We start from the raw sequence: 144,179 nt of genomic DNA, 5'->3' as shown, positions 1-144,179 counted from the left end.
TTGTGCATCGTGTGCGGCTCCTGAAGGGGTTTCCCCAACCTGGCTCGTCTGTGAAAAAAGCGGAGGGGATCCCTGGCTGTCCATTCCACTGGCTCCCGTTGACCCTGAAAAAGAAAGTGCCCGGTGAGCTACACTACCACTGCTGACATCATGGTCAAGCCGCCCCCCCGTCATCCTGTCCTCCTGAGCCACCCAGTGCCCAAGCTACATACCTTCCGAATGACGACTAGGATGCTGCACGGGTGCGACTGCGCGCTTGTCCGCTGCCAGACGCCGCCTGAAAATCCCTGTGTGTGCCCCGCTTACGTCTCCCCCCTGGCACCTGCAAACAAAGGAAACTATGAGCGACCATCCAGTGCACTTTTACCTTTACCTGCCGGATAGGGCTGATGCCCCTCACTCTATGGGCAGGGAACATCAATGTCCACTTCTCATGCACCCTAACAAGCCCCTGCCGGATGGAGCTGGCGCCCCTCACTCTATGGGCAGGGGAACACATTTCTTTGACTCCAAGCACCATTACAATATCCTGCCGGATGGAGCTGATGCCCCTCACTCTATGGGCAGGAGACACAATTATTCCATTCAACGCACCTTTACACGACCCTGCCGGATGGAGCTAGTGCCCCTCACTCTATGGGCAGGGAACACCATTGTCCCACTCCATGCAACCTAACAAGCCCCTGCCAGCGGGGGCGGGTGAAAACACCTTATTGAACTCGATGCCCTCTTACCACACCCTGCCGTATGGCGCTAGTGCCCCTCAAACCGTTGGTGAGGGGCCCCCGAAACACAGGGGGGGGGGGGTTGGTGCGGTGACCACGCTCAGGGTTATTGCGTTGCGGCGCAGCGCGATATAATTGCTTTCCGTTGCGGGGTGCTGCGGACGTAGGCGTCGCCGTCTGTGGCTGTCCTCCTACGCCTGCCTGCTTGCGCTGTCCTGTCCATTACACCCCTATGCCTAGCTCGACTTAAACTCGGAATTGTCTGAGTCACTCTCCCAAGGCTAATTGCGGTTACAGCAAGGAGAGAGTGAACTGACGCATCCTCGTCCACGCTGAAGGGTATTACTTTGATGAACACTCTGCTTCCCCTAAAAACCACTCGCTCTAACCTACGCCAGTGCCTGAGAGAACGCGAACCCGCAGACCTACTGGTAACTTGGGGGGAAGCACATGCGCTGCACAGTAAGCTAGCTTAAAGGTACCCTGCAAGTGGGCAGTTTGCAACTGCGCCCACTACCATAGCGACAGTGCTTGCACTACCTCCTAATGGAAACCGTTATCCGGGGGGCGGGCGGGGGGGCTGCGGGGGGGATGAAGTCTCGGTAAGCCTACGTGCCCCTCTCTTACCCCCACCCCCGACCACGGAGCCTCCGAGTGAAGGCGCATAGGGTTGTTGACTGCTTATTCTTTGTATGAGAAAACATTTGCACTGTGAATATGGACAGGTTACTAATATTCTAACGAGCGGCGATCATAGTTTGTAACAACAAAATGCCAATATTCTTTGCCCACGTTAGTTGTAATCACTCCCATGGACCATAAAGTGCTGCGAGATAGCAACCTTCCACTTGTATGATTATAATTATGCAGAACAGTCCTACAGGGAAGTGTTGCAAGGTCTAAGCATTGTTGGCCCTGATCGCGGTGAGTGCCCTAGAAGACCGCTCGAACTGACCAGCACCCGTAGCAAACATTTAACTGGGTGCGGTCCGAGCAATAATCGGGATAACGCTCGTCATACCACGACACCTTTTAGTAAACATTGCTGAGGGCTGTGATAGGGCATGTAAATCTGCCTAAGCTAAGGTAGCCGATTACACGCATGGCTTTAAGGCGCATAGGGTTGTTGACCCCACGATTACCCGCACAGCGGGCCGCGGCCTTGCCAAGGGCTTACCGTCTGCAAAGGCGGGAGACTAGCACCGGCACTCAAACCTGTGCAACACCGCCGGAGGACAGCAGCCCGGGCGGAGCCCTTCTGCTTGCAGGCTGTTCCAAAGCCCGCGACGGGGCCGCTACCCTCGGCCCCGTGTCCCAATGCCCTCCGAAATGGAGGGACCTGACACAGTAATAGTTGCTCCCCTAATCCGTTCTTTACCATACCCTGAGCGCACCCGGGGAATGAGTGGGGACTGTGAACTCACGCGCCCCATTCTGTATCCGGCCGGAATTAGGGGCAAGAACAGGCAGCTCTGGCATGGCGGAACCCGTCGATGGAAAACAGCGACGGTGCCGGACCGTGACAGTAAAGGGGATCGCTAAGGCACGGGCAAGTTTCCTTCCCCCCCTCCCCCCCCCCAGCTCCCTCCCTCCGGTTGCCGCTAAGCACCAGCGGCATCGAATGCCTGTTAATGGAAGGAGGAAGGGGGGGGGGGCTTCGAACTCCCCAGATGCGCCTTGAATGCCCATTACTCTGGTGGAGGCGGGGGCATGCCTCACGGACAGGCCTGGATCAGCTCATCCCAGCACACGCGCTTCCCAACACAGCGTGTGCTGCGGCCACCGCGACCTCGCGGGCATCCTCGGCATCCCTCCACGCTGAATGCCCATTACTCTGGTGGAGGCGGGGGCATGACTCACGGACAGGCCTGGATCAGCTCACCCCAGCACACGCGCTTCCCAACACAGCGTGTGCTGCGGCCACCGCGACCTCGCGGGCATCCTCGGCATCCCTCCACGCTGAATGCCCATTACTCTGGTGGAGGCGGGGGCATGACTCACGGACAGGCCTGGATCAGCTCACCCCAGCACACGCGCTTCCCAACACAGCGTGTGCTGCGGCCACCGCGACATCGCGGGCATCCTCGGCATCCCTCCACGCTTGGAGGACCACTAAGCCGGCGACACCCCCCTGCAGATAACGGAGATCGCCTGTGGGGGGGGGATGGGCATAGCAGCTAATGCGCGTGCATACCAGGGCGAGTCGACGGCGAGGGAGGCAGGGGGAAAACGCCCGTTGATTCCCCCATGCATGGGCCTTGGAGGGAGGGAATACGGGGTGGTGGTGGAGAGCGGGTGAGGGGGTCCTCCACCTCGCCCTCCACGTGGTGGGAGGCCTACCGGGAGGCGCGGGCCAAGCCACGTGGGAGAGAGCTTGCGGGCGACCCACTAACGGGCTTCCCCAATCCCTAAACCCACCGCATCGTGCTTTCGCCCGCCCCGGTCGCTGCGCCGCCACGGGACCCACCGTAACCCCCGACCACAACCCCCCATTCTAACCCCCAGAGCTGTGCTCAGTAGGTGGCACCCCCCACTCCTCAGCAGCCCGCTACCTAAGCAGGCCGCCTGACCCCGTTCGACCTCCGCTAGGAGGGAGTGGGCGGAGGAGGGGTACCGGCCAGCTAGGCCTGACTCACCGTCACACACGACGGTCTTTGCTCTCGAAGTGCGTCCAAGTCGGTATTCTGCACGTGGCGGCGAGGAGCGGCAAAGAGGCCTGAATCTGGCGAGGGGGACTTAAGTACCCCTCGCCCGGCCTGCCGCCCCCCGAAGCACGTCACTGGGCCCGCCCCGTTCCCTGCTGGACCCCTCCTGCCCGAGGGAGGAGGGAGTACCTGCATGCAAGGGGGTGGGGGGGAGCCCCCCGGCGACTAAGGTGCCGCCCTCTTGATGGCCACCGGGTGGCCTCGGGCAGCTGCATTGCACCCCCTCTGGCCCTGTGTGCTAAGTGTCTTAATATAGTGCCCTCGACCCCGGTGCATTATGGGAGTGGGAAGGGGAGCGCACCCTGCCCCCAGTCCTCCATGATGTCACCTGAAGCTCGCCTGGCAGGGGTCGGGGGGGGCGCTCACACGGTGAAGCTGTGACGTCATTCCAAAACATTCCTCAGTGTCACCCGCACCGGCGGGTCCCAGGAATCTGGGCACTCCTGCTGTTCGAGGAGGGGGGCATACTTCAGAGGGTGGCTCAAGGAATACCCTGGTGCACAGCTCACCTTTGTGTGGCACTGCCTAACTTTTTATCTTGTGTGACAGTCTGATGCACACACCCTAGCGAATTACAGATGTGATTCAGGGTTTCTGCAGCTGTTGCTCGATGCCTCAGGTGTGTGTCGCTTGAAGGCGGGGACTTCCTGTCAGCAGGGTGACCCGGCTCCGCGCTGGAAGCGGCTGATTAACTCTTTATTTTATTCCTGCAAGTTTAGATTACTCTTAGACCTGCATTTGTATATTGTTTTTATGACATAATTTATATCTTCACCTTTCCTGATCCGCCCAAAAGGATGCCTAGATGGGGCATCCGCTAGGAAGCCTTAATATTTTTGGTTGGCGCTATAAAAAGCCGATTCATACAATATAGCAGTGGCAGCCCCAGCACAGGGGAGAGCACTGGATTCCGCTGTATTGCTGTAAATATGGCGCTTCCCAGTGGTTTTAAAATGAAGCAGCTGGCAGCAGCAAAATGGCTTGCGCCATTTCCTTGTGAATGAGGCCAAATGTCTGTTGTGAAAATGGTGAACTGACAGGGAGGGCCCGACTACCCGAGTGGTCAAAGAAGATATGAAGGGGAAACAGGGAAGAGTTGAAGCAGACAGAAAGCAGAGACAACTTTAACAACAATACCATATAAAAAATATAATGGAAGATATAACTATTATAATTCTTTATGGTACTAAAACACAACCTAATGAATCCCCAATACAATTCACAGCCAATTTTACTTATTTGTTAATGCAGTTTCAACATGAAAGATAGTTATTGGACACAAACTATGTTACTTCTTAAAATAGTTTATTTCATTAAAACACATCATTTGAATTAAGTTATATTTAGGGTAATTAAGTTCATATTAATTCAAATAAATATAAATTAAAGCAGTAACCAAGGAATCTCCAACAAACTCTGCAACCCAATGCCTCAAATTCAATTCACGATTGTAAATTACTCAAAATTATAAAAGAATAAAATGTCCACACGAAAAATATTGAATTATTAAGACATCTGTAACAAAACATGACAAATAAAAAAAAATTCATTATTCATATTTAAATATAAATTATATTTAAATATTAATAATTAATATAATACATGATTTAAACTCTTTGTTACATTACTTATATCATTATCATTAGTAATCATTTAGACCTTCACACATTACATATTCTTTTACAGTACTGCCTTACAGCAGCGATTGTGCATTTTCAGTACATGAGCATACTTACAGGGTTATATTATTTGCCCCTCTTTAGTACGTTAACTGTCCTCCAGTGAAGGCTCCACTGTGGGTATGGTACATATGCCAACTCTGAAAGTATTCAATTTTCCCCATAATTGTTCCCATTTTTTGGGGCAACCTCTATGTATGTGTACCGCCCTTTCGGCCACCATAGCCATATCCATTTAATTGCGCCAGTCAGGGCCGTTTCTAGGTGTTTTGCTGCCCTAGGCGAGATTTGAAAAATGCCGCCCCCTCCCTTTTACTACCATCACTCTCCCCCTGTCATCCCCGCTGGTTAATTTAATTTAAGTTAATTTATTCTTCAGCCCACCTTGTAGGACCTGGCGAGAGGGTGAAGATCCTGGCTGAAGTGCAATGCATTGAACCTCGGGGGACTGGAAAACATAATGATCTACTATAGTGTGGTGAGTCATACGTCATTGTGTATAGACTGTTACACAGTGTGATGTTTAAGCCCCGGCCTAGGCCAGTAAAAACCAATAATATTTCCAACCTGGCTGGCCGGGGCTTTCTGAGAAAGGAGTGTTTGGGGTCTCAGTTTAGTGGTGGGATTGCCAACTATCACCATCCCTCCCAGAGCTGGTGACCGTCTCCATAAAGAGGATGCACATTGGATGACGATGGAAGCTAGCCTGCCCAGGAACAATGTTGGCTTACACAGTGGGGACCGTGTGTATCAATTGGGGGCTGTTACCCCTAGGAACTGTGCTCTGTCTGCCCGCGCAGCAGCTGATCTACTGCTCCCACGTGCAGCAAGGTAACAATAAAGAAAAGGGTACGAAAGGCATTTCTTGCATGTTGAGTGGCCCTTGTAAACTAGTTTGAGGTTCTGCTTCACAATCAGCTTTGACAGTTTTATTTGGTGGATTCGAGTGATTTATTGTGCTTTGCATCAGACTTACCTCCCTCACCCCCTCCACCCCTTCCCCTACCCTCCCCCCCCCCCCCCCCCCCCCACACACACACAAGCAATTCTGATGCATATTTATGGACGTCTATTTGCTAAAATGTCTGGGTGAATGACGGCGACGTCGCACCCCCATTTGAAACCACCGGTGACGTCACAGGGCGGACCCATTTGCCTCATAACAGCTTCCCTTTTACTGCTCAGTCCTACGATATACGCAAGAAGAGGTTAAACGCTAAGGGTAAACATGTCTCACAAAGTGCTCCTTTTCTAGATCCCCGTGGCCCAGAAAAGGTCAAGACTGGGGTCGCAGCAGCTGGCTACATCCAAGTGCCCTTTATCTGTTGCTATTGGCTGTGCGAAGACTCGTGCAAGGCTATTGATTGATTGGCAAAGAACGCTCTTGAGGCAGTATTAATCACAAACAACTCCTACTCTGAATAACATCCGGACGTGCGCATGAATTTTAGTTAATACTATAAAATTCAGAAGAAACAGGTACTCTTAATGAAGGTCTATATAATATATCAAATCTGTGCATCAAGATACCGAAAAATACAGAAAATAGAAGTACTTGAAATATTAAAGTAATCAGCGTACATGAAACTCTGAAAGTACAAATAGTTCTCTATCGTTATCTAAATGAAGAATTCTTGATTATAGGAACTGCCACTGGGTACCCGTCTACTCTCAGTCTCCAGTGTTGTCCACTGCGTAGGAAACAAGGAGAGGAAGAGGTGCATGCAGTCCCCAGTGATGTAGGCTGCGCACCAGCCAACACAAGTAGAACTGTGATCTCCTGACCTGTACTCTGGGTGTCCGGTGTGTCGTTGCCTTGAGGGATGAGCGGTGACGTGGCCACGAGATGAGCACAGAGGTCTGACGAGAGCGGGCGCGCACTGCTCCCACCTGTGGCGCCCAACGGGACGACGTCACAACACGTCACATTGAATATTAGAAGACGCAAATGCGCTTTTGAGATCGAAGACAGTTCACTCAAGGGCCATTAGGCAAGACTTGGCGGCCGTTCACTCATGAGGATTTCAAAACTCACGGTTTTTGCCGCCCTTCCACTTTTTCCGCCCTAGGCAGCCGCCTAGTCTTGCCTAATGGTTGCATGTGAAGTATATGGACACCATCGAAAGAGGACAGAGGTGAAAAATATGAATCACACATGAGCGGGTCCTCGTGGAAATAAATGAGGGTAAAGGAGCATCACAGTTGTATCCGGTGTCAAGGGATGCAGAGCAGGCAGAGGACCAGCACAGGGTCACCAGAACCAAAAGGGATGTCATCAGGCCTGCACCTCTGTGCCATTTTATCCAGGAAAACGTTCTCCCACTTCAGCTTTTCCTCAGCACCATGTTTGGTTTAATGCCTCTGGAGTAAACAGGACGGTGATTTGTTGGTGATGCTTACCCAGGACTACTTCATCTTGTGATGAAGAATGACATTAACCCACTGTTTACATTATTTCCCCAGTGCCGGTAACAATTAACACTCTTGTTAGCTTCTTACTTCCCTGACGGTAGAGCTCCGTTAATGGTTTTTCTAAGATAAATGTTCTTGGCTCAAGTGTTGGTCTCCAAGAACAGGAGTTTCTGAGGAACTTCCGTTTTAGAAAAGGAAGAAAAAGCTGAATCAAGTCAAGTCAATATAAACTTTATTTCGGCAATTACTGCCATAAAAGCACAATTTCAATAGTGACATCACAGAGTAAAATAGCCTACTCAATTTAAAAGCGGTGGGGATTGGGAACAAAGTAGTACTACATTTATCATGAGGATCTTAAAGTGCAATAGGCAGAAAAACAAATGGTAGTTTAGGGCAACAGATCATATCTTGTGGGGGAAAACATTATGTGGGCATTCCATTTAAAAATATAAATAAGTAAGCTAAGAGACATGATTAAAAAACAAGCATCAGTTAATAACATTTAAGACCTGGGAGAACAGTATTAAATAGGCAGCATCATTACGTTTCACAACCTTAACTTTTCACTAAACATCTGTGCTTACACCACATTGCAAAGAGAAACTTTGTTATAGCAGCAACAAAAACTGGGTGCGTATCATACTTAAATAGCCTAAGAACCTCACTAAAGTTTCTGATTCCTAAATTCCAGCAGAGTTGGAGGACCCACTTTGATCTTGCTGCCTTATATGCAGGGCAAAAGAAGATCACATGGACCTCTGTTTCTTCGGTCTCATTGCACCCGGGACATAATAGTTTGTTAGCTTCAGACCAATTATTAGAAGATGCATATAGCGGGAGCGACCCGTGTCGAAGTTGGAGAAACAATTTCTTTGCTAGAAATGGTTGAATGAGGTCCAAGGCCGGCTCCATTTTATAGAGTGACTTAACATCCAGAAACCTCGTAGTTAAACTTGATGTCTGTGTCACCCTATAAGTAGACATAAGATGGTATTCTTTGATAGCAGACTTTAGAGACTGTTTGGAGGTGGCAGGACATGATTCCTCAGGTGAAGACCATAAATCACTCCTTCCAATTTGACGGAAGGTATTCCGAATTTAGGATAACCAAGGGATTTTCCCAATCCCCAGAGTGAGGATAACTGATTTTAATTCCTCTCTATAGTTGGCCAGCTCAGGAGTACTCCAAAGCCGTCGCCAATAAAGTAATGGGCGAGAGGCAATCACTTCGGCAATGGGGAGGATACCTAGGTCCATCCGTAAGGGGATTAAAGGGGTACTATTAGGAAGACCCAAGAGTTGCTTTAAAAAGTTGTTCTCAGTTGCGGTCAGGGTTTTAATCTGGGCATGGCCCCATAATTCCGCACCATACAAAGAGGCACCCCTTGCTTGAACTTTATACATTTCTACAAAAAGCTTAATACAAAGAGACAAAGAGAGAGACTTTGATGGCAGAGAAGTACCAACTGGCTGAAGTAATGTGACCTTTTTACTGTGCCAACTCCATACCTGGCACAGTCTTCATCCTTTCTGTATCTTTGCACTTCTGTAGGATAAGGTGTCCAGTTAGATCACTGGTGCTATTCGCTCATGGCCGTTTCTACCTGTATGCACTGCTGTCACGATTGTAAGCACGAATAGCACAGGGTGTGTTGTTATGTTATGTTAATTGCCATTTGTATAGCGCCAAAATCACCAATGGCCTCTAAGCGCTTGTGAGGAAAATAAATCAATACCAGGGCCCTGGGCTACACATCCCAATGCTCGGCCAATCTGTGCGTGACAGATCAACCAAGGTGGTCTAGTGACTGAGAAACCTCTTTAGATGTTATGATGCTCTGGAGACAGGATATGGAGACATTGTTTAGCATCAGCCAGGAGTCATCAGAAGCAGAGAGGGCGCACAGCTGCTCTCCCGGTGGTGTATGTCACAATTTCTTATCAGTAATGCCTGCATCCTCCCAGCCCAGAGACCACTCCACTACAACTGACATTCACAATGAACAAAGAGAGCCTTTATGTGGGAACACCTCCCTCAGCCTCCAGAAACTGCCCAGTCATAAAAAACACAACTAAATGCTGAGCAGCGATGTATGGAATTGGTCCCTTGCTTTTACATCTATGTGTCACAGGGATAACAATAAAAACTCTAGTTATTCAATCCTTAACATCACACATTCTATTACTTTATATTCCTTCGCATTCTTACTCCATTCTCCAGTATTTGAAATAGAAAAATAAAAAGCACCACAAATAACTAGTATATTTCTCAAAAATTGCTGAATATCTCGGATTTTTTTTGCTAGCTGCAGACTTACATACAACTTATTTTCTGAACAATGCCTCCGGGAAAACCTAACTCTTTCTTGCAAGCTGTGGCCAAAACTTCTATCAAATGCTTTTGAGACCCCCCTTGTGTAAACCAGCTGGTGGTTGTTCTGATGTGTGTGAGATCACAGCCGGAAACCATTCCGCTTACAAACTTTTTCAACCATAATGAATGGCGGGGTATTCACGTGACATCAACAAAAGAGGCATTGACGCCATACAGCGAAAACTGAGCCCACCCAACATCCGTACAGGCTCCAACATGGATGGAGGAGCAGAGGTCACAGAGAGATGAGCCCAGTGGTAATTCGGGTGCTCAAAGAGGTCCGAGAGAATGAGCCCCAAATTGAGTCAGGCAGGGCGGGATCAAGCAAGCAATATCATGGCACACTTGATGTTATCAACGATATTTTAAAAAGCCCCCTCACTGAAGTCTTGGCAGAGCACTATCCAGCAGGAATGCTGCTGGGAGGTTGCATATAATATGCTCTCGCATTTGAAATAATCCTGGTATTCAGGTCAGACCAGGAGAAAACTAGAAAAAAATGTTACCATTCGAAAATGCAATTGGACAAGCATCTTTTCTGACTCGAACAGGGGTTTAACTGGACCTATGGGGAAGGGGCTTCCCCATAGGTCGCATGCGTTGGAAACAGCCATTTTCTTCAATGAGCAAAAGCTCATTGAAGAAAATGGCTGTTTCCAACGCATGCGAATACATCGCATGCCATTACAGCGCAGTCGTTACAACAACCGCTTTGTTAGAACGCATACCATTACATCGCAAGTCATTACAATGACTTGCTGTAGGGGGCGCGCTGGACTTAGGAATAGTATTATTTACTATTCCTACTCCAGTTTACGCAACACCAGGAAAAGTGTTGGATTTTAAATTCAATACCAGTGCGCCCTCTACGGCGAGGTAGTTCTCGATTGGTTTTCCTCCTTTCTACACAACCGCTCGCAAATAATAAAAATGAAGAACTTCACCTCCGAATCCCAGCAAGTCAACAGGGGTGTCCCCCAAGGATCAGTACTTTCTCCTCAGCTCTTCAACATCTATATGGAACCGCTCACCAAACTACTCAGGAATGCCAATATCCACTTCCACCTCTACGCGGATGACACACAGATCTACCTGGAAACCTCTTCAATTAACGACATCCACCGAGTAAATGCCGTCTTAAATGATGTTCAAGATTGGCTGACAAAGAATCACCTGAAACTCAATCCCGACAAGACCGAAACTCTTCTCATCTCAAACAAAGAAGACAACCCTCAAATCATCGAGTGGCTGAAGTCGATCGATGCTCTTAAAGGTTCTCTCACGCTAGCTGATTCCGTAAAATCTCTGGGCTTCACCTTAGACCCCAAACTAACCTTGACAAACCACATTAAGAACTCGGCAAAAAGCGCATTCTTTAACCTCAGACTTCTGAACAAAATCAAACCTTTCATTCCCAACAAGGACCTCAAACTAGCCACGCAATCTCTAGTTCTATCTAGACTGGACTATGGGAACTCAATCCTAACAGGCATCCCCAAATCTCACCTGGCTCCATTAAAAACAACATTGCATGCGGCAGCAAGAATGATCACAGGATGCAAAAAATCCGACCACATCTCCCCTGCACTCAAAGAACTTGAATGGCTCCCGGTGGATATGCGTAGCACCTTCAGAACGGCCTGCCTAACCCACATGGCCCTCCACACCGGAAAACCAGAATACCTGGCATACAAACTCACAAAAGCTGGCCAAAGTAGAATCTTGAGAAGCTCTAACTCCCTGCTGCTCATCCTACCAAAAACCAGAAAGAAGAAAACTGCGGACTGCTCCTTCTCAGGAAATGCCCCCAAAATATGGAACTCTATCCCCCGCATATCAGAACCATACCGTCCTATGCGGAATTCAAGAGCCAACTCAAATCCTTGTTCCTCATCCGTTCCCTAGGTCCCGGGTAACTAGGATCAACATCCATCCCCAGAACTATGTGAGAACTCTGTATCCTATTGCCAAGAAGTCCTACTGTACGAACTTCTCCTCTCCCCTAATTGTCATTTGATGATCACCTTTATTTGTTACTTGTCTTTTTGTCCACCTTTTCATTCCTTTTACTGTAAAGCGCACTGCTACCTTCGGGTCTTGTTAGCGCTATAGAAAACTTCTAAATAAATAAATAATAATAAATAAATTGCGACTTGTAATGTCATGGAATGCGTGGTAACGACGTGGTTGTTGTAACAAGCGTGTTGTAATGGTACCGGGTTGTGGAGGCAGAATTCTAAATACTGTTTTCCACTCAAACTGAAGCAACAGGACCAGGTCACATTGGCACCACAGGCCCTGCATTGCTTTTTAGCAAGAAATGTGATGATAAAACGTAGTCTCAGGGGGCATACCTACCATTTTACTGGTCCAAGGGGACAAGTTACTACTCTAAGGAACTCCCTGTCCATTCACCTCTATTTGCAAAACAACCTCTTTGTTTGGAAGCCATGTATGGCCTAATGGCTAGGGCGGTCAATCTCGAATCTGGAAAACCAGGTTTGAGTCTTGGCAATGACGCTGAATATCCCGTGATTCTGAGCAAACCGCTTAATCGTCCCCCGCCTAACAAAAAATGTATGTCTCCTCATGTAACACAACTGGTGCTATGTAAGGCGCTCTGATACCCGATACCAGGTCAAGTTTGCGCTATATACAACTCCGTAAAAACAAAAATCTAAAACATTGCTTTTCAGTCAAAAAATGACACCCATTGTCACAAACACTGGTTCTCTTTACCATTGGACAACATCAAGCTATCCCCTGGGTTTTAATTGCAAAAAAGCTCGAAAATAACATAAGGTATGTAGAATGCTAGTCTTACATGACTTATATGCTACTTAATAGCTGAGGATGAATAACAGATTCCCTTTCTGTTCTATTATAGGCACTGTCAGGATGTGCCAGCTTGTTATATCTCATGCTGAAATCTGAAAAATAGTATCTACATTAAGAAATGTTATGGCAGTGAAAAAAGCAATCAAAAGGTCTCAAATGGAACCTAGAGGCATTATGCCCAGTATCCGTCCTTTCCAGGGCCCGCTTTCCTTTAGCAATACTAAATTATAGATTTTTAATTTCATGCAAACTTTAATAACAGGAAGAGAACTAATGTGGCCCTCTAGATTGTCCCAGGTGCCATGTTTTCTTCTCTTCACCTGAAGTACGTTATTTTTTAATACTTCGAAACAGGTACTGGTAGAACCTTCACAAAAATGGAATAAACATTCAGAAGGCCCCCATATAAAGCTTTGACCACTGTCCTTGCAAAAACGTCTGACACACCTGATTCTAAGTGGTGGGTATTGGAATAGCAAACGCTATCTGGCAACAGATCAACTTATGTGGAGAAATAGATGCAAATGGTTAGGTGGGGGTGGGCTCTAGCTGGCACATGCATCAACAATGCCATTTGATATTCCTTATTAGCGAAAAATAAGGATTTGCTTATAAAGAATAGCAAAAGGCTATGCATGAAGAAATCGCTAAAAAAAAAGCGATTTCTAAACATTCTTTAACTGCGGCTCGCAAATTGCGAGTCACAATTAAGGAATACCTCCCTATTCATTCCTATGGGCCCAGAGGCCCATAGGAATGAATGGGAAGACATTCTCAATTTGCGATTCTCAATTAGAGAACTGCAAACTGAGAATGCAATTTCAAGGGGGCCAGGGTGTCAAAAGGACACCCTGTTGCACCCCTGCAATCTCCATATGAGTACATCTTGCACACACACATGACCCAAGGGCATGTGTGTGTGTGTAAAATGGAACTTTGAAAAATGCACTTTAGTGCATTTTTTAAAGTTTTTGCAAATTACCATGAAGTTCAACTTCATGGTAATTTGCTCCCCCTATTAGCGAAATCGCTCGTTTTTTTACCTTAATGCATTGCATTTAAGGAATCTCAATTTGCGATTCCTCAAATGCAATGGCAATTTAAGTAATCGCAATTTAGAGATTACATAAATTGCGATTTTTGCATTTGGGATGATTCTGAGAATCTGCCCGTTTGCAACCAGTTTTTGCTTTGATGCATGTGGGCCTAGATTTCATGTGATCTGTCATCGGCAATAGTACTGCGCATTTCTATAATTGTAATCGTTTGATCCCAGAGCATTTTGCACACCAGATGCTGGAGCTAAGACCCAACCATGGGTCTTTGCAAATCCACCAACCTCCCCAATTTCGAGTTACCCGGTGCGTTGAAATGCCAACGCCTGAACTGAGCATCCCGACAGAGCAGAGAATGCATGTAGGAGAGTAGGGTCTGCAATCCTATGATCACCCAGATTTTTTGCTTTTGTTTCACTGGTTTACGACTTTCTCTGGCTGTGGGCCTGCCAATCAGACCCACAGCTAGCTGTTCTCTCACTAAATTGACATGTGTACCTTAGGTGCAATATCCAATTGGTACTGGGCCACCTTATCAGACCCTGTAACTCAGGGCATAGGTGTACCCAGGGCCTACCAGGGGCTGAAGCATGTATTATGCCACCCCTGGAGGGCCATCTAAATCTGACACAACTGGCTGCACGACAGCTGGGGCAAGGTGGTGTAATCACCCTTTGCTGTAGATATAGTATACCTATATCTAACCCTAAAAATGGACACACAGATTCCTATCAGTCACTCCTATGGCAGGCCTTGACAATCCTGAAGGCAGAGTGCTTGGAATCGGGTGAGATGGTGCTCTGGCATGAGCTGAGCCCGTTTGCAGCTTGCGGAACCAAGTCCTAATAGCTGTTCCATGATAACGCATACCATATACTCTTAAGTGCATTATAATCCTCGCGGTTAAATGCTATCTTTGGTATCGCTTTATCAAAACATGTCGAGTAAGGTGTCATACGAATTGGAATACTAACCCCTCGCCAATTCTGGCGACGGGGTTAGCATTCCACCCTTCTAGAGGGACACGACATGTATGTAACTGTGAACCCCGGTTAAAGTTAACTCAAGCCTCAGCATCACAAAATGGATGCTGCCACCACAGACACGAGTCTGACCCCCTGCAGCTGGGAGTCCTTCCAGCGAGGGGAGCTTGGACAAGGGTTTCCTGTCAGGGGCGGTGCTAGCACCATCCCAGACAGGGTTTTGTGTATCCTGGGTAGGCAGGGCTTTACAGGAAGGTGACTGCAAGTGGCACCCCGGTGCTCACTACGCATCTGCCGGCTAGAACCAGTTCCAGGGGCACACCAGCCCCTGGCCTGGCGAAAGTCCGGCATGGGAGAGGGGTGTAACCACCCCCCTTCCTGGTCCCACCCCTAGGGCAGGACCTAGTCGCGTACCCACCCCTTTCTTTAGGATAAAGGCAGGAGCGGGGACCCTTCCAAATTAGATCTTCTTTGAATCAAGAAACTACTTTCTACGAAAGGAACTCTCGACTTCTTCTTAAGATTTCTCCCTTGTGACTAAGGAGTAGTCACCCTGCATCCGCAGGCACCATCTAAGAACTCTGCGGTTTGCTGCACGTCCTTCCTCCGGAATCCGACTGACCAGCTCGACGAGACCCGGCTTCCCTGGCACCTCTGACCTCTACCTACCTCTACAGCTAAGCTGAGAACCGTAGGTGCGACGAGACCTTGAGGGACCGGCCATCATCAGAACTGCACGACTTCTATCCAGCACGACCGACGAGGGATCCTCTGGTGAGGTCTTTGGGGTCCGAGAAGCCCCGACCCTGAGCAGCTCCAGCACCGAAGTCCCGCCCCCCAGCATCCACGAGATCTGCGTGGGGCCCTTCTGCTTTTTGCTGCTCACCGCGTTGTCTGGCTACTAGCCCGTTGGCTTGTGGCCTTCCCGACGACGAGTGACGACATCACCACTGCTTGTCTGGTTGCTCCAGACTGGCCCTTACTCCCTTCCAAAAGAGGAGCACCCCGGACCCTCCTGGTCCACTCCAGACGCCATTTTAGGTCCACCGCGTGGGCTTGAATTTGCCAAGACTTGTTGCCCCAATCCTGGGTCCAGCGACGTCGACAGCATCAACCATCGTGGGACAGCTCGCACCTCCATCCTGGTCACCGACAACGCCTCCTGGTCCGTGAGACTGCAGAGCCCAGCGTCGCCCACTCACCTGGTCGAGGTGACTACCATCCGGTGCCCTCCTGGTGCCATCTGATCACTGGCTAGTGGTTAAGAACTTGGTCCCCTCTGCTTTCAGGTGTCATCCATCTTCGATCCAGGCTTGGATCACTTCGAACAATCTTCACTGGTCGCCTGCCAGCAACTCTTTCTTCAGGCTCCTGGTTCGTCAACGAGGATTCCCGACGTCTTTTCAGAACTATGCAGCTGCAGCCCCTGGGCTAGGTAACTTCGGCATTTCGGTGCCCCAGCATAGCCTCACTATCCAAGGGTCCAGATCCACTGTCGTTTTCGACCTACCTTATCGGGTTCGCCCGAGAACACTAACTTTGCTTTTACTAGCTCCCATAGACTTTGTCCCGCATCCCGCGTGAGAGTGCACACTCTGCACCCGAGTCCCCTAGGCCTCCTACTAGTAATCTGAAGGTTCAGTAACGTAGTCCTAGCGATTCCAAAGCCTATTAGTCCAGTACTTATCTGCTAGTAATTTCGCATTCCACTTTCATAGTATATGGTTTTTCGTGCCCCTCGGGCATTTGTGTAAATTGTGTAACTTAAAGTATTTTCGTAAGAGTTTTGTTGTGTGCTTAGTACCCTGTCCTCATAAAGAGTACAGGGCTGTTGTGATCTAAATAAATACACTGTTTATTTTCATAACACTTGTGTGGTGTCCTTTCACTTGGTGTTCAAGGGGTATATGTGATGGTATAACAGCTGGCTTAACACGCCCTCTAGAGTTTAGCCCGAAGACTGCTCTTGTCAATGCTACTAGGATAGCTGGTCTATCAGTTGACTTACAACCAATCACCATAAGGGTTGTTTGGACTGATACATAGTGATCACTAGAATAGTGAACACTGAATATCAGGCCAACTTCTCACATTGGTGAGCAGCGGTTGGGATTTGAGCTTGCTGTTGTTTTACCACACGTATCCTAAGAATATCTTTGTGAAAGATCACATAAGGTAAGGTACATATAACTTAGCTTAGAATACTCTGAGTTCTACTGAACCAGCTGTTGTAGTTTAACAAGGCTTAGCACACCTTGACTACAACTCTTAGCAAGGGATCAGTAGGCAAACAAATAGTGTAGGTAGGTGCATCACTTACACCACACTAGAAGCATGTCTAACCACGGAGAGTCTGCAGAGACCCCTCTTGTGGTTGTGGACCCTCCACAGGTCCCTTCCAGATATGCTGCTCTTAGCTTCCAGGAGATGAGACAAGTGTGTACCTCCAGGAAACTAAAACAGGGTTCAAACCCTACCATTCCTTTTCTGATTGGTCTCTTAGAGACTTATGATGCTAGGAGGGCTGCTAACACAGATCCTTCTCATCCAGAAGGGAATATGCCCACCTTACAGGGTCCCTTTGATAACCATGACCATCCCCTCCAGGAGGCAGATGATGCTGAGGATGAGGATGAGGATGAGTTGGCAGGGGAAGAGGCAGACAAAGGTCAGGTAGAAGTCATTAGACTCACTAGGACCAACTTAAGTAGGCATGAGAATGGACTTGGGGGACCCCCAGGGCCACTCTCAGGCAGACTTAACATTGGGAATGAGTAATTTCGCATTCCACTTTCATAGTATATGGTTTTTCGTGCCCCTCGGGCATTTGTGTAAATTGTGTAACTTAAAGTATTTTCGTAAGAGTTTTGTTGTGTTCTTAGTACCCTGTCCTCATAAAGAGTACAGGGCTGTTGTGATCTAAATAAATACACTGTTTATTTTCATAACACTTGTGTGGTGTCCTTTCACTTGGTGTTCAAGGGGTATATGTGATGGTATAACAGCTGGCTTAACACGCCCTCTAGAGTTTAGCCCGAAGACTGCTCTTGTCCATGCTACTAGGATAGCTGGTCTATCGGTTGACTTACAACCAATCACCTGGTCTGATACATAGTGATCACTAGAATAGTGAACACTGAATATCAGGCCAACTTCTCACAATGCAGTGCTGAGTTGACAACATTCAATGGAAGTGCATGAAATGAATGTCATCACACAATCACTCACCTTAAGCACCCACATCCAGTGCTCTGAAATGACCATGAATCCATGTGTAACACCTTTACTTAAATGCTCTAAAAAGAGAAAATAATCATTTAATAAAATCTAGATAACCATTTTCAAGGACTTTTATTTCAGTTGTTTTCCTATTGTTTGCAGTGTGGACTTTGTAAAATAAATTGTAATTGTATAAGTAGTGACAGGCTGCATCCGTAGCATCATAACTTAGCATGGAGCACTCAACAACACAACCGACACTCCAAATCTGTTCACTTCAAATGTCTGCTTTTCTAGTAGATTTAAGGACAGGATTTGTGCCTCGGGGTATAGAAGCTATGCGTATAGACTATCTTCTGTGCAGTGATGAGTATTTTTTCATCCGTGAAATCTTGCCAGCTGCCACCTATCGCAGGCCACATGTGTACAGCCAGATGTAGCTGGTTGTCACAAACAGAATTTTAATCGATGCAGCCACCTTGAAGGTGTATTTTTAAAACTTCTAAGATGTCCTCCACGCGGCATAATGCAAAGCACCCACATTTTTTTTGCTCTAAAATGACCACCATGTTAATGATGTGTATATGCATATGTTCCATATATAACATAAGGGAGGAGCCAAAACTATGGACCAGATGAGCCTGACGGAGCCTTAGATATTAAAAAGTGTGGAGTCTGCACGGATCGCTGCATACCAAAAGCCTGGAGAGCGCAAAATGGAGCTGAATAGACTGAGTGCAATATTCCAGGAAAAAGATAATCATGTGAGTGCCACATCCCCAACGACTGCTAGATATAACCAGTGCTGCACTATAAAATGGGCGACAGCATCAAAAGAATCACTCAGATCCAAAAATACTAGTGCTGTATTGCCACCCTTGTCCATCAACATGCTGCTGTCATCCATGTCTGCAAGAAGGGCCCTCTGAGGCCATGGAGAGAGCGAAATCCAGTTTGAATCAGACCAAGAATGTTACTGCTCTCTACAAAGGTAGAAACTTAGTTGTTAACTTCTTTATTTTCATGCATTGTAGAAGTCAATCGTTTTGCTGTTTGTATTGGTGCAGAACAACTGAGTGTGTATATTTGTGTGTGTGTATGCTCACCTGTGTGTTCTCTTTTGCAATCCCTTGCTTACTGAAATTCCATTTTGACCATAAAATCGACACATGGTAATTTGTAAATGGGCATGCCTTTTGGCAATGTATTCTCGAGAGTTTATTTACCAGCGTGCCATCAATGGCACTTGCACGATTAGTACGATTAGTACGTGTACGTCTCATGCAGTGTGCAATTTGTGTCTTTTCCTGTCTTTCTATGAGAGCTTTCCTTTGAACTTGTGTTTCTATTTCTCGAATGTAGAGCGGTCTGGGACTCTTTCTCTAGCCTGTTCGACTGGACCCCATGTGGGAGGTGGAAAAAGCAAAGGAAATTCTTGTAGGCAAATATCACCCAACCTGAAACCAAATGCACCAATAACCACAAGTGTAAAGAAAACAGTCAATAAACGAAACGGTACTATTTTACCCAGCCTAACTCCATGGCCGACACATGACTTTCATCTCATGATATTTATCTTTAAAGCTCTCACAGAGAAACACCCCCCCTTGCAACACAACATCCACTTGGACTTTAATGTTGTTTTTCTTTTTTAAGAGGAGTACAGTTTCTTACCTTTATTGCTGCCTGAAGCAAAATACAAAGTTTAATTAGAGATCAAACCTTTCTGCATGCCATGATGTCTGCATAGTTTCTAGGTGCCATCCCACCCTGACGTCATTGCAGGCCTCCTTGCTTTTGTGAGCCATGTACTGAAATATAAAACAGCGGCTACTAATTGCATAATGGCTTTTGAGTCTACACATGAAACTTGAAGAATGGCGTGCTCTTGTGGGGGAGCAGCGAACAACTGGATTTCGAAAGCAGCGCTGCAGCTCCTCTTACCTGTAAACGCTTCATAATTGAATGGGAGATCAAAGCCAGAGGTGGTAACAACCTTAGAGAACGGATCTGACGTTTCTATAAAGTACTCTGATGTTTTCTCTTAATGGGAGGCCGCTGCCAGGGCAGTCACTTGTCCCACGAAACTGCACGTTCTAAAAAATCGACCTTTGGGAAACATTTTACCCTTACCATCACTGTTGAACGTGAACCCTAGTGGTCTGTAATGGCCTTGATGATGCAAAACAGTAAACATATGGCAAACTACATAACACTTCATATTTTCGAGCCGCAGCAATAAATACAAGACTTCAAAGGAGTGATCCAAGCCTTGGTCCTCTACAGATTAGGCTATTGAATGCCATTCTCCACATTATTCATACAATGAACCTAGCTCTTCTAAAAGCCACACTTTATGCAACAGTCTTTCTTATCTCGGGGGCTGACTGCTTTGACCCCTCCCATTGCCCCTGTACTGATCATTATTGGTCCGCCACTGAGCTGACATGCTGATAGTTTCGAGGCCAACGGGCAGTTTAAATGCAAACTGGGCTAAACTGGTCAGGGAACTCCCAGCTGAAAGTGTGAAGAGTAGAATGTGGAATTTGGTCTACTGAAGTGGAGGCCCACTCAGGATTGCAGCTGCGGCTGAAGGAATCTCCCACTTGTAGAGATTTCCCATTGGAACAGACTCCCAATCTCTGTCAGATGGCTTGTATATCCCTCCCACCTCCTCATCAATCTCTGAGGGGAAAGGAATGCTCCACCCAACAGATCTTGTGTTCACCTCAAGAGACGCTCACCCGCCCCTCCTGAAGTGTCGGTGTCATGTCACTCACATTACCTAACCTAGAGAACAAAGGTTGGCCTACCACTTGTCCTGTTTAGCTCCCTACCCGTTACAATATTATTATGATGTATCCAGGTGTAGCGATCACTGTGCCAGTGGCTAATTTAGTTTACCAACTCACCCAGATATCTACCGAGGCAGCTGTGGTACTTCTCCCCTGATGTTGACCATTGATCATTGGAGCTCTTGCCACCTATGATAATGTGACATATGCTAGTGAGATACCATCCAATCATATGGATTGGCCCTCAAATGAGTCCCCTTGGCCCGCCCCTTGGTCTGAAGGGAAGCAGCTTCCCCTCTGGTTTCAGTTTATTCATAGTGCCACAAATATACGTACGCTTGTGGCATGCTCCACATGCTTCACCTGCCTATGCAGGCCCAGGAGTGAAGTAACGCTCTGGTTTCCTACCTCAGGGAGCAACAACTCCTAGTGAATAACCCCTGCGACCATCACCTGTGTATGCATATACTCTGTGGTCTACCTCTGGCCTTAATTTTGTCTTTGAATGAACAGGGATGTTCTTAAGAAGATCATCAGGATGACCTTGTGGCCACAGGTGGAGTGGCATGCTCCCCAGTGCTGTTCAGGGTCACCTCAAAAAAGAATACCAATACCCGGTGAAGCTGTATGGTCAAGCGGGGAAACAGAAACGGTGCTATTGCGCTCCACAGAACAAAATCAGGAGGAGGTGGGCGAGATGAGGCATCGTCCTGAGAAAAGTAAAATAACTGTAGGTGCACAGAGGGAACCCACAGCCCCTGGTACATGCAAAATATCCCTCCTGAGAAAAAGTTGTCCAATACAGCAACATGGTGAAGAAAACTCCCAGGCCCTCGAAGTACAGCAGTAACACATCTGGCTCGCACACTCAAAACTTTATCTACTTACAGTTTTTCCTTGAAAAACGAGGTGAAATTCATCAGGAATAACATGCCAGAAAACAAGAAATCAGTGAAATAAACAATAATTCTTTCTGCTATGCCTCATTCTACCATGACACACTCGAAATAGGTTGTATTTCCTCTCCCAGTAAATACTCACTTCGGGGTAAACAATATTTACCGGGAGTAGTAAATACCACCTTATTCCAAAGTACTTTTAGGCACTCTTCTCTTTTTTAGAATGCATTGCCCTTTATGATTTCTACCCTATCTCTTTTAATATCAGATCCTTAATCTAAGACCACATTAATGCAAATTAATTCGAAATATTAAGGGTTGTGTATCCACAACAAGTTTTCACAGAGCCAAGGACACCCCTGGCCTACCTAGCCTTCTGTCTCTCACTCCTACATACACTTTAAAGATGTTCTGGTAGAGCAGCAGGGGACTCATGGAGAATGGGGCACAGACCAATGTCTGGAACCTGTAGAGCAGGGACTGAGGAGAGCTGTAAGCTGGTAGAGTACCAGACCCTCAGTCTGGGCTGGACCTCCCAGCTGTTTCAGCATCTGTCCCTCGCTCCAGAATATCAACCATAGCTACCAATGCAGATGCAGGTAGCGCGGGTGAGGGTGTGCAGAGGGGGGGCATAGGGAGTCTCCCCACAGGGAATTTAAAAAAACGTGGATCAAGCAAGTATTTTAGCATTTTGTCCAAGAATATGGAAAAAAAGCTGCAAAGTTTACTAACAGGGACAGCAACTCATATAACATTCAAATATTTCCTGATCTGACACTATCCGTGGTGCTATTACTAGGCAACAAATTATTGATCAGAAAATATGTGCTGTGGTCACAGAGCAGCTAGCAGGGCTGGGTGGGTAGAGGGTCCCTAGAGTCTGTCTATGGCCCCTGCTCATCTGGCTACATTGTGGCCCGTGCTTCCTCTGTGCAGGTGGGGGACACCAGGACTCAACTTTGAGGAGAGGGGAATTAATTGTAAGCATCCTATTCCGACATAAAAAAGAGATTGAAAGGTAGTAAAGGAGGAGGAAAAAGAGAAAGAAAGGAAAAGAGCGACTCTGAAGAAACTTGGAATGAAAACGAGCCAAGAGTGAAATGAAGAGACATGAAGTCTAGGGTGGTGGAAGAAATAGATAAATAATTCTTCTTCTTCCTTATTGCGAGGGGGGGGTGTATGTTCTCACTTGGTGCGTTGGGCCCTCTTTTATCCCCCCTCGCCCTACCTATCTTGCCCTCTGATTGGGGGGGAGGGCTCGCCTCGTTTGAGGGGGCCAATCTTGGCCCTCGCCGGCCTAGCCGGCATGTAAATGGAGGCAGGGGAGGATCCCCCGCCTCCGGCCGGTGTCTTACCCTGCCCCCCATCGGGTCCGGCTTCGCCTACCCGGCCCGGCTTCTGAGACGTCATCATCATGGCAGCCTTGGCATTCAGCAGCTCTTGTGGTATGGTTTATAAAACTGATTTTAAACATCTGGGACCATTGCACTTATATTTTACTGTTTTGTTTTTGTTTTTACAAATTAAGCACTGGGTCCTGTGCAGCCAGTCCATCACATCACTTAAGGCTGCATTGAGAATAGCCCAAATGGAGCACATTACAGCGTTCTGACACCACTAGTCACACAATCTCCAGCCCTCTGCAGCCTGGCTCTGTCGGTCTGGTCCAAACACACTGTTCTAAAATGTTTTCACTCGAGATCTATCCCTTACAATTACTTTCGAGCGGGGTGGGTGTAAATGGGCGGGTACACACCAGGAACCAAAACACTCTCTAATTTTAAAGCCCTGGAGAATAATTGGCACCTCCTTTGTTGTGGTGCTGTAAATCAACACCACTGTGGCCCTGGGCTACAACTGTCTCTGTTGCACTAACCACTACAGTGAGAGATACAAGGAGAAGGAATTCTACCAAAGGGAACACGTTATCCTATCTAAGGGCCATATTATCAAGAAAGGGCGATACATTATCGCCGCTTTAATCGACAGGAAACTGCAGCTAAAGCGGCGGTGATGGGCTTGATAATATGCCCTTGTGAATTCCCATAGAAGCCCAAGTTCTGGTGTTATCCTGGGCTTCTATGGGAATTCACAAGGGCATATTATCAAGCCCATTATCGCCGTTTTGGCGGCAGTTTCCTGCCGATAAAAGCGGCGATAATGTATCGCCCTTTCTTGATAATATGGCCCCAAATTCTTTTAGGAGACTCTGATAAATATTTGCAGCTTTCCCAACACCATTCGGAAAACCATGTTTTGTTTATTATTTGAAAGTGAAAAGATTCCAATTTCCTGAGGCCGTCAGAGCTAGGCAAGGTGGAGGACGGCAACATAACGCACCTGGCCATACCTGGCAAAATCCTGCCCAATTTATAACGCTATTGAAATGTCAAGATGAAGATGCACCGTCGATACAGTGCATTGTATTGTAATTGTATTTATAGAGTGCTTACTACTACTGAAAAGGAGTCAAAGTGCTTTTCAGAGAGTAGTTCGCTACTCCGGAGCCCAAAAAGAATTAGTGGTGAATTAATTTAGGGAAACATGAGTTAAATTGAGCGGTGAACATGCCAGTCTGTTAATTAAATAAGATATTGGAGGGATGCAAGGGGAAGAGTCTAGAAAGTGTTAATTGTGAGATCACACTAAAAGATAACCTCTGCTCACCCTCTGGTAGCTTGGCATTGAGGAGTCACTCTTATCTAGAGAGGCAATGTGTAAAGTATTGTGCAACACACACACACACACACAGTAACACAATGAAAAGCCCACAAAAATACTTTACACTGGTTTAGAAAAACAGATTATGTTTTTATGAGTAAAACTATGATTTTCTATGCAGAGATCATAGCTGCATGCCCCCTCCTCCTTGTTAACTTTTGGCTGGGCACTGGAGGATGGTGTTCCCGGTGCCAAAATCAGCTAGGGAGAGGAGCCACATGCTCCTTCCAACATTTTAATAAGGCCAGACCAAGGAACGAAATTGGCCTGGGAAGGGGGGCTGCTTGCTCCCTTCCCCATAAATATAATAGTGCCCCCCGCCCCCTTAAAAACATGTGCCGGATCCATATATCTAAGCAGGTCAACGCCATCTCCTCCTCCTGCTACAACACCCTCCGCATGCTCCGCAGGATCTACAAGTGGATCCTGACCGAAACCAGAACGGTGACACAGGCCCTCGTCAGCAGCAGACTGGACTATGGCAACGCACTCTACGCAGGAATCCCAGCCAAACACCTACGACGACTACAACACAACCAAAACGCCTCCGCCCGACTGATCGTCAACGTCCTCCGCCGCAGCCACATCTCCCCCCACCTGAGAGACCTACACTGGTTCCCCATCGACAAGAGGATCACCTTCAAGCTCCTCACCCACGCACACAAAGCACTCCACAACGACGGACCAGCCTACCTGAACAGCAGACTCACCTTCCACACTCCCACCCGCCAGCTCCGCTCCGCCAGCCTCGCCCTCGCCGCTGTCCCCCGCATCCAACGAACGACCTCTGGCGGCAGATCCTTCTCCTACCTTGCACCAATACCTTGAACACCCTCCCTACTCACATACGGCAGACCCAAGACCTACTCGCCTTCAGAAGACTCCTCAAGACCTGGCTCTTCGAGAAGTAGTAGCACCCCCCCACCCCCCTCCCCTCAGCGCCTTGGGACCCTCTTGGGTAAGTAGAGCGCTTTACAAGTACTCTGATTGATTGATTGCAAGTTGGGAGTCTCGATTACAGTATTAGGTCAGTCCATCTTTTCTTTCCCGGGACCATTCCTTGGGGCTGTGTGTCACTAACTCTAAAATCTGGTTTCTGGCTGCAATCTAAACGTAAATTCAGCTTACAGCCCTCCGTAAACGCTTAAGATTGGTCCTGTTGCTTGGCAATGGCAGCTATAGGCCATTATGTATGCATGGTAATCTATGGCCTTCAATATTGTGCTCAGCCAAGAACTAGGAACTGAAAAGACTTCAGTTAGGATTTCGTGTCCGACTTACAGGAAATCCAGAATGTTTTGAGCAGTTTGTGCTTGTCTTTTCTATCTATTCTCAAAGACCTTTATAATCTGATTTTTTTTTGGTCCTCCCAACGTCATTGGCGCTGCCTTCCAACAAGCCCAGGCTCCCATGTTCTGCATAAATACTGGCTGCCATTTACAATGTTTGGGTCTGTATGTACTTATTGAGAATCTCTATCTTACTAGTAAAGGGATGTCTGATCAGATACATCTGGATGGTTCTGTTTTCACCAAGGCTGGTGTAGCTCAGCTCCATCACTTGTACCACATGGTGGCTTATCTCAATCCCCTTGGAACTTCAATTGTGCAAAGGAAGTAACCTGGTTATCAAACTGGGATGTAGTATTACATGAGAATCCACAAATGTCCAGGTGCACTGACATGGTCCTTGCAGGACAAGTGACTCCCTACCTGTACATGCAACTAAACTGCAAGGAACCTTGATCCGTATCCTTGTTGACGTTCCTTTGAAGGACACGCATTTGGCTTCCATTGTTTAACCAGCCTCCTTCTCTCTAGTTCACGTGAATATAGAGAACAATACTTTTCACTGTCTGTAATAACTTTTAAAAATGGAAGGAAGTCTTCTTTTGAGTGTCTCTAGATGCCACCAGGTCGTCTCCTAATGCTATAATTCTAGTGCTTTCAGGTTGGGTATAATGTTTTATTGGATTTGGGTACATAGCACACAAATCACACAAGCAACTCTGACTGTCCCTTCATTAAATAATTGCGGAAATATATTTTTTTTGTCAAATCTTTTTATTTTCAGTTTTTAAAAGATTTCACAGTACATTTGACATTTCAACAGTATCAGCTCAGCAATGGGCACACTATATACACATTTAAAGACATTATAACATGTAAGTAAGAGGTACAATGCCACAGGTGTAATAAGAAGGAAGGATAACCGCCCAGTGCTGGCAAAAGCGCATAAATGTGGAAATATATTTGTTGCAAATACACTTTTCAACCACCAAAATCTGGAAACGAAGATAACACTAATTATATGAGAGACGATAACTCCCATGAAACCAGCCATAACCAGGTTTTCTGACAGTATATTCTTGTATTCACATGCAGGTGCCATGTGGCATATTAATAGGTCTGATTACATGTGACATTAAATTGCCATGTGCAGGGATCATAATTACAAGTGGTGCAATGTTTTTTGATAGTTACCAGGTACAGTAAATTTCAGCAGGTCAAACCCGCTGGAATTTAACACTGGGACAACATCTGATAAATTCCAAATACCATGGGGTCGGATTGGTATTGGCGTGATATGTAATGCACCCAACTGGACCTACTTGCAATCAATCAATCAACCCTAGCACTTTCTATTAATTCATTCATTACTTCTTACTCTTGCTTCCAATTTATGACATGTAAAGCGCTCTGATACCCGCAAGGGTCTTATTCGCGCCATATGAAACCTTCAAAATAAATAAATAAAAATTCATTATAGAGTGTAGGTTTGAGAATGAGATCTAGATGTTCCCTCTATAATCTTCACAGGTGTCTTCACTAACTCAGGATCTCTTCATTTGCATCATGGGACTTGTACATGAACCACAACCACTTATTTAGACACACGCAAGAGCTGGCATGATATGAATCTTTTTGTATGATTCTTGGCATATCATTTTTTCCCTGGTCAAGTTGTAAATATGTGCAACAAAAGGTATAAATGTGTAATGTAGGTACCAACTGTTCATTCAGATGTCTAGTATATATTGCCGACCCCAGTCCCCATCATATCTGGCTTATTCTAATCCAGATTCAATTGGACTTGATCCCTTTGTAACGAGCAGTACCTCGTGCAAGGGACGTGTTATCTGACCAGTGCTCGCTGCTCCCTCAAGCGAGTCCGCTGTGCATCAAAAACTCAATAAAAACAAAATAAAACAACTGCGCTTGTGTGGAGACGGACTAAGTGGTCCTCAAACACCCTACGCCCTCCTTTCTTCATGGGTTCAACATGATGATGCTGCTATGCCTGCCTACATAGGCAATGACGAAACGCATTGTTTGCCTCTGCCTAGTGCCATCCATAATTGGCACTGTGAATCATGAAGTCAGGGGAGATATCATGAACATGTGCAATTCAGCAGGGCATACACTTCCCTCGGAATTCCTCCCAGATGGTTAATAAGATGTCGACTGTGCAGTTCGGATACAAAGGTGCAACCAGGGCTCAAAGTTTCTGAGATGCACTTTCTGCAGTGTAATCACCAACTCAGAGAAATTAATGTGTTAAATGTATGTACTTTATCAATGCACATAGTATTGCTTAATCTGATGGCACAAAACAACAACACCTCATTACACGGGTCACACGCGCTTCTGCATCAGGACTGCAGGTTCACATGTCTAACCCAAGTGAAGTGTCATAGGAAGGCCCCATTTCATAAGGAATTCTGCTCTTAATAGGGTAACTGCGCATGCAGGCTCCATTCATTGTTGTGTTATCATGAAAAATCATTATTTGAACTTACAGCCAGATTCATCGAAGGAAATTCGTCTTGCAAAGGGCCAGATTCTGAGAATCTGGCCCTTTGCGAGCGCTTTTTTTGCATTTGGGATTCAACATCCCAAATGCAAAAATCGCAATTATAGAAATCGCTAAATTGCGTTGAATTGCATTTAAGGAATCTCAATTTGAGATTCCTTAAATGCAATTCATGAACCATTTAAAAATTGCGAATTTGCAATCTGGGGCCGCTATTTACCGCGAAGTCTAACTACGTGGTAAATAGAGAAAACTTTGAAAAATGCACATTAGTGCATTTTTCTAAGTTGTATGTTACACACACACATGTCCTTTGGACGTGTGTGTGTGCAACACCAGTGTACATTACCATTTCAGGGGTGCTACAGGGTGTCCTTTGGACACCCTGGCACCCTTGAAATTGCTTCCTTATTTGTGATTCGCTAATTGCTAATCGCAAAAAAGGAATGAAAGGCCCATAGGAATGAATGGGGAGTCATTCCTTATTTGCGACTCGCAATTAGCGAATCACAAATAAGGAAGCTGTAGGAATCGCAATACTTATTGCGATTTCTACATGAATCCCGTTTTGCGAGTCTTTAATAGCGATTCCTTAATAATCGCTATTAAGGACTCGCAAAACATGACAATGATGAATCTGTGAGGGTATGTGCTTTTTCAAGAAATCTGAACATATTCCTTTACCCTCAACTCAAAATAAACTCCATTGAAGTTTCTGGACCTTAATTGGGAAGTCAATGGTGCGTGGAAAAAGCGAGGAAAAAACACGAGCAATTGTCATGTATTTTTTTTGTTCAAAGGCCCTGGCGCGCTCACCCTTTCTAAGCTTGCATCTCTTTGCACAAGCGCCTATCACACTAAATATGTATTCCGTCACCAACCCGGAGACACTACTGTTGTGTCAGTATCCCTAAAATCGGCTCACTTCCCACGCTATTTCGCTTTACATTGTAGCCCAGTATGTTTTTCGTGGTTCTTTGCCCTCTAGACAGATTTGGATCGAAAGTCACAAGATATAATTTACTCTCTGTTGCCCCCTGATATGTAATTTCTCTTCGCCACCTCAATGCCTTCCCGAGCTTAAATTGTAACCACTGGGACCCGGAGCCATCCAAAGGGAAGCTCTAATTATATTGCCCCGGAGCTTTAGAGAAACCAGTATTTAACCTTTCAAAACATTTCTCGCTGTTTATTTGTTGGGCAATAAGTCCCACCACCTCCGGGGATACTTTTGTCTCGCTCGGGCTTCGGTTACGTGCCCTGGAGCCCCCAATGCAAACTGACAACCCCCTCTGTGTACACTGCCAGATCCCCTCTGGCATCCTTGGCAAGGCAGGCTGGCATCGCGGGGAAGACCACCCACTCCACGCAAACGTGGCCTGCCCCGCGAAAACCACAGCCCTTCCATGTTGTGTTTACTCTGGGCCCTTACATGTGCACGTGAATTATGTAACAGGAAACTCAGGGTTCTGCGGATATTTTTTGTCAGTTGAGCTGAAAGATGTACCTTTTTCTGTGCATTGAAGGATAAACGAATTGCTATTTGCATTGCAGTGTTTATCTGGCACGCACTAATGGTTGTGATGTCCGTTGTGGCACAGGACGGCAGTGCCCCAGACGGTAGGCCATAAGCAGTGAAGCATAACTGTGACCCACACACCAGTATACGTTACGGGCCAAGACCCCGAGCGGTCATGCGCCCCTTTATTTATACCATCGGGCGAGCCCGGCCTCTGGGTGCATGCAGAATGTTCCATAGTGTAATGCGGCGGGTGGGGTGGCTCCGTCACTACATCCCTCCTTTCCTTTAGGTACAGAGATGAAGGGCGTTCAACGACCCCGCTCGGCCATCAGCATACAAAGTCTCGGAGTCTCTTGCTGGGGGCAGGATTCGGCCGGAGACCATACGTCTGGCTCCGGGAGTTGTCAGTCGCTGCTGCCCTGGCAGTGTTGTTGTGGGATAACAAGTGTCTCTGGGTGGTATCTTCTTGCTCCTCGGACACGAGTGACATTGTCCCTTGGTTTAGCTGAGAGGGTTTGCGTTCCTTCCGGGCGTGTGGGGTGGTGACTGTGTCCCAGTGACCACCATCTTTCTCTTCTCGTGGGACTGTGTTCACCCTTTTGAACCATGAGATGTTTCGTTCAATCTTGCAATGCCCATGCCGAACAGACACCATGGTTCCATGCACCTCAGTGACACATCAGGTTCATACGGCGTGTGATATTTCCAGACTGGATGTCGGTCCTTAACAATTAGACGATCCCCCAAGCGGATGTCGGTCACCTGGGCCTTCTGCACATGGCTAGCCTTCACATTGGTGGCCGTTCTCCTGGCTTGCGTGGCCTCCAGGTCCAGCTCCCTTGGACTACATCCAGGACCCGCCGGGATGCTATCTCGCGGTGCTTGTCGGAACATCATGTGCAAGGGGACACATCTTGTCATGCAGTAGGGTGTAATGCGGTAAGCAGTCAAGAATCGCTGCAGATATTCCTACGCTTCTTCACCTCTCTCCACACTGAATCGTAATGCCCGGTTCAAGGTCCGCATAAAACGTTCCACGCCCCTGTTTGCCTGCGGCCATTGTGGCGTGATTTTACGATGCCGAATGGCCTGGGATGCCAGGTACTCTTGGAAGTCTCTTCCTTGGAAGGGTGGCCAATTGTCTGATTTTAGCTCTTCAGGGATGCCCATCATTGTGAAAACCCTGTCTAGAGTGGCCTTGATCCGAGGAAAGGAGGTAGACAACACTATCTCCACAATGGGGAATTTGGAATGGGAGTCTATAAGGACGAGAGTGCTGTGCCCATCGGGAAATTACCCAAAGTCAATGTTGAACTGCTGAATAACTTCTCCTCGACCTGTGGGCGTAGGTGAAATGGGTACCCTCCGATGCCTAAGCGCTGTAGGTTTGACTGTTGAGTCAATGTGCAGTTTTAACTGCTTTACTTTTAGGCAGCTAAGCCCTTCAAACAGCATGGGGAACTCTTGGCAAATGTCATGCACTTGGTTGGCAAAGAACCCCGACTCCAAGTCTTCTGCTGTGTGACAGCTGAGGAGTGTGCCCTTTTTCCCTTCCGTAACGAGGAACCTTGTGGGAATGCGATGTCACTCGCTGTCAACTTCTACTTTGATGACTCCTCTCATGGAAAGTGATTCAGTTCCTCCATATGTATACATTTTTGCCCTGGAGGGTGACAACGGGGGTCGCGGTGAAAGGCGATTGTACTGTTCACTATCCATGACATTTACTGAGGCTCCTGTGTTGATGAGGGCCTTGACTGTAGATCTAGCAACCGTGATGGAGCACATGGGCGGGGGTCTGCGACGTGGGCCATCCCGGCTCACGAACGACACTACGAATATGTCATTGTTGTCTATGCCCAGACCATACCCTGGTGGGGTGGTGTCTATCTGTTCCAACGGGTCATCCAGCGATAATTACCTGACGGCTGCCGACACACCTTGCTGCCCTGAGGCACTGGTCCTTGATCTTCCTCTGTGGCATACTTTAGTGAAGTGGTTTAGCTTCCCGCATCTGGAGCACGCCTTGACCTTCGTGAAGCAGGGGCTGGTTGGCAGATGTTCCTAGCCGCAGTTTCCGCATGTTCCCTTTCCTGGCGACCTCACTTTCCCGCGTGGTGCTATCGGTCTCCTTTGACGCCAACCCTCTCCTCTTTGACTATCGGTGGGCTGGGTGACCCTGAGGGGGTCAGGTGTCAATTAAGGGCTGCCTCCATCTCCTCTGCCCGTGCGTTCAATAGCTCGTGGGACCTTGCTAGTACCAGTATTTCATCGAGTGACATTCCCGGTTGCCTGAGTATTAGGCGATGCAGTAGTACTGATCTGACCCCTTATCTCTTCCCGTTGTTAAGGGAACGTACATGCTGATTACGTTTTCTTGGCCTCTAGGCAAATCCCCCTGCTTCAATTTGCCTAACACCCACCATCAGATTAACCTGTCGGCCCTGACCAACGCTCTTCAGCAAAGTCGTCCAGTGCTTGACTCCGAGCTTCCACTGCTGTGCAGCAGTTTGACACCTGGATCTGCTCGGGGGTGAAGGCCTCTGTTAAACAGGGCACTGGCTCAAATAAGCGTGCTACACCTTCCAAGCCCTTGTTTTCACATGCCCTGAAAGAACTGAAGCTTAATTACAAAAAGCTGGAGAGATGTTGGAGACGCGCTTATTGCCCTACTGCTAAGGGGACTCTACGTGCAGCTCAGAGGGTTTACTATACCGCCATTAGGTCGGCCAAGAGCGAGTACTATGCAGGCAGGATTTCTAGGGCCAATAATAACAGCAAGGAAATCTTTTCTATTGTAAAAAGCTTTCTTTCCCCCTGTGCCGTACAACCATCGGTTCCATCTTCCGCACAATGGTGTGAGGTTCTGTCCTCTTTTTTTATAGACAAAATTGTTGGGATTCAGGACAGCCTACGCACCAGTTGTCTGGATCAGAGCAACCAGGATCTGACTCTCTACCGCTCTCCTCCCCTCCCCCTCCCCCTCTTTCTCATGTTTTTAATGTATTTTCCTATCCTACTGAGGCAGCTACTTTAGCTGTCCTAAAATCCATGAAGTCTGGGTCCCCTACTGATCCTTGCCCGGCCTGCGTCTTAGGGAGAGTGGCGGAGGTGGTCTGCTCCGAGGTCGAGGAGATTATTAGCCTCTCGTTCAGGACTGCTACAGTCCCCGACTTTTAGAAACAGGCCAAACTTCTGCTGCTTCTCAAAAAGTCAGGATTAAACTCGGATGTTCCAGCCAACTATCACCCTATTTCTCTGCTACCAGTGTTGGCCAAAATATCTGAGAAAATTGCTGGATGCTTTTGTTGAAGACTCTCATGCTCTCCATCCTGCTCAATCTGAATTTCTCGGTTGGCATCCGTTGGCATTACTGGTTCCGTATTAGAATGGCTGACCTCATTCCTGACCAACCGGACTCAGCAGGTGTTGATGCCCCCCTATGCCTCTTCGGCCAAGCTGCTTTCTACCGGGGTACCACAGGGGTCTACATTAAGCCCACTGTTGTTCAATATCTTTTTGACCCCCCTGATCTTTCTGGCTGAAGAATTAGGGGCACAAATATTTGCCTAAGCTGATGACAAGCAGCTGCTGTTCACCTAGCCGGGCACGGATCTGGACACTTCTTTGGTCCAGACCTGCCTCTCCTCAGTTTTTACTTGGCTGGCTCTTGCCCAATTAAAATGCAATGAAAAAAAATCTGAAATACCTCTCTATGAGCAATTTCCCCCTAATTTTAGAGAATCCGTATGGCCACCTGATGTCCCATTCCCCAGTGCTGTGGGCAAACCAGCAAAAAACCTGGGAGTTTGGTTTGGGGAAACCTAAAATTTGATGAGCATATTGAAAAACTCACCGGCAGGTGCTTCGGCACCCTGAAAGCTCTCCGTACGTTTTTTTACCCTGTTGCCGAGGACGTCTAAAGAAACAGTGGCAAGGGCACTCATTCTTTCTCGCCTCGATTACGCGAACGCCCTGTTCTCTGGTATTCCTGCCTACCTTACCAACTGCCCTCAAATCATACAAAACGCAGCGGCCAGACTCCCTTTTTAACATCTCACGGCACTCTAGCGTCCGCCAACATCTGCAAAGCCTGCATTGGCTCCCTGTCGCACAAAGGGTCGTGTTTAAATCCCTTACTTTTGCGTATAGAGCCATCCACGGTATAGGGCCGGCGTACTTGAGGAAGCGCTTTGCCTGGTATTTACCTATCCGTCCGCTACAGTCAACTTCCCAACATCTGCTGGTTGCTTCTCGCTTTAAACAAACCCGCCTTGGTGGTCCGTCTATCACAGTTAAAGCGGCCATCGCCTGGAACACCCTTCCCCCGTCTCTAAGCGCTACTCATAATTTCAATCTTTTTTAAAAAAAACACTTAAAACCCACCTCTTTAAACTATCATTGTAATCATTCTAGTTCTCTCCTGCCTATCTGCATTTCTACGTGCCAGGATACTCCTGAGTAATAGAGCGCGCTACAAAACGACTATTAACATAACATAACATAACATGAGCTGGCTAGCTTCCTTAGTTGAGCATAAAAAATGTCTATGGACTCCGACCCCTCTTGCTTGCCTGATGGAGCTTGTACCTCTCAAAAGCCGAATAATTTGAGGGTCAAAATGTCTGCCCAGGGCTGCCATCGACGCATGGTAATTGTCTTTGGCCCCAGTGTTCTGAAGTGTTTCGAACAGGTCATATAGCTCCCCTCCTCCATAGCACATTAGCAGTGATCGTTTCACCGTGTGTCTGTTTCCGTAATCCCCGTGAAGTAGTGATCTAGATGGCCAATCCAGGATTTCCACCGTGACGCGGCCATGGCAGGGTCTGCTAATTCACTAAACGGGGACAGGAGCGATACTGTGGCATGGCCATACTGTTGCAGGGGCTGGTGCTGACGTGGCGGGGCAGCGGTGGCACCCAGAGCCTTCATCCCTCCTGTCGAGGCAGGTGGTATGTACTGTCACGTGAGATTTGATTGGCTTTGCTTGGTTTTGTTTGTCCTTTTTTCTCCCAGTGCTGGTCGTGCTCTGTGCTGCTCCCAGTGTCATGTTGCGGAAAGGTATGTGTGCGGCAGGGCACTGTTTACAGCCTGTCTCAGTTGTGTGCTTCAAACTCCCTTGGTTTTGCCAATGCTTGACCTTAAGACGCTACACTAGGCTTCACTTGGTTGTATAGTGTGTCTTTTATTTTTATGTTTGGCAGTGCTTACTGCAGTGTTTTCCACTCCCCTGGATGGGCACGGCAGGGAGTGGGAGCAGATTTGCTTTGGAGCTGGGCCTCTCACTTAGGAGTCACGCGGCGGGGACACAGGCCTTTTTGCTCACAGGGGGGGGGCCTCACTCACCTCCTGGGCTGTCCTATAGAGGGGAGAGATAACTCTCAGACACCTCAGAATTCTGGTGAATATTTTATATTTTTTTACCCGTCAGCTTGCGATCACCACAGTATCCAAGCTTCTGGAAGGCCTGCTTTTCCCACCAAGGGGCAGCTATACAAGCCCCTGGTGGCTATTTTTTGTGGTGCATCTAGGGAGACAAATATACTTATATTATGTCCTAGCCTGTATGCGAAGATATGGTTATAATGACTCTCATCTTACTCAGAGACTTCTTAATTAACTAACGCTACAGGGAATAGCGATATTCAAAATTATTGGATGTTCTTATTATTAGACTAGCGCTGGAATAGAACCTATGCGTTGTCATCAAACATTTAGATGAATATACCTGGTAGAATGAAGTCTTGTTGTCTTCAAAAAATATTGGTGTTTAAAAAGGCGATCAATGATGCCTTTTTAAACACCAATATCTTCGCATACATGCTAGGACATGATATAAGTATATTTGTGTCATCTAGCCCTTTGCAAAATTGTCAAAATGGTGGCCAGATATACACATATACCCCCACATGCATCAAACTCCTGTTTTGCGTTTCCAAATTTGCGATTTTTACCGAATCGCAAATATGGATTTGCAAAACGGGATGCATCACAGAAAGTGCATAATTTTTGCAATGCGGTAAAAATCGCAATTTTTACCGAATCGCAAAAATTATGCGAATTCAAAATTACGAATTTGCTATTCCCATTGATTCCTATGGGCCAAAAGGCCCATAGGAATCAATGGAAATTGCGAATTCGCAATTTTGAATTCGCATAATGTTGATGCATTCCATGGGTGCAGGGGGGGTCCAAAGGACCCCCCCCTGCACCCCTGAAATGTTTTTTTAAATGGATGTTTCACACACACATGTCCTAAGGACATGTGTGTCTGTAACATGACATTGTTTAAAATGTGAATTTGACCATTTTAAACATTTTTCGCAATTTACCGCGAGGTTCAACCTCGTGGTAAATTGCACTTGCAATCTTCAAGATCGCACTTTTTTAAAGAATGATGCATTGCATTTAAGGAATCGCAAAATTGCGATTCCTTAAATGCAATCGCATTTTAGAAAATCGCAAAATTTGCGATTTTAAAGAAACAGCAATGATGCATCCCAAAAAGCATTTTTGGAATCGCAAACGGCCGATTTTAAGGAATCGCACCGTTTGCGATTCCAAAAATGCTTGATGCATGTGGGCAATAGTGTGTGATCGAGACCGTACTATATGTAAGATGAATAAGTGTGGCCTTAAAATCCACGTTATTTCGCTAAAGGTCTTTCTAATTATGAACTTTAGGGGTTTACTGATTTAGCAAAACTGATTATGTTGCAACATATAAAGTTACTAGTGTTTACAAAATGAGAAGATCCACCCTTTGAATACAATGTTCAGATAAATGAATATTTAAAGAGGGCTGTTTATACTCAGTATGTGATGTAAATATGTGATATATGTATAGATCTTTGAAATTAATTGTATGTCATAGTTCTCAATCAAAGCTTCAATGTAAATTTGAACTAAGTGTCCAAATTGAAGCTTGAATGCATATCTGAATTGAGTCATACAGGAAATCACTGTCTTTGATATAGAGAGGTTTGGTGTGATATGTATATATTACTATTTGTGTCCCAATATAGGGGATTGAGACTGTTTTTTAATTATAACTCTGTCTTTTAGGGTTTTCAAGATATGAGCCATATGTCCTGAGGATGGTCTCATCAACTCAAGATTAGAGACCGAAACGTCGACATATACGCTTTGTCTGCTTAACTAATCGATCAACTGTGAACAGGCGGATAAGCGCATACAATTGTTATAGAGAGTTTTCTTTTGATTGCTATTTCTGAAATATTCCTCCTATAATATTGTTATTTATATTGCAACCTTTTCTCAAATCGATTCTTGAGTATTAAATACAATTTTTTCATACACACCCTTTCCCTCTCTTCCATTTTGATCACTTGAAGTGATTTACGTAAATTGACTGAATATCTCTTGTTGTTGCTTTGCACTATCGGTCTTATGTGTACAAGGCCGTCAAGTCATGTTTGAAATTTTGTCTGAAATACATAATCACAAAATCCCTTGAAGGTACTTATACCCTATCATATCCTTTGCCCAAACCCTCAAGGGTATATTGGGTTGCTCATTTCTGGTTACTGCATTGTAAATTAGGCGTATCAATGATGGTGCTAGGGTTTCTAAGGGTGGCACAGGGAAAGTGACGCATCTCTACAGATGCGTCACATTTGTTTATAAATCTGCCCCAGAGTCTCTAAAGCTGCCTCATGGGTGGCACCAGTGTTATGTATGTGTCTGTGTGGTGACCCACTGCCCGAGTACTATAAGGCATTTGATAATGGCTGTGGGCCAAATACTTCTGAGTAAAAGACCCTTTCCAGTCCTACACCTGATTCTGTGTAACTCGCTCGTGGGAGTGGTTGAGCTTTAGCAAATGACATGTCCTGATTGGACAAGTCTGCTTAGACGTCGGTGCCTCAGTGCTCTTCTCATTGACACACTGTTCAACAGAGATCCTCTGATTCTACACAACTCTCTACATTCTGCAAAATCCTCACTCTCCTGCAAACTCTACACCACATTACACTGATAAAATGCCTTGGTTTTGGGGTGGATTGGCTACTGAAATATGCTCTACACAGGCGTGCTACACAATTAGATTGACAGACTCCAGAGATCACAAAATCAAGTTAACTATTGCCCAGATTGGCTAAAATTTTGCATCATAGTTGTGCTACTTTTTTGGGTGTAATCATGACACAAAATGTATTTCGGGATTTACTAAGCCATGCAAATGAAGATGTGAGTGGTTTCGAGTAAGAATTTACACAGTAATGTTATGCTTCACTGGGGAGGCGTTACATGGGTGGAGAATGCGTGTTCCTGTTTATTCACCCATGTATTTGACGCAAACCCAGGTTTACCAAAGTCTGTGAACCTGGGTTTGCTCTAAAATGGTGCGCCTACCCAAGGCTGGCTTAATGAGGAGATATATTGTTATCTCTCTGTGCTATTTCCTCTTTGTATATGTGCAACATCCTGCAGCACAGATACATAGAAGAACCTGTCTCTAACAATAGTTTTCGTGAGGTAAGGTTTACCTTTCTGCACAAAATCTATTCTGACCCAACAAAGGCACCCTTGTGTCATGGCACAAGAGTGCCTGTCTTGGCGCTAGGCTGCCACGAGTACATCAGTGCAAGAAGAGAACAGAAGTGTGCCATATCTGAGTAAATATGGTGCATTTCTGCTCTTTTTTATAACTTGTAAAGCAGCGCATCAAATTCCTTTGCAGCTTTGTGTGCAACTTTAGTAAATCTGTTCTTTTGGCCAACACTAGGGCACATCTGACAATGCCAAACTGGCCCTGAAGCCCACCGCTCCCTTCCAGAGAAGGTTAAGATTAAAATCAAGTCATTTTGCATCGTCCACAAAGCCTACCTGAAAAAGCATCGGCCAAGCCAAGTAGTCAGCTTTGGCCTCTGACCGATTTGCCTTACCAATACATGTTTCCTTTGTATGGTTTTTATTAAAGTAAAACAACAAAATTCAGAGATGGCAACCAATGCGTGTGCATGCAGGGGCAGACATTTTGTATTGGTTTAATAGGCATTTATCGATGGGCGGTGCTTGCTGTGCCTGCACGATATGCGGCTTAGTCCAATCTGCAGTTAGGGTCTGCTAGCAATCTGAGACGTTTCTGGTACCTTGAGGTTCATAGATTTGGCCTTAATGGGCTAACGTGATCATAAAAGGGCACATACTATTTGTGGCAGGTTTCTGTGGGACCTAGCTCTTTCTGTGTCTCCTAAGACTGTGCACTGTTCTTGTTTACGGAAAGATTGTGGGGATGCTTGACATCAGCACATAGGAGAATAAAAAAAAGCATCCCAAAGAAAAACAGAGACTCTGCACAAGTATTCTATGCACATTTGTGCATGTCTGTGGTTTCAAGCATCAGCATATTGAAGCCGAACCTATTGGCTTTGTCATTGCTTATGTGAGTCCTAGTGCATATTTAAGAAGGCAAGATAATTCAGAAAAATAATCTCCTGCAACTGTCATCGGTGGTGTTTGCAAATCACAAATTTTGACCCTGGCATTGCCCATTTAGCCTTACTTTCCTCCAGGGTCTGCAAAATGATTACATATCAACTGCTAATAATAATACTGAGGTGAGAATGAATAAGTGGATATCCATGTGCCCTTGTGGGGATATCTGTAAGTGCTTTTGACTATGCATATGAGAAACATAAATCCCTTAACATGAGGCAAACATTAGACTCTTTGGAGTAACATGGGCTTTAAGGCATTGATAAGACACAATGGCCCACATGCATCAATGTGTCATTTTGCATTTCTTAATTTGCGAAAAATAAGGAATCGCAAATTAAGAAGTGCAAAATGCTATGCATCATTTTTTTCGGTATTTCTTTGTGATTCGGTAAAAATCGCAATTTTTACCGAATCCCAAAGAAATACCGAATTCTTAAGTTAATTTTCGCAATTCCCATTGATTCCTATGGGCCAAAAGGCCCATAGGAGTCAATGCAAATTGCGAGTGGCACTTAGAAAATTTCATGAGTGCAGGGGGGGGTCCAAAGGACCCCCCCCATGCACCCCTGAAATGTATTTTTCGCATCATGTTTCACACACACATGTCCTAAGGACATGTGTGTGTGAAACATGAATGTTGAAAAAAAAACATTTAAAGCAATTTAAACACTTTTTCCAAATTTACCGAGTGGTTCAACCACTCGGTAAATTTGGAACCCTAATTGCGAATTTCCACTTGTCAAAGTGATGATGCATTGCTTTTAAGAAGTCGCACATCTGCGACTTCTTAAAAGCACCCGCAATTTTAGAACTCGCAACAATGTTGCGAATTCTAAAATTGCTTCATGCATCCCAAAAAGCACTTTTGCATTCGCAAACGGCCGATTTTAAGGAATCGCACCGTTTGCGAATGAAAAAGTGCTTGATGCATGTGGGCCAATGTTTATCCTGGAGGCCAAGCTTGGGTCTGCATGTGAACTTGAGCCACAGTAACTGACCATGTGAATACATGTGTGAATGATTATGAATAAATGTGCGTGATGATTAACTGTGCAAGGAAGTTACAGTGCGCAGGAGTGAGGGGGTATTAGTGAGCAGGAATGCTCTGCGCCCTTAAGAAATTGCTGTTCTTGTTGGCTCTTCACTTTAGGAAGGCGATGGCTCACGCGCTGACAAATTTGAGATTCCACCTTGCTAATGACGGCCTGTACCTAGGGTAGGCCTGATTAATTTTTTAAAATTTTTATTTAATGCATTTTTATGTTGCGCAGACTTTACCCGAAGGTGTCAGAGCGCTGTACAATAGAACCAGTTACGTTACATGAGAGAAATGTTACAAAATAGAAAGTTACAAAAATAAACAGGAGACTAGAAGAGGTAGGGTAAAACCATTGAAAGTAATAACCCAATATCAAACACAGCAATCAAGGGTGGGGAATGTACAAGAAAATATTACAAATCTACAATGATGAACAAACTTCCTAGAGGGGTCTGAGAATGAGGGTATTAGTTCTGAAAGTGTCTTTGGAAGAGAAGAGATTTGAGGTCAGCTTTGAAGATCAGGATGGAGGTGGTGGCACGAAGCAATGGCAGAAGAGAGTTCCAGATTCTCACTCATTACCTGAGAACGATTGAGCCATCGATCTTTCCCTTTTGAAGGAGGGGGGCTCAAGAAGAAACTTTTCCGCATTCAGAGAAGGTCTCCAGCCTCCTGGCACTAGCTGTGTGCAGTGTCTAGAAAGCAGCTGATCTACGTAGTTATCAGGAGGGACTTCAAAGGGCTCACAAAAATCTGGTCACTTCGGGGAACACTGGCACAGACAAGAGAGGCAAGGGCCCTAATGGAAGTAAGAAAATACTCCCCTGGCCACTAGTTAGGTAGTAAACGGCTGCCATAATCAAGGTGCACTGAGTCCCAGTGACACTGCATAAGCTGCCCCAACGATACCCATGACCCTGATGAAGAGACACTAATAAAACTTCTTTTTTAAATCAACTTTCCCTCTAGAATCCGAGGATAACAGGGCAGCCTCATGTACCATGTAAGCACTTGCCCGTTCCTGGGGCAAAAGTCCACCACTGAGAATGATTGCAACAGACTTGGCGTCGTCGAAAATATGTCCCTCAAATTCGACAAGCCTCTGTAGAGGAATCTATGGTACACTTGAAGGCATATTTACAAGAAAATGACACAGAGCGGCACTGCAAGCCATCTTGCTGCGCCAAGCTGCATCATTAGGAAAGTCCAGGGATGCATCATATTTACAGCAGTACGATGCATCCCTGTACTTTCCACTGTGCTGGCACAAAACTGACTGCCTAGCGCCAACGCAGGCACCCTTGCACCATGGAGCAAGGGTGCCTGCGTTGCAGGGATGATTGTTTTTGTGCAGGAAGGGACACTACCTCCACAAAAACAATAATTGATGGCGTTTTCCTCCTATGTGTGCTGCAGAATGCTGCACAAACAGAAAGAGCAAAACACTAGGAGAAATAAAGGTATTTCACCTCGTAGTGCCAGTTTAAAGGGTCCCCGGGGGAGGCGTTCAAATCTGATGCCTTTCCAGGTTTACGAAACCTTGTAAATCTGGGAATGCATCAGAATCTATGGGTGTTGCTTGGGAACACCCACAGCAACGCCAATGGAACTCCCCTTTCACACAGAGTAATGCGTGAAAGGGGGCCATATTTACACGGCCAAAAAAAGCCATGCAGGGTGGCTTTGTGTGGCCTTGTATATATGGGCCAGCACACTGCGCAACCGGAGTGTCAAAAAAAGTGACGCTCCGGTGGTGCAAGGGGCTTGAAATGTGCCCCCTAATATCTTCTTAAAAATATATCATAGCCCAGGGACAAATGCTAGAACAAGCCTATACTAGGAAGCCACCCAGTGCGCTGCCTGCAATGGCACCAGAGCACACCAATAAAAAGCAAATGTGGTGGCACTGGTAGGTTAGAGAGCTTCTTAACATATGGCAGGAACATTCCTATCAGCCTCCAACATGGTTTATCTCCAATGTATAGCTTGTGATATCGAGTATGAGCCAGTCTTTCAGAGAGGGCTCTGTGCTGATACCTGCACACTCCGGTTCTTTCTCCAGCTGGAAGGAACGCTCCTTAATTACTGCTAGTGTATCTTCAGTTCTAAAAACAGCAGACATCAATTTAATACATAGCACGCTGCAGAAAATTTCAGTCGAGTAGCTCAGCCCTTTGTTTAAATTGCAACGCTGATGTATGTATCATACACATATCACATACCATAAATAGCCTTAATGACATGAAGTACATCCGCCACTGACAAGGCCACCCACCAAGCAGTAGCTCAATATTTATTATAGTTTGAAAAGCTCCCCTTTGTATCCTATAATCATAAATTACAGTGAACTTATAAACAAGAGTTCTCGATCTCAGCCACTGCAAAGACTCCCACACAATATGATCAATACTTACTACTTAATTATTAAAACTAACAAACAGGAAACAAGCATTGGCAAAACCAACAGGTTTCGCCTACTCAAGAGCAACTGCCTGCCAATGTGTTTTAGCCATGCTGTGCACCAGTATGCCTGCTATTTACCAAGGCTAAAAGAGTGGTGTGGAGTGTTGTAAAGTGGAGTTGTGTTGAGTAGAGTGGAGTATTATGGAGTGACGGTGTAGAGGGCCGTGGAGTTGAGCAGCGTTGAATGAAGCGGATTGTAATGGAGTAGTGTAGAATGTTATGGAGTGTCATAGAGCGACTAGAGTATTGTAGAGGTGAGTGGCGTGCAGTTGAGTGGGATAGTGTTGAAGAATGTTGTACGGTGGAGTAGAGTGATGTGGAGTATCGTGAAATGGTGTGTTGTGGAATCGAGCGGAGTGTTTAAGAGTGGAGTGGCATAGAATGTGGTGGGGTGACATAGGACAGAGTAGAGTGGAGCAGATGGTGTTGCTTAGAGTGGAGTAGAGTGTTGTAGATAGAAGGAATGGAAAGCATGCAGCCCTTTAGCACTGTCTGAGGAGTGTAATGTGATCTAAACATAAACATGAAAATAAAAAAAATATTAGCAAAGCCAATAGGTCTCACCCATGCAAGATTTTAGCCATGTACATCAATGGAGCTTTGGTTGGAAGTAAACAAAAAAAGCGCTATGACGTGGTAAACGCTGGTTGCATCATAGCCCTTAAAAACATCTTAGCAATGCAGAATAGTAGAGCGGTTTGGCTTTGTCAATTGTGTTTATCATGTTGTACAGCAGTGGCCAGCTGTGCAGCATCCAGAGACTTCAGATTCTGTTGCAAGGATTCTGCACAAACACAAAACTATGCGCAGGATTATAGGACTTTGGTGTATAGGGACTGGGTCTTCCTACCACCTTAGTACCCACGAGCCCAGGACCGACTAGCTATAGTGTCTCACTTGCTCTTCTACTCACTCACAGAGAAACAAATGATTAGACACCCCAGAACACAACACTCTCAGATCTCTCGAGAATTGAGTTAACAAGACACACCCTTTCGCTCGCACTCTTGTACCTGTCCACAATAGGATCTGACAGAGACACAAAACAGTTTAAAATATTTATTTTAACTAACGTGCCCTAACATGCAGTATACGTGCCACAAGAAGAAGGTAAATGCATAGTACAAATATAGTCAGCATAGCAGTCAGTCCATAAATAATGAAGGGAGATGTCATCATAGACAATAGTTACCTAGTTGTGCACCCCACTAAAAACCATAGTACCTTGTCAAAAACAAAGCTGCATCGGTATGTTTTGTCTAAGGGCTAAGGTCTGGCCAGAACAAAATAATAAGGGGCATTGGTGTTCGACCTTGCACATAATGTTCAGTCATAATCCCAGGAACATGCAGAGAGTGACACAGCAAAGAGTTCTCATGTGAAAGCAGCCATAGAAAATATGGCAAAAAAAGAAAGACGTAGTAACGTGAGCAAAGCAGCAGGCAGGATGCAACGTGCTCATGCTAACTTAGTGAAGATGACAATGCCCCTAAGGTGCCACGTGACACTTTGAGCAGCTGAAATTTCAATTGAAATCAGCTAGATCTGCAGGTTTCCCACAGATCACGTAATTGCTGATGGGACTGATAACTCTTGATCAGAAATCCACTCATATACCAGTTTATATTTCAATGGGAACAGCAACAGAGTTATGGGAAGTTGACCAATGACATTGGGTGATAACAAAGTACCAATTTGGATAAGCATTCAGATGTCACACTGTGCAGTGCCTTGTTCTTAATAAAAATGAAGAACATTCATTTAAACCAGTGGAAAGAATTCAGCTAGTCATGACCGTTGGCTGCTACCTACTTGTGGCCCAACAGTCAGTTTCCAACAATGTGCAATAGTTTACTATTAATTTTACAGTTGCCCTAATGACAAACCAAACATGGCACAGTTTATGGCCTAATTTCTTGCACCACATTGACCTAGCACCTTTCATTTGTATCACAATTCTGGTTGCAGGATAAAAGCACAAGATATCACTCCCAGACCTCACTAGGGGTGACTAGGGTTCCAAGAATAGGGTTGACGGCAACTGTATCTGCAAAGCTGGTACAGTGTTCTCTAACCTGGGGCCAGTTAATGAGTGGTTAATGCGACAGTCACATCATTCTGAAATATTCATTTTCCAGTTTCCAGTTTAATCCGATTGATTTGCATTCATAATCAGTCCAAAAAAGCAGAAATTACAATAACTGCAATAGCAAAGACCATGTAAAGCTACAAGACAGAGAATGGGGAGGAAAAAATTGTATCCTACAGGATATCCCATCTTTTAGAAACTGGAGCCAGCAGAACGAAGATAAGCATATTTTATTACATTGACATATTCCATGCCTCGTTTTATCATGACTTGATGGCATCTTTCTGATTTGCAGCCAGGGAAAGGAGTGGGTCAACAGGCTTGGCATCATCAGCACCAAGGGCATTGCATAGCACCGGAAAAGTGTCAACAGGCTTAGCATCACCAGTACCAAGGGCACTGCAATAGCCCCAAGTCAGTGTCAACACGTTGTAACAATCCAGAAAGCAAAGGCTTTCCCCAGTTCTATAACAACATTGACATTTTCCAGAAGACAAGCACACTGCACCTCTTTGCCCAGGAAGCTGCAGACTATTGTTGCAGGAAGAAGAGGCATTGAGTGAGGTATTGCTCTAACTTTGCGATTTCTGGCTTTACCAGTTCTGCTGATACCACTGAGCTCTGGCCACCACATCGTTGGAGTAGTCACGGCCTGTAGTACGGCTGTCCACAGCCTCATAGCTAGATATTCTGCTTGGGCCACAATTGTAGGCTGCAATTCCACCTGAAAGACAGAGGGAGAGAGGCGTCAGGCCATGACTAAGGTGAACACAGACTCAGACTGGCCCAGGTGCTGCTGTTTACACAAGATGGGAATTCTTTGACAAAATAAAAAGCAGAATACAGTTTCCCCAACACTTACTATATGGTTATTGTGCATTTACTACTCTTTTACAATATTGTTATGATAAGGCTGTGTGATATTCTTTGAAGGCGATGCTTCACACCACTCAATGCATAGTGCATCATTATAGGGCTCTTACTACATTGGGTGCACTGTTAACACTATTCAGACTCTTCATGATTTAACTGCGGACTCCATGTCAGTGTATTTATTACACTGGTTGACATTATTACACTTTTATACACTTATGTTATATATTGACATTCTTCAAATAAATTTATGACTTGTACCTTATATTTGAGCTTCAGAATTTATTGTTAATACTGTGGGCCTGATTAATAAAGGTAAATTTAAAATTTTATGTAAGTTTTAAGTTTTGTTTGGTACTCACAAACTACGAGTTAATAGTAAGTTTACGACGGTATTGCACCGTTACATCGCAACTTTTACAACGGACTTCTATTAGAACGCAACTTTTACAACGCTGGATCCATAACATCGCATGCCTTTACAACGCATGACATTACATAGCAGATGCTATTACAACGCATGCCATTACAACGTAAGTATAGGTAAGTATATAATTTTGTTTTATGTTATTTAATATTATTTATTTAATTTAATTAATATTAAATGTAAATGAATATATTTATTTATGTTTTTTTATATTATAAATAAATATATTAATTTAAGTAATTTTAAAAATAAGTATGAGTATAGGAGTATATGTTTTGGGGTACTGAGGTATATGTTTTGGGGTGTTAGGGAATTTTTAGGTTTCAGGGCTGGGTTTGTGTTTTGGGGTACAGGGGTATTTTTAGGTTTCAGGGTTGGGTTTGGATTTTGGGGTACAGGGGTATTTTTAGGTTTTAGGGCTGGGTTTGGGTTTTGGGGTATTTTTAGGTTTAAGGGCTGGGTTTGGGTTTTGGGGTACAGGGGTATTTTTAGGTTTCAGGGCTGGGTTTGGGTTTTGGGGTACAGGGGTATTTTTAGGTTTTAGGGCTGGGTTTGGGTTTTGGGGTACAGGGGTATTTTTAGGTTTCAGGGTTGGGTTTGGGTTTTGGGGTACAGGGGTATTTTTAGGTTTTAGGGCTGGGTTTGGGTTTTGGGGAACAGGGGTATTTTTAGGTTTCAGGGTTGGGTTTGGGTTTTGGGGTACAGGGGTATTTTTAGGTTTTAGGGCTGGGTTTGGGTTTTGGGGTACAGGGGTATTTTTAGGTTTTAGGGCTGGGTTTGGGTTTTGGGGTACAGGGGTATTTTTAGGGTTCAGTTTTTTTAAAAAAACGACTTTAAATAAATTACATTCATTAAATTAATTAAATTAAATTATTTAAATTATATTATTTACAATTTATAAATTAATTAAATTACATGAATTAAATTAAATTAATTAAATTAAATTAATTACAATTATACAATTAATTAAGTTAAATTAATAAAATTAAATTAAATTAATTAAATTACATTAATTCCATTTTTTAATTTAATTAAATTAAATAAATTAATTTAATTAATTTAATTTAATTACAATTTTAAAATTAATTAAATTAAATTAATTAAATTAAATTAATTAAATTAAATTAATTACAATTTTCAAATTAATTAAATTAAATTTATAGAATTGAATTTATTAAATTAAATTAATTACAATTTTAAAATTACTTTAATTATATTAGTTAAATTAAATTAATTAAATTAACTTAATTACATTTTTTTAAAAAGATATACTTACCTAATCTTACGTTGTAATGGCATGCGTTGTAATAGCATCTGCTATGTAATGACATGCGTTGTAAAGGCATGCATTGTAATGGTTCCTGCGTTGTAAAAATTACGATGTTACGGTCTGCGTTGTAAAATTACGCGTTGTAACGTCATAGATCCGTTTACGACTGCAGAGCTTCCGCAGTCAGGGCATTGAACATATAAAGATAGGACAGGTCTGTCTTTGTTTACATTAGGCCCTATAATAAATTTTCCAGCCTGGCTACATAGATCAATTGAAAGGCATCTGAGCCTCCAGCAGGCACATCTCCTTCAGCCACTCCACCGGACTACACTGGACAGATCACAGCTGCGTCCACTTCAACTTCAGGAGAACCACGACCCACCACCACCCGCAACAGGTTCCCCGCAGAAGCTGGAGCAAGATCACCGCCGACCAACTCACCACCTCCCTCAGCCAGAACCCTCCCACCAACACGAGGGACCCCAAGAAGCAGCCCGCAACCTCACACAGTGGCTCACCAACTGCGCCGATGACCTCCCAACAGACCCGGCAGCAAGAAAGCCTCGTGGTTCACCAACGACCTCAAAAACTCCAAGAAAACCTGCCGCACCCTCGAGAAAGCCTGGCGCCACAACCAGACAACAGAGAACATAACAGCCCTCAAGAACGCCACCCGCAAACACCACCAGCTGATCCCACCACCAAAAGGACAACATTCAAAGAACGTCTGGACAACAACACCCACAACAGCAAGGAACTCTTCAGCATCGTTAAAGAGCTCTCCAACCCCAGCGCCTGCAACAACTACATCACACCCTCGCAAGACCTCTGCGACTCACTCGCCTCGTTCTTTCACCGCAAGATCGCCGACATACACGACAGCTTCAGCTCACAGACCACGCACCCAACCACCGAACCAGCACCCCCCACCACCACCCTCTGCAACTGGAACTCTGGTCAGCACCGAAGACACCACCCGCACGATGAACACCATCCACTCCGGCTCCCCAACGACCCCTGTCCACACCACATCTTCAACAAAGCTGACTCAATCATCGCCCCCATCTCCGGGACATCATTAACAGCTCCTTCGCATCCGCCACCTTCCCGAGGAGTTGGAAACATGCCGAGCTCAGCGCCCTCCTGAAGAAACCCACCGCAGACCCCACGGACCTCAAGAACTTCCGCTTCATCTCGCTCCTCCCTTTACCTGCCAAAGTCATCGAGAAGACCGTCAACAAACAACTCTCCGCCTTCCTCGAGTCAAACGGATCCCTCGACCCCTCGCAGTCCGGTTTCAGAGCTAACCACAGCACCGAGACCGCCCTCATCGCAGCTACCGACGACATCAGGTCCCTGCTCGACAATGGGGAAACAGCTGCACTCATCCTCCTGGACCTCTCAGCAGCCTTCGACACCGTATGTCACCGCACTCTGATACAACGCCTCAGCAACACCGGAATCCAAGAAACGGCCTTGGAGTGGATCATCTCGTTCCTCGCCGGAAGAACCCAGAGAGTCCGCCTCCCCCCGTTCCAATCCGCGGCCACCGAAGTCTTCTGCGGCGTTCCGCAAGGATCCTCGCTCAGCCCCACCCTCTTCAACGTCTACATGAGCCCCCTTGCAGCCATCGCACGCCAACACAACCTAAACATCATCTCCTATGCCGACGACACCCAGCTGATCCTCTCCCTCTCCAACGACCCCGCCACCGCCAGAGCCAGCCTCCAGGAAGGAATGAAAGACGTCACGGAATGGATGAAGCTCAGCCGTCTGAAACTGAACTCAGACAAGACGGAAATCCTCATCCTGGGACCATCCCCCTCTGCCTGGGACGACTCCTGGTGGCCCCCTGCCCTGGGTACCACCCCCAAGCCAACGGACCATGCACGCAACCTGGGCTTCATCCTGGACTCCTCCCTCACGATGTCCAAGCAAGTCAACGCCGTCTCGTCATCCTGTTTCAACACCCTGCGCATGCTCCGAAAGATCTTCCGGTGGATCCCCACCGAAACCAGGAAGACGGTCACCCAGGCCCTCGTCACCAGCCGACTGGACTACGGGAACACCCTCTACGCTGGAACCACAGCCAAACTCCAGAAAAGACTCCAGCGCATACAGAACGCTTCTGCACGACTCATGCTGGACATCCCCCTTCACGGACATATCTCTGACCACCTGAGAGACCTGCACTGGCTGCCCGTCAGCAAGAGGATCACGTTCAGACTCCTCACCCACGCACACAAGGCTCTCCACGACATGGGCGCCAAATACCTCAACAGCCGCCTCGCATTCTACACACCCACCCACCAGCTCCGATCCGCCAGCCTCGCCCTCACCACCGTCCCACGTAACTGCAGATCCACCGCCGGAGGAAGATCCTTCTCCTACCTGGCGGCCAAGACATGGAACTCCCTCCTCACCCACCTACGGCTGACCCAGGATCATCTCTCCTTCAGGAGTCAACTCAAGACCTGGCTGTTCGAGCAGTAGCGGACCCCTTCCCCCAAGCGCCTTAAGACCCTTCCGGGTGAGTAGCGCGCTATACAAGTGTTATGATTGATTGATTGATTGAGACAGATCATTCCGGGAGATGGCTGGTGGCGTCATTAACTCAAGACCTGGCTGATCGAGCAGTAGCGACTCCCCCTCCCCCCAGCGCCTTGAGACCCTAGCGGGTGAGTAGCGCGCTTTACAAATTTGCTGATTGATTGATTGATTGATTGATTGATTGATTGATTGAGCTGAAGGGTCAATCAAGCCAGAGTTCACTGGCAACTGAGGCAGGGTGGTACAAACATAACCCCCCACCATGGCAAGGAGCAGGAACATACCAAAAGGAGTGACATGAATAGGCAAATGTAGACACACAGTGCAACCAGTAAGACCACATAAATGGCTAAAATGCCCCTCATTTTCTTAAGTGAATTGTGAGGTTTTCTAGGAGTGTATAGATTTCGGACCAAGCAATAGTGATAGACATGGGGCTTTGGAGAGGCCTCAGCAGTCTGTTATTCCGCAGGGCAGATGCAGACACTGCCACCATTCACTTGCCAAACCATCATTTTGGCAGCAAGCCACCCCTGGAGAGCCTACTGGATAGATTATAGATAGGGAATCCAAGGGTGACCTCTGCCAGATCAGAGGAGCCAAGTGATGCTCTGCACTAGACTGAAGCGAGTATCACCCATCCAAGGTGCGGTTATGCATACGTGTTCATGTAACCTTAGCATAAGCTTTATGAAGTCCAACAGTATTGTTTCTGGTTTTACTACTCTTGCCAGAAACTTTGAAATGTATCCACCAGATAGTTTCAAAAACATAAAAATAACCTACAAGACCGTAGAAGAATTCTAGAACTCGTGGCTAATACAGGGACTTTCTTTCTGCCTACTGCGTATTCGCATAAACGATTTCTTTTTAGCCAGGCTTTATTAGTCTTTTATTGGTTGAGATACTTGGCTGCCTCCAAGTTGTATTAAGCACATTTAGACTACGAAAACTTAGGGCCATATTTATGGCCAAGGCACACAGTGCAGCGCAGCAAGTCACTGTGCAGCGCTGCGTGACAGGGAAAGGGCAGGAATGCAACATATTTAAGGCAACACTGCACATTCTTGCCTTTTGCCCTGCGCTGGGGCCCTTTTGGCAGCCTAGCACCAACAGAAGCACCCTTGCACCACAGTGCAAGGGTGCCTGCATTGTAAATTTGATTGTTTTTGTGCAGGAAGGTGCACCTTCCTGCACAAACACAATGTACTGAGGCTTTCTCCATGTGTGCTGCAGAATGCGGTACACTTATAAAAAGGAAAAAACGAGGAGAACCAAACATATTTCACCTCTTTACGTCTCACCAGGGGAGGTGTAGGTTTTTGGCACATTCCACGTTTGGTAATTCTGGGAATGCGTCAAAATGCATGGATGTTGCGTGAGAACACCCACGCAACATCCATGGTAACGCCTCCCTAGCGCACAGTAATGCAACACAATGATTTGCGCTGCGTTGCACTACTCGAGCTTCCTTAATCCCTTGCATGCTAATGACGGCCCCCGGCCATCATGCTTCACGGTGGGCGTGTGTGGAGGACGGCCAGGGGCCATCCGAATCCCGCCCACTTTTAAAAATGCCCAAACAGGGTGAAAATTTGCTGTGCATGCAAGGGGTTAAGCCACTCAGGGCCACACAAGGTGGCCTTGCATGGCTTCATAAAGCTCATTTTTCATTTGCGTCGCTCTTTCACCATGTTGTGTGGTGTAAAACTGACGCAAAGGGGCTTGTAAATATGCCCTTTAGGGCATAATTTGTATAATGTGAGATCTGAGGGAAACCCTTCTGAAAGTTGATTTCTGATGCTTTAGTCAGTTTTTTAAAAGGCTTTGGGGAGCCCAAAGTCAAAGTTACCACAGAATTGAAATGTGTGAGGAAACTGGTGGGAACAAATGAACAATGCAGGACATAGCAATAAGTACATCATGGAAGCATTGTCTCAGATTAATCGACCCTGTCCTAGGAGGACTCTGGTATGTGTTCATGGAATATTGAAACACGTTCCTTGGGCTACTTTGTGGAATTCATAAAAGCGAACAGCATTTTTTGCATTACATTGAGTAGTTCCTCAGCTATACTTTAAAAAAATGAAAGAACATATTGCTTGTTTCTTGCCATGTCCTTTCTTAGTTCTCTCAGAAGACACTTGAGATCAGAAATAATTAACCACTCAAGTGTACGATCATGAAGTTGACAAGTATTAGCATGTAACTGGCCCCAAGCAGGCTGTAACTCAGCAGTTGTCATGAAATGCTCCAATATGAACCTATGCATCCTGTTTACTTACAGTGTATCTCCCTGTAGTATCTCTAACAAGAACGGCAGGCCTTACTTCAATGCCATTTCTCAGAGAGAGAATTCCACAAATGACACCCAGAAGTTAAACATAGCTGAGAGGTAACAGAGCGCAGCGCACACCTGCAGCTGAACACAATGCAGTTTGCAAACAACTCTCCAAATCAAAGGAAGTTCCCTAGGGTCACTGCACTTCCATACTCCCAGGTGCACCGGCTCGCGAGGCCGCCCCTATGGCACACGGATGGATGCAAGCGATAGAGATGCTGCTGTCCATCTCAGAGAGTGAGGAGCAGGGTGTCAGTGGAAGTTCAAGGTTATTTATGGCTCAGCCTGCTTTGGAGCACTTCTGATTTAATGTGCATGAAAAACTACACCCAGAGCTGGGAGTCTGGCTAGCATGTTCAACTCTAGTTCATTGGATTCTGACTAGCCTTCTCTAAACGTCTGTCAGGCCTCTTTAAAGCTGTGCTAATAATACCATTTGTAGAGGATAACGTCAAAATACTTGGAATAACCCCACATCCAATGTGCTTATTTTTAAGCTATTACAGCAAAATATAGTCTTTAGCAGGCATTAGATTAGGGGTTGGCACAAAAAACAGGCCCTACAACTCAATCCCCCGCACCCCTCCACCACATATGCTCCCTTCCGAGGAGCCTGCTCTGGGGTGCTACACAGTGAACATACAAAGCATCATCTCCCCAAAGTGCAGTCTCACGGGCAAAACTGGATAGGACAGGGCATGTGGGATAGAGCGAAAAACCCCGGTGGGATGGGAGATAATGAGAGTAGTGGCTGTTGTTAGGAGGGTAGGATTTTTGCCAAAACAGCCCCAAAAGAAATCCCTTCAAATGTTTTACCTAAGGGCACCTACTTGTTTGCTGCTGGGTGGAAACAACACTCATGGCTACTGCATCAGTGTAACGTGTGGAGTCTTTCATGAGATTTGCTTTAAAAATGCCAATAATACCACTGACCTTGAAGTCAATAGATTTCGAGAATTTTATTTTAAATTAAATTACAAAGCCTACTTTAAATCAACACTCACACCTCTCCTGCTCTAGGCCCCTCCCTGCTCCCCCCCGCCCCCCCCCCGCGCGAGTGGAGTGAGAGAGACAGGTGACTGGAATATGGTCCCATATTATATCCAACTAGGGTTGATGGGACAGACAATCTGTCTCTCGTCTCCATCAGCAAGGGGTTGAGTGTGACACTGCAGAAACAATGTGCCAGAAAGAATAAGCAAGGAGGAAACGCCACGTGGTATTCGAATGGATTCTGCTCGAATGAGCCCACTAGTGGGGGCAGTATCCAAATATAAGTGCACAAAATATACAGCATCATTTGTTATTGATCGTTCTGTCCTGTCTGCGACAGAATAAGCATCGAATTATCTCTCGATAATATCTGGTTGCAGGAAAACTTGATTATATGGGCGAGACCATTGATTTAACTGAAGCCTGCTCACCATTAAAAATCTTATAAACCAAGATATCAAGCAAAGTAGAAGAACCTAATGCAAGCCCGTGCAATTCAGTCCCAGGGGGCATAGTAAAAACAGATGTATCATGTTCAAATCAAAGCTTTGTCAATTATTACCAAATATGACCAGTGTTGATACATCCTTTAGCCTTTGGTACATGAATCAGAGAATGCACCACTAACACAGCATTATCAGGAATGGAATCATGGCTGTGAAGAATTCACATGGTACATTCTAGAAAAAATAACTGTAAGCAGACGAGGGGGCAGTATTGAGGCGAAAAGAAAAAAACGAGAACAATGGTTTATATGTCATCTAGATACCATTGAAAAGGGTCTTAATTCTAGGGAAGAATGGACAAAAATAATATCAAATCTGTAAGATTAATATGCAGAAGATCCACAATAATAACACTAAATGCGATGAATAAAATCGCCAGTCACGATGAATAGTATAAATTATGGGGTGTAATAGAAATTTATTGATTAATATAACAAGAAGCCCAACACGCGCCCACGCGCTAAAATATGATCTTTATGTAAATGAAGCAGACATCTAAAATGTCAAATTAGGCAAATATAAACATGTTCCAAAACGAGGCTTGATTCACGCAAAGACGAGCCCAAAACGAGGCTTGCAAAGCAAAAAGTCACACCGAGGCGCGGAACGCGGAAGTAACCAAGACCGCGATCCGCAGATGCACATTAATGACTCCGTATAGAATCAAGGAGACTCAGCTGCGATAACTTTAGGATTGGCCAATAGGAAGCCATAGTCACAGTTTAAAAAGAGCCAAAATAGCCAACTTAAATTATCACTTTTCTGGAAAACAGCGAGGAGCACGGACGCACGAGGTTGGGTGAAGTTCAACGACTAGACGAACCATAGGTAAGGAGATTAAATCCAGGGGGGCATAGAGTAGACTTTAAGTGGGGGATATTTAACTAATGGAGCCTCCATACTTTATCCCCTAAAGGAACGCCAGTAGAATCTAGTGAAAGAACACGGCGTCCTTTCCAATCCACCTAACCTTAGGACCTGACTACAGCAAACATTAGGTAAGGGTGAAAAGAACTGCTTGTTTTTTTAAAATAGTCTAGTCTAATATAACAGAGAAAACCAAATAAAATAAACTACAAATTAACCTATATTTCAGGCTACAACGGGAAGGTTGGTACCACAATACATAACGGGGCGGCAGCGGGGCGAAGCGAAAGAACCACGCAAAGGACTAAGATAATTAAGGTATACCGTCCAAACAAACATAAATTTGAGAAAAGTTTTGATGTAGTTTCCAAACAACTTCCCAATACATCCTTTCTAAAACTACCATGATTTATCTCATAGGTGACAGGCATTCAACTTAAATTCTTCACTTCCCCCGACCCACATAAAAGACTGCACGTGTGTTAATTAACACCGAGGGGTGAGAAAACCTCCAGGTAATGAAAAAGCCTAAGACGTTCAAAACTGGTCATGGGCAAATAGGATAACCAGATGGCTTAAATACCCCTTTTTACAATACTCATTTCAGACCTGGCCGAAGATAGAGTGAAGAGTATGAGCAACATTGTTCAAATTAAGAACTCCATCAAAATGAATTATAAAAAGAACATGCTATAAGGTAAATTACCAGACTATCCACGGCAATATCAAGTGGGATGAGAGGGTGGGCGAGTAATAGGAACGCCTCCCCCATTGCATATTCATGGCGCTATCCAGATTATACCACAAGGGACAATGCAGAACAGAAGCCCACATATTGGTAGGACTGGAATTTTAGAATAATAGTAATACCTTAACCTAAGTGTGTGTACATATTTTGCAACACTGCTAGAAAAATGTTGATGGGCTGACAAATGTTTTAAAACCTTAAAATTCTAAAATATATAACAACGGTGAATGCCCATAAGAGTAGTATGATGAATAAGGTATACTTAATAAAGACAGCTTGCAATTACTTGCCATGTATTGATCCAAATATATTTACCAACAGGATTTCCTTACAAAGGCAACCATCCAGTGCCAATATAGGCGAGAACAAAATATAGAAGTCTTGATAAAGATGGCATACATCTAACCAGTCCATCGAAACGCGTCGACGCATATTTGTGCACAATTAAACAACCGAACTCGCCCCAAGAACAACGAAAATAAGTCGAGTCTGGGTTTGAGTTAAATGTGGGACTTAATGTGCAATATTGTATGACAAATCGTCAATGTCTGTTTGTTTCCCTTCTCTCCCCCATTCCTCGTTTTTACACTGTATAAATCAGAGCAGGTTTTCTTCCAATGAACTTTTGTATTAATGATGTCTACATAGGTTTTGTGTATGAATTATAGTACAATCATGTGGTGATGTTTTTATAAGTTGTGTGAAGAGTTTTCAAACTCTATTTTTATATTTTGTGTATGTGTTTTTTAAATTGACAATAAGATTGTTTTAATAAAATACAATATAGTTTTATGCAGAAAGTTGTTCATGTTTGTACTTCCATTTAGTAGAGTCTTGTGTCCAAGATCAGTATTTGGGCTTAAGTTCTCATTAAATCTAGCCAAGGGAAATTGTTGATTATAACATGAATCATTTACAACAGCTCCCACTGCCTAGTGCTTTATTGTTCATGGCTTTTTAACACGGTAAAAACAAGCTCTGGGATCTGGCCTTGCATTGCTACTATGCGAGAAAGGATATTGAAGGGAATCTACATAGAGCCTACGTTGGAGTAGCATCATCGGATCATAGTAGGTGCTCACAGTGGTGTGTCCAGTGTGACTTGGGCCTCAGCGCAAGGACAGAAATTGGTCCGCATGGCTGCGGTTGGAATTATAGCAATAAACAGAGTTCACGCATCTGGGCCTTCGTGCACCACGCCAGCTGCACCAATTCAAGCTACACCCATGGGTGCCCAGTGCGTACACATTGGGAGACTCTACATGAAACCTGCAAAAGCGACAAAGGACAATTTTTGATGTGCAAATAGCACTTTGCTGCCTTCACACTTCCTTCCTTGACACAGGCACATCGTAGTAACCAGTGTCTCCTGCCTGGCTCAATACACTCTTATCGAGCACCGAAGAGATCGAAAAGACCCACTTCTCCCCACACCAGCTCAAAGAGTGATGGTCCAGGCACTGGTACTCTCCCGTCTGGACTTCGGGAACTCCCTCTACCTTGGTACCACAAAGTCCACCACAAGGAAACTGCAGAATTGTGCAGAATTGTGCAGCCAGGCTGCTTCATCACATCCCCTACTCGCATTCCGACAAGTCAGCACTAAAAAAACTCCACTGGCGCCCAATAAATGAACGAATACGGTTTAAATTATTGTGCATAGCACATAAAATGCTCTGGGGGATCGGACCAAAGATAAACCATTCTCTCATGGCCCTCCATCACCCTTCAAGATGTCTCCGGTCAGCCAGCATGTTTTTAGCAGCGGTACCTAAAAATAAGAGAACCCGTTCAGGGGCCCGCACCTTCTCTAACAATGACGCCAGACTATGGAATACTCTCCCCATCCAGATGCGCTCAACTGCCCACCACCTCTCATTCCGGAAGCAGTTAAGTACATATGTTCCTTTACTTTTCTGCATCTGGCTGCTCAGCCAGTGTGAGTGTTCCAGTTAGAATGTTAGTGTGAGTGGAATGCTTGGGTGCATGAGTGTGGTCAGTTGAGGATGGGCTGAGCAGCTAGGAGGCTGCTCCTGGTGGGGCTTATTGTATCTACACCTATGAACTTAATAAATCACTTCTACTTATACCTGGCCACGCCTACAGCATCTACTTATGACACCTGAACATGTGGGATCAGCCCACTACAACTTGGCTCTTCCAGAATCTGCCTTAACCATCCAGTCTCCATTTGCTTGTAGCTGCAAGCGCAGGGATGCCTAAGGGTAGTCATGCGCTTAACAAATGCTAATAATAATTTTAATGCAGCATTAGAAAAAGTTACTTTCTGCTAATTCTATGGCTGCTTTTTAAGAATGCTCACAGAAATCTTAAAAACAGATAATCCCGGCCATTTGTGGGGTTCCACAGTATTTTTAATTTTTGAATAAGAAATAAAAATCTATTTTTAATCAAAATATTGTTGGGCCTTTTTGTAATTTCTATTGCTTAGTGAACTACTCTTAGATCCAGTAATTTCATGTTTTTCTTATGCCTACTGTGACCATATAACCTTCTTTCGTCTCAGAATTGGTTTGAACATTAATAAGGGCATAGAGCAGTGAAACAAGATGCCTTCCCACGAGGCTGTGATAGCTACTTATACAGCCCTACTTGCCATGTTGCAGGGGACAGCTGTAAGAGATAGTGGTGACCAGATATTGAAGGCAAGCACTGGCAAAGCTAATAGGTCTTGCCTATATGACAGCTAGTAACTTTTCCAGTTTTTTTAGCCATATTGTACAGCAGTATGGCTGCTGTTCAGCATGGCTACAAGTTAGTGGCGTAGAGTAGAATGGAATAGCATGGACTGGCATAGAGTATCACAGACTGGAGTGGAGTAGAGTAGTATTGGAATGGCGTAGAGTGGAGTGGCATAGATTGCAGTGCCATCACTGTGAAAGAATTGTTCCATCAATGGCCATAATCTTCAAATATTGGTATACATCCTATTAATTTAAACTAGGCGACAGAGATATTCTAGACATGTTTTATTTTATCACTTATTTTTTTTTCATTTCATATAGTTCCTTATTGTTAAATTTATAAAAATTGCAGTGCCAAACAGTAGAGTGGCATACCGGAGAGTGGCGTTGTGGTGTAGAGTGAAATCGCCTAGTGTAAAGTGGTGCAGAGTAGAGTGGCATAGAGTAGAGTGGCATATAGTAGACTCGAGTAGAGTACAGTAGTATAGAGTGATGTAGAGAGGGATGGAGTGGGGTAGAGTAGAGTGGCATAGAGTGAAGTGGCGTAGAGTGGAGTGGCACAGAGTAGAATGCCGTAGAGTGGCACAGAGAGGAATGGAGTGGCACAGAGTAGCGCACAGTGGAATTACACAGACTGGAGTAGCCTACAGCAGCGTGGCGTAGAGTAGACTGGAGTGAGGCGGAGTCTAGTGGCATAGAGTAGAGGGATGTTGCGTGCCATGCAATGTTGTGGAGAGCCATAGCCTGGAGTGCCTTAGAGTAGAGTAGCATAGAGAAGAATGCCATAGATTGGCATAGAGAAGAGTGACATAGAGTGGGGTGGAGTAGAGTTGATTGAAGTGGAGCAGAGTGGAGTGGTGAAATGAAATGAAAAATTACACTTATATAGCGCGTAACTACTCGAAGGCCTCGCAGCGCTTTGTGAACAGTAGAGTGAAATACAGTGGTTTAGAGTAAAGTGTCGTAGAGTGCCATGCAGTAGAGTGGAATGGAGTGGCATAAAGTAAAGGGAGAAAGAATGGCAAAGCAGAGATTTGAGTGACATAGAGTTATGTAGAGTGGAATGGAGTGGCGTATAGTAGAGTGGCATGCATTAGAGTGGCTTTGAGTGCAATGGCAAAGAGTGGCATTGAGTGGTGTAGCATACCGTGGAGTGGCGTAGGAAAGAGTGGCATAAACTCGAGCAGAGTGGCATACAGTACAGATTGGCATTCAGTGGAGTGGCATAGAGTAGAATGACAGAGCTGAATAAAGTAGAGTGGCATAGAATGGAGTGGCGAGGAGTAGTGTGGCACAGATGAGAACAGAATAGGATAGGGTAAAGTGGAGTGTTTTGAGTAGAGTGGTGTGGAGTAGGGTGGTGTATACTGGAGTGAAGTAAAGTAGCGTGGCATAGAGTGGCACAAAGTGGGGTGGCATAGTATGAAGTAGAGTTGAGTGGCATGGAGTACAGTGGTGTAGAGTTGAGTGGTGTACAGTAAAGTGCCATAGAGTGGCATAAAGTTGAGTGGCACAGAGTAGAGTTGTGTAGAGTAGAGTTTTAGAGGAAAGTGGCATAGTGCGGGGTTGGGTAAAATGGCGTGAAGTAGAGTGGCATGAAGTAGAGTAGTGTAGCGTGCAGTGGAGTAGCATAGAGTAGAGTGATGTCAAGTAGTACAGTTGTGGGCGTAAGTAACTAAAGCAGCAATTGAGATGACAGATAAGTAGGAAGCTGTATGCCTGTGTTAAAAATTGGAAAGCACATTGCATGTCCAAGAATAACACCAAAACGCTGATTAATTAAAATAAAAAGTTTATTTCTGTTAGAAGGTGGTTCTGCTCATCTGAGTCGCCGAGATGTATCGCTTTTTGAACACCTAATTTTTGAGCTTGTACTGTGGGAAAGCCTCATAAGCTGGGACTCACCCACAGTGAACTCATGATGAAAGAGAATGCATGTGAATTATACCGGTGGCCCCCTTGTGAGAGAAGGCCACTGCGCTGCAGCCGGAGTAAGGGGCACCGGACTGGTTACATTCAGACATGTGTGTACTTGAGTGTGCACACGTATAGGGGTTGGGCGGAGGAGATTCCTGTTGTGGGCAGCCCAGGAGCAGGTACAGGTAGAATGGTGTGGCAGGAATGATGCATAATTGGGTAGTGGCATGGAATAGGCTTTATAGTATGGGAAGATACATGTGAAGGAAAGTAAGTGTGCTTTACTGTTTTCACTATAGGAACACTCCAGTATTCTCTTATGAAGTTGGGGACCACATGTGGTAGTTTCACTTCCCTAGTGCCTACCAATTCCAGACAAGTACCAAAGTACACTGTAAGGAAAGTCCCTCCCTAAGTCTTCTGGGACTTAAAAGAAACAACCCCTCAAGGGCTCAGCCACACGCCAAAAGCATCCTGTGACTGGAACTTTCATTCTTCAGTTGGGGGGTGTTTAGGACTGCACCAAAGTGTGAACGGCTGAACTGGGGATGTCCGGAGAAGGACATCCCCTAGAGGTGAACAGGTGTAATTGCACGAGAGGTGCATTTTCCTGATGTTGTTTCTATTGAGGGACTGAAGTCATGTGTAATGTGAAGTCATAAGCAAAGTGGGATTATGTTCTGGACAATCCTGCTAGGGTGTCTGGCTGTATATGCTTAATCCAGTGATTACAACTGTTATGCCGTTTAAGGGGCATTAATTGCAATGTATTATAGCTGTTATCAGCTATGATAAGTATTGTCATTTTAAGTGATGCCTAAGCATGTATTCTTGCTGCTGCATAAGGTGAAGAACAACCCAGACTGTTAGCCACTAAAATGTAGAGGTGTATACTGTATGGTCAGTATGAGATGCTTGGTCAGGGTTATGTGTCACCAGAGCAGGTGTGCCCATGTTAAATGCTTGTTGAGATAATAGGGGTGGGGGCACCACTGGGATGGTGCCAGTGGGCATGGCCTTCACTCCAGGCAATGGTCAACCTACTGCATTAGGGGGCAAGATGATGTGCATCCATGGGAGTGGTGGTTCTAGACCCCAACCCCCCCCGTGAGAGGGGTGGAAATGTTATGCAATGTCACAAAGTAAGTCCAACAGCTTATGTATATTTGTAAATTGTTGCATAGTATTGAGTAGTGTGTGTGTTTAATAAATGTACTATTCCTTTTATAAAGCAAAGTACAGACTGGACAATCAATTATTCAGTGCTATTTCTGCATACTGGTAAATGGCGATTACTAGCACACACCACCTCCCTTGAGTAAGCCTTAGACTGCTCTGCATCGCTACCCTCTGAGAGTCAAGCGCTACAATGGTGTGTTTGGTACCCAGCGAAGCACAAATGTAGTAATGTTATTTGTGCAGGCCTCACAGATACTGCCTTGTTTTCCAACAATTGCAAAAGAACGTGGAAGATAAAGACAAAGAAGAACACATGTACTTGGTGCCTGCTCCAAGGTGGAGGCAACACAAGAAAGGAAGCAAAGCAACTGAAAGATGGCAAATGAGAACGACAACGAAAATAACTAATGGTATGCTGTGGGTGGGTTATAAGCCCAGTGAATTGTTAATGTTAACTAGACTTATATAGAGCACAGCTGCCTCAGCAAAGAGGCGTCCCGGTGCTGAAAGCAGTGTAACATAGAAGCTAAGAACTAGGCGTCCCGGCGCTGAAAGTAGTGAACATAGAGGGTAGAAACTAGGCCACAGGGAAAGAGGTATGTTTTATTAGATTTTCGAAAGGCTAGCAGGCTATCCAGACTGCGAATCTGAAAGGGCAGGGAGTTCAACAATTTGGCTGCCAAACAACGGAAGGACCCTACCCCAGCACGGAGACGGTTCACTCGAGGGACAACAACCAAGTATTGCCCCAAAGAGCACAGCTGGCACATAGGAGCATAAGGTACCAGCAAGTTGGCCAAAATACCGGGAGACACAAGCTTCAGAATTTTAAAGGACAAGCAGAGAGCCTTGTAACCACCGGATGGCACCGGCTGTTGAGCAGCTTTGAGGGAGCCCCAGTAGGCCTCTGGCTGCTGCATTTTGAACTCACTGCAGGCGCACTACCTCTGTCTGATTGGCCCCTAAGAGGAGCGAGCTGGCATAATCCAGTCTAGATAAGATATTTGCTTGAACAATCAACTGACGGGTGGGTGGATTAAAAAACCCCAGCAGGCGCCTAAGTCCCCGGATGAGGCCGAAACAAGTGCCGGCCACTTTCTTGGTGTGATCCTGGAAGCTGAGTGTAGAGTCCATCGATACCCCTAGATTTTTTACCACTGCCTTAGGGGTAGGTGCACTACCAAGGGTGATGGGCCACCATTGCTCACTCCATAGTCCCTTGCCTCTCCCCACCAGCAACACCTCTGATTTATTGGCGTTAAGCTGGAGGCAGTTGGTGGTCATCCACACAGCGACTGCCGCCAGGCCACTCCTAAATTTGGAGGCGTCCTGCGTGGAGTCGTCGGAGAGGGCCACCACCAACTCCGTGTCATTAGCATATGAGACCATGGTATGGCCTTTGTCCCTAGCCACTGTAGCAAGAGGTTGAACGTACAGATTAAATAGCACAGGACTCAGATCAGAGCACCGAGGCACACCCTGCCCGATGGACTGGACACGGGAGAGAAAAGGGGGGCAGTCAGTTGGAATGTTCTCTCTGACAAGAAAGATCTGAACCATTCTAGAGCTAGGCCAACAACACCAGCCTCCTCCAGACGATGTAAATGAATCTTGTGGAAGACCTTGTCAAATGCGGCACTGAGGTCAAGCAGTTCCAGTGCCACAGTGTTCCCTGCATCAAGGATGGTCCGCAGATGTTCAGTCACGCCCAAGAGAAAAGTCTCGGTACTGTGACCAGGGCCGAAGCCATTCTGGGAGGAGTCCAAGGTGCCATTAATATTCAAGAACCCCGTTAAGATGTTATTCATGTGAGCCTCAGCAATCATGGCTACCCATGGTCTACCCATGGTAGGAGAGATGAGGACGAAAGTTTTCCAACTTAGCCGGATCCAGTGAAAGTTTTTTGAGTAGAGGAACTACCTTAGCCTGCTTCCATAGCTCAGGGACAACAGCTGTGGAAAAAGAAGTATTAATAACCTGGAACAAAGGTGCCAGGAGCACAGATAAGGAGTCCCTGAACTGGGCAGGTTTCAGAGGGTCTACAGGAGCCCCAGATTTAACTTTACCACTCAGTAGTAAAAACTCACCCTGCGAGATGGAAGGAATAACCTCCAAAGTATGAATAGGAGGGTCCGTGAGGAGCAATAGGAGAAAGAGGCACCAAAGGGAAAGACCTATAGATTGTTTCTACTTTATTAACAAAGAAAGTGGCAAGGTCCTCACAATGTTGCTCAGACATAATCACGGAGGCAGTAGAGTTTTTCTTAACTTTCAGATCCTTAAGTATTTTGAAGATACACTTGCGGCTTAACTTGATTTATTTGGCGAAGTAAGCCGACCGGACAGCGTGTATACTCCTATGGTAGCTCTTGATAGCAGCCTGACAGCATATTTTTGCCACGGGGTCATAGTCCTTTCTCCAGGCATGCTCCAGCTTTTTACAAGATTTACGTATTGCAGCCAGAGAATCGTTAAACCATGGGTTAGAGTCAGAGTTACGCCCTTTAGACCATTTGGCTGGAATGAGGTAATCAAGAGCATGAAGAATCCAATTAAAGAGTAACCTATATGACAGATCGGGGTCACTGTGCAGTTTAGGAGGGTGTACAGAGAGAAGGGTATGAAAATCCTCAAGCTTCAATTTACGCCAAGGGCGTTTAAAAGAGGGCAGTTGATAGCCTCTGTACGGGGGGCTTGAAAGCTGTGAAAGACATAAAGACCAGAGAGTGGTAAGACCAACATACTGGACTGGGTGTCTTGACAGAGGCGGAGGAAATATTAGAAAAGACGGGGTCAAGCAAATGGCCCGCAATGTGGGTAGCACCTGAAATCAATTGAATTAATTGGCAAGCGGCCAGGACTGCAAGCAAGCTGTCGATTTCATTATCATGTTGGAGGTGAATGTGCAGATTAAGGTCTCTGAAAATACTGAAATTCGCTGTGCTCATTGCCAGAGTACTGGTGACATCAATAAGTGCAGATTTAAACTCCTTAGCTGGCCCAGGAGGGAGATGGTCTAACAACCCTGACATGGTCGAATGAGCGCTAAAAGCAATACTGAAACGGGCGCATTCGCACCCCGCCACAGACTCTTTGACAAATGAGCAGGTGTAACAGAACTTAAAGATAACCGCAGTGCTGTCCCCTCTAGTCTCCCTGTTCAAGGTCAGGATACTATACCCTAGAGGAAGCGCTAGGCCGGGTTCTGCCACCATGTCATCACTAAGCCATGTTTGTGTTAAGAAAAAGACATCAGGAAACTCCTCCTGTACCAAATCATACACATCCAGATAATGTTTGGCCAGGGAGTGACCGTTAAGATGAAGAATTTTCATAAAAGACCAACACGAAGGAGGGAGGGTGAGGGGGGCGAAAGTGTGTATGAATCAAACCCACAGCCAAGACAGCAGAAGGGCCCCTCCATGGAACCTAACAAAGGCGAGCTACAAGGGCTTACCAGATTATTAATAGCCAACAGTTCGGCCCTGAAATAAGTACACGATCCTATTGTGCCACTGCCAGCGTTTCTGGCGACATCCAGGCACGGAGAGGCGCAGACGGGCTTGCCTTTGACGCGCCACCGGTGCTCCCGTGCCATGGGCCAATTAAATGTAGGATCTGGGCAAGTGGCCAAGAGACTAGACCGCCTCACCACCAATATGGTGGCAAAAAATGGCCCACTGGAAGTAGGAGATTCCGGCGTCGGCAGTTTAATGCTCCCTCCAAAACAATCAGCCCGCTAATGGCTGCGGTGGACCTGGGAGGCAAACAGCCGACAAAACACTCCAGGCCAAATACTCGGCAAACGGAGCTAAAAGCAGGCCAGAAACAACCTAGGTCGGTAAATAAAATACAGAACACTAAGTACGCTTAACTTACACTTTAAATTAAAAACACATTTAAACACTAAAACAACGAGCAGCCGAGACTGTAGAGCTTAGCCTCATAGCAAGCTGCCAGGTTGTCAACATTTTAAAGAATAAGTCTTGCATGCCCTGCGTATGCGAGACCTAAACAAAAAAAGTGAATCAAATTTGTTAGTGGGACAGACGTTCGGATGGTCAAGCGTGGCAATAATTTAGGGAGTAACTATTACATTGTGACCCAGGAATTGAGTCTATGTGTCTGTAAGGTGTGGCATCTCTTGGATTGGTGTTCATAGAGGTGTCACAGAAGGTTTAGAAATCCTGATCCTACTTGGGTCCTGCAATGCTGTGCAGTTCTTGATCTGCAAAGAATACCAAATCTGCGTGGAAAAGAATGATGTGATGTTACAGAGAATGTTAAAAAGGGAGGAATGGAGACCAGTGATGCCTAGACTGACATCCTAGGGATGAAGGGTTTTTAAATTAAGAGCCGACTTGGCAGAAAGAAGACAGGCTGCTCTATTTCCAGAACTTTTACTTTTATCTTATATGTTGCTGAATAAACAATTCGAAGGCTGTTTCTATCTAGACATCATGGGTTTCAATGGAGATAATGGCTCAGATATTGGTGCCAGAGATGGTGTTGAAATCAAGGGAGATTTTCACATCAAATACCATTCACACAAAAATAATCTAATATTAAACTGTGAGAAAAAGAATGACATGATTTCGATGGATAGGATCTGGAAATTGTTGGCCCAAGGGCACCACCAAATATCATAATGGAGAAAGGTATAAATATTCAGGTCTACAAATGAATCGGGGTATGAATCGGGGATCATTATACCGGGAGGAAAACAGCAGGTTCTGGGAACTGTAGTTAGTGGCGTCCCAAGGTTCAACTATATGCACAATGGTTACTCACTGTTGGCATTCTAAAAGACATATTCAGACATGGTATTCCCTGTTGTAACGTATAAAGCTTTTGCGCGTAATTATGATTTAGGTCATGTGTGGAAGTGGGCTACTGGCCTATGTAATTCCGGGCAATATAAGGCAGGTAAGTTGGGGCTAGCCTTGAAATGGCAACGGGGGATTTGTGATGACAGCCTTCTTGAATTGGCAGGATGAGATTCTTTGCTGGTCTTGACACCAGTAAAGTGAGTATTTACGGAGGGCACTCTCTTTCTCTATGGTTACCTTATCTCCACCCACCTCAGATGGTTGAATGAGTGCCTCTACTGGGTGGACCCCATGGCACACTTTTCTTTCACAATTGTTCCCTACCAGGCCTAACTGAACAGTTTGGCGCTTATACTACCGTCGGCTGTACAATGGTTGCTCCCCTTTCAATCCACTGAAAACCACAGATAGCATGCTGCCGTTGCCTAACCATGCTGCATAGGACGGGACTTCTGTCACTCCTGTGTGAATGCCATGTAGAATTTCTTAGTGGCTTTACATGATTACCATGGGTTGGGTTTCTGTTGCACCTGGGTGGACTCCATCTAGTATTTAATAAATGTTTGCGTGTTTGGGCTTCTTGGGGTTCCCAAAAAGTGAGTCACAGATGACGAGTCTTACAGATCTGCAAATGCAGACTGCAAACTTATCCCTTACTCTCCCTTAGTCTTCTGCTGCAGGTGTAACATGCTGCTACATGCCACTGCACCAGGTCTGGAGCACATCCTTAGGAGCTCACGCACACCAGCAAAACACACCAGTCATCAGTGTCACTTCAACCAACACCCTCTACAGCCATGCAAGGCTGTGAAGTATCTACTTACTTGAACAACCAGAGTGGGTTATTGGGTTTTGTCAAGGGGGAAAAGCACTACAGAAAAGCTAGAATATAAAATTCTGCAACTGAAGCTCTTAAAAGATAAGCAATTGACATAAAAAAAAATCAATAGACCTTGTTCCCTCAATGAAATCTTGAGGTTTATGGGCATAAGGGCCTTATTTAATGGTCAGACTGTCATAAAGCCACTTTACGGCAGTGGTAGGTGCATTCACTGGCAAATGTTCCCGGTCTGTAGGAGGATCTCCCTACCCTACTGGCTAAACAGACCTTCTTCAGGTATGCTGTAGGTTCTGCACATACATTACTTCTTCAAACAAAGGTTGTTACTGCACATATGGAGACCATGCATGCTGTTAAGAATGATGGTGCTGTAGGCACAGATCTCATCATTGCAGGGCACGGCACACCTAGTGACATACGGCTATACCAACTGTGTGGACGTAAGAGGCTGTGCTGCATGTTTGAACGGGGTGTACCCTCCTCTCTTAGGTTCCCCACTACACTATTTCAGCCCAGATGCCCAGCCAGTGTCAGACAGTTTATAAATATTAGAAGGTCTTATTTGTAATCAAGCGACATACTGATAAAAACAATTATACAATAGGTAATTATTTGATTACGGGCAATTGTTTGATTACAATCCAGCAATTACACGAAGAGGGTGATGATGGCTCAATCCATATTGTTTTTAATCTATGGTAATTTGTTTTGGATGAGGCATTTGCATTTTATATATTAAAAGAGCTGTGTACCAAATTATATTGGTACTGCTTATTATAAGGTTTAACTAAACAAACTGCAATCAATTTATATAAAAATAAAGTAATCTGTGAAAAATACAGCTAAACTGCCCCAAAAATAGTGAGTCACATTCTGGTTGGTTGGTGAACCGCCATTGCATCACAAGCTTCATAGGTGTTGAAGGAAGGCGTTTATTGGCAAATAGTGCCTGCGGCTAAACATTCTGATTGGCCAGCACAACTGCATGTTCTAACAGAAATGTCATCCTCGCTAGTTGACACCAGCCTATAAAACTAAAAATAGGTCTTCTTCGGAAGGCTCCGTAGGTATACAGCTATTACCTATGTCAGGGCTTTGAATGGGATGAAAAAACTGGGAGGTCTCTCAAAGGGCCGTGGCAAATGGAATTAAGGGCGTGGTTTAAAATCCCCTAAACTAAAAATCTGTGCTTAGCATAGTGTGCCGCTCGACTTGTATTATGCAGTTTCTGTCATTGCATCCAGATGTATGATACAAGACATAACATCATACCTAAAAGAAGTCAGGACTATTGGTGTTGTCAATGATTGTTAGTTGCATAAGATAAATAAGCAGCAACTATGTCTTGTATACAATATTGAAAAAGCTTCCACTTAAAGCCCTGGTGAAGCCACCACAATGTTGCAGCTCCCGAGTTTCAAAAAGAGAAGGGAAATCCAGAGGGAAAATCACTCTTTAAAAGAATTTCCATGCCGTATCTTCTCCACTAGTGAGAAGCGAGCAGTGTGAGCGATGTTCTGCTGTCACTGCAGTCAGGAAGAAAAGGGACCGCCTGTGCCAGGGTACAAAACAGAGCCCGATAGTGACCCATTTCGAGCCCCCCTAAAAAACTGCTGGTGCTCAGCACTGGTGAGACCCGGCCCACTTAAAGCCCTGACCTATGTATATATTAGAATGTACCACGCAGGAGGCAAGTAGTCTGGGCTATCGTGGACTGTTGTCGATTCTGGGCCGCCCAGCTCTTCAGCAGTCTGTAGCGGCCGGAAGGCTGCAGCTGACTGCCCCCCCTTGTGTCTGCTCGGCACCTGGAGGGGTCTGGACTGCTTGTCTTGGTTTTTGTCCAAACACACAAGCACAGATCTCCTGGCGGGATTAAAGACGTCCCGAAATCGCGAGGACTGCAGCGCGCGAGCCCCTCGTGTGTTTCGAGTTAGGCACTATTTTTAGACTCAAGCAGGCCAGAACATTTCAAGGCCGAGTCCCAGGAGAGCTAAGCCAGGCGGCCTTGGCTCCATTTCCAAACCACAGGAGCTTATGGGGCACGTGCAGTAAAAAATAAATGGCCGCCCAATTATTGTATTAACTAATTGCGACCACCAGGAACCAAACGCTCCCACTTTTTATGTTTTAGGCCCCCATTACGAGTTCCACAGATTTAGCTGCGGAACTACCAAAAGGCCGGGATCTCCCATTCCCAAATGCAGGGGTCAAAATGTATTTCTGCCAGAATGGGAACTAACATGCAGACCCGGGAATAACGCGTTCGATACTGCGTGCTTTTCCCCCTTCCGCACACATCTATCAACGGCTTGTGGTAGGAAATGTGTTGAGGGCTGGTCGCAGTCCTATGGGTGCCATGGGGCAGGGGGAGAGGGCAGAGCAGGTGAGGGAAATGCACCCTGCTGCCACCTCATACTGCCCTTAAAGAAGGGCAGGGACCTGGCACAGCAGCTGCCACTGTAGCACAGTTCTGAAATCTGGGACTATTGTACCAGGGGTCTCCAGACTCGACAATTAGGGTCCTGTAAATAGCAGGAAGCTAAGAATGACAGGAGCGGTGCCCACTCTGGGGACAGCGGCCCCAGCCAAAGGCAAACAGGCCAACATTTTGGAAGAGGTAAGTACCAGAGCTGGTCGTTCTCCTTCCTGGCTTGAACAGCCCTACTCCAAATGGTGTAATTTATGGAAGCCCCACAAACTGCTGCCTTTAAATCAATCATCTGTTGACAGGTTATTAACGTACCTTTAGCTCCAACTTTTGGTGCATCAAATAAAGGTAATGGTAGTTAGAATGCGGCGGCCAGAGGCTGTGATTATACATATTCTGAATGTTATGAACTAGTGGGTACCTGGCACGCCCGCTGGACATCAGCAGATAGATTCGCACTTTACTCAGCATCCCACACACAGTATTATAGGATTGACATGGTTTTAGTAGCTCAAGATCTAACAGCATTCTCCACAGTCCATTCACACTCAAAGATTGTTTCCTTGACTATAAACTCAACTAACCACCATACAAAGATGCAGAAACCACACGCATGTCTGGGTCTTTCTCCCACCAGAGGGCACTTACTTTCTAAGGACACTTGACTATAACCTGCTGCCCTGGTCGGCACCAGTCATTTAAGACCTTTCACCAGTATTACAGGTCTAAGCGGCAGGAGAGGGACTATAACAAGGAATAAGGCATTTAACGACCTATCCAGCCTGGGGCAGGAACGCAAAAATGTTTTAGAACACTGCACCCCATCAATGTTTCGGAACACAATCCATGTGTATTGCAATTGTTTCAGTCCTTTTTGGCAGAGGAACATTTTTCATGGAAATTGATATTCACAGGACCCGGATATCACTAAAGACTTGGGGGCAGATTTATGTTGGACTTGCACCACGTTTACGTGACGCATCGGCGGCGTAAACGTGGCGCATCCCTGCGACCCATTTACAACGTGACGCATCTAGGCAGATGCGTCACGTTGTAAAGCCCTGCGCCACATGTGGGCATTCCGGCGCAGGGTGGGCGTTCCGGGGCAGGTGCGCCTCGCAAAAGTGGCTGAGTGAAATCTACAAGATTTCACTCAGTCACTTTTAGGCCAATGCTGCGTCAAAACCCTGCGCCTGCTTGAAGCAGGCGTAAGGCTTGACGCAGCATTGGACAGATAGGGCACCCTCGAGCCTTGCTGGAGCTGCGTCCGCTTGCGACGCAACTCCAGCAATGCGCCGCCTTTACGGCACAGATGCGTCACGCATCTGTGCCGTTTTTGCCCCATGGTGTGCCGCATTGTAAATGCAGTGCACTATGGGTGGCGGAGCTGCGGCGCACAATAACTGGTGCATCCCTGGGGATGAGCCAGTTATTGTAAATCTGCCCCATAGAATTAGGTTGAGGTTCAGAAGGGGATTGGATGGAGTCATGGAGAGGAAGATACTGTTGGTCGACACTTCAAAATGAGATTTGGACCCACATTTCTCCATAGGGTGCACACCCTTTATGAGACAATATCTGCTGAGAGGTCTACATGGGATCAGTATCTGATACATGGTAACAGTCGGCATGGGGACCTAGGCAGGGCTGCTTACTCTCTCCGGAACTATTTACATTGCATCTTGAACCATTCTTGTACCATCTGAATGGAGTTGCTACTATACCATCTGTTATTTTGAATGGGGCAGTCTGTATAATAGCCGCCAATTCATATTACATTGTTTTTTTCTATGTCAGATACTCCTAAGGTTGTTGGCCCTACTGAAACAGAGGCTCAGACATTTTGATAGAGTTTCGGGGTTTCTCTTAATTAAGGAAATCTCCAAATTTGATCAAATTCTTCCATGCCAGGTAAGATGTCCACTTTGTATCATCTGTGTTTTATCTTGGCCTCACTACTTCAGTGAAAACAGAAGGGATGGAGAGACTGACTCATAGGCCTCTTCTTGTAACCTCCACTGCACTTCTTCATAAGTGGGATCGTCTTCCCACGTGTATTATATTAAAATGATTTTGCTACCCAGATTTCTACCACTTTTTCACCCACTCCCTTTGCTGGTCACCGCAACTATTTTCCATTGAGTTGACTTATCAAGGAGTAGTTTCAAAACGTTATAAGAAGCCTTATTTGACCTCAACGTACTTACAGACTTCTCTGTGTTAAGGGGGCGGGGCATTTCCAAGCTTGACATAGAATTATTTTGAAGCATTTGGTTTCAGGATTTCTCAAGTACTTTGTTTGTTCAGCATGCCTTGGCCGATGCCTGATCTCTATGAAAACTGCTCGGATCATCTAGGATTCTTCGAACCTAAAGCTTAACATTCTTGTGGTCTATGAAGAGGTTTGTACAGTGGCCGCTCCTCAACTAAGGTAAAGGAGCGTCTCCCCACTGCTTTTCAGCCGTGCAAAAAAGAATAAATAAAATGATAACTGAATTATATTATTACTTTATTCTTTCCTGCAGCAGCAGATTTGCTGGGCGGGGCTGCTCTGCTCACATTTCAGGGGGAGGAGTGGTGAGCACTTGCTAAGTGCGCATGACTTTTTTGCAGGCCGTCATGGGCTGGCCATCATTCATGCACACTTTGCATGTTCTCCACCCAGACTGTGAAAGAAAATCCAATGCTCAGCTCGCTGAGCTGCCTTATCAATTTATGTAAATCAGATTGCTGTTGACATGAAAGAAAGTATGAGCCAGGTAGGGCAGATGAAGAGAAAAAGAAAAAAGAAAAGACTAAATGAACTCAGGGTGTATTCACAGGACATTAGACTTGGGTGTGATGCAAAGTGTTCTATACTGGTTCAATGTACACTGCAGAAAGGGAAGGATGCAAATGAGTTCAGGGAGTTACTGGAAGATGCAGTCACTCACTCTTGTCAGTTTTTATAGTCTGCAAATCACTAACCAGATAACTAACTCTCAAATAAAGATTCGGCTTCAAACACATGAGCCTGGGTATGTCTTCCAAAACAGGGCAATTACTTTCGAAGGACAATTGACTATAGCCGGCTGCCCTGGTCTACACCGCTCACTAAAGACCTTTTACCAGAATTAAAGGTCTGAGCTGCAGGAGAGGGACTATAACATGGAATAGGACATTTAAAGACCTATATAGCCATGACCACAACAATGCTTTTAGAACACTGCATCCACGGATAAAAGAATATTCTAAATTAAATAGGGAGCTACAGGAAAACAAACTTTGACATGTTGGATCAGGAGACCTACAAGAGCCATTGTTGGCAACCTGTCTATTCTCTTCGGGGGAGCTCCCAACACTCCAATGTTCTCAATACAATCGAAGGCTGTTCCTGTGATCGGGTAAAGCATGGCCTTAAAACACAATTGCCTTCGGTAGCACAGAATAGGCCATTTTTGTCAGCTGCAAAACAGTTCATGATATATGTAAAAGACAAGTATTTAAGAACATACCTTTTAATTGTTGCTCACTTGTCCAATCTAAGCACTTCTTCTGGATGGCAGTAATCATATCAACAAGGATTCCAGTTGCTTGTGAAATATGTTCTCTGCTGTCCCACCCCCCTCTGGGGGTGTGGTATCGCTTATCTACCTAATGCAAAGAAAGACACACAGATTAAAGTGAGAGCATTTATCGTATTTATTCTTTAAAGATTGCTTTTGAGTGTACTCGGGTTGTTTTGATAACCCACAGAATTATCAAGTGGTGCTCACTCTCAGTGAAGTGTGGCTAACAAAGCTAGTTGGCTTGTGAGACTAATGTTTTTTTCATCTCTACTTGTTTCTGCACACGACCCTTATGGAGAAAAGAACTTGCTGAGGGAGTCTTGATGAACAGTGACTTAGGCATGAGGTGTCTAATGTAGGGCGAGGGGGCGTATTACAATGGAGTACCCAGAGCACAAGATACATTTGTGCCTGCTGTTTGCAATGATGGAAACCCTTTGTCTCACACCCATGTCATATTACAGGTGCAGGTGCATGTACAAACAAGTCATTGCATGCACACTGATTGTGCTGCACTAATATAATGGGGTACCCCTTGAAAGCGAGGTATGGAAGTCCCGGGGACCCCTCAAGCTTCCCAGTGCAGGCAGATGCAGTCAAACGCTCCATTTACTTGCAAGGGTATCCCTGTCCCCTTTCGAAAATGAGGCAGACTCATCTCGTGATGGTGAAACATGGTACCCAGTTTAAAGCAGCGCATTCACTGACGGGCTGTCCCTAGTAGAGGTGCAAACCGTGAGAGTTGAAGCTTGCCTGGTGAGAGTGCATATTTTCATGATAAGCTGCAGCATCTCAGCTTGGCATTCCCACTTAAGTGTGAGCTGAGGCACAGGCTGGGGCATTGTCTCCGAAAGCTAGTACAGCTCCAGGAGTGGAGATTTGTGTGGGATGTGCAGGATAAACACTGACTGTGTACATGTTTCTCATTTAGAATGATCCTATTGCAATCTGGAACATATAGCAATCTTTGAAACCAGCATGGCTTTGGCTCTCCTGGATCTAGGCTGCGCGATTGAGGTAGACTATAGTAGGGTCGGTGAAACTAAGCTCGAGACTAACCATTTTCAAAAGGACCACTTTGCCACTAGTGATAGTGAACGTTAAAATAGCTTGAGTCCTACAGACACATCCTGAAAGCTGCACTGGCTATGGCTGCCAACTTTTGGCACATATATGTCACATAGTATATCCTCTGCTACACTACACTACAGTTATGCTCCTGATGTTTCTTCGGTAAATGATGACCACATTGAATTCAGTGTGCAGTTTGTCACATGAGGTTAAATTTATCTGCTTTTAGGATTTGGGGAGAACTAGATAATCTAATCATCTGTAAAACCAATCTTAAGTGGCTGTACTTTTCCTTTTTGCGTCCATGCACAGTTGACCTCCCTGAACGTCCGTAAACTTCGAAGAATCTCAACTTTTTCATGTTTAAGCTCTTCCCAGCTTACGTTTTCCTTCTTTTAAAATTCTTTGTCAACCACCTTTGTTAGCACCCAGTGGTCTTGTTGAGTACTTGCTGCTCTCTGCCTAAAACTCACTAGCCGCTATATGCACGGAAATGAATGGCCTCAAAACCCCTCTGGGTCAGGATTTGCACTAATGTTCACCTGTACTGCAGCAAGCATGCTCGGAAGACTCCAGTGAAACTCTGTAGGAGGGGATTCAGCAGTCATGGACTGAAGTTCAGAAATTCGCAGTCGTCAATATTGGGTTGTGGCAACAAACATCAGTGTTCGTATCAAGACGGTTGTCAATAAATACAACAAAGTTTACAGTCTTACAAAATGCTCTGTCGGCTGCAAAGTACAGAAACAGATCAAAATACCATCCTTAATGTTCAGAATTGTGATCTACTACATCTACAGAGAATAACCATGTCTGTTTGCCACCCACTTCTCCACACTAGGCTTAGAACTGATCCCATCGTGCCATAGCGACTATCAATATCCGAAGTAGCCACAATAACTTCACTGCCAGATGACTAATCACATTTATAAAAAACGTGAACAAGATCTCTTGTCTCATGAAATTGATAAGACTAGAAGCAAAACATATCAATCAGCGACAGAGAGAAATTCAGAAAGAGGCCATTTCCATCCACCCTCCCAGGACCTGGAACAACACACCTGACGAAGTCAAAATGCTACGTCCTCATGCAATCCAGAAATGGATCGAACACTTGGGAAAACACCTCTTTTTTGCGCCACACTAAACACCACCTCTCAACTCTATGCCACTAAACCATCCTGAAACAGTTCCGAGTTCTACCACCCACGTTCAGTACTAGTTGCTCCCCATCTATGCATGCATGTATGCATGTATGTATGTATGTATGCATGCATGTATGTATGTATGTATGTATTTTTACAGGACAAACCTAGGTAAATGGCAGACGAGCTATCTAAGCAGAGATGTGCAGGGTTCTGAGAGCACAGGTGGACTATTGTCTGTGTAAAAATGTAGTGGTCGTCAAAGAGATGTGTGATTAGCTCTTTCATAATTTAAAGAAGAGTTGGGTGACCTTGATAGATATGCGGAAGGAGTTCCACATCCAGAATGCATTTATAGACAAGATCTGTGTCTTGGTTTTTTCATTTTTCCATCTCGTTGTCTCTAGTCTGATAGTGTCCTGGGTGGGATGGTTGTAGAGACATATAATATCTTGCGGCAAGTCAAGCTTTCCTCGGTTCATATGCTCTTTAAATACTATCAGATCCGTACATCGGAAGCCCTTTCTAGAGACTTCCATCACTCAGTCAATTCAATAAAAAATGTGCCTACAGCAAAAATAATATAGCCAGCTTTATTTACAAAATATTGCTCAGAGAATATTCACAATACCCACATTTCCAATAACCAATGAAAAAAAACTTCCTCTACAGCTTAGAGATGGATCTGGAGTTCTCTGTGCTAATTAGGAACCCTACTGAAAATTGTCAAATAAGTAGAAAAAGAAAGCACGTATTGCTAAAAGTATGCAGCAAGCTACATACCTTTAGCAATATATCATGGTTATGTAATCTATCTGGTATAGTCAGACTGATTAAATCCCATGTGTGCAAACAAACCCAGAGGGGTGCAAGCAGCAACAGATAGAGTAGCTATTTCCTCCCTTGGTGTCAATATATCACAGACCTGGTCTTCCATTTCTTCGCCATCTCCTCTATCTCAATTGATGTATTTGCTCACCCTTTTGAACTTTTCTCTTTTTTCTATATTTCCACGTTTTCCTGTTCTCCTTCCAAGCACAACGCACTCTCTCTGTTCTGTTTGTGTGGTTCTATTTTCAGCTTCGAGGATAACAGTTCCGTGTATAGTTTGGTTCACTGTCAAGCATTTGGAACCTATTCATACAGCACGTATTTTGCATAGAGAGGCAGATGTTGCCAAGATTTCTGTGGGAATTTCCATAAGGAGGAAACTGGATAGGTGCCATTTCTTACATGCCATATCCTATTTCTGTGCAGGGCTTTGATTTCTCTTTCAGTTTTGTGTTTAAGCCTCATCTTTATTTCAGCTTGTCTGAGTCCAACCTCATGACCATGGAAGTAGTCGGATATTAAGGGACCTTCTGGACTAATAAGATAATAAAAGCCAATCCACTTTTCAGAAGAAGTGCAATACTTCTAATGGGACGGTACTGGCACTTCCGAATAATCAACATGCACTCTAGGGTGGTGAGTACCTGCATCTCTGGCACTTCATTTCAAGCACTGTTGTGAACAGGGTGATTTTCATTAAAAAAAATATTTTTATCACCAAATAGAAGGAGACAGAGTTTATCACAACACCCTTCCTCGTAAATGTGGGTGAAATGGAATTTAAATAAAACAATCAGTCCATGCTGCTTCGGTCCATATTGTTATTTTGTTTTTGATCACTGACTGTTACAAGCTCCACAGAGAATAAGAACTGACAAAGCTAATAGGTCTTACGTATGCAAGAGCCATTGGGTTTGCCAATGTCTTTTAGCCATGTTGTACACTAGCATGGCTGCTGTTCAGCATGAATAAAAGTTGCTGGAACATAGTGTGTGGTGTGGAGTGTCATAAAGTGGAGTGGTGTAGAGTGTCGTGGAGAGGTGTAGAGTGGAGTGAATAGTTGTGGTGTGTTGTACAGCAGAGAGTTGTCATGTAGTGTCGTTGAGCGGAGAGGTGTAAAGTTGTTGGGCGTAGGGTGGAGTGTCGTAGAGTGGAGTGCCACTGAGTGGACTAGAGTTGTATAGTGGAGTAGCGTAGTTTGGAGTAGAGTGGCCTAGAGTTAAGTGTCATACAGAGGTGTAGAGTGGGTAGAGTGGAAGTGCACAGAGTAGAAGGGCATAGAGTGGAGTTGACTGTGGTGGCATAGAGTGGAGTGGTGTAGAGTGGGGTAGTGGAGTACTTCTGGCAAGAGTGAGCTCTTCTCATGAGCCGTTTGAACGAATTAACATGTACTTCCAGCTATACCACCAACTCATTACGTGATGATAAACACATGTTGAGTGTTACAAACAGTGCTGGTAATGTGGTTAGCAGTCCAGGAATGGACTAAATTGTGATCTTTACCCTAATATGGGTCCATCCCTACCACAGACATTCAGAGGGGATTGGCAGAATTAAAAAAACTTTATAGTCCAGGGTCAGTTGCACTTCTTAGCGAACCCCCAAATTATCAATAATGTCACTTCCAAAGATATGTACTCTCTAATCTTATGAAAGACACTGAGAGAGCGCAATCTGAGAAAAATGTATAAGTACACCATATTTACAATTTAGATGCACGAATTTAGTTAAAGCATTTAGAAGTGTCACAAATATATAGAAATACATATACTTATGAGTGTTTAATCAATGTAGAATGCATATCTTAGAGTGTGAAGCTAATGTAGTAATGTTTAGAAATGCTAGAGTGCTGTTAGGACTCCATGTTATGTGACTGTTGCAGAAGAAAATGTAATGCTGCTAAACGTAGAAATGTGCAGGCCTCATGGCAATGTGTGAAGAATGAAAACGTGCCTTTACAGTCTCACATAAGATGGATTTGCTAATATTCAGAATATTATTGATCATATGTTAAAGTTCTGTTTTATAGAAGTGTTTCATATAATCAGAGTGTAATAGGTTAGAATTGTTTTAGTTTAAGAAATAAAGATTCACAGAGTGCAGGCCTCTTGCAAAGTAATTTAGTAGGCCTGGAAAGATAAAGTTGCTTCTTTGATCTGCATGTGCTAGTTAAATTCGGGTCTCGTTAAGCATAAATTGCCAACCATGTTCGAAGTTTTACGACGTGAAAAGATAAACTGGAGGTCGGAATTTGGGGACCAATTCATGGGTGTCTGTTTGCAGGTGCAAGGGGGTTCCAATCAAGAGAGTGATGAATAGAGCTCTGTCCGGGGAGACAGGCACAGGCCTGGAGGAGGCTCCAGGAATTTACTGGGGGGTACCGGCAAGCCGAGAAGAAGCCTGGGAAGCACGGTCAACGCTAACAAGAGGCCCAGAGGAGTATCAGTATGGAAAAAGCCAGAACCGAAACCACGTGAGAGGTGTAGGGGCGTCTCTGAGGGGCGTTTCGACTGTAATTATGATTTTGTATTAGGGACAGCACCCTGGGGTGGAGTTAGAGCAGATGGCCTGAGGACCCTTAGAGAGTGGATGGGTAGGCAGAGAGGGCATGATTGCAATGCACAGATTTACATCAGAGACTAGGGAAAGTGAGTGAACTTCTTTGGAAGTCACCACGGCTGACACCTTTTTAGGTTAAGATTCTGTTAAGTAGGGATGTCACTTAGTCTAGTGAAGGGACAGTCTAACCTGACTTTTCTCTTTTTGTAAATGACTACTTAAGTTACATCTTGTGTCTATTCTTGCAAACCTGCTTATATTTGAATTGGCTTTAGTGGTATTTTTCTGTCGTCTAAGATCGTTCAGAGAATTCATGTTTGTGTTGGTGCCAGTATACTTTTTGAACCTTATATTGAGATGCTTGTATCTTCAGTTATCTTTGGCTTTATAATAAAACTTTAAAACTTATTCGTGGTAAGTGGTTCTTCAGAGTCGTGCCAATTTTTGGGATTGCTTAACCTGGTAGTGGATTGCTTTTTACTCTATGACAGGCAACAAAGATTCAGTCGACCTAAGTGGGGATTTAGATCTAGAGTAGTCAAATGCGAGATCAAAAATCCCGCTTTCCCAGTTGGTAGCAGATTAGGATGGTTGCCTTCTAGAGGAAGGTGACCTAGACTAGGTTAAGATTACCCCGAGGCCCCTAGAGATCGAGAGATGACCAGCAGAAGAATCACCTGCCGAAGAAGGTGCTGACGGTGCGAGAGAAAAGCAGCAGAGTCGGGCGAGAGTGAGTATGATAAAGGTCATGCGTTGTCAGATTGTGGTGTTTCATGTTGAATCTGTGTTGTAATGTCATGCGGAGTTGAATGCCTGTAGTGTGATTGAGGCAGGGTTGTGAGCGCGCGCAACCTGGTGAAAATCTTAAGTTCAGAAAAGAGCTTAAGTGGTTCGGGTGTATCGGACATCCAGAGTAATTGTCAACCGTTGTGAAGGGGGTCATGAGGGGCATTGATCGCCCGCAGGACCGTGATAGGGGGAATGCAAGAGTGAGTGTATGAGTAACGGACGCTGGTCGGAAGTTACTGTGTGTAAGTAACCTATCAGTTAAGGCGATTGTCTAGACGTTTACGGAAAGACATTTCGTCAGTTGAGGTGACAATTACAGTTAGACTGTGGGCGTACAGTCAAGAAAAGTGATCGCTTGGTCGGAAGTAATCATTTTTCAGAGTATGAATGGGACGCATGCATGACCGGGATACGAGTTGAGAAAGGAGGGGAACTGCTGCGAAAGGGAGACGAGTGACGTCAGAGAGAGCCGCGCTGTGATAGGCCGGTTGGTGTGGAACCGCGCTGGGATAGGCCGGTTGACAAGAGCCGCGCTGTGATAGGCCAGTTAGCAAGAACCGCGCCGGGATTGGCGGATTGCCATCAGGAAGTAAACAAGCGCAGGGAATTAAGGAAACTGGTAGATTTGATCATGAAGTGTTTTAAAAGCTTGAGAGCAATCTTTAAGAGAGAAAAGAGAGAATCTTTTGACAGGGAAGAGGCCCCGCCAGAGGGTACACCAGCTCATTATATGGCCACGAATGTTGGGTTGCATACTATACTGTGGATTTCTGAGTGGAGTAAGATTACAGAGGGGAACGAGGAATTGACGTTTCCGAAATACGGAACGTTTAGATTAGAAGTATTGCACCAGTTAAAAGCAGTTATGACCTCAACGAGACCTCTGCCCAGACCAACACAGTTTGAAGCCCTTAATGCGTGGATTAGGGCGGCGCACGACAGGAACCAGAACAGGCGTCAAGAAAGAGTGAGACGATCGGTAAGAGCAGTTCAGGATGCCAAATGGGATGAGGAAGCTAAAAAGTGGAGAGTGCAGACTATTGAAGTAGATAAATTGTATCCAGTGATAGAAGTTGCAGGAGACAAGAGACCACCAGAGGAGGATGATGAGAGCGAGACAGAGGATAGTCTGATAAATAGGTTGTTGATAGACAGACCGCCTCCGTACAATAGAGGGATGGAAGGTGCCGAGCTCCAAAGGGGGGACGGGGCTGGTACAGGAGAGTATAGACCACCTCCTATAGCAGATAGAGAATACGCCAAAGGTGAGGAAACACCTCAGCCGAGCCCAGTACAGAGAGTAGTCGGAAGGTTCGTGGTACAAAAGGTGCCAGAAATGGAGCGTGCCAAATCCTATCAATTGCCAGACGCTCTCCAAGTACCTGTTACTATAGGTCCTATAGTATCGATTTATGACCCAGAGAAAGCACGAGAGGAGGAACAGGTACGGCTAGACAGGGAGAGAGCAGAAATGGAAAACCGGAACAATATGATTAATTCTCGAAGGCAGTTGCCAGGACCAAGAGATTGGAGCACCCCATTAAATCAAGCAGGGGATCCCATAATAGATCAGGGGGGTCCGAGAGGACCGATGGATCTGAGGGGACCACGGCCGAAGTCCTTTAAGGAGTTGAGGGCTGACTTGAGAGAGTGGGATGCTAACACGGGAACCCAGAGTAATAGGTCAGGAGCGGAAGCCGAATGGGGAAGTCGAGGTGATGGAACATTGTCTCACTGCGGGGCTAGTGAAAGCGGCCAGGAGTGCGACTGCAAAAGTCAGGAGAATAGAGGGGCTACACGCCATTTCCTTAATGGAAATGGACAGGAGCAAGAGGATAGAAGTGCAGAGTGTGGAAGGGTGTCTCGTCTCATTCACAACGAGGGAGACCGAAGGACACAAGAGTACAGAGACAGTTTTAAGTGCACTCACCATGCACCTGGCGATAGTAGACAACACTGGGATCGCGGGAACATGGGGAGTTGCGAAGGGTCTTACCATGTGTTGAGCGATACTAGACAGCAAGGGAACTGCGAAGGCGGAGGAAACAATGGAAGGTCTTATCATGCATTTAGGGAGACCGAGCAGAATAGACAGAGTGAGACTGTGGGAAATAGAGTATCATTTCATCACATGCCAAGAGGGGATGGAACTGCATGGGACCTCGAAAGATGGGAACATGGGAGGACTCCCCATAACTCGCCTGAGCCCAGGCGTAGGGCTCGGAGCTGGGATGGGAGAGATGTCAATGGACCCTCTAAAAATCACTCATTGACAGCTGAGATAAAAGCCAGAAGGCTAGATGTGACCAGTTTAAAATCTGACTTGGATGAGATAATAGATGGCACGTTGCCTTTAGAGAGGATTGACATGTACGAGCAAGATGAGGTACTGTTCATAGCAAAGGATATCACTCGGAAAGCAAGGGCGGTACATGAGAAATTATCTGAATTAGCAGACAAGTACATGGTAGACTTGTCGAGAACAAAGGCATTGCAGGGTAACCATAGGTTGCATTATTCAGATCAGGACCTCGAAGAGAGGAGAACGATTGGATTGAAAACACACATTAGAGAACTGATCACAGGAATAAGGACATGGAGAGATCTGGATAAGTGGGAAAAAAGGTGGTCCAAAAAAGGGACTGTCAGGCGGAGCACAATTGTGATGTCCCCAGAGGGAGGGCTACAGAGGATGGAAGCATACCCTTTGCGAGAAATAGCGAATGGGAGCTATGTGCATGTGCCATGGAGTAGGGGAGATTTAGCTGCATTTACCAATTCCTTTCCTAAACTGAGAGAAAACCCCGTGGAGTGGTATAAGCAGGTAGAGAGGTTTGTAAAAATTTCTAAAGTACTGTGGATTGATTTGAACACCCTATATGATATCGTAGTCCCAGGAGACTTGTGGACAGCATGCAAGGTTAGCGTAGAATGGCCCACATCTGAACCAGAGAGGGATGCTCAGACTAATGGACCGTCAGAAAGAGTCATGGAGAAATATGAAAGGGTAATGACATGGCTGAAGGATAAGGTGCCGCCGCAGGACATAGATTGGGTGAAAATAGATCGAACTAGGCAGGAACCCAAGGAGACAGTCCATGAATTTTATGAGAGACTGCTGAAAACGTTCAAACAATACAGTGGACTGGATGTAATGGATCCCAAAGACATAGGACAGTTTGTGTCAAAATTCGTTTTGGGATTGAGACCTGATATTTGCTTGATGATTCAGCAACATTTAATTTGTTGGCAGAACAAACCATTAGATGAAATTTTGAGGTATGCAAGGTATTGTAGTGATGAAATTGATTCTAAAGCAAAAAAACGTAAGGAAAAGCTGATGTTGGTTCAGATGCAGTCAGCTGGAAAGGGTGGACAACAGCAACAAGGAACAGGGACCATGGGAAGGAGATCGAATAATCAGAATAGGGACAATGAGGAAAATCCGAGACCTACAGTAGACCTGGCTACCTTGAAAAAGACGACAAAGTGTCACCAGTGTCACCAGGTGGGACATTGGAAACGCGAGTGTCCCTATAATCCTGAAAATGGAGAACTGGAAATGGAGGAGGAAGAAGTTCAGAGCAGTCCAGTAAAAGGGACGACAATACCCAAGGGTAAGGTGGTCAAAGGGGGGACTCCAGCTCCTCGAGCCCAGTTCCCCCAACCACCCAGAATAGCGACAGGGGGAAAGACCTATAGACAGATGCCACTTTTTGTAGGAGGAGAGGAGTGTTACTATGTTGATCCGTTGACTGGACAGCGTGTGAGTAGAACGGAGGACTGCACCCTCGGGGCAGTTCTAGAGGTGGACCAAAGGGGACCGTATGTAGAGGCAGAAGTAGCAGGGTGTCCTACGACCTTCTTGGTGGACACGGGGGCCACTCGATCCACCCTGAGATCAGCAGTGGTTCCGGACCTGCCAATGTCAGGGGAAACCATTCAAGTGGTAGGAGTCGCAAATAGAAGAATGACAAGTCCTTTGACGGAGCCAGTACTAGTGCGAATAGGAAAATACAGTGATGAACATCAGTTTGTAGTATGCAATTCTAGCCCTGTGTGTCTGTTAGGAAGAGACTTGCTGTGTAAATTAAATTGCACGATATACTGCACGCCTCAGGGAGTGGAAGTACAGACTAACGACGATGATGCCACCTTTAAGGTTGCAAATTCAAAGGTATGCATAGAGTTGTATCCTACCTTGACGGTGGAAGAGCTCCCTTGGGACTTAAGAGATACGGTGTCATCTGAAGTGTGGGATTTCACTGGGGAAGACATAGGACTGATCAAAGGAGTGGAGCCAGTGAAAATCATGATAAAACCAAATGTTGAATATCCAAGAACGCCTCAATACAAATTGACTCCGGAGACGATTGCAGGAATAAAGCCCGTGATTGACTCCATGATTAGACAGGGAATACTGAAAGAAATCGTGGGTAGTCCATGTAACTCCCCGATTATGGGTTTGCAGAAACCTAGTGGGAAATTCAGAATAGTGCAGGACCTCCGAAAGATTAATAACATAGTTGTTTCATGTTGTCCAGTGGTACCGAATCCATCAGTGATATTGTTTCAGATACCATTCCAAGCTGAGTGGTTCACAGTGATAGACCTTTGCCAGGCCTTCTTTTCAATCCCATTAAATGAAGAGAGCCAATTTCTTTTCGCATTTAAGCTGGAAAATTGCGTATTAACATGGTGTCGTATCCCACAGGGGTATACAGAAAGCCCATCGATTTTTAACCAGCTGCTGAAAAAGAATCTTGAAAGTCTAGTACTGCCACAGAACTCGGTTCTAGTCCAGTACATAGACAACCTACTTGTTGCATCAGAAACAGAGGAAGCTTGTAAAATAGACACCATCACCTTGCTGAACCATCTAGCTGAGAATGGACACAAGGTGTCTCCGAGCAAATTACAGTACTGTCTGACAGAAGTACAGTATTTGGGTCACAGAATTGAAAAAGGGAAATGGAAGGTGTCACCAGACAGGATAGAGGCGATCTTGAAGATGAATTCGCCCACGACACAAAGAGAGGTCAGGATGTTTCTAGGAATGGTTGGTTATTGCCGACAGTGGATAGCTAACTTTTCCCTGAAGGCAAAGCCCTTACAAAAACTGACGCACAAGGAGGTGAGCGATCCGGTACCATGGGACAAGGACTGTTTGATGGCATTCTTGCAGCTGAGAGAGGACTTGTGTCGTGCTCCTGCTCTGGGAATGCCGGATTACGAAAAACCATTCTTACTTTACTGCTGTGAAAGAGAAGGTTGTGCTTTGTCGGTTCTAGCCCAAATTCATGGAAGTGCCCGTAGACCAGTTGCATACTTCTCGGCTACTTTAGATCCAGTAGCCGCAGCGTTGCCCGGATGTCTCAAATCCGTTGCTGCAACGGGTGGCAGCATTGAGAGGTGCGAGAGCATTGTAATGGGACACCAGTTAGTGGTGTATGTACCTCATTCTGTGGAACTGTTAATGACCAGGACCAAGACACAGCATTTGACAAATAACAGGCTCACGCGCTACGAGCAAGTTATTGTTGCTGCAGAGAGCGTGACCCTTAAGAGATGCTCTGTTTTGAATCCTGCTACTTTGATGCCGCTCCCAAATGATATAGAAGATGAAGAATGTGAAGATCACGATTGCCTTGATGTGACTGAACTATGCACCAAACCGAGACCAGATATTGTAGATGAGCCGTTGACTGACCCTGATGAAATTTTCTTTGTTGAAGGCTCATGTGTAAGAGACAATATTGGTCAGTTGAGAGCAGCTTATGCTGTTTGCACTATTACTGGAGTTGTGGAAGCCGCTTGCCTGGAAGGAGTACACTCCGCTCAGGTAGCTGAAATCATTGCATTAACCCGCGCCTGTTTAGCAGGTAGCAAAATTCGAGTCACCATTTAGACCGACAGCCAATATGGTTTCGGGGTAGTTCATGACTATGGGCAATTGTGGTCTCAAAGAGGTTACATGACTTCTTCAGGTTCACCTATTCGAAATGGGGAATTTGTACGATTGTTGTTAGAAGCATTGCAAGGTCCTGCAGCTATTGCCGTTGTTGAATGTGTAGCTCATACTAAAAACACAGATTTTGTATCCCAGGGAAATAGGTATGCAGATGAGGTCGCACGCTACTGTGCAGAGCAGGGATACTCTTTCACGGAAGTGGAAGTGGGTGGGACACAGGAAAAGACAGAACTAACTATGATGTTAGAAACTGTAGATACCTGGGATGATTTAAAAGGCATACAAGAAAACGCAACAGACTTTGAGAAAAAGACATGGGAGACTGCAGGTTGTGTAAAAAGTGAAATGGATTTTTGGGTTTCAGCAGATGGAAGGGCAGTGTTACCAAATGAGTTAGTGAGTCCAATGGCAAGACAGATACATGGTCCGGTACATCTAGGCAGAGATGCTATGCTGCGGGTATTCAGGCAAACGTGGTATAACCCCAAGTTTAGAGTAGCCGCAGAGGCAGTGTGCCAACGATGTGTCACCTGTCAGCAATTGAACATAGGGAAAAGGACACCAGTTACATTGAGAGGTCTGGTGGCCCTTTTAACCGGATGCAACTAGACTTTATTGAGATGCCAAAATGCAACCGCCTCAGATACGTTCTAGTGGATGTCTGCATATTTTCCAGATGGGTCGAGGCTTACCCTACACGCAGGTGTGACACACTCACAGTAGCAAAGTTGTTGCTTAGGGAGTTAATACCGCGGTTCGGGGTGCCGGCCTCTTTGGAATCAGATAGGGGAACACATTTCAACAGCGAAATTGTGAAGATGCTCTGCTCAGCATTGAATATTGATCAGAAGCTGCACTACAGCTATCGACCAGAAGCTTCAGGAATTGTGGAGCAGATCAATGGGATGATAAAGTCCCGAATTGCCAAAGTGTGTTCATCGACATCTTTAAGCTGGCCTGATGCACTGCCATTAGTACTCATGAGCATACGTAGCACACCAGACAGGAGAACAGGTCTCTCTCCACATGAAGTTTTAATGGGGAGGGCAATGAGACTGCCATCAGTTCCAACTGCAGCTTTGTTGAATATCACAGATGATCTAATCCTGGATTATTGCAAGGGACTTTCTGATGCCATTCATTCTGTGTCTCTTCAGGTGCAGGCTGCTGAAATCCCATCGTCCCAAGACTTGTGCCACGACCTGTGCCCTGGTGATTGGGTCGTGGTGAAGAAGCACGTCAGAAAGAATTGCTTAGATGTGCGTTGGCGAGGACCCTACCAGATCATATTACAACGAATACTGCTGTTAAAGTCGGAGGGCTGCCCAACTGGATTCACGCCTCCCACACGCGGAGAGTTCCAGCACCCCTGGAAGAAACAGCTCCTCTCTCGGATGAAAATCCAGCTGTGGACGAAGAATCGCTAGAGGGGACCAGTCAAGCTGTGGGGGTGTCGGAGGAAGCTGGGAGCGTGTCAGATCCAGTGGAAGAAGGACAGGACGGCAGTGAAACTGACATTGCCACAGAAGGAGAAAGTAGCTGTGAGTACGAATCAGACACTGATCAAGCTGCAAGTGACCAAGAGTCGAGTGTGAAGACAAGAAGCAGGAGAACAAGGCGTGGAGAGACCAGTTGGCCTGAAAGAAGGAAGAGGCCGAGCTTGAAGTCAACTCCAGAGAGAACCCTTGCTCCTATATCCGAAGACTCAGACCTGGACGAAGGTGCACAGAATTCAGAAGCGGAGGGTCCAAGGAGATCAAGGAGGGTGCGCGTGCCCTGCAGAAGATACGCCACTCCTGAGTGGACCTACCTGGCAGCAGATGTCTTGTGCACAGAGATCCGGGAGGGTGAGGGAAGTGACAGTGACCAGCACTGATCCCATCATAAAGCTGGAAGTGGCGTTGTTGGTGCCTGGAGTAGAAGCTGAAGGGTTGCTGACACTCACTATTCCCAATCCTCCTTACCTGAGCAGAATAAGAGAACTGGTTTTAAACAGTAGAATTTCCGACGTTTGGCACAACAGTATCAGTACTCGAAGAGACCATTCTTCGCCTAGAACTGTTAGAATACGTGATTAGAGCTGCTGGAACGCGGGTGATCGTAGACACCTAAAGACTTTTGTAAATAAGCAAGATTGAGAAGATAACCTAGCGCCAAGTGGAAGAAGAAAAAAATGTAGGGACCTTTCCATTTAGTTGACGGAGAAGGGCTAGGGTTGTCTGTTGTTGCGGTTCAAAGGACTGATTTCAAAAGAGATTGCCAGCTTCCTGAGGTGTAGTTCAAGAAAGACTGAATGAACAAAAAGAGACTGTTGAAGAGATAAAGAGAAAAGACTTTACATTGGAAAAGAGACTAAAAGCTACATTGTCTAGAGAACATGGAGGCCGGCAACTCGAACCGTAAAGCGAAATGCATAATAGGTACACTTTTAGCGGGAGTAATTTTTCTTATAGTTTTAGTAGTTACTGTATCATATATAGTGGGACATGAAAACGAAACAAAAGCAACAGAAGCAAAGGTTGTGGTAACATCGAAACCTACTACTGCTGGTAAAGAGGAGGACAATGCAGTGAAGGAGAAGGCTTTACTAGCAGCAGAAGCTCGTAGGTTACATGTAGATGAGTCACAGGGAAACTTTAAATCGAATGCTTATGCCAAGTTACTATATGAATACATTGATGTCATGGAGGCTAAGGATTGCTGCGTTTGTATGCAATTACCAGCCTCTGTAGATGAAGGTATTAGGCATCATCATCTCCCATTGACTTATGGGATTACATGTAGTTTGTTGCTTAGTATATTCTATGGACGAGATAGCTTTGAATACTATTTTTCAAATTTTGATGCTGTATTACCAGAAGTCCCAGCTTACAAGCATATGAATAAATGGGACTATTACAAGAGTGAGGATCGATTAGGGAAATGTTTCATTCCTTGGAAAACTCTAGATACTTCACATGCCCGAAGAAATAACCTGACTTGCAAGGTATCAGAAATTGAGAAAAAGTTTATAGGGCAAGTGGATGATCGGTACAGAAGGCAGAAGATTCTAAACGCTTCTGGCCAATGGAAAACGGATTGGACCGAGGAGGAGAAGTCACACAAAAGAAAGGGTAGTAACGGTCCAATAGCATTAGATCGAACACAAAAAGGGAAGCTATGTATACATAGGGGTAAGACCTACTATGAAAATGTATTCGTGGGAGAAGTAAGTTGTGAACATGCCTTCCAATTAGAATACTACACGAAAGATTTTTTAAAGGGAATGCAGGTGATCCCAAATGTGTATTTTGTCTGTGGAAGGAATGCCTACGTGAAGCTGCCAGACAATTGGTACGGTTCATGTTATTTGGCAATTGTCTTCCCCAAAATTTATCATGCTAAGGATTTAGAAATCATAGAGGGAAAGGCTCAAGCCAGAGGGAGAAGGGATGTAGGTGATGCCGAGGTAGTTGGAGATGTATTCGGCGCTATGTTCCCTCTTCTGGGGTTAATACTGAATGATGTCAAGATCAGGAGATTGGCAACAGTTGTAGATAGATTATCTGCCAGTACTGCTAGATCTTTAATGCTGGTGGAGGGAGAGATGCAATCGATAAGGGCAATGGTTCTTCAAAACCGACTTGCTTTAGACGTTCTTTTAGCCAAAGAGGGCGGAGTCTGTAAGGCTTTGAAGGTCCAGGAATGCTGCACTTACATTCCAGACAATTCAAAACCTCTTGAGAATTACATACGAAATATCACTGAGATACACAAAGAAATAGAAGATTTGTCAAAAGTAAATGTGTGGGAAAAAGTGGGTCACGGATTGGGTAAAGTTGGAGGTTGGTTCGCCAACCTAGGGAAAAGCTTTATATGGTACATTTTGAAGCCTATCATCATAATAGTGATCTGTGTAATCATATTGTGGGGGTTAGTGAGGCTGTACCAATGGTATAGGGCAAATAGGTTGCAAAGATCCATGAGAGAACAGGAGCAGAGACTAGCTGCAATGCAGGACAACCAATACAGGAGTCTGAGGGCTCTGGAAATGATAAAGCGAGGGAGCATTGCAACGAGTTCTGTTTGATTTTAATTAAATGATGGTGTTGTGATGGTGATGACCCCTAGAGGTCATCAAAGGGGGGAACTGAGAGAGCGCAATCTGAGAAAAATGTTTAAGTACACCATATTTACAATTTAGACGCACGAATTTAGTTAAAGCATTTAGAAGTGTCACAAATATATAGAAATACATATACTTATGAGTGTTTAATCAATGTAGAATGCATATCTTAGAGTGTGAAGCTAATGTAGTAATGTTTAGAAATGCTAGAGTGCTGTTAGGACTCCATGTTATGTGACTGTTGCAGAAGAAAATGTAATGCTGCTAAACGTAGAAATGTGCAGGCCTCATGGCAATGTGTGAAGAACGAAAACGTGCCTTTACAGTCTCACATAAGATGGATTTGCTAATATTCAGAATATTATTGATCATATGTTAAAGTTATGTTTTATAGAAGTGTTTCATATAATCAGAGTGTAATAGGTTAGAATTGTTTTAGTTTAAGAAATAAAGATTCACAGAGTGCAGGCCTCTTGCAAAGTAATTTAGTAGGCCTGGAAAGATAAAGTTGCTTCTTTGATCTGCATGTGCTAGTTAAATTCGGGTCTCGTTAAGCATAAATTGCCAACCATGTTCGAAGTTTTACGACGTGAAAAGATAAACTGGAGGTCGGAATTTGGGGACCAATTCATGGGTGTCTGTTTGCAGGTGCGAGGGGGTTCCAATCAAGAGAGTGATGAATAGAGCTCTGTCCGGGGAGACAGGCACAGGCCTGGAGGAGGCTCCAGGAATTTACTGGGGGGTACCGGCAAGCCGAGAAAAAGCCTGGGAAGCAAGGTCAACGCTAACAAGAGGCCCAGAGGAGTATCAGTATGGAAAAAGCCAGAACCGAAACCACGTGAGAGGTGTACGTGAAGAGCGTCTCTGAGGGGCGTTTCGACTGTAATTATGATTTTGTATTAGGGACAGCACCCTGGGGTGGAGTTAGAGCAGATGGCCTGAGGACCCTTAGAGAGCGGATGGGTAGGCAGAGAGGGCATGACTGCAATGCACAGATTTACATCAGAGACTAGGGAAAGTGAGTGAACTTCTTTGGAAGTCACCACGGCTGACACCTTTTTAGGTTAAGATTCTGTTAAGTAGGGATGTCACTTAGTCTAGTGAAGGGACAGTCTAACCTGACTTTTCTCTTTTTGTAAATGACTACTTAAGTTACATCTTGTGTCTATTCTTGCAAACCTGCTTATATTTGAATTGGCTTTAGTGGTATTTTTCTGTCGTCTAAGATCGTTCAGAGAATTCATGTTTGTGTTGGTGCCAGTATACCTTTTGAACCTTATATTGAGATGCTTGTATCTTCAGTTATCTTTGGCTTTATAATAAAACTTTAAAACTTATTCGTGGTAAGTGGTTCTTCAGAGTCGTGCCAATTTTTGGGATTGCTTAACCTGGTAGTGGATTGCTTTTTACTCTATGACAGGCAACAAAGATTCAGTCGACCTAAGTGGGGATTTAGATCTAGAGTAGTCAAATGCGAGATCAAAAATCCCGCTTTCCCAGTTGGTAGCAGATTAGGATGGTTGCCTTCTAGAGGAAGGTGACCTAGACTAGGTTAAGATTACCCCGAGGCCCCTAGAGATCGAGAGATGACCAGCAGAAGAATCACCTGCCGAAGAAGGTGCTGACGGTGCGAGAGAAAAGCAGCAGAGTCGGGCGAGAGTGAGTATGATAAAGGTCATGCGTTGTCAGATTGTGGTGTTTCATGTTGAATCTGTGTTGTAATGTCATGCGGAGTTGAATGCCTGTAGTGTGATTGAGGCAGGGTTGTGAGCGCGCGCAACCTGGTGAAAATCTTAAGTTCAGAAAAGAGCTTAAGTGGTTCGGGTGTATCGGACATCCAGAGTAATTGTCAACCGTTGTGAAGGGGGTCATGAGGGGCATTGATCGCCCGCAGGACCGTGATAGGGGGAATGCAAGAGTGAGTGTATGAGTAACGGACGCTGGTCGGAAGTTACTGTGTGTAAGTAACCTATCAGTTAAGGCGATTGTCTAGACGTTTACGGAAAGACATTTCGTCAGTTGAGGTGACAATTACAGTTAGACTGTGGGCGTACAGTCAAGAAAAGTGATCGCTTGGTCGGAAGTAATCATTTTTCAGAGTATGAATGGGACGCATGCATGACCGGGATACGAGTTGAGAAAGGAGGGGAACTGCTGCGAAAGGGAGACGAGTGACGTCAGAGAGAGCCGCGCTGTGATAGGCCGGTTGGTGTGGAACCGCGCTGGGATAGGCCGGTTGACAAGAGCCGCGCTGTGATAGGCCAGTTAGCAAGAACCGCGCCGGGATTGGCGGATTGCCATCAGGAAGTAAACAAGCGCAGGGAATTAAGGAAACTGGTAGATTTGATCATGAAGTGTTTTAAAAGCTTGAGAGCAATCTTTAAGAGAGAAAAGAGAGAATCTTTTGACAGGGAAGAGGCCCCGCCAGAGGGTACACCAGCTCATTATATGGCCACGAATGTTGGGTTGCATACTATACTGTGGATTTCTGAGTGGAGTAAGATTACAGAGGGGAACGAGGAATTGACGTTTCCGAAATACGGAACGTTTAGATTAGAAGTATTGCACCAGTTAAAAGCAGTTATGACCTCAACGAGACCTCTGCCCAGACCAACACAGTTTGAAGCCCTTAATGCGTGGATTAGGGCGGCGCACGACAGGAACCAGAACAGGCGTCAAGAAAGAGTGAGACGATCGGTAAGAGCAGTTCAGGATGCCAAATGGGATGAGGAAGCTAAAAAGTGGAGAGTGCAGACTATTGAAGTAGATAAATTGTATCCAGTGATAGAAGTTGCAGGAGACAAGAGACCACCAGAGGAGGATGATGAGAGCGAGACAGAGGATAGTCTGATAAATAGGTTGTTGATAGACAGACCGCCTCCGTACAATAGAGGGATGGAAGGTGCCGAGCTCCAAAGGGGGGACGGGGCTGGTACAGGAGAGTATAGACCACCTCCTATAGCAGATAGAGAATACGCCAAAGGTGAGGAAACACCTCAGCCGAGCCCAGTACAGAGAGTAGTCGGAAGGTTCGTGGTACAAAAGGTGCCAGAAATGGAGCGTGCCAAATCCTATCAATTGCCAGACGCTCTCCAAGTACCTGTTACTATAGGTCCTATAGTATCGATTTATGACCCAGAGAAAGCACGAGAGGAGGAACAGGTACGGCTAGACAGGGAGAGAGCAGAAATGGAAAACCGGAACAATATGATTAATTCTCGAAGGCAGTTGCCAGGACCAAGAGATTGGAGCACCCCATTAAATCAAGCAGGGGATCCCATAATAGATCAGGGGGGTCCGAGAGGACCGATGGATCTGAGGGGACCACGGCCGAAGTCCTTTAAGGAGTTGAGGGCTGACTTGAGAGAGTGGGATGCTAACACGGGAACCCAGAGTAATAGGTCAGGAGCGGAAGCCGAATGGGGAAGTCGAGGTGATGGAACATTGTCTCACTGCGGGGCTAGTGAAAGCGGCCAGGAGTGCGACTGCAAAAGTCAGGAGAATAGAGGGGCTACACGCCATTTCCTTAATGGAAATGGACAGGAGCAAGAGGATAGAAGTGCAGAGTGTGGAAGGGTGTCTCGTCTCATTCACAACGAGGGAGACCGAAGGACACAAGAGTACAGAGACAGTTTTAAGTGCACTCACCATGCACCTGGCGATAGTAGACAACACTGGGATCGCGGGAACATGGGGAGTTGCGAAGGGTCTTACCATGTGTTGAGCGATACTAGACAGCAAGGGAACTGCGAAGGCGGAGGAAACAATGGAAGGTCTTATCATGCATTTAGGGAGACCGAGCAGAATAGACAGAGTGAGACTGTGGGAAATAGAGTATCATTTCATCACATGCCAAGAGGGGATGGAACTGCATGGGACCTCGAAAGATGGGAACATGGGAGGACTCCCCATAACTCGCCTGAGCCCAGGCGTAGGGCTCGGAGCTGGGATGGGAGAGATGTCAATGGACCCTCTAAAAATCACTCATTGACAGCTGAGATAAAAGCCAGAAGGCTAGATGTGACCAGTTTAAAATCTGACTTGGATGAGATAATAGATGGCACGTTGCCTTTAGAGAGGATTGACATGTACGAGCAAGATGAGGTACTGTTCATAGCAAAGGATATCACTCGGAAAGCAAGGGCGGTACATGAGAAATTATCTGAATTAGCAGACAAGTACATGGTAGACTTGTCGAGAACAAAGGCATTGCAGGGTAACCATAGGTTGCATTATTCAGATCAGGACCTCGAAGAGAGGAGAACGATTGGATTGAAAACACACATTAGAGAACTGATCACAGGAATAAGGACATGGAGAGATCTGGATAAGTGGGAAAAAAGGTGGTCCAAAAAAGGGACTGTCAGGCGGAGCACAATTGTGATGTCCCCAGAGGGAGGGCTACAGAGGATGGAAGCATACCCTTTGCGAGAAATAGCGAATGGGAGCTATGTGCATGTGCCATGGAGTAGGGGAGATTTAGCTGCATTTACCAATTCCTTTCCTAAACTGAGAGAAAACCCCGTGGAGTGGTATAAGCAGGTAGAGAGGTTTGTAAAAATTTCTAAAGTACTGTGGATTGATTTGAACACCCTATATGATATCGTAGTCCCAGGAGACTTGTGGACAGCATGCAAGGTTAGCGTAGAATGGCCCACATCTGAACCAGAGAGGGATGCTCAGACTAATGGACCGTCAGAAAGAGTCATGGAGAAATATGAAAGGGTAATGACATGGCTGAAGGATAAGGTGCCGCCGCAGGACATAGATTGGGTGAAAATAGATCGAACTAGGCAGGAACCCAAGGAGACAGTCCATGAATTTTATGAGAGACTGCTGAAAACGTTCAAACAATACAGTGGACTGGATGTAATGGATCCCAAAGACATAGGACAGTTTGTGTCAAAATTCGTTTTGGGATTGAGACCTGATATTTGCTTGATGATTCAGCAACATTTAATTTGTTGGCAGAACAAACCATTAGATGAAATTTTGAGGTATGCAAGGTATTGTAGTGATGAAATTGATTCTAAAGCAAAAAAACGTAAGGAAAAGCTGATGTTGGTTCAGATGCAGTCAGCTGGAAAGGGTGGACAACAGCAACAAGGAACAGGGACCATGGGAAGGAGATCGAATAATCAGAATAGGGACAATGAGGAAAATCCGAGACCTACAGTAGACCTGGCTACCTTGAAAAAGACGACAAAGTGTCACCAGTGTCACCAGGTGGGACATTGGAAACGCGAGTGTCCCTATAATCCTGAAAATGGAGAACTGGAAATGGAGGAGGAAGAAGTTCAGAGCAGTCCAGTAAAAGGGACGACAATACCCAAGGGTAAGGTGGTCAAAGGGGGGACTCCAGCTCCTCGAGCCCAGTTCCCCCAACCACCCAGAATAGCGACAGGGGGAAAGACCTATAGACAGATGCCACTTTTTGTAGGAGGAGAGGAGTGTTACTATGTTGATCCGTTGACTGGACAGCGTGTGAGTAGAACGGAGGACTGCACCCTCGGGGCAGTTCTAGAGGTGGACCAAAGGGGACCGTATGTAGAGGCAGAAGTAGCAGGGTGTCCTACGACCTTCTTGGTGGACACGGGGGCCACTCGATCCACCCTGAGATCAGCAGTGGTTCCGGACCTGCCAATGTCAGGGGAAACCATTCAAGTGGTAGGAGTCGCAAATAGAAGAATGACAAGTCCTTTGACGGAGCCAGTACTAGTGCGAATAGGAAAATACAGTGATGAACATCAGTTTGTAGTATGCAATTCTAGCCCTGTGTGTCTGTTAGGAAGAGACTTGCTGTGTAAATTAAATTGCACGATATACTGCACGCCTCAGGGAGTGGAAGTACAGACTAACGACGATGATGCCACCTTTAAGGTTGCAAATTCAAAGGTATGCATAGAGTTGTATCCTACCTTGACGGTGGAAGAGCTCCCTTGGGACTTAAGAGATACGGTGTCATCTGAAGTGTGGGATTTCACTGGGGAAGACATAGGACTGATCAAAGGAGTGGAGCCAGTGAAAATCATGATAAAACCAAATGTTGAATATCCAAGAACGCCTCAATACAAATTGACTCCGGAGACGATTGCAGGAATAAAGCCCGTGATTGACTCCATGATTAGACAGGGAATACTGAAAGAAATCGTGGGTAGTCCATGTAACTCCCCGATTATGGGTTTGCAGAAACCTAGTGGGAAATTCAGAATAGTGCAGGACCTCCGAAAGATTAATAACATAGTTGTTTCATGTTGTCCAGTGGTACCGAAGCCATCAGTGATATTGTTTCAGATACCATTCCAAGCTGAGTGGTTCACAGTGATAGACCTTTGCCAGGCCTTCTTTTCAATCCCATTAAATGAAGAGAGCCAATTTCTTTTCGCATTTAAGCTGGAAAATCGCGTATTAACATGGTGTCGTATCCCACAGGGGTATACAGAAAGCCCATCGATTTTTAACCAGCTGCTGAAAAAGAATCTTGAAAGTCTAGTACTGCCACAGAACTCGGTTCTAGTCCAGTACATAGACGACCTACTTGTTGCATCAGAAACAGAGGAAGCTTGTAAAATAGACACCATCACCTTGCTGAACCATCTAGCTGAGAATGGACACAAGGTGTCTCCGAGCAAATTACAGTACTGTCTGACAGAAGTACAGTATTTGGGTCACAGAATTGAAAAAGGGAAACGGAAGGTGTCACCAGACAGGATAGAGGCGATCTTGAAGATGAATTCGCCCACGACACAAAGAGAGGTCAGGATGTTTCTAGGAATGGTTGGTTATTGCCGACAGTGGATAGCTAACTTTTCCCTGAAGGCAAAGCCCTTACAAAAACTGACGCACAAGGAGGTGAGCGATCCGGTACCATGGGACAAGGACTGTTTGATGGCATTCTTGCAGCTGAGAGAGGACTTGTGTCATGCTCCTGCTCTGGGAATGCCGGATTACGAAAAACCATTCTTACTTTACTGCTGTGAAAGAGAAGGTTGTGCTTTGTCGGTTCTAGCCCAAATTCATGGAAGTGCCCGTAGACCAGTTGCATACTTCTCGGCTACTTTAGATCCAGTAGCCGCAGCGTTGCCCGGATGTCTCAAATCCGTTGCTGCAACGGGTGGCAGCATTGAGAGGTGCGAGAGCATTGTAATGGGACACCAGTTAGTGGTGTATGTACCTCATTCTGTGGAACTGTTAATGACCAGGACCAAGACACAGCATTTGACAAATAACAGGCTCACGCGCTACGAGCAAGTTATTGTTGCTGCAGAGAGCGTGACCCTTAAGAGATGCTCTGTTTTGAATCCTGCTACTTTGATGCCGCTCCCAAATGATATAGAAGATGAAGAATGTGAAGATCACGATTGCCTTGATGTGACTGAACTATGCACCAAACCGAGACCAGATATTGTAGATGAGCCGTTGACTGACCCTGATGAAATTTTCTTTGTTGATGGCTCATGTGTAAGAGACAATATTGGTCAGTTGAGAGCAGCTTATGCTGTTTGCACTATTACTGGAGTTGTGGAAGCCGCTTGCCTGGAAGGAGTACACTCCGCTCAGGTAGCTGAAATCATTGCATTAACCCGCGCCTGTTTAGCAGGTAGCAAAATTCGAGTCACCATTTACACCGACAGCCAATATGGTTTCGGGGTAGTTCATGACTATGGGCAATTGTGGTCTCAAAGAGGTTACATGACTTCTTCAGGTTCACCTATTCGAAATGGGGAATTTGTACGATTGTTGTTAGAAGCATTGCAAGGTCCTGCAGCTATTGCCGTTGTTGAATGTGTAGCTCATACTAAAAACACAGATTTTGTATCCCAGGGAAATAGGTATGCAGATGAGGTCGCACGCTACTGTGCAGAGCAGGGATACTCTTTCACGGAAGTGGAAGTGGGTGGGACACAGGAAAAGACAGAACTAACTATGATGTTAGAAACTGTAGATACCTGGGATGATTTAAAAGGCATACAAGAAAACACAACAGACTTTGAGAAAAAGACATGGGAGACTGCAGGTTGTGTAAAAAGTGAAATGGATTTTTGGGTTTCAGCAGATGGAAGGGCAGTGTTACCAAATGAGTTAGTGAGTCCAATGGCAAGACAGATACATGGTCCGGTACATCTAGGCAGAGATGCTATGCTGCGGGTATTCAGGCAAACGTGGTATAACCCCAAGTTTAGAGTAGCCGCAGAGGCAGTGTGCCAACGATGTGTCACCTGTCAGCAATTGAACATAGGGAAAAGGACACCAGTTACATTGAGTCACATTGAGAGGTCTGGTGGCCCTTTTAACCGGATGCAACTAGACTTTATTGAGATGCCAAAATGCAACCGCCTCAGATACGTTCTAGTGGATGTCTGCATATTTTCCAGATGCGTCGAGGCTTACCCTACACGCAGGTGTGACACACTCACAGTAGCAAAGTTGTTGCTTAGGGAGTTAATACCGCGGTTCGGGGTGCCGGCCTCTTTGGAATCAGATAGGGGAACACATTTCAACAGCGAAATTGTGAAGATGCTCTGCTCAGCATTGAATATTGATCAGAAGCTGCACTACAGCTATCGACCAGAAGCTTCAGGAATTGTGGAGCAGATCAATGGGACGATAAAGTCCCGAATTGCCAAAGTGTGTTCATCGACATCTTTAAGCTGGCCTGATGCACTGCCATTAGTACTCATGAGCATACGTAGCACACCAGACAGGAGAACAGGTCTCTCTCCACATGAAGTTTTAATGGGGAGGGCAATGAGACTGCCATCAGTTCCAACTGCAGCTTTGTTGAATATCACAGATGATCTAATCCTGGATTATTGCAAGGGACTTTCTGATGCCATTCATTCTGTGTCTCTTCAGGTGCAGGCTGCTGAAATCCCATCGTCCCAAGACTTGTGCCACGACCTGTGCCCTGGTGATTGGGTCGTGGTGAAGAAGCACGTCAGAAAGAATTGCTTAGATGTGCGTTGGCGAGGACCCTACCAGATCATATTACAACGAATACTGCTGTTAAAGTCGGAGGGCTGCCCAACTGGATTCACGGCACCCACACGCGGAGAGTTCCAGCACCCCTGGAAGTAACAGCTCCTCTCTCGGATGAAAATCCAGCTGTGGACGAAGAATCGCTAGAGGGGACCAGTCAAGCTGTGGGGGTGTCGGAGGAAGCTGGGAGCGTGTCAGATCCAGTGGAAGAAGGACAGGACGGCAGTGAAACTGACATTGCCACAGAAGGAGAAAGTAGCTGTGAGTACGAAGCAGACACTGATCAAGCTGCAAGTGACCAAGAGTCGAGTGTGAAGACAAGAAGCAGGAGAACAAGGCGTGGAGAGACCAGTTGGCCTGAAAGAAGGAAGAGGCCGAGCTTGAAGTCAACTCCAGAGAGAACCCTTGCTCCTATATCCGAAGACTCAGACCTGGACGAAGGTGCACAGAATTCAGAAGTGGAGGGTCCAAGGAGATCAAGGAGGGTGCGCGTGCCCTGCAGAAGATACGCCACTCCTGAGTGGACCTACCTGGCAGCAGATGTCTTGTGCACAGAGATCCGGGAGGGTGAGGGAAGTGACAGTGACCAGCACTGATCCCATCATAAAGCTGGAAGTGGCGTTGTTGGTGCCTGGAGTAGAAGCTGAAGGGTTGCTGACACTCACTATTCCCAATCCTCCTTACCTGAGCAGAATAAGAGAACTGGTTTTAAACAGAGTAGAATTTCCGACGTTTGGCACAACAGTATCAGTACTCGAAGAGACCATTCTTCGCCTAGAACTGTTCGAATACGTGATTAGAGCTGCTGGAACGCGGGTGATCGTAGACACCTAAAGACTTTTGTAAATAAGCAAGATTGAGAAGATAACCTAGCGCCAAGTGGAAGAAGAAAAAAATTTAGGGACCTTTCCATTTAGTTGACGGAGAAGGGCTAGGGTTGTCTGTTGTTGCGGTTCAAAGGACTGATTTCAAAAGAGATTGCCAGCTTCCTGAGGTGTAGTTCAAGAAAGACTGAATGAACAAAAAGAGACTGTTGAAGAGATAAAGAGAAAAGACTTTACATTGGAAAAGAGACTAAAAGCTACATTGTCTAGAGAACATGGAGGCCGGCAACTCGAACCGTAAAGCGAAATGCATAATAGGTACACTTTTAGCGGGAGTAATTTTTCTTATAGTTTTAGTAGTTACTGTATCATATATAGTGGGACATGAAAATGAAACAAAAGCAACAGAAGCAAAGGTTGTGGTAACATCGAAACCTACTACTGCTGGTAAAGAGGAGGACAATGCAGTGAAGGAGAAGGCTTTACTAGCAGCAGAAGCTCGTAGGTTACATGTAGATGAGTCACAGGGAAACTTTAAATCGAATGCTTATGCCAAGTTACTATATGAATACATTGATGTCATGGAGGCTAAGGATTGCTGCGTTTGTATGCAATTACCAGCCTCTGTAGATGAAGGTATTAGGCATCATCATCTCCCATTGACTTATGGGATTACATGTAGTTTGTTGCTTAGTATATTCTATGGACGAGATAGCTTTGAATACTATTTTTCAAATTTTGATGCTGTATTACCAGAAGTCCCAGCTTACAAGCATATGAATAAATGGGACTATTACAAGAGTGAGGATCGATTAGGGAAATTTTTCATTCCTTAGAAAACTCTAGATACTTCACATGCCCGAAGAAATAACCTGACTTGCAAGGTATCAGAAATTGAGAAAAAGTTTATAGGGCAAGTGGATGATCGGTACAGAAGGCAGAAGATTCTAAAGGCTTCTGGCCAATGGAAAACGGATTGGACCGAGGAGGAGAAGTCACACAAAAGAAAGGGTAGTAACGGACCAATAGCATTAGATCGAACACAAAAAGGGAAGCTATGTATACATAGGGGTAAGACCTACTATGAAAATGTATTCGTGGGAGAAGTAAGTTGTGAACATGCCTTCCAATTAGAATACTACACGAAAGATTTTTTAAAGGGAATGCAGGTGATCCCAAATGTGTATTTTGTCTGTGGAAGGAATGCCTACGTGAAGCTGCCAGACAATTGGTACGGTTCATGTTATTTGGCAATTGTCTTCCCCAAAATTTATCATGCTAAGGATTTAGAAATCATAGAGGGAAAGGCTCAAGCCAGAGGGAGAAGGGATGTAGGTGATGCCGAGGTAGTTGGAGATGTATTCGGCGCTATGTTCCCTCTTCTGGGGTTAATACTGAATGATGTCAAGATCAGGAGATTGGCAACAGTTGTAGATAGATTATCTGCCAGTACTGCTAGATCTTTAATGCTGGTGGAGGGAGAGATGCAATCGATAAGGGCAATGGTTCTTCAAAACCGACTTGCTTTAGACGTTCTTTTAGCCAAAGAGGGCGGAGTCTGTAAGGCTTTGAAGGTCCAGGAATGCTGCACTTACATTCCAGACAATTCAAAACCTCTTGAGAATTACATACGAAATATCACTGAGATACACAAAGAAATAGAAGATTTGTCAAAAGTAAATGTGTGGGAAAAAGTGGGTCACGGATTGGGTAAAGTTGGAGGTTGGTTCGCCAACCTAGGGAAAAGCTTTATATGGTACATTTTGAAGCCTATCATCATAATAGTGATCTGTGTAATCATATTGTGGGGGTTAGTGAGGCTGTACCAATGGTATAGGGCAAATAGGTTGCAAAGATCCATGAGAGAACAGGAGCAGAGACTAGCTGCAATGCAGGACAACCAATACAGGAGTCTGAGGGCTCTGGAAATGATAAAGCGAGGGAGCATTGCAACGAGTTCTGTTTGATTTTAATTCAATGATGGTGTTGTGATGGTGATGACCCCTAGAGGTCATCAAAGGGGGGAACTGAGAGAGCGCAATCTGAGAAAAATGTTTAAGTACACCATATTTACAATTTAGACGCACGAATTTAGTTAAGGCATTTAGAAGTGTCACAAATATATAGAAATACATATACTTATGAGTGTTTAATCAATGTAGAATGCATATCTTAGAGTGTGAAGCTAATGTAGTAATGTTTAGAAATGCTAGAGTGCTGTTAGGACTCCATGTTATGTGACTGTTGCAGAAGAAAATGTAATGCTGCTAAACGTAGAAATGTGCAGGCCTCATGGCAATGTGTGAAGAACGAAAACGTGCCTTTACAGTCTCACATAAGATGGATTTGCTAATATTCAGAATATTATTGATCATATGTTAAAGTTATGTTTTATAGAAGTGTTTCATATAATCAGAGTGTAATAGGTTAGAATTGTTTTAGTTTAAGAAATAAAGATTCACAGAGTGCAGGCCTCTTGCAAAGTAATTTAGTAGGCCTGGAAAGATAAAGTTGCTTCTTTGATCTGCATGTGCTAGTTAAATTCGGGTCTCGTTAATCATAAATTGCCAACCATGTTCGAAGTTTTACGACGTGAAAAGATAAACTGGAGGTCGGAATTTGGGGACCAATTCATGGGTGTCTGTTTGCAGGTGCGAGGGGGTTCCAATCAAGAGAGTGATGAATAGAGCTCTGTCCGGGGAGACAGGCACAGGCCTGGAGGAGGCTCCAGGAATTTACTGGGGGGTACCGGCAAGCCGAGAAGAAGCCTGGGAAGCAAGGTCAACGCTAACAAGAGGCCCAGAGGAGTATCAGTATGGAAAAAGCCAGAATCGAAACCACGTGAGAGCTGTACGTGAGGGGCGTCTCTGAGGGGCGTTTCGACTGTAATTATGATTTTGTATTAGGGACAGCACCCTGGGGTGGAGTTAGAGCAGATGGCCTGAGGACCCTTAGAGAGCGGATGGGTAGGCAGAGAGGGCATGACTGCAATGCACAGATTTACATCAGAGACTAGGGAAAGTGAGTGAACTTCTTTGGAAGTCACCACGGCTGACACCTTTTTAGGTTAAGATTCTGTTAAGTAGGGATGTCACTTAGTCTAGTGAAGGGACAGTCTAACCTGACTTTTCTCTTTTTGTAAATGACGCTTAAGTTACATCTTGTGTCTATTCTTGCAAACCTGCTTATATTTGAATTGGCTTTAGTGGTATTTTTCTGTCGTCTAAGATCATTCAGAGAATTCATGTTTGTGTTGGTGCCAGTATACCTTTTGAACCTTATATTGAGATGCTTGTATCTTCAGTTATCTTTGGCTTTATAATAAAACTTTAAAACTTATACGTGGTAAGTGGTTCTTCAGAGTGGTGCCAATTTTTGGGATTGCTTAACCTGGTAGTGGATTGCTTTTTACTCTATGACAGGCAACAAAGATTCAGTCGACCTAAGTGGGTATTTAGATCTAGAGTAGTCAAATGCGAGATCAGAAATCCCGCTTTCCCAACACCTTAATGTGGGCTATGTCATTTATCTTAAATCAAAGTCCGCTGTTGTCCAGCGGGACCCAACTGATGGCTCAATTCTCTGCTATATTTATATAAAAAATGTATTACCCATTCAGCTCAAACTAGTCTATTATTGCTCAAACTGTGAAATGAGGATTATGTGAATTATGCCACTCATTTCCAACACCTGGCATCTGAGGTCAATTGGACAGGTGAGTCCACTGATGCAGCCTTTCATCAGGGTCCCGGAGACGATCTCAAAGATTCCTTGTGGTTAGTGTTTAATCAACCAACCACATTGGCAGCTTTAATCAACCTAAAGCTGCAAATGGGTGCCCAGAAAGAAATTCAGAGAACCAAGGGATGTACTTAAAATGTAAGACCTTGACTTAATAAATTCCCAGGTGGCACTGATGTTATGCCTCAGGCAGCAGAACCCACGCAGATTAGGGAATCATGAATGACCCCGTCAACCAAAGAAAGGAAGAGCCGTAGGGAGACATGATTGTGTTTCTACTGTGGAAAGACCGGACATGCGGTGAGAGGCTATCCTCAGTTACAGGCAAACAACTCAGCTTGTCCATGCACAACGGGCATGTGAAGGGCTCACACTTACTGAAGTGTGCTGTACTGAATAATCAAATAGATTTCAAGCAAGTTAATTCTTGAGGACTTGTGATCCTTCTTGCTGTAGTGGATTCTGGAGCATCTGATTGCTTTATGGGTAATCAATTACAAACTGAATGCTAGATTCCTATCAAGGTGAAAAACGTGAAGGAAGCGAGACAAGGAATAGATGCGACTGCTCTCACTTCAGAAGCTGTAAGTTTTGAAATCCTTCCATTACTGATTCATCTGAATTTAATCAATGCTCCATCCTATCCCTTTCTATTGTTCTCGGCACTACATAACTTAGGAAAGATCACTCCCATATAGACTGGAATACGCAACCTTAAACTCATCTTACTGCGATACACAGTGCTTTCAAAATCAGTCACTAACAAGGACTCAGGCTTAATTTAGAGTTTGGAGTAAGGGTTAATCCGTCACAAACATGCGTCTTATTACATGTGCATTATATCCTATGGCCCTTGTAATAAGGCAGATGGGATATCTGCCACCTTGTGAGGGATTAACCGTCCCCTAAACTCTAAATCAGGCCACCACCCTAAAAAACTGCACATAAGTAGAATATGACATGTAAGAAATGGCAACAATCCCAGTTTCTGCCGTATAAAAATTCCCACATAAATCTTGTCAACATCTGCCTTTCCATGCTTTGAGGTACAGCCTAATTCTTTTGAAGCCACCCCAAAAGTGCAGAAGATTGTTCCTCTAAATGATCATGAATTTACAGATGTGTAAATCAAGAAAGGAGCCAACACTCTTCCAACTCATTGAGAGTATGACACACAAATTGATCTATTACCTGGAGTACCTATTCCACATGGGAACATCTGTCCACTGAAGGTGAAAGAGGCCGAAATTGTACAACAATAACTTCAGTAAAACTTTGCTAATGGGGATTTGGGGGGACAGCCGACCAGCGGGAGGCTTGCCCACCCGGGGAAATTTGGGGCAGCAGGGGGGGGGGGGGGGGGGAGAGGTGAGCACTGAGGGCTCCCATAGTTTGGTTGCTTTGGGCTGGTTGGGCTCCTTTTTGGTCCCCTTGGGCGGTTTTACATAAAACCGGACATTTTGAAGGGCAGGCACCATTTCTGGTGCAGTGACACGGCAGCCGGGGTGGTGGCTTTAGCTCGTTGTCAATTTAGGCCTGGAACGTGTGTGGGGGGGCGTAGATTGCGGGTGTCAGGCGGCGCGAGCGGAGGACGTTGGCGGAGGTGATACTGTTTTGGCAGAGCTGCGTTGGTCGGGATGGCGGCAGATCGAGACCCCAGAGTGGCGGAAGCGTTGCGGCTCTTAGGGGAGGCGGGCCGACTGGATATTATCAGGCCGGAATTGCAGGTGAGGCCACCGCGGCGCGCTGCCAACGGCGCCGCGGCAGCCGTGTGGGCGTGTGAGCCGCCGCGGTCACGATCGCGGTCGGCTCAGAGAGGTGGGAGGAGGGGGGGCGGGAGGGGGAGCGGAGGCGCGAAGGCCGATAAGAGAGGCGGGGAGGCGGCGCTGCAGAAGGCGTCAAAGAGAGGGGCCGCGAGGGCTGGGAGGCGAGGGAAAAAGAAGGCGCTGGCATTTGTGGAGGGGAGGGAGGGAAGGAGTGCGGTGGGGGAGGGGGCGGACGCAATGCCTGACGCGGGGGCGGGAGGGCAGGGGGGGGTGGGGCGGGCCACGAGGAGCAGGCCGGGCCGATGGTCGAGGAGACAGAGGGTGGGCAGGGGGCAGAGGGTGGCGCAGAGGGCCCCGGGGGGGTGAGAGACCCGGGGGGGATGCCCCAGGGTGGGCGGAGAGTTTTGCAGGCAGGACAGGAGGGGGATGCAGGGGGGGCGGTCTCACCCTTGTTAATTGAGGAGACTGATGTGGAAGAGATGGGTGGGGGGGTGGAGGAGAGGGGAGGGGGGGCAGACACTGAGCTGCCTTGGAGCTCGTCGGAGGCGGAGGAGGGAGGGGGCCTTGGGGGACCGAGTGGGGTTCCCTCGCCGGGGCGGGTGCTGCGGGGACAAGGGGGGGTGCGGGGTGTCGCAGAGAGGGGTGGCGTGGCGAGCGGGAGGGGCGGGGGCGAAGGGGGGTGTGGTGGGGTGTCGGGGTGGTGGGGGGCTGCCGGGGGGGGCGGGGAACAGCGGCGGGGGTGACGGTGGCGGGATTGGCATGGCGGTGGTCTGGGGGGGGCACAGAGGGGGTGCGGGGCCCGGTTGGGGGTCGAGCGGGTGGGGGGGCCCGGGGGGCTGGGACTGGGAGGGTGGTTGGGGCATGGGGGGCGGAGGGGGCCCGCTCGCGTCGCGGCGGTCACTCGGCGGGGTGGGGGCGGGGGGCGCCATTGGGATGGGGGAGTGGGGGGCAGGGGTGGAGGGGGTGCGTGGGGGGGAAGGCGGGTTTTTTCACCCCGGTATGCTGGACTCCACCTTCTTTCCTTGGCAGGAGCTGTTTGCGAGGCGCTCGGGTGAGCAGCATGCGGCTCCGCACCACCGAGAGGATGGGCCGGCTCTGTCTTGTGCGGGTGGCAGAGCTCCAATGAGGGACCTAGCACTGGAGCGAGGCAGCTGGCGGCGAGAGTCATCTCCGCCGACTCCTCCCCGAAGGGTTGTTACGGCCGCCGGTGGCAGGGGAGTGAGGATGGATGCACATACTTATGAGTCGGATGCGTGCGCAGTTGGAAGGCGTGGGAGTGTGGATTTGGGTGACTTGATGAGGAGGTGTCGGGACAGCGCGGGTTTGAGCCGGATGGAACCCCCAGGGGGGGCCCGGGAATGTGTGGGGGTGGCGGATGGAGAGTCCACGGAGGAAGGGGAGATTCGGGAGGAAGGGGGGACGAGTAATGTTGTTGGCAGTATTTTACAGGTACCGGCGAGGCGGGAAGTGCCTAGAGTGACGGCCCCCTCAGCTCCACTGGTTAGGCGGCGGGATCCAGCAAGGACACCGACCTTGACGCCAGGTAAGGCGGGAGACGGAGCGGGGAGTGGCAAGCGGCGCTGTGTGCAGGTCTCAGTGGGGATGGGGGGCGAAGGGGGGGACGGCTGGCGGCAGGTGCGTGAGCGGTACGTGCAGGATGCGGGAGTGGGCACGGACGGCACGGCGGAAGCTGAGGCAGGCGCGCGGACGGGGCCGGAGGCGATCGCCGGTAAAGGCGCGGCCGGTGGGGGGAAAGAGAGCTGCGTGGTGCCGATGCGTAAGTTACCGTACATGGGCTGTCAAAGCCGCTGGGAGCGCACCTGTTGCTGGCGACGAAGGAAAAGATATGGAAGGGGGAGTACATAGACATATTGAAGCTTCTCCACAGGGAGTTGACGTCCAAGGAAGGGTCAAAGGAGGAAGAGCAGGAGTTGGCCAGGCGCCCGAAAGTGCCGTTGACGCTGGACAACTGGTCAGCGGCTTTCCTTATATACGCGAGTGTGTACTGCGAGAAGTTTCCTGACCGTTCCGTGGCGCTCTTCAAATACATGGATGTGGTGCGGAGAGCGCAGGTGACATACGGCGGGTTCGCATGGTCGCACTATGACGAGGAGTTCCGGGCGCGCATGGTGGCTGACCCGGAGGCGGTGTGGGGGGAGCTGGATGCGTACTTGTACCAGCAGACGATGGGCGGGCCAAGTTCGGCCACACCGTTTATACGGCCAGCGGTTTGCCGCTTGGGCCGCCCCCCTTTGCCACGCGCCCCACCCGAGGGGGGGTGGGGCGGGGAGAGTCCAACAGCCAGGCCACGGTCGGGGCCTGTTGGGACTTCAATAGAGGTTCGTGCGGACGGGCGGTGTGCCGTTTTAGGCATGAGTGCTCGACGTGCGGAAGGCGGCACCCAGCGCTGCGGTGCTGAGGGCCCGGGGGCCCGCCGGGCCAGCAGCCCGGGCATGGAGGTCCACAAGGAGGGGGAGGACAGGGGGGAGGGAGGGGAGGTGTCAGAGGGGGGTGAGCAGGCGCTATGGGCAAAGGCTCGTACGCCGGTTAGGTTGGACCGGATGGAGCCCTGGTTGGCGGCATATCCGCGGGCGGAGGATGCTGAGGTGCTGCGTCGCGGTTTTCGGGAAGGATTTCGACTGGGCTATGAGGGCCCCTGGATTGCTCGCTGGGCGGACAATCTGAAGTTGGTGAACACGCACAAAGGCATCGTGCGGGAGAAGCTGTTCAAGGAGGTCAGAGAAGGGAGGATGGCGGGCCCGTTCTCGGAGCCGCCGATGCCTGGCTTGATCATCTCCCCCATTGGGGTGGTGCCCAAGAAGGAGGAGGGGCAGTTCCGGTTGATACAACATCTGTCATGGCCGGAGGGGGAGTCGGTCAATGCCTACATCGCGGCGGACCTGGCGTCGGTGACCTACTCGTCGGTGGACGTGGCGCGGAGGCTAGTTACGGCGGCAGGGAGGGGAGCATTGATGGCAAAATGCGAAGTCAAGTCGGCTTTCCGGCTCCTTCCGGTCCACCCGGCGGATCACCAGCTGCTGGGCATTCAATTTGAGGGGCTCATCTTTGTGGACAAGGCACTGCCGATGGGGTGTTCCATTTCGTGCTCGCTTTTTGAGCGTTTCAGTTCCTTCCTGCAGTGGGTCTTTTCCAGGCGCACAGGCTCGGAGTCAGTGACGCACTACCTGGATGACTTTTTCCTGGTGGGGCGGCCCGGTACGGCAGACTGCCAGCGGCAGCTGGACGGTTTGGCCGGGTTGATGGGGGAGTTTGGTGTTCCCCTGGCGCCAGAGAAGACGTACGGTCCCAGTGCGGTGTTGTCCTTTCTCGGTATTGAGCTCGACTCGGTCGCCATGGAAGCACGCCTACCGGACGATAAGAAAGCGGCCATGCTGGAGCTGGTGGCAGACATGCTGGCTAAAAGGAAAGTGATGGTGCGAGAGGTGCAGGTGCTGTTGGGGCACTTGAACTTCGCTTGTCGGGTGGTGCGGGCGGGTCGAACTTTCTGCCGGCGTTTGGGAGTGGCGTTGTCCGGATTGTCGTTGCCTCACCACCATGTGCGGTTGTCAGTGGGAATGAAGGAGGATCTACGCATGTGGCGGGCGTTCTTGGAACGGTTCAACGGAGTGCCCATGGTGCCGGCGGAGGATTGGGAGTGGGATGTCACCATGTACTCGGATGCGGCAGGCGTAGGCGGTTTCGGCTTGTACTGGGATGGAATATGGTGCACGGAGCAGTGGCCGGCGCATTGGCAGGCGGGTGGCCGGAGCATAGCCTTTTTGGAATTGTTCCCGTTGGTGGTGGCGGCCACGGTGTGGGCCAGAGAGCTGGCACATAAGCGCGTGTTGTTTCGAGCGGACAACATGGCGGTGGTGCAGGTGGTGAATAGGCAGTCGGCCAGGGACCCGTAGGTGTTGAAGTTGATGAGGGTTTTTGTGTTGCGCTGATTAGAGAACGACATCCTGTTTCAGGCGCGCCACGTTCCAGGGGTGGACAATGACATTGCGGATGCTTTGTCTCGTTCACAGTGGGAGAGGTTCCATGGGCTAGCCACGGAGGCGGAGGAGGTCAGGACGCAGGTGCCGGGAGAGATGTGGTCGGTGGGCGAGCCCGGGTCCTTCAGCTGGTGAAGACGTCCGTAGCAGTGTCCACGTGGAAGCCCTACGAACAGGCATGGGAGGAATTCCTGCTGTCTGGCGCGGTAAGGCGAGGGGACCGGTGGCAGCGCGAGGAACAGGTGGTGTGGTTTATGCTGGCACTCATGGACAAGGGATTGTCACGGGTCACTATTGTGGGCAAGTTGTCGGCGGTGGCATTCATGGGGAAGTTGTGGTGGGGTTACACCCCGTCGGCGGGGGAACTGGGGTCCCGGCTGCTGGAGGGGTGGGAGAGGGGCTCGGCGGCTCGCTTGCGGCGTCCCATCACGGTGGCCTTGTTGGAGGGAATCATTGGCGCGCCGGCAGCGGTGTGCAGGGATGAAGGCGAGACGGTGCGATTCTCGACCCTGATGTCTTGGCTGTTTTATGGGGCGTTTCGAGTGTCGGAGCTTTTGGGCACGAAGGGGGTGCCAGGCGTGGTGTGGGAGGATGTGGACTTGCGGACAGGTGAAGTGGCGGTGCGGCTGCGGCGCTCGAAAACTGATCAGAGGGGGGTCGGAACCTGGGTGGTCCTGGGCCCGGGGGTGCGGGAGGGAGTGTGTCCCGCGGCGTGGGGTAGGAGGCTGATGGCGGTCCGGCAGGAGGGAGTAGGGGAGGTGTTTGGCCGGGGCGGTGGGGGCGGAGTGACGGTGGCACAGGCTTTGTGGGTGCTGCGGCGCGCCCTGTGGGGCTTGGGTGAGGACCCCTTAGCTTTCGGGACTCACTCCTTCAGGATTGGGGCGGCGACGGAGGCGGGGCGTATCGGTTGGGGGAAGGAGGAGATACAGAGGCTGGGACGGTGGAAGTCGGACTGCTACCGGACGTATGTGAGGCTGCGAGAGGTTGAGGGGGGTGTCGTTACTGTAATTCCGAATTCTGATATGTGTCTCTTTGCAGGTGCTGTGGCGGGGCCAGAGGTGGCAGTGTTGAATTTGTATTTGGTGGGACACTCATTTGTCAAGCGGGCCGAGCAGGCGGAGTGGGAAAAGCATCATGCACTCAATTTGGGATTGGATGGAGGATTGTATCGTTGTCATTGGAGGGGCAAAGGGGGCATGCGTTGGCATGAATTGTTGCCTTTGTTGAATACAATGGTCAGGGGGGGTGTGTGTCTGGATGTGGTGGTGATTCACTTAGGTGAAAACGACTTAGTGCAGTGCAAGGGGTTGGCTTAAGTCAAACAAATGAAGAGGGACCTGAGGGAGGTCAAGAAGCAATGGGCGGGGTGTCATGTGATCTGGTCCGAGTTGATTCCCAGGCGGGTGTGGAGGGGAGCTGAGCACCCGGGGGCGATTGACAGGGCACGGAGGAGATTAACCGGGAGATGGGGGATTTCTGTGCAAGAGAAGGGGTAGGGTTCACCCGGAGTTACGCTATGGGGCGGTGTATTTTTTCAGGGAGGATGGGGTCCACCTCTCCAGGTATGGCATGGAACTGTACATAGTGCAGTTGAAGGAGGAGCTGGACGGGGCTTTGGGGTTGTTCAGGTATCCCAGGAGGCAGGAGTCCTAGGGGGGGGGTCGGAAGTCGTAAGCGGCTTCCGAGTGGCGTTTTCCCTAAGAGAAAGGGGGGTAGTCGCAGGAGGCCTGGGGCTGTATGGGCAGATGGGGAGCGGAGGTCAGGAAGGTCACTGAGGTCATTGCAGTTGGGGGTAGGTTGCTGAGCGGATGTGGACACTTTGTTGCACTGTTGGGGATACATTTAGGGGTGGGGGTGGGGGGGGGCGTTAGGCAGTTGCTATTTAGCGAGCTTTAGTTTTGTTTGGCACAGGCCTGGTGGGTGTTGTGTAGGTGCACCTGATTCCAAATAAAGCGGCCTTTATCACACTAAGTTGGTGTCCGTGTCAGTGCTTCCCCCCCCCCACCTACTGGTGTGCCCCAATGGGGATTTGGGGGGGCAGCCGGCCAGCGGGAGGCTTGCCCACCCGGGGAAATTTGGGGCAGCAGGGGGGGGGGGGGGGGGGAGAGGTGAGCACTGAGGGCTCCCGTAGTTTGGTTGCTTTGGGCTGGTTGGGCTCCTTTTTGGTCCCCTTGGGCGGTTTTACATAAAACCGGACATTTTGAAGGGCAGGCACCATTTCAGGTGCAGTGACACGGCAGCCGGGATGGTGGCTTTAGCTCGTTGTCCCGCCCCCCCCTCCCTGATTTCCCATGGGGTGGGGGGGGAAGGGTTTGTCCAGTTCAGGCCTGGGAGGTCATGGGGCGTGAGGGGCTTTCTTGGTTGATGGTGCATCTGAGGTGAGGGTCAGGAGTTGTGTTGTCGCTGGAACAGGTGCTGGGATGGGTGGCGTTTTCCCTAAGAGAAAGGGGGGTAGTCACAGGAGGCCTTGGGCTGTATGGGCAGATGGGGAGCGGAGGTCAGGAAGGTCACTGAGGTCATTGCAGTTGGGGGTAGGTTGCTGAGCGGATGTGGACACTTTGTTGCACTGTTGGGGATACATTTAGGGGTGGGGGGGCGTTAGGCAGTTGCTATTTAGCGAGCTTTAGTTTTGTTCGGCACAGGCCAGGTGGGTGTTGTGTAGGTGCACCTGATTCCAAATAAAGCGGCCTTTATCACACTAAGTTGGTGTCCGTGTCAGTGCTTCCCCCCCCCACCTACTGGTGTGCCCCAAAAGCTTCATTCGACAGACCCCCTTTCCAGCAGGGGACCCAATCCTTTTTGTGTCGAAGGCGAATGGAGAATACCAGCCATGCATAAACTGTCGCTATCGAATGTGATTATCATAAGAAATCGATATCTGCCATAACTCACATCTGTATTTCTGGACCAAGTCAAATCTGTCAAAGTATTGTATAAGTTGGATCTTAGAGGAACATACAACTTAGTAGGGATACGTGAAAAAGATAAATGGAATTTGGCATTCAAAACCCAGTATCGGACTTTTGAATAAGTGGTACTGCCTTTCAGCTTCAGTATTTCCACTGCAGCCTTCCAGCACTTTGTCAACAACATTTTCAGTTATATTCTGGATCCGTGCATCGTGAACGGAAGGATTGGAGTTAGAACAGAACATGTGCATCTAGCCCTTAGCCCCAAATAATAACCAGTGCAGACAATACCACAATCTCGCATAAGACAGTAGAACAAGATAACAGGAATTTATTGATACAAACCTGCATGAGTCCAAAGCCATTGCCGTGGTCACCCCACCCTTGGTTCAGGGCGGCTCCAGCACGGGACTCTCGTGATATAATCCCAGCAATAATGCCTACTTGTACATTCTTCTCCCTTGCTACGCTTTCAATAAGGCCCTTGTATTTCTGCATCTTGGAGAAGTCAGTCTGAGCCATCTTACGAGATGCGGCAACTCCTGAAATCATAAATCAATCTTTTGTCCTTGTTCACTCACAATCATTTTTTTTGTAAACAAATTTAATTCAGTTTTGCAGATAGCATAGACATGACAATTTCAATTTCTGATGCATTATACAATCCCATAAGCAACATTGCGCCAGTGTGAGGATATAACATGCCCTAGTCCTGTTCCGATCCAAACTGTCCACATCAACTTCTCCGGCTTCAACAGCCTTATTGTCCGTCAAGTATATCATTCTTATCCATTCTAGAGCTTGGCCTCCATCCAGGAGGGCAGTCGTATACTGCTCTAGGAGTAGGCGCACTCGAAATCCGTCCTCTTCCTAGCATGGCAATTAGCAACAAAACAAAAATAAAAAAACCCAACCTCCCCAACAGCTTCCCCCTTCCCCTGACCCACCCATTATCCCTACCTCCCCACCCCCCATCAGACATGTCGCTCTCTCTTGTGTCTCGTTTGTCACGCAGCATACCTTTCCATCCCTCTGTAGAGGATCTTATGACAGTGATCAGGGATCCATCCCGGGGGATGTTCCCACCTCCAACGTCTCACCCACCCTCCGTCCCACCCATGCTCCAGAGGCCGCATTCCAGTATTGGAGAGTGAGTCCCCCGCCCGCAGGGGATCAGTCCTCGTCAGCATCAGGTCTCTGAAGAAGGTCTACCATCGCCACCCAGGCTCTTGCCGCGTCCAGTAACTTATCAGTCCTTCGGGCCACCTGCAGTCAGAGAGTCCCCTCACAGTTCGCCCATTTTATGAATTCCTGCAGCCATCGCGCAGTGTTAGGGGCAGTTACCGCTTTCCAGTGACTAGTAATTTCCCGCTTAGCTAGCACTAATCCTAAATCTAGGAATTTACTGGTGATTTTGTTGCGGGCAGTGTGGGAAAACCAATGTAACAGGCAAACACTTGGGATCACTGTAGCTCTCTGTCTGTCACCTCCTTCAGTCTGGTTAGGACTTCCCCCCCCAGAACCCATGAAGCAGCAGACAGTCCCAGAGCATATGCACAAACGCTGCATTTTCTATTTTGCACCACGGATAGACTGTGTGGGAACCGAAAAACTAATTAATTTTAAGAGGAGTGAGGTACGCCCGATGGAACACGTAGAATTGTATTAGCTGAAATCTCGCATTTCAGGAGCATTTCCTTGCCCGCTCCATCAACATCTCCTATGGTTTTGCCTCTATTGGTGTCCCCAGATTCGCCTCCCATTTAACGTGCAGATTCTCTAAAGGGGGTCCTAGTCCCCTGTGTTGTCCTCCTATAGAGGCAGGAAACCGCCTTAATCTTTACCGCTGAAGTGACAACATACTGACAAGGGAGAAAGGTCCCGGCTCCTCCATTCCTTTCTTCCAGTGTTTACGCACGGCAGTTAACAGAGCTGCATGCAAAAGAAAATCCTGAGCAGGCAGGTCATATCTTTCCATGAGGTCCTGAAACAGTATCAGGGCACCATCATCATAGAGATCCCCAATAGTGGAGACCCCCAGTTTCTCCCAAACACTCAGCCTCTGCCAATCTCCTCCGTGTGGCAACAACTCTAAGAGCCATATTGGGATCTCAGACGCATATGCAGTTCCCACCTTACCTCTTCTAATGGCTCTATTCCAGCATTGCCGCGCCACCCACATATCCCTCGGCACCTCCCTTTCTCGCACCGGTAACTGGAGCAGAATCCGAGCTAGTTGACGGAGTCTCGGGTCCATACCTCTCTGGTTCTCCTCTATCCTCAGTCTCCCCGCCATCCACTGCGCGAAGCATTGAAATTGGGCCGCGTGGTAATATGCCTTGAAATCCGGCGCCGCAAACCCTCCCTCCTGCCTAGGGCGTGTCATAGTACTCAGCGCCACTCTACACCTCCCGGAACCCCACAGGAAACTTGTGACCATAGAGTTTGTTTGGGTGAAATACTTCCCAGGTATCCAAAGTGGTAGAGCATCGAAGTAATAAAGTAGTCGAGGCAGGGTTATCATTTTTAGTAACGCCACCCTTCCCGCCACTGATAAAGGCAGAGTCCCCCAGATTTCAAGATTACTCCTGGTAGTTCTCAACGCCGCCCTACGTTGCCCTCAAATAAGTCAGCAGCTGCTTTCCCATCGCACATCCAGCCCCTCAGGGGGTTCATCTCTGCCCCCTCGTACCAGGAAGAGACAAGTCTTGTTCCAGTTGACTTTAAGCCCTGCCACACGTCCCAATCTCGCCAGCAATTCCCGGGCACCCCGCAACTCCTCAGTAGCGTTGGCGAGAAACATTAACAAAGCATCTGCATATAGTGCAATGAGGTGCACCTGACCCATCCCTTCCAAACCACTGTAGTACCTCCCCATTCACGCATGGACCGCTAAAGGTTCTATTGCCAGGGCGAACAGGAGAAGACAGCGGGCAGCCCTGTCTCGTTCCCCTGCCCACATTGCAGGCTGCAGAGATTGCTCCACCCATTCTAACCCTGCCCGTCAAGTGGTGATAAAGAATCTTCGTCCAGGCTACAAACCCCTCGCCCAAGCCGAACCCCCCTCATAAGATATGCCCATTCCAAACTATCGAAAGCTTTTTCAATGTCAATCGATAGTACGATAGTACGCATGCCTCCCCCCTTCCTCAGTTGTCCTGTGAAACAGTTGACACAGCCTCCGTATGTTCATGGCTGCGTTCCGGGTAGGGATGAGGCCAGGTCCCCATGCAAAAGAGTTGTCATAGGTACCATCAGACGGTTGGCCAGAACACTGCTCAAAATCTTGTAGTCAAGGTTCAGCATCGCAAGAGGGCGATAGACTGTGCAGTCCCATGCCGGCTTGTCCAGCTTAAGGAGGGGTATAATTACTGCTTCCCTTGTTGACCTAGGGAGACAGCCATCATGCTTGGACTGGTTATATAGGGTTACCAGATGAGGGGCCAGCAGGTCTACATAAGTGGCATAAAATTCAGATGGTAACCCATCAGTACCTGGCGTTTTGTTCTTGGCCATTCTCTTAATGGCTCCCCTGACCTCACCCAGCTCCACTGGTCACCCCAAGCCCTCTGAGTCCTCTGCATCAATCTGCAGCAGATCTATATCCAGAAAGTCTCCCTCATTCAGTTCCCTTGGATCTAACCGACTTTGATATAGAGCAGTGTAGTATTCCAAGAACTGCGTGCTAATAGCCTGCTGCCCATAGTGTACTACCCCCCCCCCCCACATCACGTAGCTCTAGAATCGGTATCCCCCTGCACGCTGGATTTGCCAACCAAACTAGTAGTGCTTCATATTTATCCCTTTCAGTGTGCGCCCGCGCCGCGTATGCCCTGTAATCAAAACACCTCATCCTCTCCACTTGTGCCGCCACCTCTTCTTTCGCCCTTATCAGTTCCTCTCGTTTATCCTCCCATCCAGGTCTTTCCCTTTCCTTCTCCCTGAGCCGTACTTCCGCCCGCTGTACCTCACTCAATAAAGTTTTTCGGACTCCCACAGCCTCTCCAATGCAGCGACCCCATATCACTACTTTGAATGCGTCCCATTCGTTCTGTAGGGTAGCGGATGTGCCAGTGTTGTATTAAAAATACTCTTCAATGGCAGTACCTATGGTGGTTCGGAAAACCTGGTCTTCCAGTGTTTCCGCTCGGAGACGCCAACTAGGGATCGCCGTCCGAAGTCCCACCCAGTTCAAGGTCAACAGCAGCTGGTTGTGATCAGAAATCGTCCTGGCTAAATACTAACTCAGTGTGACCGTCAGATGCACCTCAGGGGAGCAAAGTACAGCGTCCAACCTGACGTGCAACTCATGCATAGCTGAGAAATAAGAGTAGTCCCGCTCCCCAGGGTGGTGAGCCCGCCAAGTGTCCGTTAAACCCCAACGCTGTTGCCAGACCCATCTGGCTTCTGCCATCCTATGAGTGGGGGCGTCAGGAAGTGGAGGATGAGTACAGTCCAAGTCAATGTCAGTAATGCAATTGAAGTCCCCATCCAGCAGTACAGAACCCGTCAGCTCCCTCGCTAGTTTCTGCAATAACTGTGCAAAAAAGGCAGGTTGCTCAACATTAGGGGCATAGATACTCCCTAACGTAATGTCTCGGCCATGAAGCCGCCCTGTTACTACCGTAAATCGGCCTTCTGTATCCACCACCTGCCTAACACATTGAAATGGTACTCCTGCCCGCACCCATACTAAGGCACCCCTTGCATAGGCCGAACATGTGGGGTGAAATACCTGCCCTCTCCAGCGCCTCTGCAGTGCTGCTCCCTCCGACTTTGTCAAGTGCGTTTCTTGCAGCAGTGCTATTTGCACTCCTCTTCGCACTAGGTAGGCGTGTATTTTGTGTCTCCGACCCATAGTATGCATCCCCCTGACGTTCCAAGACATAACCTTAAATCCTACGGAGGTACCCATGGTTCCTGAGCTAACCCATGCCACCCTAAGAACCCCCCGGCGACATGTCTGACCCTCCCCCCTTCCCCAACTTCAAACTCTACCCAACTTCCCAACCCCAGGACAGGTACACAAGAACAGGTCCCCATTCAAACCAAGGTAGTCATGCAAAGAATCATAAACATAAGGTGGCATTTGACTCATGCTCGATGAGTCTTGTGTTCAGCTTCTCCTTTTTAGGGAACGATACTATACCTTAATGCACACTATAGTTCTTGTTATTCTTTACACTTTGCTACAAGGCATCACCACGAACATATATACATTCATCACTAATGCTTTTCTTGGCATGTCACCTTTTCACTTGTTAGTCTAGCATGTCCACGCCACTGGTTTTTTGTTTTATTTGTTTAGCCTCGGGCTCTTGATATAATCAGTCCCTTATTTGCTTTTTCCTTAGACATCGTACCCCTGAAGATGAGCCAAGCCGGGCTCGAAATGCATCGGGGTTATTCAGTACTGTTATGAAAAATGATGTCCATGTTTTGATATCCTCATGACTTTTTGCGAACAAGAATCACATTGGAATAACGCAATTTCTACATTAGAAAAATTGACATTTTGAATAAATTGATGACTACAAAGCTTTTGGATTACAATTTTGGATACCTTATTTTACAATATTTGGCGTGCTCAAGAGTTCCACCTTACCCTTGTAAGGTTCCTCTGCTAGTTTACGTTCAGCGCCTCTTGGACAGGAGGCGTACCTCCTGAGCACCCCCACCTCATTCACATGGGTCCTACTCTCTTGTTTATCCCCATTACCCAGTGAGTTCAGCGGACTCCTACACAGGGATGTATGCCGTGTCGATTATTTGTTTAGTTCTGCACCAAGACATGCACCAAGACAGTGTGCGTGTGTCAGGGCACAGGGCCTCTGAGGGTGGCACAATAAGTGCTGCAGCCCTTAGGGCCATCTCTGGTCACAGTGCCCTGGGTACCTAGGGTACTATTTACCAGGGGCTGACATGTGGCCAGAGATGCCAATTGGGTTTAGGCTTCAATGCAGTTTTAGGGAAGGAACACAGGCCCTGGGTACCTGATTGGCAGGAGACCAGGGCACACGCAGTCAAAGCACATCAGCAATTCAGCAAAAAGTTGGGGCATACCATGCAAGAAAGAGGGCACTTTCTCACACTAAGCTCCTATTGTGTGTGGCTGTTTGGGTGGAATACAAAAAGCCTAACTGCCAACTACACACAGTCATGTGACTAGAGACAGACTGCAGACACCAAATAGCAAAGTCAAGAAAATTCCAACTTTCTAAAAGTGGTATTTTCAGAATTGTAATTTAAAATCTGACTCCACCATAACTTGGGTTTTAAAATTAGGGTTCCGGGGACACCAAACATAAACTGGATCCTATGGGAGATATAGGCCTTGCAGTCGTGAAAAAATGATGTACGAGCTTCTCACTACCAGGACATGTAAAATCTTAAAGGTACATGTACTGCTTTTTAAATACATTACACTCTGCACTTTGGGCTGTCAAGGGCCTAACCTAGAGGTGACTTATATGTATTAAAAATGAAGGTTTGTGTCTGGGAAGAGGTTTATCTTGCCAAATTGCCATGGCAGTTTAAAACTGCACACACAGGTTCTGGCAGACCTGAGACATGTTTAATGGCGAGTGGCACAATCAGAACTGCAGGCCTCTACTAGAGACTTAAAAGTAAATTAAATATTCCAATTAGGGGTATGCACATTAAACCATGTTCAGGAAAAGGAGCACAAGCACTTTAGTACTGGTTAGCAGTGGTAAAGTGCATGGAGTCCTAGGGCAAACAGAAGCAAAATTCCAGCAAAATTGGAGGCAAGCAGGCAAAACGTTTGGGGGAAGACCACCCTAAAGCTGTCAGGTATAACACATACGTTATGTTCCTACAAATGAATTCTGTGGTTCTGGTGGCAATCGCAAACCACACAGACGTTTTATTTATGGCACTATTGGACCATAATACAAGGCTACTGTTGTATATTCTCAATAACACAGAGTTGCTAATAGCGACTCTCTATTTGTGGTTGAGGTGGTTAGCTATTTTTGATTGCTAATACATTATGCCCCATTTGCCGAGGAACTAGCATAGCGGATGGCCGAATGCTATACGCTGTGCACAGGGTCCATTGTTCATGATACTTGACCATTTCCACAGGCTTTTGGTCAGTGGTGTCCACAGGCTTTTGTAAACAAGTGAAGTCTTCACTAGTAAGTAATGGGGCAAATGCCCCACTGCACCAAACCTGGTGAGTACAACTGAAGGGCGTGCCTAGCTAGTCTGGGGCAGGGAAAAAGAGGATGTGGCAGACAGCATGGATGAAATAAGACAAATATTGCTACAAAGCTAAAGAAGTTAAAAATACTGATTGGGACTTTGTGGTTAGTGACTAGGATCAAAACCATAAATGTTTAAAAATATTCAATTTAATTGCAATGGGCAATATAGTTACCATGCAATGCCTTAAAACACTGACATTTCTTAAGTATGGTTTGCTATGCAACCATATTACACTCACCAACAAAACAATGTATTGCTCTTAATCTAACTATGGCCTGGAATCTATGAAACACAGATCTTGCTTCATCACTCATTCACGGAGGGACACAACAATATCTGCACCTGGGCACTTCCACTATCATAAGCATAGTAAGTGGAGAATGCAATAACAATACTACCCATAAAGTAGTGGCAGGAATGTCATTAAGATTACTGTAAAGCCTGAGCACTTTAAGTCCTGGAAATGCCAATGTTCTCTCTAATAAACACTGGTAAAAATTGCAGAAGGCGATCTACAAAAGTCGACTGCCTCCCTCCACCCACGTAGCTCCTGGAAGCCAAGGGAAACTATATCAGTGTACGGGGCTAATGTTCGGTTGTTCGTAAAGGGCAGGCCTGTTAATTCAAGCACAGGAACTGGGCTCCCAGCCATTAATAGTTTTTACATAACTATAGGCCCGATTCACAGAACTAATTTAAGACGAAATCCTAAACGTACTACTTTTGGTTTTCACAGAAATTAGGATTTTGTCTTAAATTTTTCTTAAAACAAACTTAAGACAGATTTACGACAAATTTAAGACAAAATCCTAACTTAAGTCTGTCTTAAGTCTGTCTTAAGACAAACTTAAGACAAAATCCTAACTTCTGTGAATACCAAAAGTAGTAAGTTTAGGATTTTGTCTTAAGTTAGTTCTGTGAATCGGGCCCCCAGTTTTTAAATTGCACTAATTACAGGATTCGGATTGGATTACTGGAGATGACAGCAGCTATGACTGGAGAATGAGCTGAGGCACTGGAATATAGAAGGCAATTTGGTGATTACTGTGATGCCTCTAAGAGCCATCATGGTTTATTTCAGTTTATGATTTAGACTCAACATTTCTCTTCGCCTATAAACTTCTTATGAATGTGTGTGTGCCTCGAGGATTAAGCATCTCCTGTCCCACGATATTAGAAAGGAGATCAATGTTGACCCATCGTCTGCTAAAGGTCATATCTGTAATAACACCCATGTTACCTTAATTAGTTGTTGGCTGAAGTACAAAGAGCTCCTCTGCTTCTGCCCCAATCTGAGGTGTCCATGGCAGGACATTATTCCTAGCTCCAGAGGTGAATCTGAGTTACTGGAGGTCTTGGAAATTATTAGAACTTAGACTGTGGACATTCCGCCATGATGGTTCTGATGGACCTGTCTTGTAGCATTCGATACAGTCTGGCAGCATGTTCTGGACAAACTAAAAAAAGATGGCATTCAAAGCAAGGCCCTCTTGTGGATAATATCCTTTTTGGAAGACAGATCCAAATGGGTGCATCTTCACACTTTTTTTTTCATCTGCCCCTAAACACCTTCTATATGGAATCCCACAGGCTCAGCTTTGGACCCGACTCTTGTTAATTCTATATATGGCTTCTTTGGCTGGCCTGATTGAATTCTATAGTGTGCAGGTGATATCATATGCTGGTGACAGTCAGCTCCAATTACCCTTTCAGGTACATTTGGACGTTGCTCTAAACAAATTCAAGGAGCCTTAATGGCGTGGCTGGATGGATGTATGCGGACTTCCTTAAATTGAACCCCAATTCCCACTGCCTCTGTAAGAATTTTTTTTATAATCTTTGACTCAGCCATTTCCTTCTCTGCCCAAATGAAGCAATCTGAAATAGCTACGGTAGCTGTTGCACCTTATACTCGAGGATACACGAAAAACGGTGGTTCACACACTGATTACCTCCTGCCTGAATTAAGTCAATAGTCTCGAGTTGGGCCTTTCCGCCTTTCAAATTCATGGACTTTGGATTATTCAAAATGCAGAAGCATGATCTTGGTACTGCTTTTCAGACCTTAAGAGTCTACCTCCAGCAACAGTCTCCTAAACCGTTTGCCCCGATCATTCTTGGAGTCAAGAAAGCTTTCAAAGCCTGGTGGCCTGCCTCTTAAAGATCCTTTGAGCCACCGGGCTTCATAGCCTTGTAACTAGCTAATGACTTCAGCACTTTCAAAGATCAATGTGAACACGAAGAACGTCATAATAAAGAATATCATCCTAACTAACATAGGATGCTCTCTCTCACGCTCGCCAGTATCCCTTTTCTGAAGTAGTCTTTCTTGGCAGATGTCATGCATATGGATGCACATCCTCTTTAATAGAGCAGAAATGTTCAGGATCAGACCATTCCTAGCAGGCCGGAGTGTGGCGTGTATTAGACGTGTCACATGAACACAAGTGTGTGGGCAGGAGCACAGCCAATGCACAACACCAGCACACCCATCCCAGGCAGCAGGATACACAATCATTATTAAGGGCCTTATTACGAGTACAGCCGTACTCACGGTGACGGTGCGACCACCGCCACCACTGTGGGTCCGCCTACTGTATTTCGAGTCTGGTGGTTGGACCGCCACATAACCGCTGCGTCCACTGGGATCCAGGATTTCCTGGTGGTGGCACAGCGGAAAGGGGCAGGAATATGCAGGCGTTGCCGCTAAGCAAATTCCGAGTTGCATTTCCACCGCCCATTTCATGGCGTTGAGCCCGCCATGAAAAGGGTGATGGAGTTGCAACTAGGGTGGCCCTAACGAGGATCTCTGCCGCTTCTGGGCCTGGGGGTGCTTGCGGGAGGGCACGTGCTGTGCATATGCTATGCCCCCCCTAGAATTGCACCCCGGTTCCTGCATGGTATAACATGCACAACATGGTGTATTCCACATTGTGCAGGAATGTGCTGCAAGCGTTGTCAATGCAGCGGTCTGCTGTTAAGGCTCTCCCATGAACCCTACACAGCCACAGCGGTGAGACCACCACAGCACCGCCTGCCCTGGATTCAACTCAGCTCAGAATACGGCGGATTGGCGTCCTTATGCCAGCGCAGGGGTGGCGGTGCTGCTGGAAGACCGCCAAACTCGTAATACGGCCATAAAACAAGAAGTGCTTATTTTAATTCTTTTACAGCTAAGGGAGTAGAACAGCCAACTGCCCTTGAATGCCAAGAGGCTGTCTGGGCATGATACACTTACCCAGTGGACAGTTTGGGGTGCCTACAGTCTTTAAGGAAACACAAGTTACTCCGCAACTTTTAGGTTGCTGGCATCCATGGAGTTGACCAGCTACACTGAGATGAACTGATCGGGTCAAATATTAAAGTGCATTTTTCAATTTGAGTGACCCATTGGCCTGAGACCAAGTTCCGGCGAACATGAGCTTTTAGTTTGATGAAAATGAGATCAATGGCATATTTCTTTTTTTTTTTTTTTTTATTTCAAAATATTTTTATTGAAAGTAAGAATTTTTTTTCATATACAAAAGCAAAAGCAAAACATTCGTAAAACTTGTACTGTTCTTGCAAAGTTGCGGCCTGGTGGGGCCTCGTGAGCGAAAGAAAAGGAAGAGAGAAAGAAAAGGAGGGGGGGGGGTCACTGCTCCAGATATGCGTCGAGAGCTTCCCACATGTTATCTTTGGCAGTATGATTCGCCGTCTTGTGCTTGGCAGTGATATTGTCTGCCCCCCGGAGGAAGGTTACCCAATTGAACCAGCGTTTGAAGGTGGCTTTGCCAGTGTCCTTCCAGTTACCCAAGATAGTTTTCACCGCAGCCGTCAGAAGTACATCGACCAGGTCTCGTACTTCTTTGGACTGAAGTTCTGTTGATAGGAAGGCAGTGGCTATCCCCGCTAGTCCTCTTTGTGTCTTACTTCCCGTGACTGTGTGTATGACGTTATAGACCTTGCTCCAGAAAGTTTTGATTTTGGGGCATTCGTATAGCATGTGGGATAGATCTCCTGTTGCCCTCTGGCAATTCCAGCATATGCTGCTCTCGCTAGCTCCCACTTTCCCTAGTTTCGCTGGTGTCCAATGCAGCCTGTGTAGTAACCAGTATTTGGTTTGTGCTAGTTGTGGCGTGATTTTGTTTTTGGACGCTGCCATCCATAGTCTGGCTCTTTCTTCCTCGTTTAGAGGTCTTTGTATGGTCTCCTCCCAAAAGGCCAGTGTCTTATTGTTTAGAGTTGTGGTGCGTGGTGTGATTAGCTTGTAGATTTGCGCTGTTTGGTGGCCAATCTTGTTTAAGTTTTGTGCGTATTGTATGATGGTGGGTATCTGTTTCGACAGGCTTGCTTTGGTGACAGCTGCTTTGATTTTAAGGAATTCATAGAACTCCTTGTTTGGTAGGGAGGTTGTCTGCTGTAGTGCCTTGTAGGTGAGTGGGTTATTCCCTGCTTCTAGTTGTGACGGCGTTGTGATGCCTCTGCTGTACCATTCCTTGCTGTCTAGTGTTTTCCCCTTGTAAGTGATTTTGGTGTTATACCACAGTGATTCCCATTTGGTGCCCTTGATACTTACTGCCATTTCCCTGTCAACTCTCAGCAGCGCTGTCTTCGTGTTGTGGATTATTGCGTTTTTGGCCTCTGGGTGCTTGTACGCCGTGAGGGCAATAATTTGGTCTGCGCCACCTAGAATACTCCTTTCCAGGTCCAGCCATACCGGCATGTATTCTGGTGTGGGGGCTATCCAATGTATTCCCTGTTTGGCAAGGCATGCCGTCTGGAAGGCCTTGTAGTTTGTGAGATTCAGTCCGCCCTGTTCTTTTTTAAGTCTGAGTTTCGCTAAGCTGATTCTTGGTTTTTTTCCTCCCCAGAGGAATATGTTGATGCTTTTGTCTATGCGTTTGTGGAAGTCGGTTGTGAGTGTGAGAGGCAGCATGGAGAGCATGTAGTTTAGCATGGGAGTGACCATCATCTTTATTGTCTCAATTCTTCCCCACCAGCTTATGAATTTGGGGCCCCACGTGTCTAGCCTGGACTTAATTTTTTTTACCATCGCCTCCTCATTGTGATCTAGTGTTGATCTTAGGTCCCTTCCGAAGAGGAGGCCTAGGTATTTCAGGGGTTTCGTTTGCCATGCCAGGCCGGACGCGCCCAGGACAGTCTTGGTGGTGTGGCAGTTCATAGGTTTGCATTCGGATTTCTCCCTATTGAGCTTGTAGCCTGAGACATGCGCATATTCTTCTATTGTTTGCATGAGTGCCTCAATTGACTCCTGTGGGTTGTTTGTGGTGATCAGAATGTCATCCGCGTATGCAGCTAGCTTGAAGGCTTGACCCTCTATCCGCACCCCCGTGATCCGGGGGTTTGATCTGATCATGTGGAGGAGTGTTTCTAGGGCCAGCAGGAATAGCCCCGGTGAGAGGGGGCATCCCTGCCTTGTCCCTCTGCCTAGTGTGAATGTGTCCGATGTAGCTGCGTTAACCACCACTCTAGCCCGGGGGTTTTTGTAGAGGGCCATGATCATGCCCCTGTACTTCTCGCCAAGTCCAAACTTGAGCATGCATTGGTTCAGGAAGGGCCATGAGACTCTATCGAAGGCTTTTTCTGCATCTAATGCTATCATGACAGCCTTTTCCGCACTGTTGGCCGTGCGATTGATTAAATGGCAGAGCAGTCTGGTGTTGTCCTGCGAGAGTCTGTTTTTCAGGTAGCCCACCTGAGTCTTGTGTATGAGAGAGGGGAGATGTGCGTTTAGTCTCGCTGCTATGATTTTAGCGTAGATTTTGCAGTCCACGTTATTTAGAGAAATTGGCCTGTAGTTGTGTGGGAACTGGGGGTCTTTCCCTTCCTTGGGGATAACAATAATGTTTGCCTCTGCCATAGAGTCAGTCATATTGCCTTTTTCCGCGCATGCTTGGAATATTCTGACTAGCGTGTCTTTGAGTAATGGTTGGAATTGTTTATAGAAGGCAGCTGTGAAGCCGTCCGGACCTGGTGCCTTGTTAGGTTTTAGTGAGTCTATGGCCCTCCCTACTTCCGCTTTGGTTATGTTTTGATCTAAGGCCTCTCTCTGTTCGTTGCTTATTCTGGGTAAGTCGAGCTTCTCTAGCAGGCTTGCCCCGCCGTCTGCTTCCAGCGAGGTGTCGGCAGTGTATAGGTCTTTGTAGAACTTCCTGAAAGTTTCGAGGATTTGTTTGTTCGTCGTGTGTGTCTTGTTATTAGCGTCTGTGATTGCCGCGACTGCGTGCTGCCTTTGCTTGGCTTTCAGGTACCCAGCCAGGGCTTTCCCTGCTTTGTTGGCCGAGCATAAGTTTATGGATTTATATGTGTTGATCCACGTGGATGCTCTCTCGCTTAGGATTCTGTTTAGCTCATATTTTTTTTTTGTTAGTGTTGTGAGTGTGTTCCTGTCCATTAGGTTGGCCGTGTGATTCCTTTCTAGCTCCTTAATCTGCTCCTCTAGTTCTTTAATTTTTTTGTTCCTGCCCCTGTTCATGCGTGCTTTAATATTCATGAGTTTCCCCCTTATTGTTGCTTTAAGTGCGTCCCATAGTGTTGCTGCCTCTATGTCTGCTGTGTCGTTATACTGGAGATATTCTTTGATCGCTACCTCTATTTCGGTAATGTTGACGGGGTTCTCGAGTATATCACTGTTGAGGCGCCACCTCCTGCTTGGTGTTTCGTTATGTTTGCCACTTAAGGAGAGGGATATGTGTGCGTGGTCCGAGACTGTTATGGGACCTATATCAGTTGTGTCTGTCAGGTGTGTATGTGTGTTGGACATGAGTATGTAATCTATCCTGCTGTACGAGTTGTGGGGGTGTGAGTAGAAGGTGTATTCTCTGGCACTAGGGTTTTGTAGCCTCCACGGGTCAGCTAGTGCGAGTTTGGTGCATAGGTTTTTGAGTGTGTTCTGTTCTTGTGATGTGTGGCTGGGTCTGTGTGGATGTCTGTCTGTGGCATTGTCCATCACCTGGTTCATGTCTCCTGTCGTGATTAGTAGTTCGCCCAGTGGGATCCTACTTAGTTCGTTCTCTAGGTCCTCCCAGAATTTTTTGTCCACCGCGTTTGGCCCGTATATGTTTGCTATGTGTATTGTTTCGTCGCCTCTTTTAATAGATGTGATCAGCCTCCTCCCTTTGGTGTCTGCGACATTGTTGTGAACCTGGAACTTCCCTTTCTTACTGATTATGGTGATGACTCCTCCCTTTTTGTTGACTGCCGGTGAGCATAGCACCTCGCTTATCCAGTTGGTTTTGAGCCTGTTGGCGTCCTCTATGGACACTCTAGTTTCTTGGAGGACGTATATATCAGCCTTCAGTCTATTTAGGTAGTCTAGTGTTTTCCGTCGCTTGACGGGGTGGTTGAGGCCCTTGACGTTAAGAGACACTATTTTTATGTCCGAGGCTATCTGTGCATGGCCACTAGTGTCAGGTGTCGTCATGGTGTGTTCGTTCTGTCGCTGTACCTTAGAGAGTGGTCTCTGTTGCCTCTCTTTGTTCTTTGCTTACTTGCTAACTGCCACCCGACATTGGCGCCCCCCTGGGGTGTGGGATGGGATGAGGGGTTGTGTGTGGATATAGGAAAGAAGAGAAAGAAAAAAGAGTGCTTCCACCAGGCTAATATTGTCCGTGCTACATGGCCTCCCCCCGGCCCTCTCCCCCCCTCCGCCCCCCGCCCCCCTCCCCCCTGTCAACGTACTGTAAACGTGCGACAGCAACGGTTCCCGCCCTCCGCTCCCCCGGGTCTGTAAGAGGCAAGAGAAGACCCTCTTAGCCGCCCTCCCGTGCTGCGCATTTTATTTTTTTGGCAAAGGATATCGGTTATCAAGTGTTCAAGTTCCTGTGCTTCTTATGTGAGGTAGTCCTTGTTCGATGAGATCGGTGTTGCCCTTCAGGATAGGAAAGTTCTGTGTTCTTAAGTTGTCCACGGGGCTTATTCCCATTGTTGAGGTAGTTCCTTCTTCTGGTGAGGTAGGTCTCTTTTCCATTGAGGTAGCTATTGTTCTTCCGAGGTAGGGTGTTATCTGCCACCTGCTGCTCCCTTATCATCCGTCTCTGAGCTATCTGATGAGGCTCTTCTTTTTGCCGTTCCGGGACTAGTTTGTTCCATCTCCTCTTGCTCTGGCTTCCTGAGGTACCTGCGTATTTCCGCTGGGTCATCGAACATACGTGTGTCCTGCCCGTCTGTTATCCTCATCCTTGCTGGACCTACAAAGCTGAACGTTATCCTTGCTCTCTTCATAGTGTCTGTTAGCGCGAGGAAACCTTTCCTTGCTTCCACCGTGCCCCTTGAAAGGTCTTGGGTGAAGATTATCTTCTTGCCTTTCCAGATGGGGGTTTGGCCTTTGCGTGCGAAGGCGAAGATGGCATCGGTGTGGCTGGATCTTAGGGGTTTGCAGATGATCGTTCTTGGACCTTTCATGTGTACTTGTTTTGTGGCGGGGATTCTGTAAGTTTTGTCGATCTCCAAAGCTCTTTCAAATTTTATGCCAGTCAGCTTGGGTATCAATGACTCAAGTAGTGCCGCGCATGAGCCTGCCTCCTCCTCCTCGTCTTCTGGTATGCCTAGGATCCTGATGTTCCCCTTCCGGTTTTTGTCCTCTTGTTCTGCGAGCCTTCTCTGCATGTCGCTGGAGACCTTGGAGATGTAGCATATGTCTTTGTCCATGATACTTGATTTATCTTCTATGTCGCTGATCCTTCTCTCTGTCTCCGCTACTCTACTAGCTATTTTGTTCTGATCCGCACGTATGGCTGTGAGTTCTAGCTGGACGTTGTCCATGGAGATCTTTGTGGCCTTGGCCAGGTCATTGGCTTCGGTTATTTTTTTGACGAGCAGGTCCATCGCAGTCTCTGTGTTTTGCAGGTTTTTAATTTTGATCGGTGAATCCAGGTCTTTCCTAATTTTTTTTGTATCCCCGTTCATCATCTCTAGACCTCTTCTTTCTTGATATATGGACAGTCTCTCTTTCTTTTGCAGGTTGGGCTGTGCTGCCTTTGGTGTAGTGCTTTTGGTGTTCGTGGCTTTGTCAGCCTTAACAGTGCTGCCGAAGGTGAACCTGCTTGGCCACTTTATCGACCTGGTTCTAGTTTTTCCGGACGCCAGGGCAACCGTCCAGAGCCAGGTGCTAATCCCTGGTTTTGGTCTCAGCGCTCTTTACCTTCTGTTGCTGCACGCTTCGCTATTACTCGCGGTGCCGGGTGTTTCCGGACCAGAACGTTGCCGGGGCGTTTCCGCCCTACAGAGGCGCTTACAGGTGCTTGGTTGCGCTCCAGCTGGCCCTTGCGTCGAGGCCGAAAGTTCCGCTGTCGCTGCTTGTCTGCCTGTGGGTGTTCTATCTGATGGTTTTCCCCGCCTGTTCCACCTTCCCAAGATGGCTGCCTTTGTCCACTGCCTCACTACAGCCTTGAGTCGCGCTACCGTTTTCTACGCGTGTGTATCGCGTGTGCTTAATCGTGCTCAAAAGCTTGGTGTATATCCGGCTCGCGCTGCCTTTATTGCGGTGTGCTTGCGTTGGTTTGCTTGCACGTCCGCGTCTGCGTCCCAGTCCGCTGTGGTCTGATCTGATCTGGACTGCCCCTCCCAAGATGGCCGCCGCCTTGCTCACCTCTTTTCTGGATGGGCACTTCTGTTCGCCGGCCGCTACTTGGTGCACTCCGGTCTCGGTGGACTGTGTTCGCAAGAGGACCAACCGGCTAGGGCTACCTTTGTTGCGATGTACTTGGTTGCTCGCTCATCCGCGCTCTTGTCCGCTGTGGTGTGGTCTGATGTGGTCTGCCCCTTCCAAGATGGCCGCCGCCTTTTGTTCGCCTCTCTTTTTTATTATTATTATTTTTTTTATTTTTGGATGGCCGCCTCCGTTCCTTGGTGCACTCCGGTCACGGTGGCCTGTGTTCGCAGGAAGGTCCGCAGTGTTCCGTTCTCCCCTGCCTACCTTGCGTCAGCTTGGCTTGGGCACGCTTCTGCAGCGGTGTGCCTTGCCCCTTCCAAGATGGCCGCCGCCGTTCATTACGCGACCCCGGGGTGAAGAACGGCGAGATAACCAGCGATAGCCCTCGGTCTCCCACACGAAACGGAGGAAACTGTGGGGGAATACTCAGAGCAGCGGAAGCGAAGAGCCTGAGTGAGCGACACGACGGCAAAAGTAACAAAAACCCCACTTTCGGGAAAGTGAAGCGGTGCCCAAGATGGCGGAGCAGTAAAGGGGTAGCCACAACGACCGGAGCCATAAGGAGTATCCAGAGCCAGAGCCAGGCTAAACGCGGTGGATACGGGTGAAGGACATTCCACAGCAGAGGTGGCAGAGGCGGCGGACGGCTGTACTGTGAACTGGACGGATGCGCGCACAAAAGATACAAGCGTAACCCGAAGACAAACAAAGGCGGCCATCTTGTTCGCGACCTGAAGCGCAACAAGGAGGTGCTACAACGGAAGCAAGCCCAGCCAAGCTTACCACCGGAAGGTCCACCACCGTGAAGCGTAAGAGCGGAGCAAGTGACCAGACACGGAGGCGGAAGAGGTGGGTGGCAGAGCGGGAGTGAGGCGGAGCTGGGCACAAGCGGTGCAGCGAGGAACACCCCTGCAACGATAGCGCAAGAGCGTGAGAGCAGCTCCCAAGCGGCACAAACGAAGCCATGCCTGTCCCGTTCCACGCGGCGAGGCGCCAGTCAATGGCATATTTCTAATAAAAAAACTGATTATGCACCTCAGAAAATGAATACAAATTAGAAAAAACACTTTGGGAAATGGCAACAATTAAGGCTTCACTGATTTTTGGGTGAAGAGTTAATATGTTGGAAATGGGACAGCATTTTATCAGAAATAGGTCGCCCAAAAATAAGACAAATATGCAGATATGGGCAGGGTTCACTATTTTTCAATATTTGGCTATGTTTCGAATGTCATTGTGGGGAAACCCATCCTGGGGGACTGTTTCTAAAGAATATTTCCAGTCAGTTAATGGGAATGTACTACTAAATGAGCAATTGCAGTCTGGTCTTTATTCTAAGGCAAAACATTAAACGCTACGTATGTGCGAAAAGGTGTTCGGCTTACCTCTCACAGTCAGTCTGTCCTGCCGCGCAGTCTCCTCGGAAGCCCCAGAGGTCTGCACTCTCATGATGTCACCTAAGGGTTACACCATGAATTAAAAGAGTATTTCATCTGATACAGCACAGATAGGAAAGCATGGCATCTTTATTCTGACTTGTGTTCTCATGATTGATAGGTGTGAAAGGGTTGCGCAGAAGAATACGTCACGTGCCTGATGGCTTGAAGGTCCGGCTAAACATAAAACTATACAACTGTAGCAGTCTGTGAACCCCCCCCCCCCCCCCCCCCTCCACTTTTCTCTTTTTCTTTCACCCTCTCCAGGGGAAAATCAGCCGCTTAACTATGTATACTCGGGGCAAACATGGAACCAGGGAAATACCAAGAACTCCCCGCTGTAAACTCCAACCCCCCCCCCTTCATTACTACTGTACTGTATTGGAAAATCTTCTAAATAAAAACTTTGTGAAATAAAAAAAAAAGAAAACTTCCGGGAAAACTTACAGTGGATAAAGTGACCCACAAAGAAGAAAGAATACTTAACTTCTGTTCATTACTGCATTTATGTTGCGGAAACACGTTACACACTTGTGTTATTTTAAACTATTACGTGTGCTAAGGAGTGTTATTTGTCACCATAAAACACTAAAGAACGCCGGTCACTTCAAGGAGAGCAACAGGAACAAAACAACCAGATCTAGACATAACACATAGGAAACATGCCTCGGAGCTCCCCTAAGGAGTGAAAAGTCATAATATAAAGTCAAGGCTGCTAAGCCTTCATGCCAAGGTTTTACGGAACAACATGACGTGGTCTCACCCATGGTGGCTTCTTCTGTGTGCCAAACAGCTCTAGTCGGTTGGCAGAACGCTCGTCAGTGGTCTTGTTGTCTGTAGGTCCGCTTTATATGAGCCTTATTCTTCGCTTTCGGTTTCGATTTCCCTGTGCCTAAAGTAACGTTTCAGCCCCTCCCACCCCGGAGCGATCGTGCTGTGTGGCCTGCATCCCGCTATCATCCTGAGCACAGACAGGCAGCCTCAGCCACGGTTTCTCTTTCGGATATTAGAAGCTGAGAGGCGACCAGTCTGGAGCACCATCCATTCACGTGCATTGAACGGCTGTTTTCACATATATTTGCTAGAATGGGTGGGCAGCTGAGTCACACAGACTTCTCAGTAGTTTCTACTGTAAACGGGAGGTTGCATAACATCAGAAAACCCAGCAAATGCAGGGAAATTCCGTGAACGGACAAGGGCCAGTGCCCCCTAGATACAGAGAAATCACCTTCTGCAGCACTGTGATAAACAGTCGTCTTTCTTATCACACTTTGCTATCTTTAGTTTTTCAAAAATAAATGCATTGCACTCTTAAAAAATTGATCTCTTGGTAACATACCAATTGTATGCCTCGTACTCCATTTTGTTTGTGACATTTGCTGCCAATGTTCTGTACTTCATGGACAAACTGTTTTAGTAAAATGATGTTTGAATGTGTTTTCACGGGCACAATAACGACCTCTCAAGAATATTAAAATATTGTTTAAGGGACAGATGGCAAACCACTATGTTAGGATCATTTGTCTCTAAAAGGAAATTCCTGCTGGATAAGGGGGTGCCACAGGGATCATGTCTTAGCCCCACCTTATTTAAAGTCAAACATTTTTTATTTGTTTCGGTACTCTTTTGAGGACCACAAATTTGGTTAAAATATACATTTAGTTATTCATACAAATGTAATACATTTTCAATGAAATTTTTAAAAACTTATAAATTTTATAGCAAACATATTCATTAGGTGGCATTTTGCATAAAAGTAGAAAATCTTTTGCATTGACAATCCTACATGACCGATAGATGGGCTCAAGACACGTTAACCTTGCATTTACAACTTTGTTGTTTGGGCATAAAAATAGAAGGTGCTCAAGATTCTGTTTGCCCCCCTGACAAAGGGTACATAGCGAAGAACTGTCTAGTCTCCAGGAAGATATAAAGGTTAGAACGGGTAGTATACCCAAACGCAACATCATAATTGCACGCCTTGCGCCGTGTGTTAGAGTAAAGTCTAAATACGGCTGTTCTTGCTTTTATTCCTGAGAGTCAGCATAAGTTTTATACACAGATAGTTTGGTGCAATGTAAGTGATCAAGCTCATAACTCAATTTGGGGGTAAAGTTTTTTAAGAAAAGTTTGAGTTGTGCAGGTGTCCATGATGACAACATTTCTAAGCTGACTTTTGCTAGCTGAAATGCCTCTCTCATATTTCTGGAAAAGATAAGATGGGTGGAATCTTTATCAAATGTCTCTATTTTTAACAGACATCGTAAGGTACCTTCTTTAGAATGGAGAAGGTTGTAGGCCCACCTGATGATACTTGCTACGGCTGTAGCATATGCGCTGGTGATAGAACATTCCAGTCTTAGCGCCTGTACTGGTGTAGAAGTAGAAACTTTCAGTAGTTTTTTCAGTGTTTTACCTTCGTTTAAGTCCATATAGGACCATTGTTTTAAAGGAATATATTCAGAGGCATATGACAGAACCGGGGGAATCTTAGCTCTGTAGACTTTTATTAATGCAGAAAAATGCCTATTTCCAGTGGCCGAGTACAGGCGTGACAAGGCCCCAGCGTGTAAGTCACTTTTCCTTTTTAAATGATTAATTTGTTTGATGTTACTCATGTTGTATGAGAAAATTCTACCAAGATAGGTATATTCCTCTACCTGCTCTAGCCTCTCTCCACCCAGCTTCCACTGGTACCTCACACCTTTTTTCTTTTTCGAAAATGCGACCACTTTAGTTTTGTTTATATTCGGGATTAGAAAATTTTCCTTAGAGTAGTTGTATAAAATATCTAAAAGACTTTGAAGTCCAAAAGGCGTTAAGTCAAACATGACTATATCGTCCGCATACAACAGGGCGTGTATGCGCTGAGTGGCGATCTTCGGAGGCGTGCATAACCCTTGTTGTAATTGAGATGGTAAGTCACTTAAGTACAGGGAGAATAAAATTGGAGCTAAAAGACACCCTTGTTTTAAACCATTAGATGTCCGTATTATCTTTGACAAGCCCTTGTCGCTCCCCATTTGAACACGGCACCAGGTGTTACTGTGGAGATTCACTATTAGTTGTAGTAGTAATTCAGGGATACCCATCCTTCTTAGTTTTTTCCACAGGGTCGGTCTGTCCACTCGATCGAAGGCGGTAGAGTAATCGATGAACGCTGCGTATATGGGTTGTGATTTCCCTGTTACATATTGATCTAGGATTGTCTGAAAGATTGCTATATTATCTGTGACTGAGTGGTTCGGTCGGAATCCAGCCTGAAACATGGGAATTAGACCCAACTTAAATGCCCAGGATTTCAATCTGTCCAATACTTCTGCTGCAAAGATCTTCCCGGCAGCGTCCATCAGCGCTATTTGTCTGTAGTTTCCTGCTATGTTTCTATTGCCTTTTTTGTATATCGGGATAATTATGCTTCCCTTCCAGGAGTTCGGTATTTTTCCAGAGTCAAAAATGTAATTGAACAGTGGCGAGAGTATCAGGCCCCACACTTTAGGGTTGGCTTGGTAGACCTTAATAGGGATCTGATCAGGGCCGGATGCACCCGTACTTCTTGCCTTCCTAATGTTCATGGCAATAGAAACTGCCGAAGTCTTAGTGATTTTAGTATCTTCGGTTTCCATAGCTCGATCAACAGCCTCTTTTACCATAGTATTCAGATTGGGTTTGTATAAATCGCTCAGGTAGATGTCCCAGTCCTCCTCTGAAACAGGGGTTGCTTCCAACTTCTTTTTGGTTCCAGTCATTTTCGCAATCAGGGACCAGTATTTGCGCTGATTACATTGCTTGACTGCTAGTTGGATATCAATCCAGTTAGAGTCCTGGATCAGTTTTTTCTGTTTGGTTTTTTCTCTTCGTATTTGGTTCTTTAATCTGTTAATTTCCACTTTATTTACTGAAGAGAAATTCAGATACTGGGCTCGGATCAATCTGTTAAGCTTTTTTACAATAGGTTGATTCCAGTTTTTATTCCTACTGGTGCATTTACTTTTCACTGGTCTGTCCTGTTGTAGTTTGCTTTGTAGAGCGTGCTTAAGTTTGTAAGTTATATTTTCAAAGTTCATTATGGGGTCATTTGAATAAATGGTAGTCAACAATTGGGTATGAGAAATTAGAGTTTTTAAATAATCCAAGTTTTCTGAACACCAATAAATCCGACGCTGGACTATATTTACTTCCATTTTTGGGTTATAGAATATTGACTGGTTCATAAAAGTAGTCTGTGCCGTCCAGAGAGTTGTTAAGTATAAGAGTGCGTGATCACTTTCCTCACTAAAATTAATTGAGAGTTGAGTGATTTGTTCCTTTTCTTCAATCCCACAGATGAAATATTCGAGAATAGAGGGAGTTCCGTTTCCCTGCCTAGTATATGATGCCGGTTTATCTCCTTTAATATTACCATTTAGTATTGTCCCGTTAATACTAGGAAGGAATGATAGTAGTGAGCTTCCTCTCTTATCTGATTTAGCTCCTTTAGGGAGTTGTGGGAGAGACATTTCCAAAGATTCCTCTTTAAATAGTAGAGCCCATTTCTTGATTTCGCTGTTTGAAATTTTGGCGTTCAAATCACCCATTATAATATATGGCATATAGAGTCGATCATCAAGTATGTGAGTGATGATTTCCATTAAATGATCAAATAATAAGTCGTATTTGTTACTGGGAGGAGCATAGATGTTAAAGAGTAGTATTTTATTGTGAGTAGCTGATGATTGTGTTTTGAATGACACTTTAATACATTGCAGGTTATCTGAATTTGTATCGATGATTTCTTGTGACCAAGAATATTCCTCTCTTAATAAGATTGCCAGACCTCCCTTCGCATGTCCCCTTTTAGATTTTTTTGCGAGAATTTCGTAGACATAGTATCCTTTTTGTGTGAAGGGTGTGATTGTCCATGTTTCCTGAAGAGCAAGAATATCTGGGAGATCTTTAGTTGCATCTTTCATTTTTGTAGCAGTTTTCCCGGCCACATTCCATGTCATTATCGTCAAGCCTTTGCTAAACCAGATGTTGTTGAGGTTTATCCATTTTTTTTACTGTTTAGAGTCTCTGATAGCCATGCCCAAGATTTTATAGGATTCTCAGCATTGCTTAGTCCTGTATCCCGGGACCATACTGACCTTTCGCCGTGTATTACTTGAATTTTTAGTGTGTCTTTTCCCATAATATTTGGTACAGAGTCTCCCCATTTAGAACTAAAATTATTATTATTATTATTTCCTCTGTGAAATTGTCCAATTGAACCGTTGTTTTGTATACTTTTTTTGGGTTCTGCTACTGAGATTACATCGTAGCCATTCTTATGTAGAATTTCCTTCTCTCTAATTATTATTCCAGGGAGAACTGGAGACAAAAATGATACTTGTACTAGTTTGTCATTTTCTTTTTTAGGAAAGAGTACTAGATCGATTTCTTTACTTGTAAGAGAGTGCAAAGATGGTATTTCTTGTAAGAGATTAATTATTCTGCCACGATTGAATGGCATATTGTCTGTGGGAAAGAGTTCTTCAATTATTACGTGTTTTGATGGAGTTCCGTCCCACGGCTGGGATTTCTTGTCTTGTAGTTCTTTTGTGACCATGATCTTTAGCCCTGTTGTTTTTGTTACTGTGGCCGGACAGTATTCTTCTGCTTTTGGGTTCAAAGATTTCACCAGCGGTGTTACTTGAGTTGCTGGAGAGTCCACGGGATTTTTTAAGAAAATTGGTTTTTGAAATTTAAGCTTGTTCCCTTTTTTCTTTTGGATTCTTCTCAGTGGCTTTCTTCTCTTTTTCTTTTCCCTTGCTTCTTCCCGATCTTCTGTATTTTGGGTCTTCCCCGTTTGATTTGGTTCCTGTTCAGCGAGAACACTTATTGTCTCCACTTTATTATCCCAAGCTATCGGATCCGTATTTGTGTTATTTGCATTTTTTGAAAAAATGGGATAATGCTTAATGGTATTTTTGGAAGTATTTTTAAGTTCTTCTCTGAATAGTCTCTTGAGAGAATAGGTAATAGGAGATTTTTTGTCTTTTCTTAGTTCCTTAGTTTTAGACTCAATTATTACTACATCAGTAGTTTGTGAACTTGCTTCTTGTTTTTTAGGAGACGTAGTTCCATTTTTTTGGCCATCTTCAGAATGTGACATTTTGTCTATTTCATGTTTTTTTGATGGTACATTAGTTAGATCTTTTTTCTTTTTTTCTTCCACTAGGAATTTAAGTATACCTATTTGTACGTCGAGAGTATCATCAGAGTTAGCTAAGATTTGACCAAGGTGGGTAAGAACTGATTCCAGAATTTCCTGCTGGGAAAAAAGAGCTTTTGACAGGGGAGAAACAGTGGTTGCAGAAGTTAGGTTTGGGAAATAAGGATCAGTGAGGGTGGCATGATTAGAGTAGAGGTTGGGTGATTTTTCTGGAGAACTGGTAAGTGGCTGTTTTTGACTTAACGGAATTTCTGATTTTTCATCTTCTGTCTTCGTGTTGTTACTTGCATTGACCTCCAAACATAGTTCACTATCCTGATGTTTTATAGGTGTTATAGATTTTATTTGAGACATCTCCAGAATCGATTTTTGATGGTCCTCCAAACAAGTTTGCTCTCCAGATGTTTTATGGGTGTTATAGGTTTTATTTGAGACATCTCTAGAATCGATTTTTGATACTCTTCAGAAAAGGAGATCTTTGCTAGGTTGCTCTCAATAGTTGTAGATCCTTGATTATGAATACTTTGATAGGAGGAAAGTAGCGACTGATGTTCAGCCTTGCTTATTGTGGGATCTAACTTATTTTCTTCTTCTGAGATATGCGTAGATGAATGTTTTTTGATAGATAGGGTAGAAAAATATTTATTTATAGCTGGAGTACAGGATAGTTGTCCAGGTTTCTGCGATTTATCTGTGGATTTTCTGACGGCTTCGTCAGTACCCATGCGCCTCATATATATTGTTCGTGAGCGTAGTTTTTTTAATGCCATCAAAAGAAGACAAGAAATCAGTTGATGGTTATTGTAATTACTACTGATTCAATGTAGATTTAATGAATTTAGTTCAGTATCAGATATTAGAAATATTTAGTAGAAAATATGTTATTCTTAGCTGAAGTGTGAGAAATGTGATAAGCCGAGTTCCTAGACCTTATTCAACTCCTGGATGTGTAGATGTTTTAGTGTGCAGTCTCACCTTGAAAGTTTTACAAACGATTCCTATTTGTCATGAGATCCAAAGCTCTTAGAGGAGATGAAAATGGGGTGGCCCGTCCCGTCCTTGGTCGTCCCCGGACGGCCACAGACGGCCCGCCCTTGTCCCGGGCTTCTCCCGCGCGCGTCCCGCGTCGCGGTAGAGACGATGGGGTTTTTATACGTGTCGGCTGTGGGCGTGTCCGTGGGCGTAGTGCCTGGGGGAAGAGGTACCAGCTGGTCAGCGTGGGGGTTGCTGGTCCTCGCAGTCCCCTAGGTCGCTGATGGAATATTGCCCGCGCCTCTCACCCTGAGGACTCCAGCTGGGAGCGCTGTACTAGGCCTGCCGACTGCAGATCTCGCTCACACCAGCGAGTCCTCGGGAAGGCGTCCGCCAGGAAACAGAATGGCAAAGTTGTAGATAGCAGCGGGCTGCAAGAAACAAATCGGCTGAGTTGCAGGGCTCTCAGCTCTGTCCAATGCGTAACAGCAGGCAGCAGAAATCCGCAACGGAAAGTGAGTGGCACCCGCGAAGCGGGTGTCACGAAGGATTTATGCAAAACAGCAAGTCGGCTGTGGGCGTGTCCGTGGGCGTAGCGCCTGGGGGAAGAGGAACCAGCTGGTCAGCGTGGGGGTTGCTGGTCCTCGCAGTCCCCTAGGTCGCTGATGGAATATTGCCCGCGCCTCTCACCCTGAGGACTCCAGCTGGGAGCGCTGTACTAGGCCTGCCGACTGCAGGTCTCGCTCACACCAGCGAGTCCTCCGGAAGGCGTCCGCCAGGAAACAGAATGGCAAAGTTGTAGATAGCAGCGGGCTGCAAGAAACAAATCGGCTGAGTTGCAGGGCTCTCAGCTCTGTCCAATGCGTAACAGCAGGCAGCAGAAATCCGCAACGGAAAGTGAGTTTAATATTTATTTATCCCCCTTGGCAAAACTCATCCAATCCTTCGGCTTTGAGATTATGTCTTACGCCGACGATACGCAGCTACTGTTTCCAATTGGTAACAACATCCTGAATGAGAAACAACGCTTCATGGACGGTATGCTGGCAATCGCAAATTGGATGAGGGAGCAGTGCCTACATTTAAACCCTGGAAAAACAGAACTAATGCTCCTAGGGAAATCCGCACATCTCTGGACTGCTGATTGGTGGCCCCCCAAACTGGGTGACGCCCCAAAACCTTCCACCTCCGTAAAAAGCTTAGGAATCCAATTGGATGCCAAGCTTGACATGAAGGATAATATAAAGAATATCACAGCCTCGTGCTATTACAATCTACGTCTACTGCGTAGAATTATCCCCTACCTACCCCTGGAACATCGGAGAACCGTAGTGCAGGCAATGATAGGAAGTAGGCTGGATTATGGTAATGCCCTACTGGCAGAGGTTGGAACCACGGCCCTATCCAAACTACAGGTAATACAGAACATGGCCGCCAGAATGGTCTTGGACTGTCCTCCTGGAACTCCATCTCACCCGCTTCTAAAACAGCTACACTGGTTGCCAATTCAAAAGCGCTCTGTGTTTAAGATCTGCTGTTTGTCCTTCAAAGCTCTTAGAGGCGAGGGTCCAGTTTATCTCAGAAATAAGCTCTTTAAGCATTCGAGTGAATGTAATCTGAGATCCAATTCCCTAGCCCTTTTGAACATTCCCCGGATTCGACTCACCCGCACAGGCGGCAGATCGTTCTCGTCTGTAGCACCAAAATATTGGAATTCGCTTCCTTTAACGCTCCGGGAATCTACAAATTACTTATCCTTCAGGAAACAACTAAAAACTTGGTTGTTCTGATTCTCCTCTCCCGGCCTTTTTCCCTTTGTCGGCTTACCCTTCCAGGTAAAGCGCTGAGATGCCCCTGGGTGATTCATTCGCGATACAAGAACCACTAACATAACAGAACTGTACAAGTTCAAGATTTCACCTTGCTGTTTTAGCAGAATTACACAAAATGTTGCAATATTTGCCCTGGTACAAGTGGCGAGAAGCTCCTTTTGTCAAATTATGAAAAACTTTTCAAATGAATTTTCTTGTAGCTGTTTTACTCTATTTAATTCTGATTTATTTATTCTATGGTAACAGTGTACAACTGTATTGAATGTATGAAATCCTTTATTCAGAAACCCTATAAAAGTATGCTGTTTTGGGATGTTTTCTTACTTATTGTAGGAAGTGAATCCATACCAGATTTCTGTCCTGATATGCACTCTTTTCTGACCTGAACTTTCCTAAGTTCTTTGATTGAGTTTGTAGTTTAACTGTTTTGCCGTCTGATTTACTGATTTTGATTATGTTACTTGATTTCTGTATGAGTTAGAATCTGTTATGCTCATCTGTGCTGTGCTGTGTAATGCTATACATGGAATAAAGTACCCGCTTCCATACTTTAGAAGCTTATTGCACGTCACCAAGGAGATCCATGACCGTATAAAGGAATGAGGCAGAAGGCCGAGTTCCTTTTTAAAATTATGGAATTCCAAGGTGACTTGAAATATCTTTATCATGTACGGTGGGGTATTTTATCCAATTTAATACATGATAACACCATCATCTTTCCCTCAAACCACTTATATCATTGGTGCATACCTCTTTTCACATGAAAGAGAGAGCATGTTTGTAAACATAAAGTATAAAAATAGAATCTCGGTTTCAAAATTAATCACACTGTTAGATATTTGTTGCAAAAAGATATAACTCAGTTTAATGCAAGCCATTTTTTTTTTAAAAAGTGCAACGTGGAATGTGTAGAAATATGCAGAAATATTCTAACTTTTACGTAATGACCTAAGGAACGCAAAAAAATAAACCCGTTACCATAAAAATCCCATTTCTGCTTGTCACTGTACAGCTAGAAAAACAGAGCAGAAGAAAGAAAAGAAATGTTTGTGTTTGTTCTTTATTCAGCTGCTTTAATTATGCTCTGTGACCTGACCAGCCTTTTTCCTTTTGCTTCTGGTTCTGGCATCAGGCATTGTGATGTCAGAACTCCACTGTAAGAAGTTATTACAGTGGAGTGGCTACATCTTTTCTTTATAATAGGTGTATGGGTGCACCACAAGTCACCTAATATAAACACATTAGACACTCATTTTTATACAGGGATTGCACAATCCCATTGTGAGACCCGGCATCCTTGACGTGAATTCCCCAGACTTTTTGCCTCTACCTTCTGTGTTTTTGATGTTGTGCTGGATTTCGTTTTTGCTGGCATAGATGCTTTGGGCACTTTGCCACTGCTGATCAGTGTCAAAGTGCAAGGGCTCCCTGTGTAAATTGTTATTGTGATTGGGTTCTCCCTGATTGGCATATTTGATTTACTAGTAAATCCCCAGTAAAGTACACTAAGTCTGCCAGGGCTGGTAAATCAAATACTACTAGTGGGCCTGCAGCACTGATTGTGCCACCCTCCTGAGTAGCCCTGAAAAGATGTCTCAGGCCTACCACTGCAGTGCCTGTGTGCAGTTTGTTAACTGCCATATCAACTTGGCAAGTTCACCCACTTGCCAGGCCCTAGCCTTCCTTTTTCGTGCATAGCGGACACCCCTATGGTAGGCCTAAGGTACCCCCATGGGCAGGGTACAGTGTATGTGAAAGGTAGGACATGCACTGATGTGTATAACATGTCCTGATAGCGAAATACTGCCAATTTCATTTTACACTATTGAAAGGCTATCTTGCCCCGTAGGACAGAATGGAGAATGCTTTGTAACATTGTATAAGTTTATCTTCCATAGGGATATGATGGAAAAATTGAGTTTGGTATCCCTGAACTCAGAATTTAATAACACATCTTTTAGTAAAAATGGTTTTTAAACTGTTTTTTTTTAAATACCACTTTTAGAAAGGGGCTATTTTCTTGTTCAACCATCCTGTGTCACTTCTGTGACGCAGCGGTGGAGTAAAGCTAGTGCCATGCAGCGATGGATTTACAACGTGACACATCTAGGGAGATGTGTCACGTTGTAAAGCCCTGAGCCACATGAAACCTGCATCTGGTTTCATGTTCCGGCACAGGAACGCCTCGGAAATGTGCCTGACTGAAATCTACAAGATTTCACTCAGTCACTTTTCCGGCGCTGCTGCGTCAAAACCTTGTGCCTGCTTGCAGCAGGCATAAGGCGTGACGCACCATGTTGTGTATGGGCAGGCCACGAGCATTGCTGGAGTTGCGTCGTGCTTGCGACCCGACTCCAGCCATGCGCCACCCTTCCAACGGGAGATGCGTCGTGCAGATGTTTATCCTTGCGCCATGATGCGCCGCAATTTAAATGCGGGGCATCTGTGGTGGCGCAAGGGTAAACTTGCATGACGCATCTTATCTGGCACATCTCTGCTGATTTGTAGGGATGCGACAGTCGTCATAAATCTGCCCCATAGTATTTTATAAGCAGGCTTTGTATGGGAATCACATGGTTTCATAAAACAAAGGGAGCACAAAGATGCCAGAGATCATGAGAAAATACAACCTTCATTTATTTTTTTACAAAAATGTGAACTTTTGAGATGAACACTCTCATCAACACTTTGTTCTGTTGGGAGCCAAGACGTGAACAAGAGGCTCACAAAGTCATAGACAGGCATTCCTCCAGGCACAGTTAGCATACGCAAGACAGCTTGGCTGCAGTATTCACAATTACAGTAAGGCAATGATTTTCGTTGACAACAGCCAAGCACTGAATATAATGTTCAGATCCCTAGTCTAAATGCAGTGTTTCAGCCTTATTGGGCTTTTTGTGAGATCTTCATCAGAGCAAAAGTTAAAAGAGCACATCAGAATCTGATGAAAAATAGAGATTTCACTATAGAGTTATGTCTGAAGGTACTCCAGCGGGCAGTGTAAATCTTTCTGTGAGAAAACGGTGCGAGTAGATCACTAACGATTGAGATGGAAATACATTGTAAGGGACCCTTAAAAGAAGCACCAGATTAATTAGAAAAGTGGAACGTATGTGAAACACACCTGAGTTACTCCAAGTGTTCACCTGTTTGCCAGAAGGAACTAACGGCCAGATTCATCAATGTCCCGATTTGCGAGTCCTTAATAGCGATTATTAAGGAATCGCTATTAAGGACTTGCAAATCAGGATTCATGTAGAAATCACAAAATAAATTGCGATTCCCACAGCCTCCTTATTTGCGATTAGCAATTTGCTAATCGCAATTAAGGAATAACTCCCTATTCATTCCTATGGGCCCATAGGAATGAATGGGGAGTCATTCCTTATTTGCGATTAGCAATTTGCTAATCGCAAATAAGGATGCGATTTCAAGGGTGCCAGGGGTGTCCAAAGGACATGTGTGTGTGTAACATCCAACTTAGAAAAATGCACTAAAGTGCATTTTTCTAAGTTTTCGCTATTTACCACGAAGTCTGACTTCGCGGTAAATAGCGGCCAAAAATAGCGATTTCGCAATTTAAAAATGGTTAATGAATTGCATTCAAGGAGTCTCAAATAGAGATTCCTTAAATGCAATTCCTCGCAATTTAGCGATTTCGCAATTAGCGATTTCTGCATTTGGGATGATGAATCCCAAATGCAAAAATTGCGCTTGCAAAGGGCCAGCTTCTCAGAATCTGGCCCTTTGCGAGCCCATTTTTCTCTGATGGAATTAGCTGTAAGCCTAGTGAACACTGGGGAGAGGAAGTCAAAAAGATGAAGTCTTTCTCACCTGGTGTTATGATCACCAAGGCTTGATTACTATCATGAATACTTACTTGTATCAAAGGTTGCAGGGCCCAGCAATGAATGAAACAGATCGGAACAATCAAGACGTGGGAGAGCCAGTACGGATCTGCCATTTTTCCTCTCAGGGGTGGGTGGGTAATAGAACATACAGGAATTCCTTGCTTTTTGCCCCCCCCCCATCACCGGCGGATTATTTCACTCACTGCTAGTCCTACTATGTCATATTATTTGATACCATGAGGGAAAGAAAACTGTACATTGTAAAACATATCAATAGAGTGACCTCAGAGGAGCTGGAAAGCTGTTTTGAAAGTACTCTTGAAGAATTTCCTGACTATTCTGTCTATTTTGTCATCCTATTTTGTCTCGGGTAAAACTGTGGTAAATCAGCTGGTAAAATAGTTTTACCTCTCCTAGATATTCTAAGAAAACTGTTGTCCAGAGTCCATGCTAATTGTGCGAAATTAAATTCTGTATTTTGACAGGTTCCCTGAAAGTAAGAAAAATTAAATTATTTTTTTACCAATTATGCCTTTCAAATTCTGGATTTTTTACAGTAAAATTTTCCCTTGGAAAGTCAATGTGGATGTTTTCTCAGCAAATCAAGTGGAAAACTCATTGCGATGTTTCAATGATTTTTGCTAAATAAAAATCTGAAAAAAGTTAAATTAATGGATGTTTTCTTAGAAATATATGAAATGTGTCGAGCTGAAGCAGCTCAATTGTGCACACCCTTAGGAGCTCATTACGATGAAGGGAGGACATCAGTCCGCCCGCCATCATAGCGGTGCTGGAACCGCCTTCCAGACATGCGGCGGTCAAACCACTGGGATTAGGATGCACCCGCCTTAATGGTGGGCGCATCCTGGGCTTTTAACATTGTGGGCGGTGCTGCTGGCTGCAGCACCGGCCTCAATGTTAAAAGTGCTTGCACCGCATTTCCCTGCACCACGTGGCAGGCACCACGCGGTACCTTCCACATGGTGCATGTAAAGGCAGGGGGTTACCATGTGTAACCCCCTAGTGCAGCGACCCCCCCACAAAGGGCCCCCAATCCCTGCCATCCTTTCCATGGCGGCCACACCGCCATGGAAAGGCCTCTTCAAACCCACATCCTAATATGGCAGACAGTGCCTACTAGGCACCACCATCATATTAGTGGCCCTACTCGGTCCACCAGGCAATCGGTGCGATTGCTTCCGGTGGAAAAGCGGCGGATAGACTTTGCGTCCGCCGCGATACCCACCGCCATCCTAGTTAGGCGGTGGGTAATGAGCTTGGTGATGGCGGAAATACCAACACCGCCGGCTGTGGCGGTCCATCCGCCATTATAATGACCCCCTTAGTTAGTAATACAACATCTTCGACTGCTTATGGGCTTTTCCAGGACAAAGAGTCCCCACCGCCCCAAAGTCCCCCCGCCAACCCCTCCCCCTTCTGGAGTCAGCAGCACGCGCTCAATTTAGTGAAGTGTAGGACTGAAAAAATCTATAGTGAAACA

At 46.2% G+C, this 144,179-nt stretch overlaps 1 protein-coding gene across 1 annotated transcript; it reads right to left on the bottom strand.

Annotated features, from left to right (window-relative positions):
- Positions 1 to 43,755: 43,755 nt before the first annotated feature.
- Positions 43,756 to 130,915, bottom strand: LOC147672948 (lysozyme g-like). Its single transcript, XM_086947888.1, has 5 exons — positions 130,594 to 130,915; positions 129,780 to 129,851; positions 111,855 to 112,051; positions 72,771 to 72,909; positions 43,756 to 45,523 (listed from the first exon to the last, which is right to left on the bottom strand). The coding sequence occupies exons 1-5, from the start codon at positions 130,595 to 130,597 to the stop codon at positions 45,393 to 45,395; spliced, it is 543 nt and encodes a 180-aa protein (XP_086804014.1). The 5' UTR covers positions 130,598 to 130,915; the 3' UTR covers positions 43,756 to 45,392.
- Between the last annotated feature and the right edge of the window lie 13,264 nt (positions 130,916 to 144,179).

Source organism: Lissotriton vulgaris, assembly GCF_964263255.1.
Source record: "Lissotriton vulgaris chromosome 9 unlocalized genomic scaffold, aLisVul1.2 SUPER_9_unloc_1, whole genome shotgun sequence".
Taxonomy (NCBI): Eukaryota; Metazoa; Chordata; class Amphibia; order Caudata; family Salamandridae; genus Lissotriton; species Lissotriton vulgaris.
The sequence above is the reverse complement of the archived record's forward strand: the minus strand, read 5'-3'. Positions and strand labels throughout refer to the sequence as shown.

Coding starts and splice junctions, on each gene's coding strand:
- LOC147672948 (XM_086947888.1), bottom strand. Junction 112,052..129,779: donor GGACAGACTGACTGTGAGAG/GTAAGCCGAACA, acceptor TTATGATTTCAG/GAGTTGCCGCATCTCGTAAG. Junction 45,524..72,770: donor AAGTGAGCAACAATTAAAAG/GTATGTTCTTAA, acceptor TCTGTCTTTCAG/GTGGAATTGCAGCCTACAAT.